Source organism: Crocodylus siamensis, chromosome 5 (assembly GCF_052110815.1).
Source record: "Crocodylus siamensis isolate JL-2025a chromosome 5, ASM5211081v1, whole genome shotgun sequence".
NCBI lineage: Eukaryota > Metazoa > Chordata > Crocodylia > Crocodylidae > Crocodylus > Crocodylus siamensis.
The window spans coordinates 194,385,001-194,529,179 of record NC_143399.1 but is presented as its reverse complement, the minus strand read 5'-3'; the positions used below and the strand labels follow the sequence as shown (position 1 = coordinate 194,529,179).

Sequence of the window (144,179 nt, the reverse complement as noted above, 5' to 3'; positions counted from 1 at the left end):
CAGCTGGACTGGTGCTGGGCTGCCCTCATTCCCTTCCTTATGGCTGGCTGTGGCCCTTTCTGGAAGCTGAATCAGGACCATTGGCTGGATCTGGCTCGTAGATGAACCAGGCACCAGCCATCTGGCCTGCCGAGCGAAAAGGCTGAGCACCACTGCATTAAGCAATGGAAATAAGGGTTTGGCTGAGAAGCAAGAAGCAGCAACCCAAACATGGGACCTGAACAGCTGTAATTTTTTAGCAAAATTAACTTTTTGACCAATGTTGCTGATGAGAAATGCTCCATGTTAAGTGGGCTTGGTTTAGGAAAATGGGTTTCATTCAGTGTAACTGACTGATTTCCTGAGCTGCCAGCATCCATTACAAGTGAAGATTTGTATGAGTCCCAGTTACCTGAGAACCACTGAAGTTTACATGGTTATTTCTGTTGGAACTGATGAGATGTTGATCAGTGAATACGTGTTAACATATCAACCCCTTAGCCAAGGTTTCTCCAGTAAGTGATACTGGAGTTAGATGTTGTATTTTTCCACTGAGAATCAAAGTAATACTAGCAATAATCACAGTGAACTGGTCAAATTATGAGAGGATCTGAATGTCTTGTTGGAGTCAGTGAGTGAAACGCTGAAGTTTTGAATCACTTTTTATTATGTGCATACTCTCAAGTACATTTAAACTTAAGACTGAAATCAAATCTTCTTATGGATTTTCCTGTGGGAAGATGTGCTGGAGGAGAAAACTGCTTCTATCGTGGGAATTTCTAGTTAAGGCCTGACCTCACACAGAAGATTTTGGCCCAAGCCCCCCAACCCTAATCTCCACTGAGGACTTGGGTTTCCACATGGAAGCTCTATGCACCATTTTGCTCCATCTGGCAAAACTGAAGCCATTTTTCAAGGGCTTTGCCAAAGGCTGGAGGTCTTTGGTGTACCTTCTTTTGAAAGGGTCTGCTGTGCAACACAGAGCCATAGAAAGGTTACTACTAGGGCTGTGCAAAGCTTCAGGTGTGGCTTTGATTTGGAGAAGATTTGGCCCAATTCAGTGGACAAATATCTGAATCTGAATTGAATCAGGGACCAGTTAAAAGGTCTGAATTGATCTGAAGTTCTCCAAATTGATTTGGAAAAGATCTGGAGAACTTAGATGATTCGGACAGTCCCTGTCCACTGCAGCAGGGAGCTGGAGCTGGACTCGGAGTTGATAAATGGGGCCAGGGAAGGGGGGGCTGGAGGAGGGGGCCATGAGGGGATGCCTGCCAGCCCCCCCCCATGGCTGCCCCACTTGGCCCCAGCTTTTGGTCCTTTAAAAAAAAGCCCCCACTCACCAGGTGCTGCTTGGGGGAGAGGGGGGGAGGGGGGGAGAGGGAGGGATCCCTGCTGCCCCCACTGCCCACACCAAAAATTGTTTGCTGTATGTTTTAATGAATCAAGCTGTCATAGCCAGTATCAGATTAAGACTTTAGCTTTATTGGAGAAAAAAAATGTTCATTGTGATCCTTAAAAGGTAAGTTATGCAAGAGTATGATCAATTTATTTGAATCAATAAAAGAGTATAATCAATTTATTTGACTTCCCAAAGATTTAGTTAAATCTTATGTGATCTCCTTCCAGGGGGACTCTTACATATTGTTTTACTTTACAGTCATGTATTTTTCACCCTCTTGTATAATGCTCTCGTATTGACTTCACTGGAGTTGTTTCACTTTAGTATAGATTTGGCACATTGTTTTATCCTTTGTGTAACCACTGAAGAGCTGAATCTCAATAGTCCACATTGTTTCTTTAACAAAAGCAGGGCACTCATATTCAGAACTTACCTTAGCACATTATTTTCAAAACAATTAAAGTATATGCAAGGCCACATGCGTTCTGTGGCAAAATGGGCCTTCATTCATCAGCATATCCCTGGTGAATATTTTACAATAATCTGAGATAAACTAAAAATAGAGGTATTTAAGAGATTAAATCTGCAACCAAATATTATAATCAATAGCCTGTGTTTTAATATTTACTCCCATTTAGTTTATGCTGCTTGCAATTTGTTCATTATCTGTAAACGTTTGTCTTGGTGATGCAGCAATATACTGCAGATGTTGGTAAGGGAAGAATAAGGATGAACAGAGCAATTCAGACTTCCCTTAGAGTTATTGTTTGGGCCACTTACAGATTCAAAAAGACAACACTGTTTTTCAAGGTTTTCTTACACTTGCTTTCAAGGCTTTCTTCAGAAATAATAATAAAAACACCCTTTTCGAAAAGATTAAATTCCAAAGCATCCTTCTGCTGTAGTTTAATTTTTTGGCAAAATCATAAACTGCATTGGGCATTGAGCTGGGTTCACGAAACTGCTTGCTCCATTTTTTTATTTCTGTACAGTAGTAATATTCGATGCATTCGGAAGTCATATTATATAGCTGTTAAAATGTTTCTGTGACCCACTGGTGCCCAGCTAAGAAATGGAAAGGAAATAGGAGGGATATTCATAGCTCTCCACTGGGCTGGCCAAGGTTACCTGAGAAAACTGCCTCTGTGTGATCATGAATGTCTGTGACAGCTATCTTCAGCCTGATCAATGGTGCTGTCAATCACAAATGTGAAACTCATGAGCACAGGTGTCAGAGCTTCCTCAGCAGATGGTTTTTAACTATGGAACTGACTCCTGGATCATATTAGATTGACTTCAGGTCCTCTGGTGTTCAAGGCAAAATGCAAATAAGCAGATCTATGTTTTGTGTAAGCGAAGGAAGTGTGTCTACAACCACTGACACTTGCCAGGATTTGCCCCAAAATGTATTTGACTTTTTCAAATCAAAAAAGAAACAGCCACTGTCTGTTTATGAATAGGGAATGAGAGCAACTTAAGATACAAAATGCTTATAAATCACGCTCCCCCCCATTTTTTTAAATTGTAAAGCATTCAGCTGCCATGGTGATGAGTAAGGTATAAATAGAAAATAGATTAATTCAAACTTCTCAAACACATTGCTGGAGTCTAAATTAACAGTATCCACTCAGGGAAAAGAAGCAGGGAGTCATTGTGGACAACTTAAGGAAAACTTCTGCTAAATGTACAGAGGCAGTCAAAAAAGGAAACAAAATGTAGAATGTATCAAAATGGGATGCAGAATGGGCATCGGAAATTAGTAGACGCATGGAAAGACTGCCATATAAAGAGAATCTAAAGTTCTTTCCAGTAAGAACTGCCTTGCAAATAAGGGGTTATCTGTGCCTAACACCATAGAGACTCAAACTCCTGAAGCATAAAAAGGGACATGATAATGGCATGTAAAATAATAAGAGGATACGATAGAACAAGGTGGGTCCTCCTTTTCACCATATCTCATGACATGAGGCTATGCAGTGTAATCAGAAAGCAACACACTTAAAATTGATAAAGGGTAGTACTTGTTATAGAGTTACACGCTGTAGAGAAGTCCTGCCTTGCTTGCCCATCAGTGGGAGATCTGTTGTGAAGCTTTTATCTGACTGCTAAACTCAGTACAAGTGGTGGAACACCAAAGCAGATGAACAGCGTGCTGATATGCATGATATGGCAGGTCTATATGGGGCTTAAGTCTGTGTGCATGGCCCTGCTTGTGATATATTCATGCCAGTGAAGGGCAGTGATGGTTGGGTGCTAATTACTAGCTCTGAGTTCAATTGTAATGGCAGCAGCAATTCTGAGAAATTGTCAGATATTTTTCAGTCTAGTATTGCTGATGTCCACAAACCTATTTGGGGATGCATGGCAGCTGGGGAAAAATAGCAAATTTCTAGGCCCTGATGATATTCCAGGAAAAGTCTGTATAAGATAGGGTCAACAGCCTTGAGTGAGGGTCTGCATAAGCTCTTTTGCTGAATTTGGGAAGAGGGAGCTGTCCTACAAGAATTCAAAGATGTGACCATAATGAGGATCTACAAGAGATTGAACATAGTGCAGTAACCAGAGGGAGGGGGTCTCCTTGTTAGCAACTGCCAATAAAGTATTTGCTTAGGTACTCCTTTATGTACTACTTTTGCACAATTTAGGAGGCAAATTCCTGGAGTCTCAGTTTGGCTTAAGAGAAATTGGGGGATGGAGATCATAATTTTTGTTGTGTAATCTAAGAGAAATACCATGAACAAAGTTGTGATTTATGTGACTTCCACTGACAGCTAAAAAACCTTTGTTATAGTCAGTTAATCTGTCCTCTGTAGCTGGCCGGACAGTATTTCATGACCTGGAAAGTTATTTTTTTATCCTGTACCAGCTCCAGGAAGGAATGTGTGGCTGGGTAAGGATTGCCATCCACCAATTCACCAATTGCCATTCACTTCTTCCTTTCTTTAATGGAATGAAATAAAGGTGTGTTCTTGGACTGGTTTTGTTCACTCTGTGCTATGGAGCACTTGTGGAGCAGGCAGTTGGCACAGGAGACTGGTAGGGTGGGGAGACTGGCCCCCAACTTGGCACCACTCAGGATGGTGCAGTTTTTTGTCATGCAGACCGGCAGCATGTTGTGGGGGAGGGGGGGCACCAAGCCGCAGCACAGAAGTACAGGAGTGGATATGGAGCTTTTGGCCTGACCCTGGGCGTGCCCACAAATTGTGCCTTCCCAGACTCAGGCGGCACCAGTCACCCCGGTAGTTGGCATCATTCTAGTTGGTAGGATGTTAAGAATCTGCACCTCTGGCCACCTCTGGGACACCGTTCAATCATGTGAAGTTGTGAGGAAGATCAAACATCACCACTCAACTGCTCTACAAGTTGCTCTGCAGGATGACCATGCATTAGGGGCACGTTCCAAAAAGGACAGGTTTGGTGACTGTTTTGCAGTACTTGTAAACAGTTTTAGGATCACAACTAGTGTAGCAAAGACTGGGAACCTGTATTAACTGGCATCTCATGAGAACAGTGTTCTGCCTATACTGTACCTTGGTAGAGAGCAACGTCTTGCGATTTATGTGTTTGCTACTGTGGCAGCATGCTAACAGGTCAAGTTAGTATTTATTAGGAGTTTGTTTTCTGCATCTTGAACACAAACATAGCCTTTGGCAAACTGACTAAACAAGTCTGAAGGCAGTGAGTAATCAACAAACAGATCTTACGATGACAGGCTGAGAGCCATGGGACTCTTTAGCCTGGAAAAGCGCAGGCTCAGGGGTGATCTGATGGCCACCTATAAGTTTATCAGGGGTGACCACCAGGATCTGGGGGAACGTTTGTTCACCAGAGCGCCCCAAGGGATGACGAGGTCGAACGGTCACAAACTCCTGCAAGACCGTTTCAGGCTGGACATAAGGAAGAATTTCTTTACTGTCCGAGCCCCCAAGGTCTGGAGCAGTCTGCCAGCGGAGGTGGTTCAAGCGCCTACATTGAACACCTTCAAGAGTAAATTGGATGCTTATCTTGCTGGGATCCTATGACCCCAGCTGACTTCCTGCCCTTTGGGCAGGGGGCTGGACTCGATGATCTCCCGAGGTCCCTTCTAGTCCTGATGTCTATGAAATCTATGACATCTATGAAATGCTGAAGGGCTGCAGTGAGCTGATAGTTGTAGGACTGAAGCCCTTTATGGGCATATTTGTGATATATCCACGCCAATGGCTGGGTCCTGGTTTCTAACTCTTGGTGCTCTGTTGGGCTGGCCACATCATAGACATGGGTAATGAGGACATGCTCAAGCAGCCACTGAATGGCGAAATGAAAAGCAGTCAGTGAAAGTGAGGCCAAGTGAAAAAGCATTTTGTAGAGTTACTGAAGCTGCAGCTCATTCAGAGCAGGAGCCTAACTGTTGGGAAATACCGGCTGCAGATGGGAAGTGATAGTGTGTGAAGATCAAAGGAGACTGTTGACCTCTTTGAGTGGAGATGCAGTGCTGGTTTAGAGGAAAAGCCCGCGAGGCTTAAGAAGCAACAGCAACAGAAGTCCCAGACCATGTGTCTGTCACAGCTTTTTGTCACAAATTGGCCTAGTAATCTGTGTGCACACTCAAGGCATCACTAGGAATCTGATTAATATTTCCTCAGGCTGATATGGCTAAATTGATTGGTTTTGAATGCCTTGGTTGTGTCAGATGTACTTAACTTGTAGAATTCACTGTCATGAGATACGGAATCCAAGTACTCAGTAACACTGACAACAGAATCAGGCCTTAGTTCAACAATGTCTTCAAACAAATGTATGACTTCAAGCATATTGGGAGATCGACTATATTCAGTGGGATCCTTTCTGTGGCACATTTTTTAAGTAAGGCCACAATGTTATGGATAATGAGAACAATGATGGATGTGTATACAAAGCATTGGGAATGCCCCGAGATCGGCCGTATACCCCCTGGAAGTGCCAACCATGAAACGGGAAGTGCCGGTAGACCCCCCCAACCCCAGTCAGCGATCTGCTGCTGAGGGATCCCCCCACCCCTGTCAGTGATTTGGTGCCCCGTCAGACTAGGGAGGCACCAGTTGCCCATGATATAAAGGATGCAGTCCTTCTTGTACAAACCACAAACTTGTATGGGATTTGGGGAAAATCTACCTTATTGACAGAGGATTTCACAATTGCTTATTGTGGAGAACTAGGATTTTGAAAAAAGGGGTGCAAATGCTGTTGTGCATCATCACATATAACACAACTCATTTCTCTCCAGTTAAAAATACATTAGATGCTTTACTAATATGCTAGAGGTCTAAAGCTATATTATTCAAGCAAAAACAAATATAACCTTTTTTGAAATCACATAAAGCTAGGGCTGGAAGGAACCTCAGTAGGTCATCTAGTCCAACCCTCTGCTCAAAGCAGGACCATCCCCAACTAGATCATTAAAGCCATTTGTTGCCAGGACCCCTCGACACGCGAGTGTCAGGGAACAGGGCCCCAAGCTCACGGTGATCAGGGTGGCAATTGGATACGAACAGGTGGGATTACTGGCGTGGAGTTCAGAGAAAGGGACACGTAGCGGATAACAACAAGGTAGGTTTATTTGAACTTACACTTTGATGGAGCGTAGGTATGATATTCTTCAGTTACAGTATGAAACAAACAACAATAAATGACAGAGGGGTCTGTTGGCCCATGAGGTTCATAACGAGCCCTCGCTTTCTACCACCGGAGCCAGTCCGGTGATAGGTGCGGCTGCCCGTCACTCGTCCCAGGGCTGGTCAACAGCTCATAAAGGGAAATATACAAATGAGAAGACAACAAAACTGTAACTCAAACAACACGTGACACCAGTCCTCTGATGATGGACACGAAGAATGGTGGCGGTCAAGCCGAGATACAATATGCCAGTTCAGTGGTGCCGAGTTGAGCCGAGGTCGATGGGAGGTCCGAGGTCAGTCCAGATAAACTTAGTCCAAAAGTAAGACCAGTAACCGGAGTCGAAGACAGTGCTGAGTAATCGGTAACCCAGATATCAATTACAAATAATAAATGAGTGGATCGCAGCGTAAGATAGACAGGGGGAGCTGGGCCGTGAACCCTGCTTTTCTTCCCTAAGCCGTCCCTGCTAATGCAGCTTCTGCATTAGGAGCAAGCGGCTCTCTCTCTCTCTCTCTCTCCGTCTGTGACACACCAGAATCAGCGAACGTACTGACGAAGATTCACGACCTATACGCAACTCCTCACAAACCCACAGACACACACCAACCCACACCAGGTGGGGGTCAGGACCCTTTTTAAAGACACCCCTTGGCCAATCAGGGTGCTTGACTAGTGGAATCTTCTAGTAAAGTTACATCATAGGATTTCAACTGGGCATGTGTAATTCTTGCCTCTCTGTAACAACTGAACATGCGCAGGGCTTGAAACTAGGTCATGCCTGATTGACATGCCTGGAGGTCACCCAGGGGGCACGTACTGGGCTTGCTGTGGAATTTTCCATGATTATCAACTGCGCTTGTCAGGGGATTCAACTCCGGTGTTGCCAGCACCATTCAAGATTTTACTAGGACATGCCCCCTTGCTGGAACACAGGAGTTTAGTCCCTATTTACATCCCGGTTTCATGTTGTGCTTCATCAGAATTTTCGTAGGAGGGTAACTTCATGTATAGCATTACCGATAAATTCAACACGTGTTTACTAATACATTTGAACACACAACAGATTAACGAAATCACTACCGATAAAACGAGTACAAACGAAATTGCAGTAGTCAATAGATTAATTAACCAGGACGAAGTATCCCAACCAAGGCCCCTGAATAACCTGTATAACCATCCCTGCCCCACACCCGAAATTGCATTTACATTCTCAGCTATTTTCTTGATTTTCGCGATTTGGTCATGTAGGGGGATGGATACGTTTGGGATGGACACGCAGCACATCTCTCTAGAAAGAATTAGATATTGACAAAGTCCTCCCTGTTGCATTAATAAAGCATCTAGGGCTAATCTATTCTGTACAGACATTCTTGAAGTTGCCTGGAGTTGTTTATCGATCAGTTTGAATCCTGTAGTGGTATGATTCATGAGAAGTTCAACTTGCTCCGAGAGTTGAGCAAGAGCAATACGTGCCTTTGCTATACCATAACCCCACAAGAAAAATCCCTCGGCAGCCCAGGCAAGTCCCTGCGCGGTCCTTTCCCCGTGGGTAAGTGAGCTCCAGACCGGGGTGGTAGCTCGAACGGCTCGATGAATGATGTCTGGGCTCGATGGGTGAGCAGTTTTTGCTAATAATGGGGGACAAAATAAAACTAAACTTAAAAAACACTGAACCTCAGAAAGGGTAGCCGGTAATTTAGTCCATAACCTGCCATCGTTGCAAGCCCATATGAGACCTCTCGGGGCAGGTGTATTCAGGCTCGAGCAGCTGCCTCCGAATTGAAAAAGAAAATTGGGATGGTGGTGATCCGAGTCATCCACCGGGCTACTGATTCCATGGCATGCTGCACTTAGGACTTTCGCTCTCAGGATAGGATAATAATACTGGAGGTACAGGCTACATTCTGAGGAGGTCCACCGAATTTGGGGTATTGGGGTCATAAGAGGTGTACGAATAACAGATGCTATATATCCTGGACCCGGGTTCGGTGGAAACAGGACCACCCATGGAGGTATTACTGACTTCGGGTCCCAGGTTAGGGAGTCATCCGGAATAGACTCACTACTTCGTTCCGGATGTATTCCCCAGGGGATTTTTTTACATGGTATCGCTGTAGTTAAGGGCTTATGTGGCGGCTCCCCTATTAGTGTTTGGCTACACCCCTTTTCTGTTATCCCAGCAAGGTCACTCAAGGTAAAGTTTTCCCTCCACGCATATTGCATGACGTCGATACTTCCATCATCCATTGGGCCTAAAGTAATATTTATATGGTGGATCGGGCTTTTTGCGACTTTTCAAAACCATTCCGTGATATTGTGGGGTATGAGATAGGGTTCAAGAACTGGGTCTTCCACAGGTAATGGCATTCGCATACAAGCCATCAACCCTTTTCCTGTCCCCCCATCTCCCGTAGCATTAGCCCATAGTGACAGTAGTTGTAACACTGAATTTGACTTTAAGTCGAACTGAGTTGCATCTTCACTATATACACCATATATATATAGCATCAATGTCCGCATAATGTTGCCGAGTTTCATTTCCCGATGCGTTGACGATCTCGTGTTTAGGGCTGGTTTTTTCAGCTCTCCTCAGAAAGTGTCGGGCGAAGGCTGAAACATAAAATAAAACGGGACAGAACCGGTTTCGATAATAGCAACTATTTACATATTACTTTCAGGCCTAAGTTTTTCACGCCCTTTCTTCCTCTTCCTCAAATTTTATATGGAGACGAGGAGGCAGTTTTATGTACACATATGCAGATAGGGCATTTACACGTCGTGATAAGGATTCATACGTAATCCATAGACAGACTACGTTAGTTAAAAATAACACTATCATTAGTCCAAATATGGTAATTCGGGCCTGCTTTGCGGCCCCTGCGAATTCCCGCGGCTCTTCAGTGTTATCTGGCTTCGTTGTCAAAATTTGAAACTGGATTCCGTTCGATGAACTTGGTAACGTTGCTTTAGTAACTCATTGGTCGTAGTCCATCATTGGTAATTGAGTTTTAGCCACTTGCGGGTATGTGGTAAGAATTGGGACACAGTCATATGGCAATGTCCATGAAGACGCTTCCAATATTCTTATCATGTCAACGAAACAGGCGAAATACCGTTCAGGACTAAGCTTATACTCCTGATAAGGGTAAGTATCATGTACAGTTATTTTGAAGCAATTTATAAGATCGTGGATTATTCTGTTTAAACTATTGAAGATAGTATAATGATGAGATGTTAGAGGGAAGCTAAAAAGCAGGTGTCCTAAACTTGTTGCGAAATGAGGCATCATTAGCCGGGACCAGCATCAGTCATTCGAGACTTCTGTTCAATTGCTGTATCGTAGAATTATTATGTAATCCTTTGGTAGTTCTTTAATCAATGTTGGAATGCCTTCCAGGTCATCGGTTAAGGAGTTCTCACACTGTCGTGAATCAGTGAAGATTGAATGAAACGAGATCAGCGTCATTATCTCAACGAACCACATGATCATCACGTTGAGTAGTGAAACTGGAAAACACAACAAAAAGATCAAATTTTTAGTCGGTATCATTAGTAGTAGCTCTCCGCGCTAGCCAATTATGATGAGCTAGTACTTTTTGTCCACTGCTTTCTAATTCTATCAAGTAAGTATGACTGGATATTCTTGGATATTCTTCAGCTTCTCGTACTATTCCTCTTAAGACTTTGGGGTGCTTATTTTTGGGGTCGGGAAGTGTGACCCATACGAGTTCACTTTCCTTAAATTTCTTCTCCCAAGGTTCTACGGGAGCTGGTTTTCTGTTCGTCCATAATTCCTTCCCTTCATTTAGATTTACTAGCACTTCGTCGCAGATCCGCATCCATCCTTTGTAGAATCCATTTCCCTTCAGCCGAAGTGCTTCTTTAAATAGGCCTACTGCTCTCTCGACTACCCCGTTTGATTGGGGGTGGTAAGGGATGTGACGATGCCATCTAATGTTGTTGTGGGCACTGGGGTGCGCCTCCCGGTTGCGGGTCACCCCAAAAGCCCCGACTGGCCCCTGTAGAGTAGAAGTACGCGCCGGGCCGCTGGCGCCCCGTTAATCTCGCCTGCCACGTCTTGATGAAAAGAAAGGGGTTCTCCCAAAACGGGGCGCTGGCGGTCCACCGCAAGGGGCTTCCTTAGCTCCACAGTCCGGGGACCTGAGGGCTCCTCACTCCCCTACACCCTCACCCGAGCCTCCAGTAAGGCCTCTGTCCAGCCCTCAACGGCCGGTGTCCCTAGACCCGGGGGGAGGGTTACCAAGTCCGCCTCCCTGTCCGCGGGTCTTCCTTCGTGGCCAGCCAGCCACCAGTCTTCGGAGGAAGTCTCCTCCGCTTGAGGCTCCCTGCCTGGGCTCGCCCGGAGGGACTACCTCTAATCCCTTTGGTACCTGGGCTGTCACGGGGGTCTGCGCTGCTCCTGGTACCGCCGCAGTCCCCTCCGCTATCGCCGGTTTCTCCCGCGCTGCTCCCTGCTCGCCCGCTTCCGGCTCGGCTGCCGCCGGTCCCGCTGCCGCCGTTACCGGTGTCGTCCCTGCCGGAGATGCTGCCGCCGGTTTCTCCCGCGCTGCTCCCGGCTCGTCCGCTTCCGGCTCGGCCGCCGCCGGTCCCGCTGCCGCCGTTACCGGTGTCGTCCCTGCCGGAGATCCTGCCGCCGGTTTCTCCCGCGCTGCTCCCGGCTCGCCCGCTTCCGGCTCGGCTGCCGCCGGTCCCGCTGCCGCAGGCGCCCGCCGCGTCTCATCCGGCTCCTCTCCTCCCCGGTTCACCGCCGACCGGAGCTTCCCTCCTCCCCTAACCAGGGCAGGAGTGCTGTTTTTATCGTCCCGGGCCGGTCTCGCTCCGGCCCGGCTTATGTTCCGGAAAACTTTAAAGCCCCGGCCGGACTTCCGGGTCTGATCCCGGAAGTCGGACGCCCCTCCGGGCTTTCTCCCTCGGGCCGGGTCCCGCGGGGCCTTAGCCCCCTCACAGTTGTTTAGGGCCACGAACGTTTCGATTGCTGTGGAAGCAAATGGGGGTCCTCTGTCTGACTGAATGGTTCATGGCGTCTGCCACATAGCAAATATTCCAGTTAGTGCTGTTATTACTGCAGTGGCATGGGTCTTTCTTAATGGCACCACTGCAACTTGTCGAGTACCCAAGTCTACAACAATTAAGCCTGTATTTGGAATGGCTGCTCCTGGTAGCAGGCCCAAAAAATCTATCTGCCACGTTTTTCCTGGCTCAAATTTCTCTTTGTCAAACACTCCTTTGGTGTTCTTCGTTTGATTACACTTCTCTTTCACACAGGCCTCGCACGCCTGAACTATTTTCTTCCACTCTCGATGTTTTCCGGCCCTTTTGCTTCCATAGTTCCATCTCTGATAGCATTTCTTGGAACTTGGGTGGCCCCAATTCTCATGCAACCACATGAGATAGGGATTGATTTGTACTTCATTTTTTGCATCTTGAGCTGTACGTACACGCCCTATGCCGCATGATTCGTGTAGTAATCGATCGATGTATTCGTGCACCGGATCAGTGTCCGTACAATGAGACCTGGTGTGTTTTATCAGCGGTAGAGTTGTGAACTCAGAAAACAGATGGTAAATTTTGTCCCATATTTCTGTATGTTCATTGGGAGACGCGGTACCTGTGATAGTTTTATATATGTACATAGAATCCACAGCTATTACGGGAATTGGTAGAGTCCCATTATGGCTAGCTAAACAATGCTTAACGACTTTTTAAAATTCCAATAGTTCATTCTTTTGTGCTGAAACATCTCCAGCGCAAATAACAGCCTCACTGCACGGTTCGCAATAGAACCCATATCTGCCTTTGCCTCGGGTGGTTCCATCGGAGGCCATCCATGCAGGTTCAGTGGTTCCGTAGAGGATGATTCTGGAGCTTCTCTCACTAGCTGGAATAGGTGGCAGATCTTCATGGCTCCAGTCATGCCAATGGTAAACGTGGTTTAGCACCATCGAGCTCCAGGTTGATGGCTCTCCCTGAAATGTTGGATCTGGTCGGTCATGCATCAACTTAAGTAGCAAGGTAGCTCCTGTTGCTCTTAATTTTCCTTTTCCAGTGGATAGGAATTCGACTAGTTGAGCTGCTAATAAGGTTTTTGCTATCGTACCATACTGGTGTTGGTTCGTTTTTATAGTTCGGTGAATTAAGTACACTAATTCTCCCTTTTCATCCTTTACCGTTGCAAAAAGATGTTCTTCTGTAAACCCTACCATGGTTATTAGAACAGATGTTACATCAATAGCACTCAGTGAGGTGTTTTTCACTGCACCCAGGAGCTCTTTCATAGTTTTCGCATCCTTTTCGGTCCACAGGGTTTTCTTTCGGGTTTTTTCACGTATCTGACGTTGAAGCTGAGCTAACATAGATAGGTGTTCTGGTCCAATGTAATTTCAGAACCAGTTCAACCATACCAGTAGCGACTGGAAATCGGCTCTTGTCACGGGAACTTTGTTTTCCCAGATAATTACCTTGATATCATTATGAGTCACCCCATGTCGCCTGGTTTTACAAAATACGGTTCCCAAAAAGGAAATTTCTTTGGATGGCTCTAGGCGTGATTTTTTTCTATTTATTTTCCAGCCGTCTTTGGATAGGTGTTCTATTAGGTCCTCGGTAATTTTCTTGACTACTGTTTCTCCTCTACCCATCACCGCTATATCATCGATATAACTCCAAATCTGAACAGCGCGGCTTTCGAGATTGGACTTTTTGAATTGCTCTAGGCTATTATTCATCGTGCCTGTTGCCAATGCCGGAGCACTGCAATACCCTTGCGGGCATACATTCCACCGAAAGATTATTCCTTTTACGCACATATTTAATATTCCGTCCTCATCATATATCGGGATAGAGAAAAACATATCCTTCAAGTCAATCGTAGTGCCTTTCCAAGTTTCAGACTGGTATTCTGCCATCTCTTGTATCATCTGTACTAAGGTGCACGGTGTCGCTTGAGCTAAAGTTTGGCACCTCCTGTTCACTTCTCTATAATCGACTACTAATCTTACTTCGTTGGGTCATCCTGGCTTCGGAATACCCCATCCTGGCGATAGCCGAGTACTCGCTTGAATAGACTTTATTGACCCGTCCTTCTCTAATTCCTTTAGTAAGTTATTAAGCGGATCCTGCAAATGCTGTTTTGTCGATATTGGGGTGTATCTCCAAGTAGAATTATTCTTCAACATCGGTCGATGTCGCTCTTCTCTAGGAATTGTTGATATCGGGAGTGCTTCGAAGATCTTCTGTTTTAGATTCAAAACTCGAATTCCTGGTACTCCTAGAATATTTACATTCCCAAGGACTGCATCAAGGCGTTTCTCGCAGCCTTTTACCAAGAATTTTACTCTGCATGTCGCCATCGCAGCATTTAGTCCCTGTACCATCATTATCTTATTTGTTTTTACATGGGGTATGGATGACTTTATTACGTTTATTTAGGCTCCCGTGTCTAGGAGGAACTTTAAGTACGTTATATCCGTTTGGTCATCGGGATTCTGAATCTCGATCCGAGCATATGGTCTTTGATCTTCACCAAGAACCTTTAGATTGTTTGTGGCTACGGTAGCTTCCGCATTCTCATGATTCGTTTTCCTCCCTCCAGTCTCCTCCTGCTCTCTTTTGATCGACTCAATTTCAATTACATAAAGTTTCATTGCTGAGTTAGCCAGATTTGCTTGAGTTCGTCGCATTTCGCTTTTCTTCGTATTTCGTTTGTTTATGGTTTCTTCAAGTGCTGAGCCTCCGCTCGGTCTCAGGTCGTCTTGATATATTTGGTTCTCTTTGCTTCGCTTGGGGATACATCTAGGTTCAGTTTCTTCCATTGATTCTTGGTCTCGTAGTATTTCACTTTTTAGGGTTACTTTAGTCCTTGATTCCCGTTTTTTTGTCGTTTTCTCATTTTGCTCGCTTGGCTTTGGTTCGTTTTGTGTTACTTCGATCTTGGAGTCCGTTGGTTGTCGTCTTGGGTCGGTCGAGCCATCGATCGCCGGACCTCCTTTGATGGCAATTACTCGTTTTTTGGCTTTGATCTCTCAACAAATCCCAAGGTTTTGGCTAAGGCTCGCTGTCCCTCGTCCTTCAAGGCTCTCAGTTGCTCCTTGTTCAATCCAGTTTTCTCCATCAGAAACCCGAACATCGCTCTTTCTACAGAAGTTCTCTGTGGTGGGGAATAATCTGCTGTAGTGGCGGTGAAAATCGAGTTGAATACCTCCTCATTCTTTGAAAGGACATTCTAGATGGTTTCTGTTGGTTCTTGTCGATGCTTTTTGAGTTGTTTTCAACTATGTACACATGCCTCGATTCTTGTTCCTCATCCTTGATAAAGCTTACAGTTTTTTGAGGTCGTTGCTTTTCCATGGCTCCTCTCAACTGGTCGAGCTGTCCCAGAGTGTGTATCACCAGTCCATTTACTGATGTACTTAGTAACAGCCTCGCCATTATACTCTGGTTTTCTCCATATATTTCGGTAGCTGCGTCCACTGCTTCCTGGAGACAGGGCACATCTCCAGATGATAGAACATACCTATGAGGCCATGCCCCCTGCACCTGAGCGGGTGTCAGGTTTAAGGCTTGATGGGTTGGATTCCACATGGGGTATGATGCTCCAATCACCGTATACATCAATGAAGTAGCACTCGCGCGACCTGCATGTCTCTCGTGCCAAGTATGGATTTTTCTCTGCAGTGCCTCGGTAACTAAGGCTGGTATTGGTATCGGCCAAAAGTAGTTTGCTAGCACTGGCACCGGGTCCACTACCTTTGTTCGACTCCAAGCCGAATTTTGCACAAGCTGCAGAGCTTCATCCTGGTTGATGGTCTCGGTCCCTGCCTCTGCCACTAGACGCCCCAACCAGGCGATTGGCATTTCATCGCTCCTTATACCGGTTTCCTTCCTCCGTTCATTCATCTCTGAGCATGTTCTAGGTTGCGTCGTTATTGTTTGTCTCGTTTGACCCTGAGGATCCGTTACCCACTTTTGGACTGCAATAGGAAAAGCAGTTGTCAACTCTTCGGTATAATCGTTGTCATGTTGAATTACTTTATTTCATGCTATTCTTATGATTTCGCTCTCATTGTCGTCACCATTTATGGTTTCGTTTGTATAATTCTTCTTAGTTACCGGTTTACTCGTCTCTATTGATTCAGCACTCGTGTTTGTTCCGACTGTTTTCGTTGTTGATTTTCTTGCTTCGTTTGTTTCAGTTCTAGTAGCTTTGTCCTGTGGCTTTCCCATGGTTATGTTGTCGGTTATATTTACATTCGTTGCTTCAGTTGTTTCTGTTCCCACGCTCTTGCTTGTTACTTTGTTACTGTTATTGTAATTCGTTTGGTTGCAATTCTCTCTTATGTCCTCCTGGTGGCGTTGACTGACGTACGGGGGTGGTGACTTGTGTACAGCGGGTGGCGCTGTTGTGGAAGGCTGGTTCTTGGTGGGCGGAACCATGGGCGGCGATTTTCTGGAAGGTGGGCTAGGGATGGGTGGAGCTAGTCGCCTTGACATCAGCATGGTTTTCGGCGCCCTGACAGTTTGGTCGGTGCCATCTTGCAATGGCCGCTCAGCCAATTTTTCTGTCACAGCTCTGGTTGCTGCCATGAGCTGGGCCCTCGTATCGGTCAGCTCCCTTAATAAAACAATGTACTCCCGGAAAAGCACATTTATTATACGGCCTTTCCTCCATCGGGGGCCGGATCACTTGATCTTCTTGCCGTCCTTTTCTAAGCGCTCTCGCAGATGGACCAGGAGCTCATGCCCCCTAGACCTGATGGTGAGGGTCAGACAATTGAACTCGTCAGGAGGGATATCCTCACCGCCTTCCTTTACATACTTTACACACCGGGCGAATTCTCGGTCCGGCCCTGAGGTCGCCGTGCCCGATGATTTTTTACGGGCCAGGGTTATGGTCCCGGTCTCCCCCCTTGGGCGGTAAATGGCCCGAGGATCCTGGACAATGCAACCCAGCGCGCTTGGGGTGACCTGAATGGCCCATTCTTCCCCACTTTCTCCCCGGAGGCACAGGTATCTGCTCACAGTTCCTTCAGCTGGTGCGGCCTGATGGAAAGCTATATGGTCCCACAAGTCCTCGGCACCGATGGTCTGCCGGACTCGGCTGCTCCATGGGCAGCTCCTTATAATCTCTGACTCCAATATGCCTCCCATGGATCCTGTTCGTGACGCCATGTTGGGGAACAGGGCCCCAAGGTCACGGTGATTGGGGTGGCAATTGGATACTGTGAACGAGTCCGATTATGGCACTTTCTTTTCTCGTTGAGTCATCCACCCGGCTGGAAGTGTGCCGTTCCCGGAGCAATGTACCCCAGAACCACCTGCCACGACTTGGATGGTTACTATGTTCAGTGAATTCTTTCTCGTGTGCGCCGGGCCAGAAATGAGACTTTCCTGTCACCTCAGAGGAGTGGTCCTTGAGGGCTCCTTCCTCCCCTACACCCTCGCCTGGGCCTTCGTGCCAGTTCGCAATCAGTCTCTCAAACCTCCCCACCTTCCCTTAGGGTGGGAGTGCAGGCCAACGCCTGAAATACGCGAGTCCCAACAATCACCCTTCCAGGGTTACACTCAGTTCACTCGCAGGCACCAAATCCCGGCTTCCTATGGTCCACCGGCCCACGTAGAATTCCTCAAAGTCTGTATCCCAGGAACTCCTTTCGTTCCCCTGAGAGTCCTCCCCTCTCTGGAGAAACTCTTCCCTTGCACGGCTATGCTGGGGTGCTACTAGCCGCCCTGAAGGTTAAGCTGCCTGCCGTGACAAACCTGCCGTGGTCGGGCGCTCCCGATCACCACAGCCTTCACCACCACCTTCAGCGTCTACAGCCCTTGTCGTCTCGCCCCTCCCAGGGCCTTACCCTTGCCCCAGAATGTACGGGACGGCCATGTGTCGGAGCGTCTTCCCCGCGCTGAGCTTCTGCCGGCGGTCTGCTCCTGCACCGGCACTTCCAGTCCGCCGCTCCTTGGTCCCGGGCTCGCCTTTAAGCCCGCCGGCTTCTCTTCACACCTGTAACTGGTGAGTAAGTGCCCTGCCTCCCGGGGCTGCTGGTAGGCAGTGACCGCGGCGCCTTCCACCCCATGGGTCTCGGAGTTCGTCCGCCTCGCCTCCCAGCATCGTGGGCAGACGGTAGCTGCGGAGCCTTCCACCCCGCGGGTCTCGGGGCTTGACTGCCCCGCCGCACTCACACAGATACGAACAGGTGGAATTACTGGCGTGGAGTTCAAAGAAAGGGACACATAGCGGATAACAACAAGGTAGGTTTATTTGAACTTACACTTTGATGGAGCGTAGGTATGATATTCTTCAGTTACAGTATGAAACAAACAACAATAAACGACAGAGGGGTCTGTTGGTCCATGAGGTTCGTAACGAGCCCTCGCTTTCTACCACCGGAGCCAGTCCGGTGATAGGTGCGGCTGCCCGTCACTAGTCCCAGGGCTGGTCAACAGCTCATAAAGGGAAATATACAAACGAGAAGACAACAAAACTGTAACTCAAACAACGCGTGACACCAGTCCTCTGATGATGGACACGAAGAATGGTGGCGGTCAAGCCGAGATACGATATGCCAGTTCAGTGGTGCCGAGTTGAGCCGAGGTCGATGGGAGGTCCGAGGTCAGTCCAGATAAACTTAGTCCAAAAGTAAGACCAGTAACCGGAGTCGAAGACAGTGCTGAGTAATCGGTAACCCAGATATCAATTACAAATAATAAACGAGTGGATCTCAGCGTAAGATAGACAGGGGGAGCTGAGCCGTGAACCCTGCTTTTCTTCCCTAAGCCGTCCCTGCTAATGCAGCTTCTGCATTAGGAGCAAGCGGCTCTTTCTCTCTCTCTCTCTACGTCTGCGACACACCAGAATCAGCGAATGTACTGACGAAGATTCACGACCTATACGCAACTCCTCACAAACCCACAGACACACACCAACCCACACCAGGTGGGGGTCAGGACCCTTTTTAAAGACACCCCTTGGCCAATCAGGGTGCTTGACTAGTGGAATCTTCTAGTAAAGTTACATCATAGGATTTCAACTGGGCATGTGTAATTCTTGCCTCTCTGTAACAACTGAACATGCGCAGGGCTTGAAACTAGGTCATGCCTGATTGACATGCCTGGAGGTCACCCAGGGGGCACATACTGGGCTTGCTGTGGAATTTTCCATGATTATCAACTGCGCTTGTCAGGGGATTCAACTCTGGTGTTGCCAGCACCATTCAAGATTTTACTAGGACAGTGAGGTCTACTGCCTACCCAGAGCAAAGATTCAGGACATGAAGGGGATGATCCAGGCCGTGATCCAGCCCACCGATTACTACCCCATGGTCCTAATCCATGTGGGTACTAATGATGCGGCCAGGAGATGCCCTGATCACCTGATGGTGGACTACCATGCTCTGGGGGGGCCTGCTGAAGGAGATAGGCACACAAGTAGTTTTCTCTTCTGTCCTACCACTGAGTGGACGTGGAAGACGGCATGCGACGTGCAGCTCAGAGACCAACTGGCGGCTTCGGGAATGGTGTCTCAAGGCAGGCTTTGGTTTCCTCGACAACGACCCACACATCACGACAAGAGACATGCTCGGATGGGACGGGCTCCACCTTTCCCCTAAAGGTAAGCGTGTGTTTTGTTCTAGGTTGGAGGATCTCCTCCAGTGGGCTTTAAACTAGGCTCGTTGTGGAAGGGGAAGACAAGGACGGAGGAAGACTTGGACTGCCAAACAAGCAACACCCACAAGTACAGCCCAGCCTAGACCGATGAGCAGAACATATACACAGGTAAGCAACAGGGGCCAGGGTAATGCTGAAAGTAGGGGACCAGTGCACACATCCTCAGGAGGCCTCAAATGCCTCTACACAAATGCTCGTAGTATGGGAACAAGCAAGAGGAATTTACCCTCCTGCTAGCCGACACCAGTCCAGACATAGTGGGGCTCACTGAAATGTGGTGGGACCCAACGCATGACTGGGCGGTTAATATCAAGGGCTATAGGCTGTACAGGAAGGACAGGACAGGGAGGAAAGGTGGGGGCGTGGTGCTCTACATTTCCCTCAACTGCCTTGTATTGTAACCCAGAGCACTTCAGATTGCCCCTCCTCTGGTTCTTTGCTAATTGACGAGGAATACACATCCTTGTCAATTAGCAAAGAATCAGAGGAAGGGCAATCTGAAGTGCTCTGGGTTAGAATACAAGGCAGTTGAGGGGAAAGAGATTTAACGGTGGGGGTCTACTACAGACCACACAACCAAGGGGAAGAGCTAGACCAGGAATTTTTAAGTCAGCTCACAGAGGTAATTAGGTCAAAGGACGTGGTCATCATGGGTGACCTGAACTTTCCAGACATCTGCTGGGAAGAGCAGCCAGCCAGGTCTGACCACTCACGTAGGTTCCTAGACCGAATGCAGGACCTCCATGAAACCCAGGAGGTGCACAGCCTCACTAGGGGAGATACCTTATTGGACCTGGTGCTGGCCACTGGCGACGACCTGGTGATGGGGCTGCGGGTGCTCGACCACCTGGGTGACAGCGATCATCACCTGCTGGAATTCACCATCCAGCGCGAGGTGGCAAAGGCCTGCAGCAAGGCAGCAGCCCTAGATTTCAGGAGGGCGGACTTCAATGAGCTAAGGAGAATAGTTGGGGAAGCACTGAGGTCCTGGAGGGGAGGGGAGCCAGGTGTCCAAGAAGAGTGGTCGCTCTTTAAGGAGACGATCCTCCAAACCCAAAGGGAGGTAATCCCAACATGGATCAAAGGGAGCAGGAAGGCACAAAAGTCCCCATGGCTCACCAAAAGCATCCGGGAATGTCTTCTAGCTAAAAGGGAGGCATACACCCAATGGAAGGGAGGGGCCATCACCAGGGAGGACTATACTGTGGTTGGTCGGGGATGCAGGGGGGTGGTCAGGAAGGCCAAGGCGGAGATGGAACTGGGACTAGCTTCCTGGATCAAGGACAATAAGAAGTCCTTTTTTAAATACATAGGGGCAAAAAGAAGGTTCTGGGTAATGTGGGGCCCCTGCAGGACATGCTAGGAAATTTGGTCATCACACCAGACGACAAAGCTAACCTATTTAACGACTTCTTTGCCTCCATTTTCCTGAGCATGGAACGGAACATCCACCACCCACACACCCCTTAGTCCCCAGGGGAGGCGCACCTAGGCCAAGGATTAGTGAGGAACTAGTCAGGGAACTTCTGGAGGGACTGGATGTATTCAAATCAGCTGGTCCAGATGTTCTCCACCCCCGAGTGCTGAGGGAATTGGCTGAGGTCATTGCGGGACCCCTGGTGCGGCTGTACGGGACCCCTGGTGCGGTTGTACGAGCACTTGTGGTGCTCTGGTGTGGTGCCAGAGGACTGGAAGAGGGCCATTGTGGTTCCCATCTTCAAAAAGAGGAGGAAGGAGGAACCGGGAAACTATAGGCCAGTTAGTCTTACCTCAATCCTGGGCAAGCTTTTTGAGAGAATTATTCTGGCACATGTCCACGAGGGACCAGCAGGGGAGATTATGCTTAGGGGCAACCAACAGGGGTTCATTATAGGCAGGTTCTGTCAGACTAACCTCGTGGCCTTTTATGACCAGGTCACCAAATCCTTAGATGCAGGGGTAGCAGTGGACATAGTCTTCGTGGACTTTCGGAAGGCCTTAGACACTGTCTCTCACCCCATTCTCATTAAGTCCCTCATTAATCATTGAGGGACTGTGGTGTCGACATCCACACAGTCAAATGGGTCGCCAACTGGCTGAAGGGTCGCACCCAGAAAGTGGTGATGCACGGATCTTAATCGATCTGGAGGGATGTGGGCACTGGGGTCCCCTAGGGCTTGGTCCTGGGGCCCGCACTGTTCAATATCTTTATCAGTGACTTGGATGAGGGGGTAAAAAGCACCCTGTTCAAATTTGCTGATGACACTAAGATGTGGGGGGATGTGGATACAATAGAAGGGAGGAATAGGCTGCAATCAGACCTAGACAGGTGTGAGGGAGAAGAGGAGCCAACGAGCCCCGAGGCTCCCCGCCTGGGCACAACCGTGCACATCCCTCCCGCGCAGGCCCAGAACGTGGGGCGAGAAATCACCTCTTCCAGGTGTGTGGAGGAGGGAGGAGCCAGAACGGCCGGGCCTGGCATAAAAGCGCCGCTGGCGCCGGACACAGCGGTGGCGGGACCGGAAGAAGGCAGCAGAGGCGTTGACCCTGGCGGGAGCACACTCATGCGGATGTGCTCCATCCTGAGACTCAGCCAGACCTTCTGGGGCAAGGGTAAGCCCCAGTGGGGTTTGTGAGCCCGGGCCGCCGGCTCTGCGAGGCTGCGGACTGTTGGTGCTGCCGGGAGCGGCTGAAACCCGGCGGGATCAGATACCGTAAAGACCTAATAGAGGAGCAATCACTGAGAGTTGGGGAAGGGGTTTCTAACCCCACTGCACGCTGGGAAGAGAGAAGGGCTCCTGCTGAGGATTGAAGCAGTTCTACGCTCTGGGGAATCCCTGGCCATACCCTTTTTGTGTTAACCTTTGCATTTTCTTCTCCTAACAACTTGAGAGATATCCTGACATGTGACCAACATAGATAGGCAGTCACGACCTGGTGGCACGGGCGAGGGTGTAGGGGTGGCGGAGCCCTCATCAACATGGGACCCACGGGAACTTGAGGAGTCTCACTTTTGGACTGACATGCGCTGGACCATCTGAACTGAACAGGATTACTATCGAAGTTGTGGCAGGTGAGGTGAGTGCATGCAAACTACAGGTGAGATACTCCTTGACAGCCGGTAAGTGGCCCCGACGCGGGGAGGCGGTGGTGACCTCGAACATATCACATCACCCCCCCCAACTCTGGTGCATTGGCCGGGAAATCGGCAGCGGCCTCTCAGGCCATACTAAAAGGTCCAGATGGAGCACCAGCCTGGACTAATGGGGACAGAATCATTGCAACAAGCAATGAACCTGATGGCCCAAGTGCTGCAGCAACAACAGCAGCAGGCCATGAGACAAACAAGCCTACAGGAGCATTTGCTCCAGCATCAGGTGTGGGCCCAGAGTGGTCTGTGGGATTTCCGGATGCCTAAAATGTCCAAGGAAGATGACCCGGAGGCCTTTCTGGAAACATTTGAGAGGGTGGCCCTAGCAGCAGGAGTAGAGAGAGCAAAATGGGCGGGCCATCTAGGAGTCCTGTTAATTGGGCAGGCGCAAGCGGCATACAGGGCTATGACCCTGGTGGACGCTCAGGACTATGACAAGGTTAAGGCCGAAATATTGAGAAGGCTGGACATTACGCCAGAGAGGTACTACCAGGCCTTCCGAAAGGAGAAATCGAGTGAGGTGAAGGCCCCTCGCATATTATGGCAGAACCTTGCTGACCTAATGAACAAGTGGCTCAGACCAGAGGCTGTCTCGAAGGAGGAAATCTGTGATCAGATCCTCTTAGAACAGTTTATAACCGACCTTGATGAGGACACACAGAAGTGGGTGAGGTGCCACTACCCCTCATCTTCTTGAGAGGCCCTGCAGCTGGCAGAGCAGTTTGACCTAGCCCAAGGAGATCGCCGCTGAGCCAGAGGTATGAAGGGGCAAGCCACAACTGCGAAGCAAGACAAAGAGCAAGGGAAGGAGAAAGGGAAGTCCTCCCAGTCTAACATGCTTCTTATGTGGGCGAACAGGACATATCACCAGGAACTGCCCTCAGGGTTTTCGACCAAGGTCCTCTAAGGACCTAGAGTCCCCCAACAGGCGGACAGGGTCGGGGGAAACCCCAGAAGTGGAGTCGATGGGCTGCGGGGTGGGAAGTCACGGAGCCGATAAGATTCAACCCTTACCTGAAGTGCAGGTGTGGGTCGAAGGCTGTCCCGTCCAGGCGGTCATGGACACAGGGTGTGCACAGTCACTAGTGCGTCCCTCTCTGGTCGAGTGGAAGCAAGCGCAACCATGCACCGGAGTACACATGATATGTCTTCACAAACAAAGGTCCTATGTGGAAAGACAGCTGTTAGAGCTTCAGGTGATGGGGATTCGGCGATGGATACCGGTGGGGCTCAGTGAAGGGATCCTGTACGCTATGATTTTAGGCCGAGATTGGCCCAAAATATTTGAAGTAATAGCCTCACTTCAAGGGTACGAGGATCCGAAAGAGGGACTCGTTGGAACCGAGGCCGACACACCAGACGACATGGAGATGGAGGCCTTGGCCAACACCAGTCGATTCCGGGAGGCTCAAGAGGGTGACGAGGAGCTGCTACCATTTCGGGAAGCTGAATAAGCAAGACCCGCCACACAGGTAATGTTCCCCAAACGAGAGAAACTGGTTCCCCGGGTGGAAATTAGGAATGGGTTACTGTACAGGATCAAACGGGGCAGGGCCGAGGGAGAGGAAATTGCCCAACTGGTTATACCCTGACCCTATAGAGAGCCCCTCTTGCACCTAGCCCATAGGAATCCCCTCGGGGGACATCTGGGGAAACACAAAACGGAGGCTCGTTTAGCTCGGTGGTGCTTCTGGCCCCATATGTATGTGGACATTGAAGGGTATTGTAAGACTTGTGAGGCAAGCCAGAAAGTGAGCACCCACAAGCACCCTAAGGTGCCCTTACAGCCGATGCCGGTGGTGCGAGAACCTTTTGCCAGGGTGGCCTTAGACGTGGTCGGCCCCCTGCCTCAGAGTGTGGTGGGACACCAGTTTGTGCTGGTGCTGATAGACTACATGACCCGTTTCCCGGAGGCTATCCCATTGAGAGCTGTCACAGGGCCTAAGGTGGCTGAAGAGCTGATGAAGTGGGTAGCCAAGTTTGGAATCCCTAGAGAGATTATTACAGATCAGGGGTCCAATTTTATGTCAGCAGTGTTGGGGGGCTTGTCCAGGGTGCTGCAGATTCTCCACCTAAAGACAGCTGTGTATCATCCCCAGACCAACGGTCTGGTAGAGCGTTTTAATGGGACGTTAAAGGGGATGCTGCGCCAGTGCGCCCAAATCGAGCCTAAGAAATAGAACCTGATGGTCCCACCTCTACTGTTTGCCATCAGGGATGCCCCACAGGCATCATTGGGCTGTTTGCCCTTTGAATTAACATTTGGGCATAGACCTCGCAGCCTGTCAGACATCGTGAGGGAAGGGTGGGAGGCAGACCCGAATCCAGGCAGGGGAGCCTCCGAGTATGTCTGAGATCTACGGGAGCGTCTACAGGTAGTGAGGGGAATGGCTCAGGACAATTTGGGACGAGCCCAAGATAGACAGAAGGAGAGGTATGATGCCTAGGCGAAGGAGCGAGAATTAGAAGTGGGACAAAAAGTGCTCGTGCTGCTACCCAGCTTGACCAGCAAGTTTTTAACGTGCTGGCAGGGACCGTTTACAGTCACGAGGAGAGTAAGTCCCGTTGATTATGAAGTGTCACGTCTGGGGGCTAAAAAAGAGCAACAGATATATCACCTTAACCTCCTTAAGGAGTGGCATGAGCCTGAGGGCCTATTAATTTCTCCCGACCCCAAGGCAGATGAATTTGGGGCACAGATCAGGGGTAGCCCGGAAAGCTCCAGGGACAGAGATCAAATCCCAGTGGGGGGACAGTTGCAGACTAAACAACTACAACAACTGTGAAAATTAGTGGGAGAATTCAAGGACGCCTTCACGGAACAGCCAGGAAAAGCAGCCGGAGCAGAGCACAAAATTATCACCAAGGAGGGACAGATAGCGCGGGAAAAATGGCGCAGGATCCCTTATCATAGGTACCAGCCTATAAAAAGGGAACTAGAGAAAATGCTGGAGCAAGGGATTATTACAGCACCCCATAGCCCATGGCGCAATCCCTTAGTAGCCATGAAAAACCAGATGGGAGCTTGAGGCTGTGCGTGGATTTTCGGAAATTAAACGCCCTGTCACAGTTTGACGCGTTTCCTATGCCCCAGGTCAGCGAACTGGTAGAACGCATAGGTCAGGCGAAGTTCATTTCTTCCCTTGATTTATCAAAGGGCTACTGGCAGATCCCATTAAGGAGGGAGGACCAACCAAAAACAGCATTTGGTACCCCATGGGGTCTGTTTGAGTTCAAAAGAATGCCCTTCGGGCTTAATGGGGCGGCAGCCACCTTTCAAAGGCTGATCAACTGGGTCCTTGCGCCCCATCAAAGCTACGTGGCAGCCTACATAGACGATATCGTCATATATACGGAGACGTGGGAACAACATCTGAAAGCCTTAAGGGCCATCTTGCTCGAATTAAGGCAAGTGGGGCTGACAGCTAACCCCAAGAAATGTGCCCTGGGAAAAAGGGAACATTTTCCCAAGTATCTCGGGTTCGTCGTCGGGCAAGGTCGCGTAAGACCCCTCACAGATAAAGTAAAAGCCATTAGGGACTACGCAGCTCCAACAACCAAGAAGCAAATGCAGGCCTTTCTGGGGCTGGCGAGCTATTATAGGAGATTCATTCCCAAGTTCGCTGAAATAGCTAACCCTCTGGTCGGGACAACGAAAGGCTGAAAAACCAGTAACATCGAGTGGAACGAGGAACGACGAAAGGCGTTTGAAGACCTCAAAAGGGCTTTGTGTCAGGAGGTAATCCTCCATACTCCCAATTTTTCCCTTCCTTTCATGTTACAGACAGACGCCTCGGCCTACGCGCTGGGAGCGGTACTGTCCCCGGAGGTGGATGGAGTGGAGCGGCCGATAGCGTACGCCAGCCGAAAACTCAACAACCATGAAAAAAGGTACTCCACTATAGAGAGGGAATGTTTGGCTATTCGATGGGGGGTGGACTACTTCAGATACTACCTCTTAGGGCGTGAGTTTAAGCTAGTCACTGATCATGCCCCTTTGAAATGGCTGAATACAGCCAAGACGGATAACACCCGCATCATGCGGTGGGCCCTGGCTCTCCAACCCTTTCGATTTTGGGTGGCATACAGACCAGGGAAAGCGAACACTGTGGCCGATTTTTTATCAAGGTGTGAGGAGGAAAACCTCAGAAACAAGTCGGACAAAGGGATGGGACAGAGACAAGCAAGAGGAACGCCTGGCAGCGTCTTGAGGGGCGGGATATGTGAGGGAGAAGAGGAGCCGACGAGCCCCGAGGCTCCCCACCTGGGCGCAACTGTGCACATCCCTCCCACGCAGGCCCAGAACGCGGGGCGAGAAATCACCTCTTCCAGGTGCGCGGAGGAGGGAGGAGCCGGAACGGCTGGGCCTGGCATAAAAGCGCCGCTGGTGTCAGACAGAGCGGTGGCGGGACCGGAAGAAGGCAGCAGAGGCGCTGACCCCGGTGGGAACACACTCGTGCGGATGTGCGCTGTCCTGAGACGCGGCCGGACCTTCTGGGGTAAGGGTAAGCCCCAGCTGGGTTTGTGAGCCTGGGCTGCCAGCTCTGCGAGGCCACGGACTGTTGGTGCTGCTGGGAGCGGCCGAAACCCGGCGGGATCAGATACCATAAAGACCTAATAGAGGAGCAATCACTGACTGTGAAATTGCCGCTCCCTGTGGGAGGGACCCTAAGGAAGGCCGAAAAACTCCTTGAGAGTTGGGGAAGGGGTCTCTAACCCCACGGCACGCAGGGAAGAGAGAAGGGCGCCTGCTGAGGATTGAAGCAGTTCTACACTCTGGGGAATCCCTGGCCGTACCCTTTTTGTGTTAACCTTTGCATTTTCTTTTACTAACAACTTGAGAGCTATCCTGACACGTGACTGACACAGATAGGCGGTCACGACCCGGTGGCACAGGTGAGGGTGTAGGGGTGGCGGAGCCCTCATCAATGTGGGACCCACGGGAACTTAAGGAGTCTCACTTTTGGACTGACATGCGCCGGACCATCTGAACTGAACAGGATTACCATCGAAGTCACGGCAGGCGAGGCGAGCACGCGCAAACTACAGATGAGATACTCCTTGACAGCCGGTAAGCGGCCCCAATGTGGGGAGGTGGTGGTGACCTCGAACACATCACATTGCCCCCCCGACAACAGGTTACAAGGATAGGAGGATGAGAACAGGGTGGGATTCAACACTGACAAGTGCAAGGTGATGCACCTGGGGAGGAACAACCAGCACCATACCTACAGGCTGGGGAACTCCCTTCTCGTCAGGGCAGAGGCAGAAAAGGATCTTGGAGTCATCATTGATTTAGGCTAGATATCAGGAGGCGCTACTTCACTGTCAGGGCGGCTAGGATCTGGAACCAACTCCCAAGAGAAGTGGTGCTGGCTCCTACCCTGGGGGTCTTTAAGAGGAGGCTATATGAACACCTTGCTGGGATCATTTGACCCAGTACTCTTTCCTGCCATGGCAGGAGGTTGGATTCAATGATCTGCTCAGGTCCCTTCTGACCCTACAAACTATGAAACTAAGCCAAAGCTTTGTCTAGCCGGGTCTTGAAAACCTCTAAGGATGGAGAGTCCACCATCTCTCTGGGTAACCTACAACTGCTTTACTACCCTCCTAGTAAAAAAATTCTTCCTAATATCTAAACTAAACTTCTCTTGCTGCAACTTGAGCCCATTGCTCCTTGTTCTGTCATCTGCCACCACTGAGAACAGTCCAGCTCCTTCGTCTTTGGAACCCCCTGCAGGTATTTGAAGGCTTTTGTTAAATCCCCTTTCAGTCTGCTCATCTCTAGACTAAATAACCCCAGTTCCCTCAGTCTTTCCTCAGAAGTCATGCCCCCAGTCCACAAACCATTTTTGTTTCCCTCCACTGGACCCTCTCTATTTTGTCGACATCCTTTCTGTAGCAGAGTGCCCAAAACTGAACATGGGTCTCCGGATCTGATGTCACAGTGCTGAATAGAGAAAATAATCACTTCCCTTGACCTGCTGGCAACACTTCTACCTATGCAGCCCAATATGCCATCAGCCTTCTTGGCAACAAGGGCAAAGTGCTGGCTCATATTCAGCTTATTGTACATTGTAACCCCCAGGTCCTTTTCTGCAGAGCTGCTGCCCAGCCAGTCAGCCCCCAGCCTGTACTTGTGCATGGGATTGTTCTGTCCTAAGTGCAAGACTTTGCACTTCTCCTTGTTGAACCTCATGAGATTCCTTTTGGCCCAAACCTCTAATTTGTCTAGGTCAGTCTGAATCCTAGCCCTACCCTTCAGTGCTGAGGGTGCACTCTATAACATCTTCTAGGTTGTTGATGAAGACCTTGAACAAAACCAGCCCCAGGACTGACCCCTGGGGCACTCCACTTGATACTGGCTTCCAACTAGACATTGAGCCATTGATTATTACTCACTGAGCCGGATGCCCCCACCAGTTTTCTATCCACCTTACAGTCCATTCATTTAGTCTATAACTTCCTTAGCTTGCCTGGGAGAATGTTGTGGGAGACTGTATGAAAAACCTTGCTAAAATCAAAGTATATCACATCCACTGGTCTCCCCACAACCACAGAGCAGGTCATCTCATCACAGAAGGCAATCAGGTTGGTCAGGCATGACTTGAAGCCGATTGTTCCTAATCACCTTCTTCTCTTCCAAGTGCTTGGAAATAGATTCCTTGAGGATCTGCTCCACGATTTTTCCAGAGACTGAGGTGAGGCTGACTGGTCTGTAGTTCTCAGGGTCCTCCTTTTTTCCCTTTTTTAAATATGGGCACTATGTTTGCCCTTTTCCAATCATCCGGGACCTTTCCTGATCGCCATGTGTTTTCAAAGATAATGGCCAGTGGGTCTGCAATCACATCAGCCAGCTCCCTCAGCACCCTCGGTGCATCCCATCTGGCCCCATGGACTTGTACACTTCTAGCTTTTCTAAGTAGTCCCTAACCTGTTCTTTTACCACTTGAGGGCTCCTCCCCTCCTCCCTAAGCTGTGCTGCCCGGTGTTCAGGAGCTGACCTTGCCTGTGATGACTGAGGCAAAAAAGGCATTGAGCACTTCAGCCTCTTCTGCATCCTTTGTCATAAGGTTGCCTCCTCCATTCAGTAAGGGACCCACACTTTTCCTGATCCCCCTCTTGCTAGTGACATACTTGTACAAACCCTTTTTGTTACTCTTCACATTCCTTGCTAACTGCAGCTCCAATTGCACTCATCCCTACATGCTCGAGCACTACTTTTCCCTAGCTATTTGTCCAAGTTTCCACTTCTTATAAGCTTTCTTTTTGTGAATTAGGTTACTGAAGAATTCCCTGCTAAGCCAAGTTGGCTTTCTGCCATACTTGCTAGTCTTCCTGTACATTGGGATGGTTTGTTCCTGCACTTCCAGTAAGGCTTCTTTAAAGTACAGCCTGAACTCCTCTCCCCCTCTCCTGGACTCCTCTCCCCGTCAGTCTGGCTTCCCAGGGGATCCAGCCCATGAGTTCCCTGAGTGAGTTGAAGTCTGCTTTTCTGAAGTCTGGGGTCCTTCCTCTGCTGTTCTCTATCCTTCCTTTCCTCAGGATCCTGAACTCAATCATCTTGTGATCACTGCTGCCATAGTTGCCATCTACTATACTCTCGTACTACACTACTAAATGTGTATTAATGTTCTATATCTTATATTTTGTATAAAAACATAACAAACTAGGGAAAAATAATCAAAAGGTGTTGTTTTGTTAGTCCTGTAGTCATTAGAATTAAATATACATCTCTCTTTCAGATTCATAACACAAAGTCTATCTTTCTGGAGCATCTTGACTGTGCATCCAGAGCATCACAGAAAGCTATTCCCCCTCCCCATGTGAATACTTTTTGCTAGAGTTAAAAAACAGTCTGCAGACCTGTGAAATATGAGTTCCATTACCAGGAGCAGCTACCAGATGGCAGAGTTGCAGCAGAAAAGATAGCTTGACTAGTGGAACATCTAGACTTAAAAAGGAGAGGGGGTGGTCAGTAGTGGAATGAAGACTTTAGGAGGAGTTGGGTAGGTTATAATAAGCCATGCAATTGATTGACTCCCTCAGTGGGACCTGAATAGAAATGTTGCTGCCACTTCCAGGGAGGTGGTTTTAAACTTTGGTTGGAGCAGGAATTGAAGGGGGGTGCAACTGCACCACTGCATCCACCTGGATCTGCCCTGGTGGAGATTTTTCTTCTTCCTCTGTACATCGGAGTCCTGGCCACTGTCTGAGAGAGGATACCAGACTACGATGATATTGATATAGGCTCAGTTTCCCCAGTAATTGACCTTTCACTGATTGGACAGTATTCTGCTCCATGAGTGCAAGAGTGTTTACACTGTGTCCTTGCTAGCCTTTCCGAAGAATTTTATCATGGAAGCTGTCTAATAGTTGTAATTATATGCCCAAATGGGCAAATAGTTCTATCTTCATGAACTTTTGTCTACTTTCTCTATTTTTTCCTACTAAGAAAACATGCGCATACCAACTTAAACTGCAACTGAATACTTGCAGCAAGCAAAAGAATATTGCTTTAGCTGGTCAGATCAATGACACTGGAGGATGTGGTTTCTCTGACTCAAATATAATTCCCCAAACATAGGTCTCCTAACTTGTCTACCAGAATTGAACCGTTACCTAGTAGCTGCTAGAACCATGTCAATGAGTATTCTTTTTGGGAGTGTAGACTTTTAAATGGTCTGTTTGATCCCCAGTTTTTCATAGCACTCTGCTTGAATTATTTTGCATGAAGAGTAGCAGCCAGTCAACCTATAGCATTAGGGGATAGGTGGTAATGCTCTTACAAGATATTGCTTTCAACTGAGGAGGACCTTGAATCCTTCCTGACTGGATGTAGCAAGAGATTAGAGACGGAAAACTTGTACCTCTGTCTCTAGACTTCTTACTTGTTAAGTCCCACCAGGACCCTTTCTCTTTCTTGTCCTTTTCAGCTTCTGCACACAGTCACAAGATGAACTGGTATGATAAGAGCTCTACCTATCCTGCATCATGTATGATCACACCACTGCCATCAAGACAGCAGATTGCTTTGATGAAGAATACACAGTTGAAACTGAACTTGAGTAAGGCCAAGGTTATACTGGTGTGCAAAAAACCTGACACTGGAGTCTTCAGTCACTCTGGAGTCTCCAGTCACTCTGGAGTCTCCTTTGTTTAAAGAGACACACCAGAAGTGATTGATTGTTCCTTAATTTAGTAGTGCTCCTAGATTCTCAGCTGCAATTAAGCCCTTTTATAGCACTATCTATGAATAAGCCACCTCCAGCTAGCTAAGGGAGTTCATAGTATCTGCCTGGAGGATGACCTGCCCTTGGTTATATATACCTTTGTCATCTCTTCTTTGGGTTGCAGGAATGCAGTATACCTGGGCATGAAGCTGTTAGTTTTTACGAGCCTCCACCTAATAATACAAAACGCTGCAGTGCAACTCTTCAACACTACAGGTTATCACTTGCATATAAGACCTGTCTTATATTCCCTTTGTTAGCTTTTCATAATAAAGCATAGAGTCTTGGTCCTTACTTTAAATAGTTATCTTGAGCTTTCTCAGGAGTTTTCTTGGAGGCTGTGGATCAAACTGTCACAGAAACTAAGGACCAACATGAATCTCACTACCTTCCTGTAGTGTTAGGTGTAATTCTTTAAGTCACTTCCTATAAAATAGGCACATAGCACCATTTCATTTAGAGAAATCTCTAAAACTAAAACTCTATCAAAACAAAACACTACAATGCAAACACATTTTTCCGATTTAGAAGAGAATAAAAGAAAAATAAATGATGTAGTCCATTTAGGCCATTTCGTTTAATTCACTTCTCAAAGGAAGTCAGATATTATGGTGAAGAGGTTTGTAGATGAAAGCTATCTAGAATAGAATAGCTCCACCCATGCGACTTGGCATCATGAAATGCCACTTAAAACAGATTGCGCAAATAGTCAGATATGATCATCTGTGCTTCTTGGCATCTTTTTTTCTGAACTGTTGTGGTTCGAATACGGGATAAAATGTTATAGAAGAGGTTAGACTAGATGACAATGATGATCCTTTCTGGCCTCAAAAGTTGTGAAATGATGAAAAACATTCTCATGGGCTCCACAAGATTGGTTCATATGTGGTTGGATAAAAATAGTAAGCAAGGGTTTCTCCTAAATACTTGTAACACCACAAGGTGAAGTCACCAATGGCAAATTGTGCAGATCTAGGGCACCCTCTTTCCTCCCTTACTTCAGGAAATAGTTAACAACATTGCAATTTAAACTGTTGACATTGACCATCTGAGGAAATCCATCACTGGATAACTGTGGCTGTTCACACCTCTCACTGTGTAGGAGGCAGACTTTTGTTTGGCATCAATTAGCTGGGCTCTGACACAATTGTTCCACAATTGTTCTCTAAGTAACTTATAACCAGTTCACAACAGTTTGAGATTTTCTCCACAGTTAAACAGATCACCATTTTTTCAAGAAAATAAATAATTAATAAAGAAGCTGTGATTCTGGAGAGAAAAAATGTATGTACTGAGTGTCCATATGGCATAGAGGTACATACTGACTGTTCCTGAGACCTGTGCAGGATATTGTACAGCAGCATGGGAGAAAGGGGATTTTGGCCCAGGAAGTCAGGACAAATCCGTACTCATAAAAAAAATCACTTCAGCCAATACTTCTCATGCATTAAGTCAGTTTAACTGGATTTAATGTCCCGGACCTAAAGCTGAACTGTGTTCTCTACAAGGCATTGTATCTGTAATATGTAAGTTCAGATATTTTAATGTGGATGCGAATGCTGCTAAGACAGCCCTTCCAACAAGCTAAATTGGGCTGGCTTCCATGATGCCATGATGCTTTGCATATTTTCCAACATTTGCAAGAGGAATGGCATGAACAAGCATACTAAGTGAAGACACACTGTCTGCAGTAAATGGGTCATGTGCACAGAGTATTTTTAGTTATCGGCCTAGACACATGGAATTCTTACAAACGAGGGAACACATTTTAATTATTTTTTATTCAAACTCCAACTCTCTTTATGTTTGATCTTCCGCACACTGGGTTAGAGGTGGGATAGAGGGTGTTAGGAAACCACACCCTTCATAGGAAGGAAGACTGGTCTTGCGGTTAAAACTTGGGGCTAGATATTAGGAGAATGTGGGTCCTATTTTCAGTTTACCATGCACATGCAGTGTGACTGTGACCAAGTCACATGTAGAAGCCATTTTGCAGTAGTGGGTACCAATAATCTCCTAATTTACAGGACTGTTGAAGTTTAATTCATTATTAAATCTGTTGAATTCTTCGCATGGAAGATGACAGATGTGGAAGGCAGTATACTAATAACTAGCATGTCCTCTACTAACCCTGACAATGATACTATGGGGACAACTGGGGTGGTGGTATGTATTCACACCTTGGGGCAGATCCAGGAGTGTGAAATAGTGCAGTTGCACCTCCCTTGATTCCTGTTGCATTCAAACTTTAAAAACAACTGCCTGGGAAGGGCAGCAGCATTTCTATTCAGGCAGCAGTGAGGGAGTCACTTAATTTCATGGCTCATTATAATCTATCAGATTCCCTCTAAACTCACAGGTGTTCACAACCCTCTCTCCACTAATCAAACTACCCAGTCTTCTGCAGTTCTGCTGCCTCTCAGCTGCTCCTGGTAACGTGACTCCTATTTCACAGCCCTGCAGACTGCTTTTAACTTTAGCTAAAACCGTTAACTCAGGTGTAGAAATAACTTTCAGTGAAACATTGGATGCTCTGTTAAGATTTTCAAGATTAGCTTTTATTAATCTGAAAGAAATGCCCATTTAATTCTAATGACTGCTGGACTACAGAAACAACAGCTTCTGATTATTTTTTGGCTCGTTTATGGTGTTCTATAAATCATATATGATGTAGCAAAGTAATGCACATTCCATGAAAGTCATATTTGTTTTTGCTTTTATCTTAAATTAAATAATACAGCCCTGGGCCCCAAGAGTATTAGTAAACAAGAAAAATCTGTGTTTTGATGTGATGATGCACCTCACTATCTGCACCCCCCCTTTTCAAACTCCTAGATCCACCCATGCTCACACCTCTCGAGAAAGCCACACGCACTCAAGGAAATACAGCACGGTAACCTGTTTTATGACCCAAATGACAGTCTCATGATCAGAAAAGGATCATGAAACCTCACATTGGCGGAAAGAAAGGTGGACTACGAGGCAGAGCTCATTCTGACAGCCTTTCTGCTTACTTTGCCAGGCACCACTGCCGCTGGACTGAGCCATGGTGGGGTGAGAGGCTGTCCCCAGAGCTTGGTCTGCACCACGCGCGCCCAGCGGGCAGCAGCTTCACACCCCCAGTGTGGGTCTGCAGGCAGGGGTGGCTGCAGCTGCAGCTTCTGCCCCAGGCCTGGGGGGCAGCGTGTCCCACTCTGGCCGCTGCTTCCACTGGGGACAGACCCCACAGCTGCCAGGCAGGGCGTGGGTTGGGCCCCAGGCCCAAATTAATCTTAATCCACCGTGTGTGTGTGTGTGTGTGTGTCAAAGGGTGCACGTGTGTGTGTGTGCATGTGTGTCAGGTGACACGTGCCACAGTGTGTGTCTGTGTGTCAGAGGGTGACGTGTGTGTGTGTGTGCCTGTGTGTTTGTCAGAGGATGACATGCCGGGGCCCGGTCACAGTTTGTGTGTGCGCGCGCGAGAGGGTGACATGTATGTATGTGTCAGAGAATCACATATGCCAGTGTCAGGCCAAGGTGTGTGTGTGTCAGAAGGTTACACGTGTGTGTGCATGTAAGAGGATGATGTGCCAGGGCCAGGCCAAGGTTGTGTGTGTGTGTGTGTGTGTGTGTGTGTGTGTGTGTGTGTGTGTGTGTGTGTGGATGACATGTGCCAGGGCTGGGCCAAGGTTGTGTGTGATGTGTGTGTATACTTGTTTGTCAGAGGATGACATGCTAGAGCCAGGCCAAAGTTCTGTATGTGTATCGGAGGCTGACACGTGTGTGGGTGTGTGTCAGAAGACGACACATGGCAGGTCCAGGGTGCGTGTGCGCAAGCGTGCCAGGCCCGCCCCGCCCCGCTGCCATGGAGACGAGGCGTGAGCGAGGCGAAGAAGGGAAAGGGCCGCTCCGCCCTCTTCCAAGATGGCCGCCGAGGGGGCCCGGAGCCGCGCTGCGCATGCGCCCCACCACCCGAGCTGTCAGCCGGTTGCACGGGCCGGGGGCGCCGCCGCAGTGAGGCGCGGCCGGGGGAGCTGCAGTATGGCCCGCGTGCTGCCCGCGTGTGTGGTGGACGGAGGTACCGGGTAAGACCCCGCACGGAGCTGGGGGCGCCTCGGGGCCGGGCCGGGGCGCGCGGTTGCCGGAGCCGGGCTGGGCGGGAGGCAGGAGGAGCCCGGCCCAGAGGCGCTCTATGTCCAGCCGCCTCCTTGGCGGTTCAGGCGGAGCAATGGGCTCAAGACAGCAGGTGTTCTAGGCTCAATGTTTGCAAAGTTTCTGCCACAAGCAGAAAGGCGAAGAAATGGTTAACGAGGGGGCGCCCCCCTGGGATCCTCTTTTTTTTTTTTTTTTAACCCTTCATTGCCCTGCTTTCTCTCCTCCAGGAGGATGTGCTGCATCTCTGTGTGTATTAAATGAGCCCAGACCTCTTGAACATAAATCCCCCCTGAACATAACACTGAACATAAATCCCCCCTGCATGCATTCCCCAAATGTCCCTAAGGTGTCAACAGGAGGTTGTGCCTCTCTGGGCAGTTCAGGTCTTATCCCAGGTTTTCAGCGGAGTAGGGACAATTTGGCCTCCTTTTTTTCCTTTTAAATCTGACTCTGCTCTAGGTGCTGGTAGACAGTTTGCAGGGCTCACTCCTGCCCACTAGGAATGACTGTCGTGTATGTGTAGGCTGACCCTACGGACATCCGGGACACTGCGCCCCACTTTCACAAGTTGGGGAGCTAGTGCTCTGCACTGATTCGACTCCCATCCAGGCTGCGCCCCTGCTTTTTTGGGGTGCCCATTATCATTCTCAACAGTTCCTGAGATCTGGGAATGTCTCAACTAAACCAGCACATAGCCAGGACTGTCCTGGCTAAACCAGCACAGCACCCTATGTGTGTGCCTGTGTACTAGAGAGGAGTTAGTGTTAGGGTGTTTCCTGTCTGGATGCCTAGGGAGTGCTATCCCTTGCATGGAGGTATTGTAGGGGTGGATCCATCAGAAAAGCAGCAGTAGCACCATTCAGTGCAGAAAAATATAAAATGATGATATATGACAGGACACAAAGTTGGCTTTCAGTTTGAGGTCGTATCTTACCATTTTGGACTTTGCTGTGAATTTGCTATTGTAAAAAAACCCAAAAACACAAAACAACAAATGAAATAGGAGGCAAAGGTTTGGTCATTCCTAGCAAAGTGAGCAAATATAGGCTTTAAGAGGAATTGCCATGGTCTCTTTTTTTCTGTGCAGGAGTTAAGCTGTTGAGGGTTCTTCTGCAAGTCTTTAAATAGACAACATTCAGGGAAAACAGAGCTTGTTTTCTCCTTACCTTTATCTTATCCTCGTTCAAATAAGCAGAGCAAGGTCCCAAACTTCCCAATACTTGCTGAGGTAGCAGTCAATTTTCTGATGAAGACTGCAGTAAAGTGATTTGTAATCAAAGATGAGGACATTTTTAGTCAGGCAAGAAATAGAAGAACATCTTGAATTAAAACTTGTGGGGGCTAAGTGTACAGCCTTATTTTGGGGAATAAATCCAGGAGATTTTAGACAAATAATAGAGCTGATTATAAAGGGCTAAGATATTTAACTTTATCCTTTTCCCATACAAGCTGAGTTCGTCGTAACTCCCAGAGTCTGACTGTGCACAATGGAAAGCAGAAATTAAAATCCTGACTAGATTTCAGTATTTTGATATCTTTGTTTGAAATCAAAATTCAGAATGTAGGTTAAGGAGTGGGTTAGAATTAAGGTTGAAGAAATCCAACCATACAGAAGTACAGATATTTAGAATTACATTTCTAAACTACCTTATGTTCCTACATAGACACTTGTCTTTTCTTTTTTTTGGGTGGGGGGAAGGTATTCAAAATGCTGAGCACAGAACACTCATTTTATATGTTTTCTACTCTGTATATCTGACAGTAAATGTGGTACTTTGTTCATGTGTTAACTTTCTGCTTTTTATGTAGGTGGGCTGTGGTTGTTTGTAAATAGATTAGTCTCCCACCGTACCTAATCAGATTTGATTAATTTGTGGGTACAGTTATCAGGGCTGGTCCTGCCAGGAACTGGACTCTCTGAATAAATGAGCAACTTGGAGTTTCAGGAAGGGGGTTTTAGTGATCCAACAAGGGACTAGCCAGAATGGCAGAAGAGGGACTCATTCCCCTTCCCCTGCTGGATAAATGGCACAAGCAGTTTTAATTGCTGCTTCTTCATTAGTAAAGGAATATCTTCCTGGAAGTAATAGAAATGTAACTGCTGTGATTGATATTTTCTAAAAAGTCTCTGTTTGGAAACAGCTTGTCTACTTTACTTCAGTTTTCAGGAATAAATATTTTTTATCTTTGGATAGGCTTCCCTAGTGGTCAAGTTTCATGTTGCCATCAATCGCTGTGTAGAAAAGGGCAATTTATTTTAAGACTGGATGATGCTGACAAGCCCTTCTGATGTTGACCATAATTTAAATAGCAACATTTAAAACCAGGGTTTTATTATGTAACCTTTAGTCATAACTAGGGATCTTGGTTTTCTCTGTTTTAAAAAAAGCAAATTCTCTGATTAAAAAAAAAAAAAGTTGCGTATTCTCCTATTAAAACCCCCACAATTCACATTTTCCCATGGTCAAAATGAAACACTATATACATAGGAATTGAACACAATATGCTGTTGATATATATACAATTTTAAATCAGTTTGGAAGCCCACCAGTGCCTCAATCACTACAATAAAATAAATTCTAAATACCTAGAAACTTTGGCATTTGATTTGGGTTTTTTATCATAGAAAATCTGAGTTCCCCCTGCCCCTTTCACCCACCAGGACATGCAGGTCCAGCTGTGGCTGCCTCCCCACACTGCTTTGGGTGCTGAGCAGCCCTGATATGCTGGCGCCCTGCCCACACCACTGCTCCTCAGTCCCCACCCACAGCCCCCCTACCTCTGTTAGTGCCCCTCACTCCCCTCCCATAGCCCACCCCTGCTGGTGTCCCTTCCCACCCACAGCCCTGCTGGACGGGGGGCCCCCAGCTGCCAGGGCTACAGGGCCAGGGACCTGGGTCTGCAGCGCCTGAGCCCTAGCTGTTGCCTGTGGAAGGTGGTGACTGCTGCTGCGGTGGAGCGGAGCACGGAGTCAGCTCCCGCTCCCCCTTGGGTGACATGAGCGCCCCTTGCCATGGCAGCAAGGAGCTCCCAGCGGTGGCAACGAGCTTCCCTGCCTGGTCTTGCTCTGCCCTGCCATGCTGGGTCCCACACACTGGACTCTGAGGGCTCCAGGAGGAGGGCAGCAGGACGGTGAGCCCAAGCCCACAGTGTGCAGTCTGCTCCCTCCCCATGCACAAATCTGGGGGGCATGTGCCATTCATGTACCCCTGTGAGTGTGTGCAGTAGTGGGCAGCTAGCCCCCCTGGCCTGCTCCCAGCCTGGGCCCTGCAGCCTCGCACACCACCCCAGCTGGGCAGGAGCTCCCTCCCTCTCTATGGGAGCCTCAATATCCCCCCTCTCCCCTCCTGCCAGACTTGCCTGCGGGGAGCTGCTCTCCAGGTTGCCTGGCAGCTATATTCATGTGTATGTGTGCACATGCACATGGCACCTCCTGCCTGATTGCCCTCCTCCCACTCCCTGCAGCCCGTTCAGGCTGGAGCTCTGCAAGTCTGCAAGGGGAAATCCATTGTTTCCCACGTTTTTCTCCTGGGTTTTTCTCCTCAGAATGAGAAAATCCGGGTTTTACTGTGTTTTTCCATGGCGAATTGAAAACCCAGCTCCCTGGTCATAACTAGGGTTCTATGAAGTGGTCCCATTAAACAAAGGGTTTTTTTCAAATTTTTTTTTAATTTTCTTCTGTGTGTGTTTAGGCACTGGGGAGCACTTTAGGATGTGAGAATTCAGGAATTCTCTTTACTTTTGATAAAGATCTACTTTTGCTTGACTTCACTGATCAGTTTTGAAGCACCTATCCCACTGCCTGTGCATAGTTGTAAACAGCAGAGTGATAAAAATGTACTTAAAATGGAAAATCAGACGCACCTTTTAGTCTTGGAGTAGCAGCTGCCACTCTAAGATAAACTGTGAACACCCATAACACTTCAACGTTGTTATTCTTCTTTAAAATTTATGTACATATATTTGAACTACTCTTTTTTCAGGTTCTCCTGAAGTGGAGATATAGAGTTGATCTTTTCTCAATGTCCATGGAAATTTCATACTCCTGTTAATTTAATTTTGTGCGGCAAGGGATATTTTAATTTCCATAGTTTTCACAAGTGCCTTCCTACTTTGCACATCATCATGGAGCTGTCTCATTACAGGTTTCTCAGCCATACTTAAAAACAATGCGGTGCTCTTCTATTTATGGCATGCTGTCACCATTGGTGCTCTAATGGTAACACTAGTCATCTAGTTGGTGTTTTAGCTGTCAATTTTTTTTTCTTCCTGGAGAAGTTTTTCTAAACAGGTTATTTACATGGCTTTTGGCATTAAGTAACACTTCATATCTGTTATACACTCTAGAATTTGTTTAAAACTGTAAAAACTTTTAGAGTCACAAAGATTTGAACCAAGGAGGAGTCAGAACTAGGAGATTCTGCACCTTGCACAGTGCAAACACGGAGAGCTGTGTTTGGGGGTTACTAGAGCCCCCATCAGGGTTTGTGCCCTTGTGCTTCTAGGTTACATAGCTACAGGTATGCTCCAACCAGCCAATTTCTAGTGTCAAATTTGAATATTCAACGTATGAAATCAACTAGAATTATAGTCTGTTTAAAAAATCAGTTTGATATATCAGTTTGCTATATCTTTCTTCTTTTTTTGTGACTCTAAAGTCACAGAAATTGAAAAGAATTCATGTTTTCCTATTCCTACATTTTTTCTCTTTTCTTATACAGGAGATGAATTGATTAACTCTATGTCAGAAGTAGTAAAATTGATTTACATATGCACCTATGCACACCGCTACATGCAACATAGAGAATTTTTTTGTCCCCTCGTTTGTTTGTAACCTTAGAAAAGTGAGGCTGGCCAGGACATCTGAAGGTCATCTAGTCCAAGTGCCTGTTCAATGTGGGACTGTTCTGTTCAAGTGTTTGTCTAACCTGTTCTTAGAAATTTCCAAGGTTGGAGATTTATATAACCTCTCTAGGTAATCTGTTCCAATGCTTAATAACCCGTTTGAACGTGTTGGTTCTTTTTTTTTATACTAATCTTTAATGCTTTCTTGGGTTTATCATTTGTATAGTTTCCAGTAGGGTCCCATCTCAGACAGATAAGGCTGGAATTTGAGGTCTAGTCCAACCTCGTCCAAGATCATCTCTATCTAAACCATGCCAGGTTTATTTAGCCTGTACTGTACCACATGTAATGATGGAGATCCCATACTCTCACTAGGAACTAGCCTCATAGTTAGAAAGTTATTTTTATAGCTAACTTTAACCTCCCTTGTCACAATTTAAGTTTATTATTGCCTGTCCTGTCTCTTTGGACACTCAGTCTAGCCGTTTACCTCTTCTCTCTCTAACAACCTTTTTTTGTTTGTTTGTTTGACTGAGGACTGTTATCAAGTCTTCCCTTTTGCCTCTCCCCTGGAAGAAATCATCCTAACTTTTCCAGTTCTTCATATATGAGACTTTTTAAACCTCTATTTTTTGCTCTCCTCCTCCATGTTCACACTTTTCTTGACGTGCAATATCTAAAACTGGACCCAATGCTCTAAGTGAGCCCTTGCCTTTTCTGAATAGAGTGGAAGTATCAATCCCTATGGCCTACATATGGCCCTTTTGTTAATATATCCCAGTATGTGGTTAGTGGTTCTTGCTTGTTTTTTATTTATTTTCAGTATTACCTGGTTGACTCATACGTGGCTTCCTGTCCTTTTCTGCAGGACTGAAGGGTAGCTAGTTTCCATTTTTTGTATTTGTGCATTTCTCCTTCCTAACTGCAATACTTTGTACTTGTCGCCATTGCATTTTACTCCATTTTATTTCAGACCATCTTTACAATTTGTTAGGGTCATTTTGCATTCTAATCCTATTCTCTAAAGTGTTTGCTACCCTATCCAATTTGGTGTCATCTACAAATTTCTTAAATGCACACTCAGTTCTTCCCTCCAAATTATTAATGAAGGTATTGAACAGAGATAATAGCCAATAGCTCAGCAATTATTTAAGCCAATTATTTGGGTACTCTACAACGAATTTCATTAGGACCCGCTCATTTGAAAACATCTATTTGATTTTAGTAAACCTTACCTTATTCTTTCCCTGCTCACAACTGTGTGCCTTCTCCCTGTTCATACTTCTAACTGCGCTTATTAGCTGATAGTTGACCTTTTTGTGAGGACTAAAGTAAAAAAGTCTTTAGAGACCCCTTATTGTTCATTATTAGCTTCCCTTCCTTGTTCAATGAGGACCTTAGCTTTTTGTGTTTTCCTATTACTTCTAAAGGGTTAATTGCATAGTTTTCTGTTATCCTTTGTTTCTTGCTAGTTGTATCTTAGTTTGTGCCTTGGATTTCCTGATTTTTGTCTTTCTGTGCTTGAATTAAATTCTTAAACTCATCCTTAGTGATGTGGCCAGGTTTCTATTTTTTGTAAGATTCCTTTTAAAGTTGCAAGGCACTGAAGAGCTTACAGTTTAGCCGAGCAGGTCACTTGCTGTGTTTCCTATCTTTCCTCCTCAATAGGATAGGATGCTTTTATTCCCTTAATACTGCCTCTTAGAGAAACAACAAACTCCCAGGTAGCAGGACTTCTTTTTTTTGCCAGAGACAATTTTCTGAATTTAGAGCTGCTTTTCTGAGGTTCAGGATTTCTGTTCTGCTGTTTTCCTTTCTATCCCTCCTTAGGATTATGAATTCTTATTTTAAGAGTTATTTTAAGATTCTTAACCTATTCTTCCCTATTTGTAAGAAACAAACTAAAAAATGTTTCTCTGCTATGTTTTCTCTGCCTACTGTACCAAGGAGTTATCCCCAGCACAGTTCAGGAACTTGTAACAGCAGTGCAGGCAGTCCAACATTTCAAGAATCTATCATGGTAGTGAAGACTTCCATTAAGCAGCAGGTCCTCTAATTTGGATGTTAAATTGCATTTATAAAGCCTCTTCCATTTCCTCTTTATGGTTTGGTGCTCTGTAGTAGCCACTAACTGTAACACTGTCCTTGCTGTTTTCCCTTACCCTAGAAACTTTTAATAGGTTTGTTTTGATTCTCAGAACAAGTATATTTGTCTTTAAAGCAACACCTCTTCCGTATCTTCTCTGTCCTTCCTGAATAAACTGTAGCTATCCACATCAGTCTTCCACTTCCATGAACTGTGCCACCAAGTTTTGCTTATCTGAATTTGATCATAATTTTGTGTGTGCTAGGACTTGGTTATCCCTGATTACTCTTCATGTTTCTTGCATTTCATAGACTAATACCCTCCAGCATGTCTGCTATTTTCCCCAGCTTGGTGTCACCCTCATGCTTGCTTATGATGCACTCCATTCCGTCTTCCAGATTGTTGATGAAGATATTAAACAAAACTGGTCCCAGGACCAACCTCTGGGGCACTCCACTTGATACCGGCTGCCAACTAGACCTCAAGCCATTTATTACTACCCATTATGCCTGATGATCCAGCCAGCTTTCTATCCACCTTACAGTCCATTTATTCAACCTGTACGTCTTTAGCTTGCTTGCAAGAATGTGGTGGGTGACTGTATCAAAAGTCTTGCTAAAGTCAACGTATATGACATCCACTGTTTTCCCTGCACCCCTGGAGCCAGTTGTCTCATCATAGAAGGCAGTCAAGTTGGTCAGACATGACTTGCCCTTGGTGAATCCATGCTGACTGCTCCTGATCACTTTGTTCTCCTCCAAGCACTTAGGAATGGATTCCTAGAGGACCTGCTTCATGAGTTTTCTGGGGACCAAGGTGAGGCTGACTGGCCTACTTGTAAGGATCCTTTTTGTGTCTAAGCTCACCAAAGAGTTCTCTGCTAAGCCAAGCTGGTCATATGCTGTATTTGCTATTCTTTCTGCACATTGGGATGGATTGTTCCTGCACCCTCATCAATAAGGTTTCTTTTAGAATACAACCAGCTCTCCTGGACTTTTCCCCCTCAGACTGGCCTCCCAGGAGATCCTGTGCATCGGTTCCCTGAGGGAGTCACCATCTACTTTTTTGAAGTCCAGGGTCCACCTTACAGATCATTCATCCAGGGTCCATAGTCTGCGGCTCTACTTTCCTCATTTTGTCAGCATCCTGAACCCAGTCATCTCGTGGTCACTGCTGCCCAACTTGCCAGACTCTTCTACATCCCCCATTAATTCTTCCCTATTTGTGAACAGCAGGTCAAGAAGAGCGTGACCCCTAGGGTCTCTTGTATACATGATGGTGGGACCATGTACATGTGACAAAAAGTGATGACAAATCATCATTTGTCTAACATAATGGTGTCACTGTGTACATGTGCATGATTTTTTCGTGTAAGAATTAATATGAGTGTGGCAACTTAGACCATCTCCGATGTATTTTAGAAATTGTCCATGTGTACATCATATCTGGCTCCCAGAGAAATCATGCGTGTGTACATCATATCTGGCTCCCAGAGAAGGCAGTGGGGACAGTGCATGGGGAGCTGGAAGCCCAGATGGGCTCATGGAAACTCGGGCTCGGCAGGTTTCCAGTGTCCCGTGTACTGTCCCCGCTGCCTCCTTTGGCCACTGGCACACGCAGCTGCCCTTGTGCTGCCTTCCCATACTGCCCCAGGGGCAAGCCAGCTCATTCCCCAGTGATCCCAGGCAAGTGGAGAAGGCAGCGGGGCTGGTACACAGGGCCCTGGAAGCCTGCCAAGCTCAAGCTTCCCCAGCCATGTCAGGGCTTCGCGCCCCATTCACTGTTGGATTGGGCTGGGTGCTGCCTGCCTGTGAGCTGGGGCAGCACCCACCCAGGTAGCACCTTGCCTGGGCACCCCTGCGGGGCACTGCTGCCCCCCAGCAGCTCAGGGGCTGTGCAACCAGGTGGCAGCTTGTGCAGGCTGGCTTCACTAAGAATAGTCCACCTCCATCCTCTTTTGAACCCCACTTCAGGTAGTTGAATACTGCTATTATATCACCATGTCTTCACTTCTCTAGACTAAATAAGCCCAGTTCCCTCAGTCTTTCCCCATAAGTTATGTGCCCCAGCCCCTAACCATTTTTGTTGCCCTCTGCTGGACTCTCTCCAAATTGTACACAACCTTTTATAGTTGGGGGACCCAACACTGGACACAGTACTCCAGATGTTGCCTCACCAGTGCAGAATAGAGGGAATAATTACTTCCTTGATCTGCTGGCAACACTCCTACTAATGGAGCTAAGCATGGTGTTTGCCTTTTAGGGCAACAAGGACACACTGTTGACTCATACCCAATTTATTGGCCACTGTAACCCCCAGGACCTTTTCTGCAGAGCTGCTGATTAGCCAGTTGGTCCCAAGCCTGTACTGGTGCGTGGGATTGCAGGACTTTGCACTTGTGCTTGCTGAACTTCATGAGATTTCTTCTGGTCCAATCCTCCAATTTGTCACTGAATCTTAACCCTACCCTCCAGCATATCTACTACTCTCCCCAGTTTGGTATCATCAGCAAACTTGCTATAGGTGTGCTCTGTCCCATCTTCCAGATTGTTGATGAAGATGTTGAACAAAACTGGCCCCCGGACCAGTTTTCTTTGGTTTGGTCTCTTCTTTTCCTACTTGTGAGTATTCTGGTCTAGCTGACTAGAAAATCTTGTACTTTTAATAAATTAAGGAAGAATTTTGTATTTCTGCATGATAGCTCCATAACTTGCAATCACAATATTTCATTATTAACCAATAGATTGCAATCCAGGATGAAGATAAAATGGCTTAAATATGTATCTGTTCATTGGCCAGTGAGTGCCCTAATCAAAGTTTGCTGGAACTACTAAAAAGGATTCCAGTCATGACTGGAGTTCAATTAAAGTAGTTGCCTGTCCACTAAGAATTAGAAAAATTTGTCATAGTCTTGGATCTGATTTATTTCTGAGCTAGACTGCAACCACTGACCAACCACTGCAGAAGATGCAAATTATTTTTGGTGTTATCTTTCATCCTGAACCACCCATTCCATTTCTCTTGAAGCTACATATGTGGAATTGTTTGATTTGCAGTATTTGTCAGTTGGTTTTTAAGCCTTCCTCAGGGCCATTGGGTGTTGACTGTAGCCAAGGCTGGGGATTTTGATTGGGGTGTGCAAATGCTCCTACGGGGATCAAAGCCAAAGGTCAGACCGATTGCCAAATTTGGGGTTAGGAAGGAATTTTTCCCCTGTAGTCAGATTGGTGTGGACTATGGGGCTTTTTTGCCTTTCTCTGTCACTGGGGTATGGCCCTTTACATGGGATTTCTTGAGCCATATATTAATAACCTTTTACAGAACCAGGACATTGGCTGTTACAGTTCCCCTGCTTTACCTGTGGCAGGTTAGGGTGTTCTGTTGTGTGTTAAGGCAGATGGTAGTTTTACAAGGAGTTTAGATGATGGGTTTGTATGGGATTGTTTGGAGAGGGATGATCCTGCCTCAGGTAGGGTGTTGGACTAGATGATCTGTGGAGGTTCCTTTCAGCCCCACTTCTCTGATTCTGTGATTTTATAATTTCCACGGGCAATCGTCATTACAATTTATTAGCAAGCATTCACTCATGAGAGAAGTGAATATCACTATTTTATAGATGCAGTAAATTCAGGTAAAGTGACTTGTGCAAGGCCACAGAGGAGATCTGTGCTGCCACCAGGGTTAGAACAGTAAATACTTCCTCGCTGTGCTCTCTTGTGCTCCTGTTAGACAATATAAACTTCCCCTCAGATGACGTTTCTGTGTAGGTATGCCAGCCCACTCAAAAATAATAGGATTGAGCAGATATTACTGAGGACAAAATAATTTGTGTGTTGAATTTGCAGGGTTGGAAGGAAAAAAACTACTTGTAAACAGAGATGCTTGGTACACAAGTCGTTGAGATGTCAATATGGAACCGGACTACATCTCTCTTCAGAACAGAACTGCACTTAAAATGTAGCTCAAAATTTAGTTGTTTCATATACTAGTTTGGCCTTTGTGCTGACAGAAGTGTGATTACTGTTGCTATACTTTATGTTGCCAACTTTGTGAATAAAGCAGTTTTTTTTTTCTTGATGCATCTAAAGACCTACTGATAACTTTCTTTTTAGGTATACAAAACTTGGCTATGCAGGAAATACAGAACCACAGTTCATTATTCCATCATGTAAGTAATTTTTGCCCCAGGTTCTCATGAATAGTATTATTCACAAAGTGTTGAGTAGTAAGTAATTTGCTTTCCAGCTCCTGAAGGGACACAGTTATCAGAGCAGTTAAGGAATGAGTTTGAGTCCCCCACTCCAATATGTACCGGGCTTCTCCCAGTTGACCTGCATATATATGTATAAATGGTATATTTGCACCTTAAGACTAACTGAATCACAGCTGTTTAGCATAAAATTTTGTGAGAACAAGCTCACTTCATCAGACGCTGTGAAAAAGCATCTGATGAAGTGAGCTTGGGCTAACAAAAGCTCCTGCTGTAGAGCTCTGACTTAGATTTACACTTTGCAGATCAGCTACCCTGCTTTCTGCTTGACTTCAGCCTAACATGGCTAACTACCTCTCTCTGTTAATGGTAAATGATCATGAGGGCTGAGGAACCAAATTCGCTGGATGTGATGTAAGCTATCTCATTCCCTTGTGTGCTGCTGTCTGCAGAAACAGGCCTACCTTAACCATGACTAACCAGGCTCAGGATGAACTTTGTGTTTCTTCCAGCTTCTAACTCAGCCTTCCCAATTATCTTTGTGTATTTGACAAGTAATATTCACTATCTTAGTATCCTTGGCTACAGTATAAATGAAGGGACCTCCTTGTCTCCAGTTTTCCAGGACCGTTGCTCATTAAATCAGCTTCTGGTTTCTGTGATAAAGACATACAGAGTAAGCTCAATTTTCTTTCCATCTCAACTGTTTTTTTCTGCTGGGACTCTGGCTTATGGAATACAAGCTACTTTCCTCTCAACCTAACACCCTTGTTGAAACTTGGGGAATTTGTGGAAGGCCTTTTATGTAAGTCCTAAATCAGCAGTACCACCTCGTTGTAGTATGTATCCACCTCTGAGGGAGACTCCAGAAAGAACAAAATAAATGTTAAAAAAAATTGTTCATCATTGAAAGTAGTATTTTTACTTTTTTAAATGTGTGTTTCCTTAGTTTGTTAAAAACAGCATGTTGTCTGGATCTGTTAACCATTTTGAACATCCCATATTAACATTTGAAATGTTTTTAAATCTTAAATTTTATACAGTGTAATTTACAGTGGACTACATGCTACTTTAAATTTTGAGATACTAAGTACTAATATCTGTCTCTAATTGTTGTAATACTGTATTTGAAAAGGTTTATGGAATTTTATCTGTTAATCTGGAACTTAATTTTCTAACATCTAGGGGTTTACCAACAGAGATTTCTTGAGCCGATATCAATAGCTGATGTGTAAGGAGGCATATTGGCTGATACTGATCTGATTTCCGATACGCAGCCTGGTGGCTTGAAGAGCAGTGTCCAGCTGGTAAGTCTGTTGTGGAGGAAGAGAAAGGGTTTGGGGGGTGCAGTTTGAGGCCCCTGCAATGAGGGAGGGAGCGTGGCAGGGGCCGGGGCAGGCGTTGCCCAGCTAGGGCTGGATGGGGTGTAGAACAAAGCTGCAGCTCGTCTGGGGGGTGCGGGAAGGGGTGGGGCAGCTCCCATTACTGGGCATACCCCAGGAGGGCATGGGGGGATTGCATGCTTCTCAGATATGTCCAGGGTGAGATGGCTGCCACTGCAGGCTGGGGCCAGCACCAACCTCTTCCCGGTTGGGGATGGGCCGCGCTGTGCTCAGGGTGGGCAGCAGTGGTGCTGGGAGCAGGGCTACAGGGGTATGGGGGCAGGAACCACACCAAAATTCACCGTAGCCCTCCCAACCCCCTTCTCAGCACCATCACTGCCCGCCCCTAGTGCAGCCTGGCCCAGCCCCTGGTGCTGGCCTCAGCCCACTGCAGCAGCCACCCCGCCCCACACAGATCTGGGGGGCATGTGCCCCCCCCATGCCGTCCCGGAGTGTGTGCAGTGGCAGGAGCTGCCCCCTCCTACCACCGTCCGTCCGACTCCATCCCGTGCCATGCCCCAGCTGGGCAGTGCCTGCTCCAGCCCCAGCCCCACCCCCACTCCCTCCCTCACCACAGGGGCCTTGATCTGTTGTCCCCCCCGTGCCTCACGCCTCTTCTCTTCCCCCTGCCTTTCCACAACAACAGACTTAACAGCTGGATGCAGCTCTCCAAGCTGCCGGGCTGTGCACATACACAGGGCATTTCTTGGCCACATTACTGGCCACATCAGGCAAAAAAAGCCGATTTCTGATATAGTCAATTTTTTTGTAAAGTGGTACTGATCCGATATTGAACCGTTGCATTGGTACACCTAACATCTACAGTTTTGGGGGTTTTTTTTCTACCTGTCTTGAAAATAGACTTTTTTAGACAAATACTACAAAGGTAAGGAAATACTAGATATGCCCAGAGGTTCAAAGAAGTAATTGAAGAAATGGTTTCTACCTCAATCATAGTGTATTATATAGTGCTATGTAGCTGCCTTGAACTTAAAACTTAAGTTTTAAGACAAACTTAAACACTGATTTGTAAAGCTAAGCATATGCATTGTACAGAGTAAATAAGATTTTGCATATGATTTCATAGATTTCATAGACATTAGGTCTGGAAGGGACCTTGGAAGATCATTGAGTCCAGCCCCCCACCCAAAGGGCAGGAAGTCAGGTGGGGTCATAGGATCCCAGCAAAATAAGCATCCAGTTTGCTCTTGAAGGTGTTCAGTGCAGGTGCTTGAACCACCTCCAATGGCAGGCTGTTCCAGACCTTGGGGGCTCGGACAGTAAAGAAATTCTTCTTTATGTCTGGCCTGAAACAGTTTTGTAGTAGTATATGACCGTTCGACCTCGTCATCCCTTGGGGCGCTCTGGTGAACAAATGTTCCCCCAGAAACTGGTGGTCACCCCTGATAAACTTATAGGTGGCCATCAGATCACCCCGAGCCTGCGCTTTTCCAGGCTAAAGAGCCCCAATGGCTTTCACCCTGTCATTGTAAGGTCTGTTTTCCTGACCTCTGATCATGCGCGTGGCTCTTCTCTGGACTCTCTCAAGCTTCTCCACATCCTTTTTGAAATGTGGAGCCCAAAACTGGACGCAATACTCCAGCTGTGGCCTCACCAGGGCTGAGTACAAGGGGAGAAGGACATCCTGGGATTTGCTTGAGAAGCATCTATGGATGCAAGCCAGCGTTTTGGTCGCTTTACTAGCCACAGCATCACATTGCAGGCTCATGTTCATCTTGTGGTCAATGATGACCCCCAAGTCTCTTTCTTCCGTAGTGCTAGCCAGCGTAGCACTGCTGAAGCTATAAGGATGCTGCAGGTTTCTGTTCCCAAGGTGGAGAACCTTGCATTTTTCAGTGTTAAACACCATCAGGTTCTCATCCGCCCATTTGCTGAGCTCGTCCAGGTCAGCCTGGATCATCTGCCTGTCTTCTGGTATGGATGCTTTGCCCCAAAGTTCAGTGTCATTGGCAAACTTGGCCAGTCCGCTCCTGACTCCAATATCCACATCATTAATGAAGATGTTGAACAATATGGGTCCAAAGACAGAGTCTTGGGGGGACCCCACTGGTCACAGGACACCATGATGAATGACTGCCACCAATTACTACCCTCTGGGTCAGATAACAGAGCCAATTTCCCAGCCAGTGGATCATGTTGGACCCAAGATCACAATTGGCCAGTTTCGCCAAGAGGTGATCATGGGATACCAGATCGAAGGCTTTTTTGAAGTCAAGATATATGACATCTCTTTTCCCTTGTCTAGGTGCTAGGTCACCTGGTCGTAGGAGGAAATGAGATTGGTCAAGCAAGACCTACCCGCAACAAACCCATGCTGGCTATCCCTTAGGTTGTGGGCCTTGGCCAGTCCATTAAGGATTTCATAGATTTCATAGACATTAGGGCTGGAAGGGACCTTGGGAGATCATGGAGTCCAGCCCCCTGCCCAAAGGGCAGGAAGTCAGCTGGGGTCATAGGATCCCAGCAAGACAAGCATCCAATTTACTCTTGAAGGTGTTCAATGTAGGTGCTTGAACCACCTCCGCTGGCAGACTGTTCCAGACCTTGGGGGCTCGGACAGTAAAGAAATTCTTCCTTATGTCCAGCCTGAAAAGGTCTTGCAGGAGTTTGTGACCGTTCGACCTTGTCATCTCCTGGGGCGCTCTGGTGAACAGATGTTCCCCCAGATCCTGGTGGTCACCCCTGATAAACTTATAGGTGGCCATCAGATCCCTCCTGAGCCTATGCTTTTTCAGGCTAAAGAGTCCCATGGCTCTCAGCCTGTCATCATAAGATCTGTTTTCCTGACCTCTGATCATGCGCGTGGCTCTCCTCTGGACTCTCTCAAGCTTCTCCACATCCTTTTTGAATTGTGGAGCCCAAAACTGGACGCAGTACTCCAGCTGCGGCCTCACCAAGGCCGAGTACAAGGGGAGAATGACATCCCGGGATTTGCTCGAGAAGCGTCTATGGATGCAAGCCAGCATTTTGGTCGCTTTACTAGCCGCAGCATTGCGTTGGAGGCTCATGTTCATCTTGTGGTCAATGATGACCCCCAAGTCTCTTTCTTCTGTAGTGCTATCCAACGTAGCACTGCCGAGCCTATAAGGATGCTGCAGCTTTGCCCCACAGTTTGGTGTCATCGGCGAACTTGGCCAGTCCGCTCCTGACTCCAGTGTCCACATCATTAATGAAGATGTTGAACAGGATGGGTCCCAGGACAGAGCCTTGAGGGACCCCACTGGTCACAGGGCACCACGATGAGTGACTGCCATCGATTACAACCCTCTGGGTCCAACCACGGAGCCAGTTTCCCAGCCAGTGGATTGTGGTGGAGCCAAGGCCACAAGCGGCCAGTTTGGCCAAGAGGTGATCGTGGGATACCAGATCAAAGGCTTTTTTGAAGTCAAGATATATGACATCAACCTCTTCTCCCTCGTCCAGGTGATAGGTCACCTGGTCATAGAAGGAAATGAGATTGGTCAAACAAGACCTACCCGCAACAAACCCGTGCTGGCTGACCCTTAGAATGTTAGCCTGGGCCAGTCCCTCAAGGATGGCCTCCTTAATAAACTTTTCTAAGATCTTCCCCAGGATAGAAGTCAGGTTAATGGGCCTGTAGTTAGCTGGATCCACTCTCCTTCCTTTCTTGAAGATCAGCATCACATTGGCCTTTTTCCAGTCTTCAGGCACTACACCAGAGCGCCAGGCGTTTTCAAAGATCTGTGCCAGGGGCTGGGCTATGACGCTCGCCAGCTCCTTGAGTACCCTGGGGTGCAGATTGTCAGGGCCGGCTGACTTGAAGGTATCCAGCTTCTCAAGGTGTTCCTTCACGAGGTCAGCATTTATGGAGGGTAGGGGATCCCCCCACCCAGATTTCCCTGTCCCAAAGCAGGCATGGGCATCCCATGGGACTGATGAAAGACTGACGCAAAGTACCTATTTAATAGGTTGGCTTTTTCCTGGGCGTCAGTTGTCAGTTGCGCCATCTGGTTTAGCAGGGGTCCAACGTTGCCCTTGCTTTTCCTCCGGCTCCCCACATATCTGAAAAAGGACTTTTTGTTGTCCTTGATGCCTGAAGCTAGTTGGAGTTCAGTTGCAGCCTTGGCTTTCCTGGTTTGCTCCGTGCAGGACCGGACCAGCGCGGAGTAATCCTCCTTGGAGGTGAATCCCGTCCTCCATCCTTTGTAGGCTTTCCTTTTAGCCACAGGAGGTCCGCTAGGTCCCTGGAGAGCCAGGGAGGCTGCTGTCTTTCCTCCGTGTTGGGATAGATTTAGCTTGTGCACTGAGGATCGCTTCCTTGAGAAGCAACCACTCTTCTTGAACTCCCATCTCCCTGGGGTCACGGTCCCTGAGGGCCTGACTGACTAGCCTCTTGAGCTTGTCAAAGTCGGCTTTTCTGAAGTCAAGGACTTCTGTGTTGCTGACTGACTTGCCAGCTTTACGGCGGATGGTGAAGGTGATCAGCTCGTGGTCGCTGTCACCCAGCTTCCCATAGATCACTAGGTCACCAATTAGGTCGTCCCCCGTAGCCAGTACCAGGTCGAGCAGCGCTTTGCCTCTCGTTGGCCCATAGACTTCTTGAGTCAGGTAGAGGTCATCCATGCACGAGAGAAAGTTTTGCGACCGCTCGGATTTTGCTGAGTGATCTTCCCAGGAGATGTCCAGGTAATTGAAGTCACCCATGACAACCAAGGTCCTGGAGCAAGCGGCCTCAGTCAGTTCCCGGGCGAACTCCTGGTCAAGCTCAGGACTTTGAGTGGGAGGTCTGTAGTAGACTCCCACCGTTGTGTCCCCTGTGCCGAATTCCCCACGAATTTTTACCCAGAGGGTCTCTAGCTGTCCATGCCGGTCGCCAACATCAGCTTGCAGGGACATCTAGCTTTCCTTCACATAGAGAGCTACACCCCCGCCCCTTTTGTCAACCCGATCCCTCCTGTACAGGGTATAGCCCTCTATACCCGTGGTCCAGTCATGGGTGGAGTCCCACCAGGTCTCCGTTATCCCAATGACATCATATTTCTTGGCACTGAGCAGGAGGACGAGCTCGTCCTGCTTGTTGCCCAGGCTCCTGGCATTAGGATGATCTCTTTAATAAACTTTTCTAAGATCTTCCCTGGGATAGAAGTTAGGCTGATGGGCCTATAGTTAGCCAGATCCACTTTCCTCCTTTTCTCGAAGGTAGGCACCACATTGGCCTTCTATTAAATATGCAGCGAGGTAAGAAATATTTGCTTTAAACATTATATTAGCCAGCAGTTCATGAAAGTAGGCTGTTCATGAAGTTTTTGATTGGGTTTTGGAAACGTGTTCAGGCTCTGTAGTAGTCTTTAGTTCGATTATTCTATACCCTGTGCGTTCCCTACAGGCGGTTGTGCGTGCATCTGGCTGACTGGAACAAGACTGTACACAGCTTGCTTCTTACAGTAGTTTGTTCCATTTTTATTTAGAGTTTGCCCCATATGTTTTTTTTTTTTTGCCCACATCAGCCTTCAGTTAGTGATCTTAGGGATAGTTTCTTTTGGCTAATGGCAAGCCTTCCATAGGCTTCTCTGTTGGGCTTCAAATTGACTTCTTTCCTACCAACCAGCATAATACCTCAGTAACTTAACATTTCAGTGTATTCTTTCTTCTTTTCTTTTCCTTTCTCTTAATTCTCAATCTTGCCGCTTCCTGGCTTCAAGAGTGTTTACTGGATTAGACCTTCAGAAGTATATTGTTTTATTGATGGCTCTAGTGTATAACAGAACACTGTTTGTTTTTTTTTGAAGTGATGTATGGTCACAAAATTCTGTCAGTGTTAATCAAAGATGAACAGTCACATCCCTGTGTATGGTATTGGAAATACACCCTAACAGGCTAGTTATATTGACATATTTAAACTAGCAGAGGAAGAAGCTTTAGTTTCTTGCATAGTAGTTCTCTGTTAAAGCATTTCACTTCTTATCTTTAATAGATTTTTATTTATTTAGGTATTGCAATCAGAGAGTCAGCCAAAGTAGGTGACCAAGCCCAGAGGAGAGTAATGAAGGGAGTTGATGATCTAGACTTTTTTATAGGAGATGAAGCCATAGATAAACCTACCTATGCCACAAAGGTAAGAATACAGAAGGAAATGTCATCATCTTTCAGGAATCTCTTCATTATTGCTGGTTATTTCAGATGGGACCAAGAGCCATTTAATCACCATTTTCTGAAGTTTGCTATCACTAAGCCCAGTTTGTGAAACATCAAGACATGTCCCCTGATTCCTTTGCACAGGCTCATTTCCTCAAGTGTGTCAGGTTTTTCTTTAAATGGTTCTTTAAAGTTTTGTGGTGCATTAATATTCAGTGGATGCTGAACGTTTATAAGAAAAACTAGCCAATTGCCCTCAAGAATGATGGGGGTGGGATGGAGTGCCACCACCTAACGCCCCATGCTGCCGCTGTTCTGCCTCTTGCAGGGAGTGGGTCAGGGAGCCGAGGCCAGCACTGCTGGCCTCAGCTCCCCCACCCCCTGTCCGGTCCCAACTCCTGATCTGAAGTCCAGTGTGCTGTCTATGGTCAGAATCACACTGGGAGATCTGGGAGCAGGAGATGGCTTAAAATGTTGGCTTTAGTTTAAAATTAGAATGGTAACAACATAAAGTTCCTTGCTTGCACATTCTATGCTAGGATTTTGCTTCTCAGGCTGATTTCTATTGTTGCCTACTGGGTCACATGTTGAGCTTACTTAAGATGTTGACATACCTCTATTGTTTTGCCTCAGTGGCCTATACGACATGGTATTGTTGAAGATTGGGACCTCATGGAAAGATTCATGGAGCAAGTAATTTTTAAATATCTTCGAGCTGAACCTGAGGATCACTACTTTTTAATGGTGAGTAATGGGGCTGCATAAGAAAATATTTCCACAAATGAAAGACTGGATAATATTCCAAACACAAGTAGACTTTGTTATAACACATAAAGCCTAGAAGCCTTTTTTTCCTCTCCAGCTTTTTTCATTTCTTTTTATTGTGGTTGAAACAATACATAAAATTTCATTAAAGGGAAGTTCCAATAAATTTCTGAAGCAGGCTTCTTGGCTTCTGACTTTATTTTTTAAAAGCTTAGGCATCTTGATTGAATTACAGATGCTGCTTAAAATAATCGACTGATTTTACTCAAACAAAATAAAATGTTCAGTAAAATAAGGGGAAATGTCACTTAGCAATGTGCTGTATGTTAGCAAGTGCACAGTTATGTGAACAGCTTTTATTGAAGATGATTTCAGTTACCTAATGCAAAATGTTTGTTTTTAAGCAGTAGTTTTTCATAAGGGTAGATGCATATATAATTGATTTAATAAGGGAGCACTATTAAGTAGTTAAGGTCTCAAATTGGATTTACCTTGAAACATGCCAACACTGAACTTTAAGTTATTCAAATGGTTTGGCTGGAAGAGTGGTTGTAAAATTTGTGATGCTCATGTAGTTTATTATAGTATATAATTATGTAATCAGATACATGGACTTCTGCAAAATAATTTGATTATAGTTTACTTTAAAGGAACCCTGTAATACTTTTGGTACTATTTTTGTTGCCAGTCCATCCATTTCCAGGTAGGAACAGATGGGACATGAAGAATTCTTAGAGGCTAAGTTTATTTCCTGAATATCATGTAGACTATGATTTAGACTGTTAGACCTTGGTTCTGCAAATGCATACATTGTGCTTAACTTTATTCGTCTGAGTGGTTTGGTTGAAATTAATAAGGAACTCCACAAGTATATTCAAGTTTACTCTCAACAAGTTACTTCGTCCTGGTATCCCTAGGAATCTAAACTATGCCATGATCTAAAGTGCATAACTTAAATTGATTCTGCCTCAGGCATTTTTGAATGTCTGTACTTAGCCTGTAGGTCAGTCATGCTGTCCATTATGGGCACAACATGATAACATTACTCATATGTATAAAACCAAGCTTTTCCAGCTAATCAGTAATTTTTAATAATTAAATTTAAAGACATTTTACCATGTTGTGGGTGGTCAGGGTTGTCTGCCATAGATTATACAGCTCTTGTCTATGTACCTGAGACTCCTTTGGGGTGTTTTGAGTGAACTGACAAACTGAAAAGTTCATTTACTGTTGTATTGAGCCAAGTTTGATAAAAGCACATACTGTGATAGGTGGTTAATAAAGTGGCTTTTCTTTACAGACAGAACCTCCATTGAACACTCCAGAAAACAGAGAGTATCTTGCAGAAATCATGTTTGAATCTTTTAATGTACCAGGACTTTACATTGCTGTTCAGGTGAACAAAGTGAATCTATCCTTCTAAAGTACAGTATAGCTGCAGTATGTAAGCACATGCCTAAAATGTTTGAAGCAGTATTTTTTAAAGATTAAAGTTTAGTTTGTCTTACCCATACCTAAATATTAACTGTTTCTTATATAGGCGGTATTGGCCTTAGCTGCGTCTTGGACGTCACGGCAGGTTGGAGAACGTACGTTAACAGGAACTGTCATTGACAGTGGCGATGGAGTAACCCATGTAATTCCTGTGGTATGTAGTAGAACTGTTTGCACAAGTGTGAGAATTTCTTCAGGCTTGAATTCAAAGATGAGTTTTTTTGGGTTTTTTTTTCTGGACTGAGTGCCTCTTAACTGTCACCAAGGGAAGGAGTCATGGAAAAGGAAAATTAAGTATGTTAAAGTGACACTGTCAGCCTAATTTAGGACCAAAATTTAGCTAATGCCAATAAAAATTTCTGCAGCGATGAGACTATAAATACAAAAAATATTTAAAGAATTTTGAACTTTTATAGTGGTGAGTGTATACAGAAAAAGGGAGCTTTTCTAATGAGTCTAGACAAGGTGTTAATTATATCATGGAAAAAAAAGTTGCAGTTGAATTAAATAAACATGATTATAACTCCTCTTTTCCCTGAGATCAATGTTTTCTATTCCGCTCTAATGTTTCCAGTATAATTTTTGTGACCTGTATACAGTTATATATTTTTTGGAAAATAAAGTGGATTTTTTTTCTATTTTGCAAAATAAGGTGTAAGTTCAGTACCTCTTGAATAGATTTTTTTTTTTTTAGGGGAGTCCATATTATTGAAGGCCCTGAAAAAGGAGCCCCTATATTTTATACGAGATTCATATGTTTGTATAAGTCCTGATCATACATCTTGGCACATCACAATTTTTTTCTCTGTTTAAATGGCTGAATATTCGTTACTGGTGCCCAAAAATTGGAGGCTAGGCAGTACTTTTAGATTTTCCTTCATGCACGAGAAGCAACTCCATATTTGCCATCATGTCTATCATGATTTTGTATATTTTAAGATCCATTTACAAATTGTGTTTTTGGTTGTTTATTTGCTTTATAAGTATAGAGTTGTTACTTTCCATTGCAGTTTGGAGTATTTTATATATGGGTGATAAATCTGCCGTTGTATGTAAATAAATAATCATTTAAATAGTCTGTTTGAAATGGACTTAAGCCTCTTGGGATATGAAAATGTAATAGTTATTTTATTCCCTCTAACTTCTGTTCAAATTATGGCATCCCATATATTTGCATAGCACATAATGCCCCAGTGGGCTCCTTTAAAATATATCACAATCTGGTAATTACATGTTTGTTTCAATTGGCAAAAACTGGAAGGAGTGAAGAAAGTTTTGCATGTAGAGTAATAAATATGTAACTGTAGTAGTCATTGTTGCATTTAACATAACTGTCCATGGTGTCTCCTTCATTCTTTTCTCCAGTTTTCCTCTGGTCTTTAAATTAATTCTGAAAAAGGAGGGAGTGAAAAGGAAAGACATTGCTTTTTTATACTGTGTTTAATGTCCAATTTCACTTCCCTTTTTTAATATTGTATTTTGTTTTTTTGTCAACTTTTTCTTTCCATTTTTCAGCCTCTCATAGGACTAATGCTTGTCCTCTTCCTGAGTATATTTTACCATTGCCGACCATTTCTGATAAAACCTCTTCACTGAGGGCCTCCTTTGACTTTAACATGCACCTTCACCTAAGATCATCCTTTTATTTATCATGTAGTGTATTAGATAAGAAGTGTCACATTTGCAAATTGTTATCCGTCTGATAAACACAAGTAGCATCTAGCATATAACGGCTTTACAAATTTGTACTGTGGATTTGAAGGGGATCACTTGAAGGAGTCAGCATCTAAGATTCTTTTTTTTTGTTAATTAAAATTTTAAATTAAGAAGCTAAAACTAAAAACTAAAGTTTTGACTCCACTGATAACTATCAATACTTCATACACCATTTTTTTCCCTAAGTATCTTTTTTTCCATAGGCAGAAGGTTATGTAATTGGAAGTTGCATCAAACATATCCCTATTGCAGGTAGAGATATTACATATTTCATTCAGCAGCTCCTAAGGGAGAGGGAGGTGGGAATTCCTCCTGAACAATCTCTGGAGACAGCAAAAGCCATAAAGGTAAAATCTGTTTAAAAATTTGTTTTATAAAGAGAATGATTTTTTGCTTTAAAAAGTTGCCAGTGACCACTTAAAAATGCAGACTTAAGAATTGTCTAGTAACTTTGTTTTCTGTTCATTTATTGATTTTTTTTGTTTGTTTGTTTTTTTTGTGTGTTTTTTTTTTGTTTTTTTTGGACAATGTGAGGGGGAAGGGAAGAAATAAGAATAATTGGCAATCAAGTCTTATTCTGTAGAATATATTTCAAAGGAAAGTTAACATTTGATTAGGCTTTGAACTTGGTTCAGATTTCAGTTATTTTATTAAAAAAATTTATAAACATTTGAACTTTTAAATTGTGATTATTATGCATAACATCAGTACAGTCACCCAGTTCTGATCCTGCTGTGAGAGGCATGCAGGTGTGCACACATTTGTCCTTAGAAACCAGTGATTATACTTGGATTTCCATCTAGAGCCCCATTTGAAATCATTTGTGGGATTTGGGTCTTAAATAATAAACTGGGGGAGCGTTTCCTGACCAGCCTGTTTTCTAAGAAGGATTGAATGTAGGAGCAATATTTACCAAATTGGAATGCCTGATTAATAGACTTAGACCTTGTCACATTCAGTCCCCCAAGTATATTGTTTTCAGTTTGCCTGAAATATTCTTTACTGTACTGAATAATGGGGGGAATTGTTTGGCAATTTTTAATTCATTATATTTCTTTACAGGAAAAATACTGTTATATTTGTCCTGACATAGTAAAGGAATTTGCTAAGTATGATTTGGATCCACGAAAATGGATCAAACAGTATACTGGCATCAATGCAATCAATAGAAAAAAATTTATTATAGATGTTGGTTATGAAAGGTTTCTTGGACCTGAAATTTTCTTTCATCCTGAGGTAAGAATATTGTTGCCTAATATTGCTTTATATTAAGTGTGAATGGAGGGGAAAATACAATATTCTTGGTGCCAGAGCACCACCTTGTGGAAATACGATAGCGATAAGTCTGGAAGAGCTGGATGACTTTATATTTATAGAGATATAGTACTGCTGTATGTGGAAGTTGGTAAAAATCTCTTGGTTTTTTCAGGATCTATAATCTTTTAATTTGTCAAATGCACATTAAAACAGGAAAACAGCTACCTGAAAACTCACATGACTGGGATAAACAGACTTTTCTATTTTTCTGCTTTTAAATATCCATTTGCTGTTTTAACTCAAAATGTACAATATAATCAGTAACGTAGTCAGTTCCTTGGATATCACTCTCATTTTATAGCAACATGCTTGCCCTGTCTCAAGTCTTGGACACTTAAGCATGTATTGCCTTTTAGATGATTAACAGGGCCAGTGACTCAAGTTTTAATGCCAAAATCATGCCTGATGCAGGCTCACTGAAATCAGTTACTTTTAACATACTTGGACCTGTTTAATGTAACCACAGATTTTTTTTTTCAAAGCCCAAGTAATAAGCAGTGTTTCTTTCAAAGTTACATTTTAAATGTTTCAACATTCAACAATTTTTCTCTGGTTGTGTCTCATACTTCATGTAGATCAGAACGGGCCAAACTTCCCTCCTAACCACAAATAAAAAATTAACTTTGGCTGAAACTTCAGGAAATACAACTTCTGAAATGCACTTCCCCCATAGCCCTGTGCACACCTATGCACAGTGTGTCAGCTTAGCTAGCAGGGACAGAGTGTTGTTGTAGCCATGATCATGCAGGAAATACTTACAAAAAAATCCCTGCCATCCCAAATAGTGATTTATCATTAAATGACTCCTTGGAATAAACTGTAATCAAGAAATGAAGACAAAAGAAAAAGGAAAATAATACATGGAGAGAGGAAGAAAAGAATGTGTTTTTATGTCATTACTACTTTCTTCTGAAGCTACAACCATTGACGCCTGAAACTCTGGATTCGGTCTGGCCTTTGGACTCTGTCTCAGTTGTCTAAAGGGGAGATGGTAGGTCTTGGGCAGCCTCCATACTGTTGCTAAGGCATATGCATATGCGTCAAAGGTATACGATGGCCACAGGACTCCTTACAAACAGAGTTATCAGGCACCTGACTAGACCTCTTACGCATACACCATAGAATAATAGAAAATTAGGTTTAGAAGGGACCTTAGGAGGTCACATCTAGTCCAACTCCCTGCTCAAAGCAGGACCGTCCCCAGCTAGTTCATCCCAGCCAAAGCTTTATCTATCCAGGTCTTAACCTCCAAGGATGGAGATTCCACCACCTCTGGGTAAACTGTTCCAGTGTTTTACTGCTCTCCTAGTGAGAGAATTTTTTCTAACATCTAACCTAAACTTCCTTTGCTGCAACTTGAGCCCATTGCTCCTTGTTCTGTCATTTGTCACCACTGAGAAGAGTCCAGCTCTATCCTCTTTGGATCTGCCCTTCAGGTAGTTGAAGGCTGCCATTAACCTTCCCCTCCCCGTCTTTTCTTCTCTAGACTGAAAAAGCCCAGTTCCCTCAGCCTCTCCCCAGAAGTCATGTGCTCCAGCCCCCTAACCATTTTTGTTACCCTCTGCTGGACTCTCTCCAATTTGTATACATCCTTTCTGAAGTGGGGACATAGTACTCCAAATGTGGCCTCACTAGTGCTGCATATAGGGGAAGAATCACTTTCCTTGATCTGTTGGCAACAGCCCTACCAATGCAGCCCAGTATGCCATTAGCTGTCTTGGCAACAAGGGCACATGGTTGGCTCATATTCAGCTTACTGTCCCCTGTGACCCCCAGGTCCTTTTCTGCAGAGCTGCTGCCCAGCCAGTCGGTCTCCAGCCTAAAGCGATACACGGGATTGTTCTGTCCTAAGTGTAGGACTTTGCGCTTGTCTTTATTGAACCTCATGAGATGTCTTCGGTCCATGTAGCGGAGCACTAGGGTGCGCGCTACTAAGAAGGGCTGCTGCCAATCAGCTGGGCAGCCCCAGGTGCCGGTTGCCGTAACAACTAAGCAGGTCATGTGGCCAGAAGGGGGCCGGGCCGGGCCTTTGTAAACAGCTCAGGCCGGAGCCTGGCTAGCAGTTCCCCTCTGGCAGCTGCAGGAGCAGGAGCTCTGCGGGAGAGCTGAGCAGCAGAGTCAATGGTGGCGGTCTGACCGGCTGCAATGATGCGAGGGGAGAGAGAGAACCCGGACAGAGGTATGAGAGAGAGCCCGCATTGAGCGGAGCTGGGTTTATAAGCTCGGGGTTATGATTGTGTTGTAAGCCGGTAGGCTTCTGGTGTTTGAGTTATAGCCGTTTGGCTCCCGATTCAGTTTTTGTTAAACCGGAGGACCGGGTGAGGCTGTAGGGGTGTGAGGAGGCCTCACGGGAGCTCCCCAATAACCTGAGGGTCCCGGGTGCCCAGTAGTGGCACAACGAGTGGTGCCAGTGGGGCACAGCTGTTGGCGCCGGAGAGGCGCGGGGTTTCAGACCCCAGCCCATGAGGGCGGTATTTTGCCCGGTGGGGCAAGCGACCCAGGAAAGGGTCAAGGGGCCAGGCACGGCTGCGGCCACCTGAGCCCCAAGCGCGGGAAACGTGTGAGCGAGACCCCTGAGTGGGCAACGAGCGCGAGAGGCGCGAGAAGCACAGCAGAGACCCCAAGAGGGGCTAGAGGCGCGGCAGAGACCCCGAGAGGGACGGGAAAGCCCAGAGGTGGGCGAGAGGCCCCCTGAGGGAACGAGGTGTGTAGAAAGAGTAAGACAGGCTCCAGTGGGGCGTAGCCTGGGCGAGACAAACCCAGAGGCGCAAGAGAAGGGGGCGCTGGTTGTGAGGCTAACCCAGAGGCGCCAGGCAGGGCGCAGGGAGACAGAAGGACCAGCTATCGTCCACGAAGAACTGCGAGGCTTGGGGCATGCTAAAGGGGAGGTTGGAGGCATGCGTCACCCATAAGGCAGGGGTGCACTGGGGCACCCCAATCGGAACGGGGCATAGTGCGGAGTAGGGTCCAAGGCAAGACAAGGCAGCCTCCCTTAGTGAACTTAGAACATCAAAGACATGGCGGGCGAGTTGAGGGTGCTGAATCACCTAACTGGACACGGCAGGGGGTGCTAGTGGGATCACGGCCGCCCCTGCACCCACTCCGTGACGGTCCAATCCTACAATTTGTCTAGGTCTCTCTGAATCCTAACCCTAGGATTGGTAGCTTGGTGTCATCTGCAGACTTGCCGAGGGGGCAGTCTGTGCCATCTTCCAGGTCATTGATAAAGCTATTGAACAAAACTGGCTCCAGGATTGGGTGCCAACTAGACCTTGAGCCAGTGATCACCACTTGTTGAGCCTGATGATCCAGCCAGCTTTCTGTTCACCTTACAGTCATCTAATCTCTACTTCTTCAGCTTGCTTGCAAGAATGTGGTGGGAGATCCAAGTAAAAGCCTTGCTAAAAATCGAGCCTTGCTAAAACCACATCCGCTGGTCTCTCTTCATTCACAGAGCCAGTCATCTCATCATAGAAGGAATCAAGTTGGTCAGGCATGACTTGTCCTTGGATGAATCCATGCTGATTGTTTCTAATCATTTTCTCTTCCAAGGGCATAGAAATGGATTTCTTGAGGATCTGCTCCATGATTTTTCCAGGGACTGAGGTGAGGCTGACTGGTTGGTAGTTCCCTGGATCTTCCTTTTTCCCTTTCTTAAATGTGGGCACTATATTTGCCCTTTTTCAACCATCTGGGACCCCTCTCAGTCGTTATGAGTTTTCAGAGATGCTGGCCAGTGGCTCTGCAGTCATATCGGCCAACTCCCTCTGTACCTTTGGGTGCATTCAGTCTGGCCCCATGGACTTGTATATGTTCAGCTTTTCTAAACAGTACCTAACTTGCTCTTCTATCACTGAAGGCTGCTCACCTCCTCCCCAAACTGGGAGCTGACCTTGCTTGTGACGAATGAGCTGAAAAAGGCTTTGAATACTTCAGTCTTTTCTGCATCCTCTGCCACTAAAGATCCATCCTCTGTCACTAATGAACCATGATCTGTAGGATCGACAGTTGCCTACTGCTTTCTTCTGGAAACACATTCAAAATGCTTGGGAGCCACATGCAGCTTTCAAGTCATCATTTGGCCATTCCCATTACAGATGAATATCACTGTGATAGGGTAGCTGTCACTTTTTAGGGCAGTTGAATCCAGCCCCAGCTGTAACTAATCTAGCAGCTTCCTGATGATGCCTTGAAGTTAGAAATTGGGTGATACCTTGGAGATCACTTTTATCATTATGAAAACCAGCAAGTGGTTCAGTTGAGAGAGTTGCACCTATATGTGGGAACGTGGTACTGGAAAGGGCTTCCTGCGTCACTGAGTCCCTTGCTGTCACAAGTGACCACATATATAATCTTCCTAAATTTTTATCAAGGCCCACCGTAGAAAAAGGCTGTGTTTCTTGCCATCTTTGTTCTGTTACTGTTTTAGAACCTTGCTGACTTGCACCTTCTCATTTTGTTGTCTAAATTTTATCATGTCTGCTTTAAATGTATATCCTATTTATTCTTGTGCCAGCCTTAACCTTTAGTTTAAATAGCTCTCTCCCCTCCTTCTGCCTCTCCTTGGTATTTACTTCTCAGTCTGCTTACAGAAAGCTGTCGCATTCTACCTTGGCCAATATTGTGCTAGACCAGTGGCTTTCAACTTTTTTTGATTTGTAGACCCCTGAAAATGTCAAATGGAGGTGCAGAACCTCTTTGGAAATTTTGAATGGCGGTGCAGACCCCTTTGAATTGTTAAGTGTGGGTAGTCACATACTTTTGATTGATCATAGTCATTTTTCATGGACTCCTTAGACAGTCTGTGGACCCCCGAAGGGTTCATGGACCACAGGTTGAAAACCACTGTGCTAGACCAAGCAATCCAAGCTCTCTTAGTCTCCTCATGTCAAATTGGCTCTCTATTCTCCTGATCATGCTACTAGCCCTGTTCCAGTTTCAAAGGTATTTTTTAGAAGGTGTGTGACGAGAATTATACACAGTACTCCAGAGTAGCTCTTACCAGTGTTGTGTTTAATCATTTTAATATTTTCCTATCTCTAATGGAAATACCTCAGCTGATGAGTTCTAGTATTGCATTGCCTTTTTAATGACCATGTTACATTTATAGCTTATAGTTTGTCACAGGATGATTAATACACCAAGGTCTTTCTCCTTTAATGTCCTTTTCAGCTGTTGAGCCACCATTTTATACCAGAAACTCTTATTAAATGTGTGACCTCACACTTCGTACAGTCAAATTTCAGCTCTAGCTCAGGCGTCGAGATTATAGCATTCTTTTTTATTCTGTGATCCTCTTCCATATTGACAGTGGATTCCAACTTCAGGCTACTATTTTTGCCAAGTTTCTAAATGAAAATAAATTTAGTTCCAAAACCAGTCCTTAAGGAACTCCAGTAGTAACTGCCCTCTAATCTAATTTCCCTTTCAGCACAATCCATTGTAATCTCCCTTCCTTACCCACCTCATGGTTTTGAACTAATTCCTATCTTCTCCAGATTAATAACTTTCCCCAAAGCACCATATCAAATGCTTTATTGAAGTCCTGGTAGGTTTGATATATGGTAGTCCTCTTGTCTAGAATATCAGTTATCAGCTGCTGCTTTGGTACAATCTACCCTTTGTAAGCCCATCTTGCATTTAATTTATTTTTTCTCACTTGCCTCAATGCAGTAATGACAAGAGAAAATATTATTTGGAGGGCCTGGGGGTGCAGTGCAGGGTGGTGTGGGGCCTCCTGTCCCTCCCACAGGGCTGTTGCAGGGCCAGTGAGCAACAGGGACACTGGGTGCGGTGACACAGCGGTGGGCGTGGTGGTGGGACTGGAGCAGTAGAGCAGCGCTTGGTGGGGGCTAAGCCTCGTTAGCCCCGACCTTCTGCCTGTGTCTCCACATTAAAGTTCTTTTCTTCAAATATATTCTAAAGCCTTGCATACCATTTAGGTCCAGATTTAACAGGCCTGTGATTTTTCCAGGTCACTTTTTCTTTTCCTTTATTAAACATGAGTACTACATTTTTTTTTTCTGTTCACTCACCTGGTACCATCCTACCATCCTTGACGTTACAGATTTATTAAAATATCCTTCTTACTAGGCTTTCAAATCCATATGCTAGTTATGTAGGTATTCTGGGGAGGAGATTTGTCTGATTTCCCCTTGCTGCAGTATGTTTAAAATACGAATTTTGCTTCAACCTTGGATGCGGTAACTTCATTTCCTTGCATTCCCATTCACTGTTCTGCTTAAACTTTGACAATTTTTTTACAGTACTTCCTAAAATATATATAAAGTGTACATGCTTGAGAACATTGTATATATGCACAACTACCAAATATACAACCTTTAGTACATCAGTTTCTGACAGTGAAATGAATGATTTGGAGTTACAACAGGCAAATAGGAATTTATGGAGGGATGTGGAAAGTGCTGTGAAACTTGTGTTTCAGTACATCAGGAGAATGTTTTGTAGCACAAAAGTAATGTTATTTTTCTTCCTGAAAGGAATGTTATTTTGGTCACTACATAACGTGTTCCGTAAGCAGAAGTACCTGCAGTCCCAATTAATTTTTTTCTTAGCGTAGAAATGCTGGTGCAACCAGGGATGTAAATATACTTTAAATATTTACTCATTTAAACTCCTCTAATTACCAATTCATCTTTTAACTGATAACAGTAGCACCCATGTGTCCCTTCCTCCCCTTCTTCCCCTTCTTCTCCCTCCTAAGTCAGCAGTTCACAGCAGGGAGAGGGCAGCAGAGCCGCATGTTGCAACTTGGTGCTTTCCTGGGGCACTGTGCCACTTCCCTTCCCTGCCAGACTGCATCTGGCACTAAACGTTAACTAGTGCATTAACAGTATAAGTCTGTTTACCGTTTAATCTTTCACATCCCTAGGTGCAACATATTCATGCAAATAAACTCTTTAGGGTCCTGTCAGCTGCATTGTCTCTTCTCTTCTTTGCCCTGCCCTGCCAATAGGTAATCTGAGTGTCTGTTTTCTACTTTGATTTAGTTCGCTAATCCAGATTTTATGGAATCCATTTCGGATGTAGTTGATGAAGTTATACAGAACTGTCCCATTGATGTTCGTCGTCCATTATATAAGGTATGGTCCTTTTAGGTGAAGACTTAAGTAACTTTGCCTGAAAATTAAAAGTCCAGGGTCACCTCATGAACTAGTTAAATATGCAGATATCATTGCTCTCTGGCATGAGATGTGTAAGCTCTGTATCAAAGTGTGACTACAAATAAACTCCTTGTGGAAGTCAAATAAGTCATATTTCACAGTGAAATGCAGCTTATTACCTACTGCTTTGATTTTTAAAGCAGCTGAATCTGCCCAACAGTCATATGAATTAAGTAAGCGTTGTCTCTTAGGAACTAACGGAGTGAGGTTAAGTAACTTGCCCAAGCAACCAGTGGAATCTGTATCAGAGCTGGGATTATAATTTAAATTCTTATTTTGTTTTCGTCCAGGCTTCCAGACTGTTCCCATATCTGAGGGTACTCCTATAGTAACTTCCACTAGTAACTTCCCCTCGTACTTTGGTTTTAAGGTCTGTATTGCGTTGTAATCTTGCCTCTTGTTACTCCCTGCCCCCTCTTCCCCTTGCTCTCACTCTTAAAGCCCCCACAGCTACATCCTGGAACAGGGGTTAAAATACATAAATAATAAAAAATATTGATCTGACTAGCATTTAATATTTCATGTTATTCTTCCATTATGGCTTTTAATGTACGAACAAAAAGATTTCTAAGCTAGCTAAGAATAGCTTCTGAGCTGAATAACCCTGTGCATGTAGATCAGGCCTCAGCCAAAGAAGTCACATCAGTCACCAATTTACTAGTATATGAAAGTGGAGGTGTGGGTCAGCACACCTGTAGCTACAGTACTGTGGATACTTTTTCTGGATTTAAGGTGTGTGCTTGCCGTGAACTTTTTCTTAAGATTGGAAGGGCACCTTTTACTGTTCTGTTTTATGCCTCTTCAGTAGTGTAAATAATGATAAAAGGCTACATTACTGGTTTGTTTTACTCATGTAAAAGATGATGAGTTTTCTTTTGTGAGTTTTGTAAAAAGGAGGTTTGACTTTTTCATTGTTGATCTTGAATGTATTTTTTGTAGGTGCCAAATGAGATGGTGGTATTCAGGGTTTCAGTTGCACTGCAATATTGAATTTTTCAATGGTTGTATGTGTGACATGGTGCTAGAGACAGTTGGTAGAGTAGAGTTGGTACTTAGCAGACCTTTGAACTCAATTGGATCTTAAGCTGCTGATGGCTTTGATTGTTGTACAAATGTTAAATGCAGTAGTTCAGATTCACATAGGATGTCCCCTATGGACTCTGTGTGCAGTTCCTTATATTTGTTGTTTCTCTTTGCTCTTATTCACCATTAGACATAAGTGTTTCCATTTTGGTTGAGATGATTTGGACCTGCTGTTCTGCTCTTTGAATCCCTTTCAAAAGGCAGTAGTCTTAGGGATGATTGATTAAAAAGATGCTTCTTCCACATTGGTCTTGAGGCACAATGCGTGCATACATTGTGCCTCCAGACCAATGTGGAAGAAGCACCTTTTTATCAGCACCATGTGGAGGGTACTGTCACCAGTGCTTGTGAAGAGACGCTTGGATTCTCTGCCAGGAAACATCAAGACTGGTTTGATGAGAACAACCAGGAGATCCAAGGCAAGCAGAAGGCCTTTTGTGTTTGGCAAAATGACACCAACTACAAGCAAAAGAAATTGAATCTCCAGCAAACCAAGGCAGAGGTCCAAAGGAGGACTTGCGATATGAAGAACAAATGGTGGGAAGATAAGGCGAAGGAGACTCAAGATCTTGCTGACATCCATGATGTATGCAGTTTCTTCAGTGCCACCAAAGCTGTCTACATTCTGAGCACTTAAGGACTAACCCTCTTGAGACATAAGGGAGGAGGAGACCTGATCATGGCAAGGGGAGCTATCAATGCCTGTTGGAAGGAGCATTTTGAAGACCTCAGAAGATATTTTGCTGTTGACAAGAGTGTTCTCAACTCCATCCTGCAACATGCAGTCAGAGATGATATTGGAATCCCTCCAACCCTTGTTGAGATGAGGTAAGCCATTAAGCAGATGAAGAACAAGACATCTGGAGCTGATGGAATCCCTGTTGAAATCCTCAAACGGGTAGGAGAGGAGCTCACATCACAGCTCCATGCCCTCTTCTTAAGGATCTGTAATGATGTGGAAATCCCAGATGACCTCAGGGATGCTATGATTGTGACAGTCTTCAAGAAAAGAGACAAGTCTGGCTGTGGAAACTGCAGAGGAATCACCTGGTTGGCCACCCCAGAAAAGATAATTGCGAGAACCCTCTTCCACCATCTCCTTCCACTTGCTGAAGAGCTCCTCCCAGAATCTCAGTTTGGGTTTAGGGCATAAAGAGGCACAAATGACATGATCATCAGAGCTTGCCAGCTGCAGGAAGAATGCTAGGAACCATATAAGCCTCTCTACATGGCCTTCTTTGACCTCACAAAAGCTTTTGACTCTGTCAGCCAAGAAGCTTGCGGAGGATCTGAAGTATGGCGGCCTGCTGGAATTTGTCACCATTCTCTGCCTGCTCCATGATGGTATGTGAGCGGTGGTTCTCAGTAATGGATCTATCACAGATCTCTTTGAGGTTAAAATGGGAGTTATGCAAGGCTGCATCATTGCTTCAGCACTCTTCTCAATATTTTTTACCATGATGCTACATCTGACCACTAACAAGCTTCTAAAGCGAAGCTAAACTACCGAATGGATGGTAAGCTGTTTAACCTCAGGCAACTCTGAGTCAAAACCAAGAACACTCAGACCTCAATCACTGAGCTCCAATATGCTGATGATGTTGTAGTGTGTTCTCACTCAGAAGCAGACCTTCAACCACCCATTGACGTTTTTACTCAGGCATACAAGAGAACGGGACTGGCGCTTAACATTCAGAAGATGAAGTTCCTCCATCAACAAGCTCCTAATGAACAGTTCTCAGTTCCAGTAATTCATATCCACAGTGAAATGAAAAAGTTGAGTAATCCCTGTACCTTGGAAGCCATCTTTCACAGAAAGTTGATATGGATGAAGAAATCCAACTTCGCCTCATGTCCAAGTGTAGCCTTTGGACACCTGAAGAAGTGGTGCTTGAAAATCATGACATTAGATCTGAAACCAAGCTGGTTTATCAAGCAGTTGTGATCCCCACATTGCTGTATGGAGCCAAGACATGGAGAGTATATAGGAGAAATCTAAAGTTGTTCAAGAAGTACCATCAACACTGTCTGCAGAAGATTCTCTGAAATCAGTGGGAAGACAGGTGCATCACCATTAGCATCCTACTGTAAGCAAACACCATGCATATTGAGACGATGATCATCCAACATGTTGGACTGGCCATGTCATCTGGATGTCTGATTTCAGACTCCCGAAGCAAGTTTTATATTCTTCTAGCTCAGCCAATGCATGCAATCAAGAGGAGGGCAGAGAAGGCATTTCAGGGGTATCCTCAAGACCAACTTAAGAAAATGCACATCAATGTCCACTTATAGAAGACTATTGCCCAGGACTGCCCCAAATGGAGGAAGAGTCTGTTGCCGGGATCTCTGTACTTTGAAACCTCATGACAACAACAGGAGATGGAAAAGTGGGAGAAGCAGAAACAATGTGTTGCGGACAAAATCAAGAATCCAGTGCCACCCACCCTACATGGAAATGCACCTCCATGCTGCAGTAGTTTGTTGATCCCAGATAGGCCTCATCAGCCATCTTCAAACATACAGATAAGACAATCGTGGCAGACAATCATCCTCGACAGTGAGGGATTGCCGAAGAAGGGCACAATGGGACAGCTCGCCCAGGGATGGAAGCCTGAGAGTAAAACTTGAGTTTGGATGGTCTGTCTTCCCAGGTTTACTTAAGGAGGGGTTCAAGATTGTTCCTGCCTTGCAACTGTTCTATAATTGATAATCAAGCTGACTTTCACTGTTTTTCCCACCCCCCATGTTTTTCCTGCTGTTTCCTTTATCTGTTTCTTAGCAATATTGACTTCAAAATCATAATAGCTTCTATTAAGGAGGTTAGCCAGGGGGAAACAAGTGAAGTAGGGAAGAACTTGACTTAGGTTCTGCAGAGAAAATTCTTTCCCTGAGTTGCTGAGTTATTAAATCCTCTTACTTCCCTTAGTTTTATAAGACCTAATGGACATTCTGGCTACATCAGAGTTGAAAACCATCTCCACTTTTACAGGCTGACTTGTCTCTTGTGATCTTTGTTGGTAATAATGTGGCCACTACAGAGATTAGTGCTAGACGACTGTTAGTCTCAGATGTTTCCAGAGATTACCTTTATTTAGCTGAAAATGCTTTATGAGGACTTAAAATTGGAGCTTACCTTATTTATTGCACACCAAGACTTTCTTAATATGCTGAGTGTTGTTAAGAGAGCAAAGTTCATACATCCCAGGCAGGTGGTGCAATTATGGATAGAGTTATAGTAATTGCACAGATGGGCACCAGGGTCTTGTTTCATTCTTTTAGAACTTCTTTGCTTTAAATAATATTTCAGTTTATGTTGGCTGCAGAAATTCACTGTGCCATCATTCCGACTTGATTATTTGATCCCTTTCATCTTTTGTTCTGTTTTTTTAAATCTATTCTTCAGTCCTCCCCCAGTTTTCTTGATTGCCATAGTTTAATTTGAAGCAGTATAAGATGACCAAGGTTTTATTACCAACTCCGATATCTGCCCATCTTGGCCAATAGGAAGGGTTGCAAATATAGTGTGGTTGCTATCCTTATCATTTACTACTTTTATCAGGCTCTCTTCATTCAGCTAGTAATAGCAAGTGTGAGGAAGGAGGGGTTTGAAGAAAAATGCTCATGATGCCCGAGGGGATTAATATTGCCAGCAATGACTTGAAGACTTTTTGAAAAAAGTGTTTAAATGTAAAGGTGTACCGATTATATATTGGTGCCATATCGGATTGGCACCGATAAAAGGAAAATTAACATTATTGGCTATCAGCCTTTTTTGGCTGGTATGGCCAATAATGTTACTGATAAACATAATATACCTTTTGGCTGAGGGCCCCTGGACACCACATGGCATATGCACATCTGCACGTGGCCAGGAATACAGCCAGGCATTGTGGAGAGCAAGTCCCTGCAGTAAGTTTGTGGAGGAGAAGGGGCACAGGGACTCCAGTTGAGGTGCCCACAGTGAGGGAGGGAGTGGGGCTAGGACTCTGCCCAGCCAGGGCAATATATGGGACGTGGGGCCAGGGTGGAGAGCAGAACAGAGCCACGGGCAGCTCATCTGGGGAAGGTGGCTCTCTACCACTGTGTGTGTCACTAGGGGAGGCCTGGGCAGCATGTGGCCCACCAGATGGGTGCACGGGGTAAGGGTGGATGCAGGCTGCCTGCTGCGGGCTCAGGGATGTCCACCCTGCTGCCTTTGCCCTGGAAGCTGCATGCTGGCTGCAAGTCCCCTGCCTTCCTGGTAGGAGTAGCAGCGATGAGTTGTCTCCCACTGCTGGGCAGCAGGGGACATGGTATGGTCAGTATGGGGCTCCGGGAGCAAAGGCAGCAGGGCAGAGAACCCCAAGCTTGTAGCAAGCAGCTTGCATCTGCCCTCATCCTACTTAACTCTGCTCCTAAAGCATCCCTACGCTTAAAAAGGGTGACAGCTCATTTGACAAGCTTTAATTCAAGTGCCCCTGCTGCCATTTTTAAGGGCTGAGACACTGATCTCCTGGACGAGCCACCTGCGGTTCCATCCCACTCCCTGCCCTGGTCCCAGGGCCCCATTCACTGCCCTGGCTGTGCAGCGCCCTTAGTCCCTGCCTCTGCCCCATTCCCTCCCTCACCGTGAGGACCTTTATTTGTACCCCGCACCCTTTTTTCTCCTCAGCCTTACCTGCAGGGAACTGCTCTCCATGCTGCTTGGCTACATTCTTGTAAATCAGATCAGTATCAGCTGATATGCCTGGTGAATAATCAGGTATCGGTATCGGCCAAGAAAATCTTTATTCGTGCACCTCTATTTAGATGTAGTGAATTAAATCTAGTTTTAAATAGTTTTAATAGTGGAAGTATCAAACCTTAAATAACTCATAAAAAATTGTCTGGACAGTGGCCAATATTTGTGAGTCCACCTGTAGCCATGGATGTTATCACAGGCCTTGTTGTGGGAGGAATAGCACAAATTCAGCCAGGATTCTGAGGTTACCAGCCATCTCCTTTAAAAAAATATTTTGTCTTGAATTTCTACTTGGGCCAGCAAATGAGATGGCAACAGTGAATGTCTTAGTTTAAATTGAAAAATGAAGTTTCAGGATACAACTTTTCCGTGTTGCTGCTTTAGAGGATTTGGAGTATATGCGAGTCCAAGTTCTGTCGTCAGATTTCAGCTGTAGACCTCCCACTTCCTAAATTAATTATTATTCTAATACTTAACTGTGTGTCTAATAAAATATTTGCATCTGAATGTGAGTCATGTTCTCCTAAACTGTAGATACCTTGTCTATGTCTATAGTACATTCCAAAGGATAGTTTTGCTTAAATAAAGACTTTGGGTGGTGATTAATTTTTTTTTCCCAGCAGTTTTATAAAATTTCAAGCTATTTTCAAACACTTTATGAATGTGGCTTAAAAATGCACTGAATGAAAGGTAGGTGGCACTGTCTGACTATCATACCGTGGAAGTCTGGAATGTCCAGTAACAAATATGAAAATCTGTGAGTTACAAACAAAGAGAATGTGTATCGCGGTGGTTCCCAGTTTAATTGTTAGATTTGAAGTTATTTTCAATTTGCAGTTGTAACTGTTTGCAGTATTAATACTATTAATAATCATTAATGTTGCTTTTTTTTATTTTAATTTTTTTTATAGTAAATATAGAGCTGGTGTCAGGCGGGGAGCTGGGGCTGTGCCAGGGCTCTGCTATTCAGGCCACAGTCGGGTGCCCACTAGCACCAGAGGTGGGGCCTAGCCAACCTGAGCAGCTCCGTGGGACGGGGCGCAGCCACCCTGCCCACAAAGGGATGCTGCCTGGTTGGGGCAGGACACCAGGCTCAGGGGTCTCCTGCTTGGTCTCTGTGTGTGCTGGGTGGAGTGGGAGTGGGAGTGGGAGTGGGAGTGGGAGTGGGAGTGGGAGTGGGAGTGGGAGTGGGAGTGGGAGTGGGAGTGGGAGTGGGAGTGGGAGTGGGAGTGGGAGTGGGAGTGGGAGCCACAGGCTGTTTCCCAGGCTTTGGGAACAGCTGCTGCAGCTGGTGCTCAGGGCCGAGCCAGCCGGGAGGGAGCCTGCAGCACAGCAGCTCTGTGCAGTGCCTGTCCCAGCCCTGGCACCTTGAGGGGAGCTGCGGGCAGGCAAGGCCAGGACCCAGGTGGGCTGAGGCAGCCACAGTGGCTGTTCCTAGGCTCCAGGGGGCTTCTGTGGCCAGGCCCCTGCACCGGGGATGGCTCTGTCCTGCCTGCAGTGTGCCCAGTGTGCAGGGAGGCCGATCCCGGAGAGGGAAGCCTCTCGAGCCTGGCGTCCTGCCCCAGCCAGGCAGCATCCCCACATGTGCAGGGTGGCTGTGGCCCATCCCTAAAGAGTTCTGCGGGCCAGGCCAGGCCTCACCACGGGTGCTGCTGGGCACCCCTGCCTGCCTGCCTACCACATCTTGAGCCTGCAGAGCCCCGGAGCCACCCCCACTTCCTGCGCAGCCCCACCCCCCTTCCTAAGGACCCAACTGCCCGCAGTGCCTCCCCCCACGCTGCCCAGACCCTGTCCGGCCACCCGGCTCCTGCACTCGGCTCCTCAGTACTGCCCCAAGAGGGACGGCATCTGCCTGCCTGGGCAGCTCCCTCCAGGGGCCAGCCGGGCTGGAGGGTGCAGCCAGGGAGCACGGGGCAGGGGCAGTAGAGCACAGACAGCCTCCCTGCCTGCATTCTTCTGGCTCCGCCCTGGTGCCTGCCGCGGTGCTGGGACTTGTGGCTGCACAGGAGAGCCCGGAGCAGCAACTTAAAAAAAACAAACAATTTCTTTGCTTGCCTCCCCGTGTTCCAGGAAAATGTCTCCATGTGCCACTAATGGCACGTGTGCCAGGTGTTGCTGACCCCTGGTTTAGACAAAGAGGCTGGGAATAAGATGGAATAAGTGACCTCTTGAGGCACCTTTCAGCCCTATTTTTCAAGGATTCTGACACAAACTTCCATATTGGTGTGTGAAGTATGTGCCTACAACCGAACTATATCTGCTTTTGACTGCTGAAGTTAATGATGATGGAGACCTGTTCCAGGCCAAATGTATGTAAAGTCTCTGTGGGCACATCTACATTTGCTATTAGCATGCAGCAATAAACTTCGGCACATATTGCACCAGAGTTTCTTGCTCCTGGGTGCTACGTTTACATGTGCACCCAGGACCAAAGCATGTTGAGCCAGGTTGGAGCAGCCCTGGCTGGCAGGGGGCTAGGAGTTCAGCCTGCCAGCTTAGAGATGCTCCAGCTTGGCTCAGCATGCTGCAGAGGGGCTGGCTGGGGCACAAGGGTACTTCAGTGTGGGGCTAGCCAGCAAGCGACTCCCACACTGAAGTACCCTTGTACCCCAGTCAGCTGCATCAGTGTCTACACGTGTGGTGTTGCAGAGTAAAAAAACTCCACATCAGGGTAGTACTTGTGAATACAATACAATCCTTAGTTTCCTATGGTCTAATAGGGTTGCACGTGTAGGCATGAGATGTTTTTCTGAGGAGCTAATTGGTCTGCTCCTCACTGTCTTACATAGATATGTCGTGTCTTGACTTCCCCATGCTTTCTTGGACTTTTGAAAGATTCTTTGTCAGGCAAAGGGGTGATAGGATTAAGCAATACCCATTTTAGTTCATGATCCAGCTAGCATTTGACCACAGCTTTTATTTTAATGAAAAAAAACCCCATCATCCTACTGCATTGTTTACACCCTTTCTATTAAAAATATGTGAATGAATTGTATTGGGAGGCTATACCCCAAAACCCACAGATGTTAACTGGTATGGGATGTAATGTAAAATTCAGGCAATTCCATAGTGTGAACAATGTAACCTATCAGTTAGACCTGAGCTAAATTGATATTGTATCATCTCAGAAGTTGCTGACACCTTAAATTGACTTTTTGATAATACCTTGAATGATCCTACCTGTTGATTAGAGTCTTTAATCAAACTTTACTATTAGTGATGACCAGGGGTCTTGGTTTTCTCTATTTAAATATTGCACATTTTCTGATAAAAATTGCAGTTTCTGTTATTTAAGACCCCCAAAATCCATCTCTTTCTGCAGTTAAAATGAAATGCCTCTCTCTCTCTCTAAAATCAGCTGAACACATTTTATTGCTATATTTACAATTTTAAAACTGTTTGGAAGCCTACCAGTGTCTCAATCACTCTAAGTTCAAAATACCTATAAATATTGGAATTTGATTTTGGATTTTTATCATGGAAAATCTGAGCTTCCCCTACCCCTTTCACTCACCCCACTTCTTTGTGCCTCTGAGCAGCCCTTATATGCTGGTACCTTGCTCCTGTCCATGCGATTGCCCTTCACTCCAGACCCACAGCCCCATGGCTCTGCCGGTGCCCTTCACTCCAGACCCACAGCCCCCCAGCCCTGCTGGTGCCCCTCACTCCTGACGCACAGTTCTTCCAGCTGTGCCAGTGCCCCTCACTCCTGACCTACTGCCCCCTGCCCCCAGCCCCTCTGTGTATGAGGTAGGGAGTGGATGTGTAGGGAAGGCGTGGGGGATAGGCCATGCGGTAGTGGGGAATGTGACCTCTGAGATTTCTGCACCTGCAGCAAGGTGTAGGGTCGCATTCAGACTGGATCAGCTCCAGGCAAGAGCTGCTTCCACAGCCCAGAGGGTAGGACTTGGTGCTGGAGGTGAGGTGCGTAAGTGGCAGCAATGGTTGTGCGAAATTGCCCCTCACTGCTGCCAAGCGGGCAAGCGGAGCCTTTCTTTGGCAGCCGTGGCTGTGGAGGCAGCTCCTGTCTAGAGCTGGTCCAGCCCGGCTGCAGCCCCACACCCCACTGTGGGTGCAGAAATCTTGTGGGGAGCGGGTGCCAGTGCCTATGCCCTTTCCTTTCCTCTCCTTGTGTGGCCTGTGCCCCTTGCCCCCTCCCCACCCCCCCATAGACTGCCACGTGGATGTGCACATGGTGTCCCCCTGCCTCTGATCACCCTCCTTGCACTCCTTGCAGCCCCTTGCAGGCTAGAACTTGGCCAGCCTGCAAAGGGAAACCTGTGGTTTCCTGCGTTTTTCTCCTTTAAGGGAGAAATTCACAATTTTCTCCTTTAAAAGAGAAAATTCTTATTTTTTCTCTGTTGAAGGAGAAAATTTGTGTCTTTCCATAGTGAACTAAAAATCTGGATCCCAGCTGATGACATGCTGTGGTTACATGCTGTGATGTATTGTGCCTCTCTTTATTATTATGAAGAGCAGGTGAGATGGTGCTTGGGTTTTGTCTACTTTATTGCTGGTGTGGTGGCTGTAGAAACTAGTTTTAAATGAACTGGCTTAGTTCTTGGTAGCAGGCTAATGATGGCAGCACAAAGCTCAGTGTGGGCTGCAAAAGATGTTTTAGGAGTCTGGTAAATACTTGATCCACTAGCTTTGTCTGAACTCTGTGCTGCTACTGGTAGACTGCTACCGGTACCTCAGCTAGCAAGCTGAAATTACCTTGGATGTATAAGGCATAACCTGTAAAAAATAAATAAATAAATAAAAAAGTCTGGAGTAATAAAAAATCATAGAGAAGTCTACTTTGCCCTGCCTTAAGCATTAATTATGCAGTGGTTCAAGGACACAAAGTTAAGCTCCATTTGGTTAAATGTTCCAAACACTTTTTTCTGTTTGTATTTTTTTGTTTTGTTTTTATTTTTTTCTAAACAGCTGACATTCATTGCTTTTGGGATGAAAATGAATATAGGGGCATGTAAAAAGAAAAAAAAAACATGGTGCATTAAGAACGCTTTTGATTGTTGGTTTCTTTGAAGAAACTCGTATCTACTGGGTTTGCACAATTGGTTCCAAACGAGATGTGAACATACAGACATGTCTTTGGGCAAGGACTGTTTCAAGTTTGGCCCAGCCCTGATAATAGCCTGTGAGATTTACTGATTATATACAAGCAGGTGTGAACTAATGATAACTGCAATATATAGTGTAGAGCAAATTTTAAACATACCTTGGGTACAGCAGGAAATCTTGATTTGGCTCCGTATATACTTTGACATGATCTTATCTCCCCAGCAGCATATCAGTGGTCAGTCAATGAGAAGTATTTCTGAGATTTGTTAAACTATATCCAAGTTGGATGTATTTAAATTTAATGGTAACAGTAGGAAGATATTTAACTTTACATTTGCACATTTTCACTTTCATTCTTGGAAAAGTCTACATGAGACTTGGACATTTTTTAAGTGGTAGAAATATAACTTTAAATTGAATCCCATATACCTAAAGTTTAAGTTCATGAAGACTGGAATAGAATTAACGTTATCCCTCTCTATGCTGTGTTCATTATCTCCAGATGGTACATTTTGATGACGTATTCTTAATTGCTTTTTCTTGTGGCTTGTGGATTTTTTTTTTTTAATACACTTAGCAATTTTTATTTACATATTGAGCATGCAGCATGTTCAAGCCATCTGAGGCACTGATTGACGAGTCTGGAAAGAGAGTACTTACTTTATTTATCCACATCTCAGCTTGGTGCCTCTAGATGTTTTTGTTTTAATTGCAGATCAAGTTCTTTTCCCACCTATTTGGGAATTGCTTTATTTCTGCATTTTTGGGTTTTTTTTGCAACTACCTTTTTGCTGTATTAGCGTGTTCTTAGCTACTTCATTTAAGATGAATATGAATGAACTCCAAGACATTCCTCTTTTTGTCATTACAGGGTTTTGTGAGAAATACACAGATGAACATAAATGGAGAAGCAAACTATTCTTGTTTCATTTAACAAGTCAAATCACAATTTTTCTTGCTATTGATTATTCAACAGTCAAGCAGTTCAACACTTTGCAAGTGTGAATACTTGTTACAGATGTCATGGAGTTCATTGCTTTATAAAAAATTGTCTATGTGATGAGTAGATTACTCAAAGATTGGTATAGACCCAAGGGACATGCCACTTCTAGACTGGAACTGAAGTAGTAAGCTAGGTCTCTGATGTCAGAAAGCTGTTACTATCTGACTGTACTTTGATCACTGTGACCAGTGAGCTGCTGATCTTCGTTAAAGTTCATGTGGGCATGCATCCACAGCACAAAAACTTTTGCAGTTAGCACTAATTGGCATCTTGGTTTGCAATTGCAGCAGTCTGGACATGGAGACTGACTTCATTTCTGTTCTTTTTCAGCCTAGTGGTTACACAGGTTGTTAGGTACTTGCTCTGCCATTCTTCAGTGCTGCATTAGATTTGAAATGTTTTAAATTTTCAGCATTTTGGGCATCTATACACGTGCTCCGGGGTTGAGAGGGGGTGCTTTAATTAGAGTGGCTCTCAGAGCAGCTCGAATTATAGTGCCCTCAGTGTCACGTGTATTCAGCATCCCACCATTTTGAAATGCAGGGATGCTGAATACATGTGACGTGAAGGCTGCTGGAGGGGCTAATTAGCACACTCCAGCAGACTTGCAGCAGACTGTATTAATTGAGTCTCCTCTGAAGCATGTTAATTAAAACATGTCAGAGCAGAGTTCTGTCATGTGTATAGGTGCCCTTTATTTGGCACCTATACACCTACATTCTCACGTACTGAAACCATGTAGTTAGTTTTGATGGTGCAGGATGGTAGGTGAAAATGCATGCAAAATTAAAATTAAGAATTTAGAATTATTTGGAATTTTCTCAGTTGAGTTAAACCAGTGGGATTTTAGTAGGGTTCTGAATAGCCAGAACAGTATAATACAACCAGGTAGTGGTTTAGGCATCCTTCAAATTTGAAAACTTTTAAGAAAACAAGAGCTTGGTATGTTGTAACATTTCCCCTCTCTTATCTTATATATTGTCTGTCCTCTCTTTGGCCTGAGTGTCTTGAGACACAAAACTAACCAGTATCTGTATTTGGGGGTTTAGGTCCAAAATGTTGGTTGGTTAGTTAACTATGTAACTCGTTATCCTGACTCCTCAAAGCAGTCTTATTTGATGCCAAGAATAAATTTTCTTATGCTGTACCTCCTCTAGTAATTTTTGATGTAGAATTTCCTCTCCTTTGAGCGTGTCTACACATCACCATGTTTTAGTACTTCCTCTTGGAAGTACTAAAACATGGTGCAGTATGGACAGTTACTGTGCCATGTGGGCAGTGCACACTTAGATTTCCCCACTACGTTGCTGTAGCTGGTGATCATGTGTAGACCCATGTGATCGCTATGTTGCCATAGCATGCCATACAGTGACATAGCACATTGCTTGGGAAGAAAAACCAGCAGCATCCCTATAGGCTTGGCAGTGCTATGCTGGCTAGCACTACAGATGAAAGGGACTTGGGGGTCATCATTGACCACAAGATGAACGCGAGCCTTCAATGTGATGCTGCAGCTAGTAAAGCGAGCAAAACGCTGGCTTGCATCCATAGATGCTTCTCAGGCAAATCCTGGGACGTCATTCTCCCCTTGTACTCGGCCTTGGTGAGGCTGCAGCTGGAGTACTGCATCCAGTTTTGGGCTCCACAATTCAAAAAGGATGCGGAGAAGCTTGAGAGAGTCCAGAGAAGAGCCATGTGCATGATTAAAGGTCAGGAAAACAGACTTTACGATGACAGGCTGAGAGCTATGGGACTCTTCAGCCTGGAAGAGCGCAGGCTCAGGGGCGATGTGATGACTACCTATAAGTTTATAAAAGGTGTCCACCAGAATCTGGGGGAACGATTGTTTACCAGAGTGCCCCATGAGATGACAAGGTCAAATGGTTATAAGCTACTGCAAGACCATTTCAAGCTGGACATGAGAGAGAATTTCTTTACTATCCGAGGCTCCAATGTCTGGAATAGCCTGCCATTGGAGGTGGTTCAAGCACCTACTTTGAATGCCTTCAAGATAAATTTGGATGTTTATCTTGCTGGGATCCCTGCTGACTTCCTGCCCTTTGGGCAGGGGCCTGGACTCGGTGATCTTCTGAGGTCCCTTCCAGACCTAATGTCTATGAAATCTATGCTACATCTCTGCAGGGCAATGTGTAGACGTGCCCTTTGCACAGCTATTTCTGCCTTGTGTTAATAACCCTTTAAAAATGTGTTAAGTAGAAACAGCTTTGCATGTAGGTAGAGTACCAACCTGCCATTTAATGGCTATTTTTCTCTTTGAATGCATATTCTGCATAAACCCCTGAAAACGTAGATGAAAGTCGGCACTTTTAACGTGTTTGACAATCAGAAGTCCGTTCAATAAAGTAACTTTTCTACAAGAAAGCTCTAGTTGATGCTCTGTTATGTAAATGAAGTAATACTTAAGGGGTCTGGTATATTTTGAGAGCTTCAGAACAATTTTTGCTTCTTGGCAATTGACTTTAAACTCTTCTTTTAGATTCATGTTTCTTTCGTCTTTTTGTAGAATGTGGTTCTTTCAGGAGGATCCACAATGTTCAGGGACTTTGGACGTCGACTACAGAGGGACTTGAAAAGAGTAGTGGATGCGAGATTGAGACTTAGTGAAGAACTCAGTGGTGGTCGGATAAAGGTAGGCAAGAATCTGAAATGCTATCAGTTATGTAAACAACTGAAGTGAGTGCAAATACCCAAAAGCAACTACCAGACAAATTGGTGGGAGACTTAATTTCTGCATAACACTGGACACGTAAGAGTAAGAAGTAGAGTTTAACATCTGCAGTAATGAAGGATGAGAGAAAGGTAGGTAGCCTTGTTAGTCTGAGGTCAGGCAGAAGGCAAGTGTAGAGATGCACCTTACGGAGTAAAGAATTAGTGAATTATGTTCCTGTTTATACCAGTGGTACCAAACTTTGGATCCTGTGGGCCAGATGAGTGGGTCTGTGGGTCTGATCTGGCATGTGCAGGGCTGGGGCCTGATCTGGTGTGCGCTGGATTGGTTCCTGACCCTGCGTATGCTGGATTGGGTCTGCTGCCCCAGTCCTGCACACGCCAGTCAGTTCCCTGCATGGGGCCATTTCATTTGGCTTGTGGAGCTTGGAAATTTGGGTAGCAGAGGCAGTGTTAACTACCACCACTTCTCTGCTGCCAAATTTCCAGACTGCTGGGGAGCCCCTGTGGGCTGGGTCACTTGGCTCCACAGGCCAGATATGGCCCAAGGACTGGGGTTTGAGCGCTCAGTATGGGGGTAGCCTTATACTTCATTTTACAGCCCCAAAAGATCATATTGCATTATATGAGACCTGTGTTTGAAATGGAATCAAGGGCACTTTTCTCTTTGAAATGGAAGTTCGATACAGAGTGATGGTAAAGCTGCATTTACCGGTGGACAGAGATGCATCATCAGCTTTCCTGCAGATGTTTAGTATATGGCATAATTGCCACATGTCAGGGGTTTTTTCCCCACCTCCTGCAGAACCACTGGGTTTTGGCTGGGATGTGCCAGTGCTCTACTTGGGACTAAAACCCAAAGGTTCCTAGCTAGAGGGTCTAAGCCGTCTGCACAGAGTAAGACCAATTTCTATATTTGGAGTCAGGAAGGTTATTTTATCTCATGGTTAGATTGGTACGGACTGTTGAGGGTTTTGCCTCCTGTAGAGAGAGGGCATGGCCGCCTTTCTTGGATCTTGAGCATATTTTAATGCTCACAGGAACAGGACACTAGTTGCTATTGTCCCCATGCTTTACCTGTGGCATGTGTATGGTGTTATACCTTGTGGTCATGTGTCGAGGTTGGCTGTAATTTTACCAAAAGGCTAGACACTAGATTTGTTTATGATAGTTTGAATGGAGATGATCCTGCCTCAGGCAAGGGTTTATAGCTGATCTCCATAACTATACTAGCAGGAGTTCTGTTGGATTGACAAGCCCTTAGTGTAGGCAGAGGAATGCACAGGAGCATCCCCCGTTCTGGCTAAAAATGTGTGTGCTGCTGATCCTGGGTAGCCAAGTAATTAAAAATCATATGACTGACTGACTAAACTTGTTCTGTCTTTACTTTCTAGCCCAAACCAGTTGAAGTTCAAGTGATAACACACCATATGCAGCGTTATGCAGTTTGGTTTGGAGGTTCCATGCTTGCTTCAACAGTATGTCTTTATCAGCTTCTTTCTGAATTTCCTTCGCTATGTATTTTCTAGTGCTGGTCATCTTTGATCAGTGTTATTAGGTTTAAAATGCTTTTCACTGTAACATCCAAAATGATGTGTGTTGTACTAGAACATTATCAATTTAGCCAAATCCTGGATACTTTTTTCAGTTTTTATTTGGGCAAAACTTCTATTGAATTTATGGGAGCTCTGCTTGAGTAAGGACTATAAGGCTTGATCTATTTGCATGTGGTTGTATAGTTGACAACTTAAATATAGGATCTTCCACATTACTAAGGTCAGTGCTCTAAGAATAGTAAAGACTCTATGAACACAAAGCCTCATTCTTAGTTTCTTAATCCTGAGAGAGAAAATACAAGAAAATTAGACATTTTTCATTGCTCCAAACTGGGCTTTTTTACTGCAGTGCCTGCAGATCAATTATTCGGAGAAGACTGCCATCCATTAACTCTTATTTTATGCTTTTAAAGGCATAAGTGCATATAGTAACACTGTACTCCAGGAGAACAGTTTCACAGATGATTTCATTGGTTTATGTATGGTTTTTTGGGTATGTTTTTATGCACTTGTATATTCTTGTTTTATTTTTATTTGTTCTTAGCCAGAGTTTTTTCAAGTATGTCACACCAAGAAAGACTATGAAGAATATGGCCCTAGTATTTGTCGTCATAATCCTGTTTTTGGAGTCATGTCATAATGCTTGTCTAATGGAAGTAGCGATTCATATATCTTGCTGGTGGAGAAACTTCTGAAATGGAAGAAGACGACAGTTATTGTAAATACTGAAGCAAGATGTGGATGTTCATCTCCTGGGAACATTTGGGTCACCATAGTGCACTACAACACTGCATACAGCCCAGATTCATTTCATTAAAAGCCATTTCTGTGCTGACTACTTTAAAGCCTATTCCTCTTTCTTCCTAAATGTGAGCTTCTAGGTAGTAGGCCAGTCTCTGTTTAGGAGACTGTGCAAACACTACTGAGGTCAAGTCTAGAAGATTATGGTTTTTACTGCCTTGGGAAAAGTAAAAAAGTGTTTAAGCCTTTTCCACCTGGCCTTTGTTCTTGCAATTGAATCTTTATGGCCAGATCTTTGTGCCTGTGTGGAGCCCCATTGATTTTGGTGGGACTCGGAATGGATTTAAGTGTCTGCTCACAGTTCACATTGCAGGATCAGAGCCTTACTTTATAAATGGATGGTTTTTAATATTATTTTATATTTTATGATATTGGTAGGTTTGACTGGTTCTAAGCATGAACAGCTATCAGTATCATGGAGTGATGTGACAAGTTTCCAGGTGTGAGGCATATATTGAAGTTGTACAGGTGTGTCTTGCTGACCAAAAAAAAAAGCCATGTGTACTAGAAAATGGTTTGTTTTTGTTTGAGTGACATGAACTTTAAGCAACTTACAGTGTTGTGTGAGGTTTATACAGCCTATTTTACTTTTTGTTATGTTTGAATTTTTTTGACGGTGTTTTATAGAAGATGACATTTTGTTTTGGTGTTGGTGAGTGGTGGATGAAACACTGCCTTGCACCAGTGAAATAAACTGTTGACATCTTTACAAATGTTGTAGTCTTGGTTTATAAATTCCTTTCTCCATATTTTGTTTGCCAAGAAAATGCATGTATTTACATACATGATGAGTACAGAGTAAGCTTTAGATTCAGTGGTGTAATTTTAAATCACTTCCACTTTAAATGCATCTAGAAGGATGACGTTACCAATTTATGGTCTCAAGAATTTAGCAAAGAATCCCACTCCAGTCAATTGAGGTCACCTCTCTATCAAGTAAATGGATCATCTTGGGAATAATACTCGAACAACAATGTCAACAACTCTGAACTCTCAAAAAAAAAAATTGGAAGAAATAAAGGTTGGAGGTAAAAACCTTCTACTAAGGCAGCCTTACTTCCTTCTAGCTCCCACATGTGAGATGGAGAGCTTTTAGCAAAAGCTCTTCAACTGGACTCTTCTGTAATAGACTGTGAAGATGGAGGTGGATGCTTTGACCCAGATGCACAGGGCCACTGTGCTTAGCATTGCAATACTTATTTTTTTTGAAGCTGAATCTAGAACTCTGCATTTCAGATCTTGGTTTCCCATACAATACATGAAGAGAATTAGGCACTTCACAATGGGATGCACAGCGCTCAGCCTGCTGTGTTGAGTCATCCACAACTAGCCAATGAAGAAATGCTGAGGAGAGGGGGGTGTCTTCTCTGAGGTGACCTAAACAGCACTAGTGAGAGGATGCCGCTTCCTCCTTCAGATTTACAACCTCCAGTTCTCTCCTAAATGCACATAGGTCCTTTCTTTCAAAGATAGGGTTGGGGTCCTCCTTTCTTCTTAAACCAGAGAAACAGATAGTTTTGGAGCTGATCCCATACCACTGAGCTTTTTTGTATAGAGTATTCACTTCTCATATGGGAGGTGTAGGGTCAGTGCCCTCTTTAACAAGAAAGGGGTTCAGGCTATCTCCTAAGACAGTGCCTTTACCATCAGGCTATTATTGGCTGGGCTGGGTTGTTGTGAGCACTCTCTGTCCCTTCTCTTGAAGCTGGGCTGCTACGCAGAATTAAAATGAAGGTTCACTGAGGTATAGAGGAAGGTGTTGCAGGAGTGAGCATGACAATAACCTATTGTCATGCTTAGTGCAGTCACCTGAGAATGGACAGTCCTGTATTTGAATCCCTCAGGCAGAGGAGGCATTTGAACACAGTGCTCCAGTTGGCCAGATTGGTGATCCTGAACATAGGAAGCATATAGAACTTTATGGAGTAGAGTTAGTGTTGGCAATTACTTAAAGTAGCTAGACCATTTAATTAACAGTAGGCATTGGATTTGTTATTTTACAATAAGCCTGCATGCCAGGTAGCTCAGCCCTCTTGGGCAAGCCCAGAAATGGAAGTTTAAGTGCCTCAAACTGAGGTGCCTGTGGAGTTGAGTAGCTTCAGTGGCAGCTGAGCAGGGATGTTGTACATTACAGTTTGGGTTTAGGAGCATAAATTCCACTTAAGTCCCTCTTTTGGATTGGGCCCTTAATCTTAGTTAAGTGCTCCAGTTGGCCAGATTGGTGATCCTGAACATAGGAAGCATATAGAACTTTATGGAGTAGAGTCAGTGTTGGCAATTACTTAAAGCAGCTAGACCATTTAATTAACAGTAGGCATTGGATTTGTTATTTTACAAGTCACTTGATTCTTTTTAATTAACATGCAGCTGCATCTGCAAGAGTTCAGCCTGCGTATTTTTGCTGTTCAGCAGGATGGAAAATTCCTTAAGGTACCAGTTATTTTGGAGCCTTGTAGTCAAGGTAATGACAATTTCTAGCTGCTATTGAGACAAAGTTACATGGTATTGAATGAAAGGGGGAAAATAATTAGGAAAGGGTATCTGGCCAGTTGAGCAAGTTGTACGTGTCTGTGTGAGAAAACTCGTAGTAAAAGGGGGGAAAATAGGTCATCAGTCCAGAGACTGAAGTTCCTTTACCACAGAAAGAAGATGAAAAATAACCACTTTGCAAACACTGCCCCTGTCACGTCTCAGCTCTGAACTAGAGAGGAATCTCCTTAATAAATCATACCTGTTCCTTGCCTCACTTGCTGTATCAAAAATGAAAACTAATACTGGTCTATTCAGAAGTTGCCATGTGGTCGAGCGTGCAGAGAACTAGGACTTCGGAGACCTGGGTTCTATTTTTGCCTTTGCCACTGGCCCAGCGGGTGATTGAAGGTAAGTCGCTTCACCTTTCTGTGCCTCAGTTTCCTCCCTCTAATATGGAGAAAACAATGCTTGTGTTTTATACAGTACTTTGAGGTCTATTAATGAAAAAGTGCTATGTTAAGATAGAGGTGGTATTTAAACCAGTGCAGCTTTGTATAGAGACACCACTTGTTCTCGCCAAGCTCCTATAAGAAATTTGTTTTGATCTAGTGAAGGTGCAAATTTGGGTTTGTCATCTAGTCACATGGCTGTCATCTAGAAACGGCCAGTCCATTTCGTGTTGGCCACCAAAGAATTCTGTTGTATCCCAACTATGCAGTTGGCCCAATAAAAAGTATTACTCATGAAAATTGTTGCCTCTTGGATATTTCCTGAACCAGGATTTTTAGAAGAGCACTTCAGCATTACCAAAATATGGTATATCTTTTAGTCTTTAGCTCGAAATGCATTCAAGCCAATGCTGTAAAGGTTAAAGACTACATCCTGAATTGCCAATATCCTGAGCCCTTCTCCCTTTTCAACAGTAAGTGTTTAATAGCACTCAGTTTTTTATAAACATAAAGAATTGTGTGCATATGTTGTATGTGCAGCTTTCAGTTAAATGCAATTAGTGAGAACTTGACATGACCTAAAGTACTGATCTCTTTGTAAATAATTCATTCATTATGATTGCAGTCTTCTCTCACATCGGGGAAAAAATATGCGTTTGACAAACAAGTGTCTGAGATGGGTCGAGAGAGATGCTCATTTAAAACCACCAGAGATTTCTGATAGGAATACAAAACCTCCTGCTTAACTGAAGAGCATTATGTAATGAAAGAAAAAAATGGACAGGGATAGTCATAGTTATTGTAAATTAAGGCTCTGAGATAGAATGATGTAATTGGCTGTGGTTGAATTTTGATAATGGCATTTTTAAAAGGGAGGGGGAGAACTGCAACTTGAAGTATTTGCATATTTTAAAAAGGTTTTATGTTTCCTGTCCCTTTCTAATGGCAGACTGAAAGCTTATGACATTTGGTTGAGACTTACTTTAGAAGTAACAACTGCTGTCCTTTTGAAACTGCTCCAAATGTATGCATGAGATCTAAACCTAACGTTTCAGACGTAGCAACGTCCTTCCACAATGGCTTCAGAGAGCGTAAAAATTCCTCGTTGGCTTCAGGGGCCTTTCAGTTGGGCTCATAACATCCTTGATTGTTTCCCAGTTGTCATTTTTGTATACTCAGCACTGACATCCTGCGTGATCCTGGTGAAGACGCTTCACCTTTGATGCTTGTTTCCTTGTCTCATTTCTGTTTACCTTGTGAGCTCTGTGGGTGGAAGGATTGTCTCTTGCCTCTGAGTGTTCGCACAATGCATAGCATTACTGGCCTCTGTTCTTGTCTGTGAGCTACAATAGTACATTTAACTATAATGTGATAGGTCAGAGAGCTGGCTGTAGCTGTAGCAGGGTTTCATAGTTTCTAGGGTCGGAAGGGACCTGAGTAGATCATCTAGTCCGACTCCCTGCCATGGCAGGAAACAATACTGGGGTCAAATGACCCCAGCAAGATGTTCATCTAACCTCCTCTTAAAAACCCCCAGGGTAGGAGCCAGCACCACTTCTCTTGGAAGTTGGTTCCAGACCCTAGCCGCCCTGACCGTGAAGTAGCGCCTCCTGATATCTAACCTAAACCTACCCTCTGCCAGCTTGTGACCGTTATTCCTGGCCACTCCTGGCAGTGCTCAGGGGAACAGGGCCCCAATGCCTGCTGGTCCCCCCTGACTAGTTTGTAACAGGCCACTAGATCCCTCCTCAGCCTTCTCTTTTGGAGGCTGAACAGGTTCAGGTGCCCTGCTGCCCTCTGATCATGCGAGTGGCCTCCTCTGGACCCTCTCCATCTTGTCCACGTCCCTCCTGAAGTGTGGCACCCAGAACTGGACGCAGTACTCCAGCTGCAGCCTGACCAGTGTCGCATAGAGGGGGAGGATCATCTCCTTGGACCTGCTCGAGATGCATCTGTGGATGCATGACAAGGTACGGTTGGCCTTCCTGACTGCATCCCCACAGCTGGCCCATGTTCATTTTGGAGTCAATTATGACTCCAAGGTCCTTTTCTGCCTCCGTGCTGACAAGAGGGGAGTTCCCTAACCTGTAGGTATGGTGCCGGTTTTTCCTCCCCAGGTGCATCACCTTGCAGTTGTCTGTGTTGAATCCCATCCTATTCATATCCGCCCACCCTTGTAGCCTGTCTAGGTCTGATTGTAGCCTGATGCTTCCTTCTAGTGTACCAACATCCCCGCACATCTTAGTGTCATCAGCAAATTTGAGCAGGGTGCTTTTTACCCCCTCGTCAAATCGCTGATGAAGATGTTGAACAGTGCGGGCCCGAGGACCGAGCCCTGGGGGACCCCACTGCCCACGTCCTCCCAGGTTGAGAAGGACCCATCCACTACCACCCTCTGGGTGCGGCCCTCCAGCCAGTTGGCGACCCAATTGACTGTGTGGGCGTCGACACCACAGTCCCCCAATTTCTTAATGAGAACAGTGTCAAAAGCCTTCCGGAAGTCCAGGAAGACTATGTCCACTGCTATCCCTGCATCTAATGATCTGGTAATCTGATCATAGAAGGCCACCAGGTTGGTCTGACAGGACCTGCCACTGATGAACCCGTGTTGGTTGCCCCTAAGCATGCAGTCCCCTGCTGGCCCTTCATGGATGTGTGCAAGCATAATTTTCTGAAACAGCTTGCCTAGGATCGAGGTAAGACTAACTGGCCTATAGTTTCCTGGGTCCTCCTTCCTCCCCTTTTTGAGGATGGGAACCACGTTGGCCCTCTTCCAGTCCTCTGGGACCACACCATGGAAGAAAGAATGATAATAAATGCATTTAAATTGCTGCATTTCATCTGTGACTTTTCAAGGACAAGTATATTATATTGCTTTCCTTCAACAAGGAGTAAAGATGTGCAATCTTCATAACTCATATTTTGTATTGTAGCTCTCTTGAGTTCAGTAGTTTTTGGTCATTACTACTATTTTTGTTAAGCATTTCAAATTGAGTCCTCTAAGAGGTAGTTGATCCACACACAAATTAAATGTGTTGGTATAGTCAATGTGGCATACTGCAAGAAATGCCAGATGCCCAGCCACAGACCATAATGTATTATTTCACACTTAGAAAATAGGTAATGCTGTTGGTGAGTTTTGGGGTTTTTTCCCTTTCTGGTGGACGTTGACTTTCACCAGAAGGAAAATTCACCCCCCTGCCACCAGTGTTGTAGCATGAGCATGGTTTTCAAAGAACAATTGTGTGTGACAACATTCTCCATCCAATCAGAAGAAAGCCTTCAAATTTGAGTCTAGGAACCCGAATATGCTACCTTCAGTTATTATAGTAATAAAAGCCAAGATGAATCAAAAGGTATGTGCTCTCCTACAAATAAAACTTGGCAGAATTAAGGTGTGGGTTATGGTTCTTGCAGTATTCAAATGATACTGCAACCTTTTACCACTGCAGTGCACATCATGATAACAGCTGGATGTAACAGGGGACCAAGAGGTACCTGCTACTTTTAAGGGAAAAACAGCAGCAGAGGGTTCCCCAGGTGGAGGGAATCTGCCCTTGATGAGCTGGCTGCAGGGGAGTAGGCAGCCAGGGGCCAGAGGCTATTGCAGGGCTAGCTGCTCTGCAATAGGACAGTAGGGCAGAGCCCTGCTTGGGCTACAACAGCTAGCTCAGCAGGGGTGAGCGGTCTTGGAGACCAGTCATCAAGCCTAATTGGAAATTCCTGCAAGTGACTAGGAAGCCACCTGGCCAGAAGAGTCAGGCATTAACAGGCATATAAGCCCAGGGCCTGAGCAGAGGGGCAGGCTAGCTATGCTAGTGATGGGGTGAAAAGCTCCTGGGAGGGCAGGGAGCTACCTGGGGGACCCTAAACCAGTGTGGGACAGAGAATGGTGAGAGCCCAGGGGTGAGGGCTGGGTTGGTGTTTGTTTGTCTACTACTTCCGGGGGAGGGAGGGAAGCCTTCTTTTTACAGTATATGTGTGCCTTTTTCCTTTATGATGTTTGTTTGCCCAGAAGACTTATGTTAAGCAGTTGTTTGCAACTTGCATTAAAGTTAAACTGGTGGTCTGAGTTGGGCCTATGGGGGTAGAGGAGAGTCCTAGTGGTGTCCGAGTGCTGTATGACTGCTTTGAGCCCTGCCAGAGGCTAGGCTAAAGGTGCGGCTAGGTGGCATCTGAGGAAGGTTGAAGCCTAAGCTGGCTAAGGTCATTGCTTGAGAGGGTGAGAACCATGGCTAGGGACCTGAAGCCCAAGACGGGTGAAACCTTTTCCTGGGAAGGGTGAGAACAAGGGTCCAAAGCCCAAGAGGGTGAATCAAAACTCAAGAAGGCAAGATGTAAGGTGGAACCCAGAAACCGGGTCTGTGGCAGTGGACCTAGGCTAAGGGAGAAGTCTGAAGCCCCAACAAGGGAATAGAGGCCTGAAGTGGCATTGATTTGGGGCAAAGTGCCCCACTTTGGGCTCAGGGAATAGTCTATCTCACGAAACAGTTCACTGGATATTTTTAGACGGACATGGGAATTACTTTTTAATAGAAATCACCTAATCCTAATTCCCATGTGGGTTTTAGTTTTGTGTAGGTCATCAACACTTCACCTTTGCTAGCTTTTGATTTGCCCCAGTGCAGTGACAAGCATAAAGCTTATGCAGCTTTTGTAGGGATTCCTAAGAACTGAAGTGGTGCATCATAGACCCTGATGTTGTTCCCCTGTATAGGAATGAAATTCACTGTACAGTTAGCTTGTTGTAAACCTGCATGAAAGGTTCCTGTGGAGGGTACTGGACTCCTGTAAACTACTGTAAGCTGTTCTTTAAACACCTTGCAATAAGCTTTATCTCAACTTTCTTTACCAAGCTGAAAGTGAAATGTCGACAGTGTTCTCATGGAGAATATAAATAACAAACTTAGCTGGACTCCAATCCAGTGACCTCAGAATAAATGCTCAATTGCAGTTTTATTCTGCTTTGGACTGGGTCAGCATATATTGCATTCAAGTTCACATAATTTCTCTTCAAAGACATTCTGGTCCCAAGAAATCTTTTTACTTGATGCGATTGACATAGGTAGCTGTTTATGACGCATTTCATTTGGCAATTTTATTCTGTACATCGAGAGATGTTGCCTAAACCCCCAAATCTTGGTGCAAAAAAAAAAAAAAGGAGTTTGATACCATGGATTTGTATTTCTCCTTTCTTATTGATCATGCGTTTCAACAGCTTGCATCACTGGCAGTGCTATTTCTTTCGTTACAGCTGAGTTGGGGAATGCTTTAGTACACTTGTTCATTAATCGTACGGTGTGTCTAGAATACATCAAATGTTATCGACAATTAAAGGCTTATGCCCAGGATACAGTTATGGCCCCATGGAATAAAGTTTTCAAATTATTTTGGTGCCATCTATAATTATACTTCATGTGTCCTCATGCCAAGGATTAATGTGGGGATTACAAGCTGTTTCCTTGTAACATGCGGTTTACAATTCAATGGCTTTTAAGAATTTAGTGACCCCTCGTGGGAAACGTTATTAAAGGATGGTCTCCCATATCGTATTTAGTTTGTCTCCATTTATGTTGAGTTTCTCACCTTGTATATGGTTTTAGGAACTGAGCTCTGTTGAGACTTTTTGAATTAACAATCCCCATTTAAATATCTGAGAGCTAAAAGAGTAGGCTCAGTGGACGGCTGTTGACTCAGACTTGGTCTGCTTTGGTATGTAAAGGGGCCCCATTTTTCCCTATTAGAAAGGAGGAAGAGAAAAGAAAGAGGGACAACTTGGTGTGGGAGGCTCTGCCCTGGCAAGGATCTAAGGGAAAGAAGGGCTCCAGCGGTGAAGGGCAGAAGATCTCTGGAAGTGCAAGGAAGAGAAGATCTTGTTGGAGGAAGCTGGTCCCAGCACATGGAGGCCTGGGGAAGAGCCAGAGCTAGGACAAAGCAGGCCTGAAGTTTAGCCTAGCCCGAAGGGGTAATAAGCAGAGGCTCTGAGCCTGAGGAAAGGCCTGTGCTAGGGGAGCCCAGCAGAGGTGGAAGGGAAAGGCCAGGTCCCAAGAGGCCTGAGGGTAGACTGATGATGTAAGGAGTCATGTGGCTGCAAGGGGAGGCAGGAGGCTGCACTGTGAAGAGCACCCTGTGGAGCATCAGCTGTAAGATGCATGTTGCCCCTGGGGTCGCTGGGATGAGGCCATGCCCCCAAACTGGGATGAAGTTGAGAAAGAGGCTTGAACTGACAGACTGCACCTCCAAGTAAGGGGTTAGGGTGCTTGCTCCTGGAGCAGGATATAGTGTTTACTCAGGCTGTGATGGACAGGCTGTCTGAAGGGATCCAATCAGTAAGGGGGCAGATGCTCCTTCCCAAGGCCGCTCTTCAAAATGCAGAAAGCCTTTCAGAAACGATCCTGAACAAAAGAGGAACATCTTTGAAGCACTTCAGTTTGAAGTGCATCCTGAATATATCCGCACCTTCCAGTAAAGAGCAAGAGGGGGTTTCTCAGTCCTCCAGCATCCCACTGTGCTTTGCTCCCCACCATAGGGAAGTGGGGTGAACAGCCATTAAGCACTATTCTGCGTACTTGCTTGTCTTCTGGCACCTCCAGAGGCTGGGAGACATGCAGGGATTTCTGGAGAGCACTGCTGCTGCAAGCTTTCACAGCCATTTCAAAGTACTCCCAGGTGATGGGCATGGCACGTTTGCACAGCACTGAAGTGCTCCAAACCCCACTCCAAATGTCTGTCCGTCTGTCTGTGCCCTGACCCTTCACCTAGAGTGGGCCAGGGATAGAGCTGTTGGGGCTGAGTGAATTGCCAAATCCTGCACAAACACTGGGGTTGAACACTCGATTTGTAAATCATAGCATTGGTTTACTGTGAGCATTGGTTTACTGGCTTTCGTTGTAGATTCTTAAGGGAGAACTGCAGTGATTTAGTTTTATACTGTAGATAAACAACTACTAATACCAGTTAAGATGGCTGGGAATGCTGTAGTCTGAGCATCATCATTGGACTAACTAGTTTTTGTTGAGCCTCATGGGCAAATCCCACTACGATTGATTTATCCGCTGTTATTCCAAATTACTGTAGATGAGTGCCAGGCAGCTTTCTGTGTTTGTCTTTTGGATGACTCTTGTAAGGGTAGAAGCACACTTTAAACAACTCCAAAATGACGGCTTCTTACTCTATGTATCTGTTCCCTGTGTATTCACTGCCAGTGAATGCCAACTCTTATGAGTCCCTAGATATGCCGTGTTTTTGTTTTTTTCTTAAAGCTCCAGCTGTTGGAGTCACGTTAGCCAATATGAGATTTATCAGTTTTTCAAAGAAAAGGAAGCCTCTAGCTGCCATTAGTGCAGAAGAATTGTGTAGCTGGAGGGCTTGGACACTGGCAGCAAGTAAAACTGAGGATTTTTCAATCTCTCAGGGCCTGGTGCCTGACTTGCAGGACTGAAATGTATAAAGCTGCCCCCATGCTGACTTCAGGGATGCTACCTTTTACTCCTATTAGTCTTGCAGAGCTTGCAGTAGTCGTGTAAGGAGCTTATCGAGTGCTCAGGGCGGAGGGGAAGGGGGTGTGCCAACAACTGGAGACCAGAGGTGAGTGCGAGGAACTTCCCAGGCTAGTGCTGCTGCTGGGATGGAGCAGTTTACAAACTTTATACCAATAACACTGCTGTAACCTCACTGAAGGTGGCAAGCTTTCACAGGTAGAAGCGAAGGTCTAATTTGGCTTGCAGAATCTTTTACTTCGGATAGTAATTGTTAAGATGAAAAGAGAATTGAGTTTCAGATGACAGGGAAAATTTGCAGGGCTCACACATAGAGGAAACATCTCTTTATTTGTAAACTGAGCATATCTGATCTGGGATTTTGGCACGTGCAGAACCTGGAACTTTTTGGTGCTCTGTCTGCTGCCCTTTATCTGCTTTGTATGGACAGAAAAGATCCCATGCTATCGTTTCCTCTCAAGCTGGTTTTGTCCCTGAGCTGCTGCCAACATTTCCTTCTCCCCACTGACTTGAGTAGTGTGCTTTCACTCCTCTGTTTCATCAGCCTCAAAATGGAGGCTGGCTGGAATGAAGGGGGAACATTTGAATGAGTTTTAGGTTTTTTTTTCTGGGTGAGAGCCAGGAAATGGCAGACAGACGGTCCATCCAGAATAAGCAGTAATCATGGCATGCGGGTGAGCCAGTTCAAGTCCCTACTTCATTTAATTTGAGCAGGAACTTTAATTTGGGTCTCTCATGTCCTGAGCCACTGCTCTAATCTCTGGATTATGGCCAATTTCTCATCTTGCACTCCTACTTTGTATAAATCTGGTTTCTGCACTAGCATGGTCCGGATTCAGGCCACTTGACCGTGAACCTGTTTGAAAATGGTTGGTCTGTATTGCCAAGTAATTTGCTATTTTGTGTCAGCAGATGGGTATTCTTTTATATTCTTTCCCCTCTAGAGGCTTAACAATGCAGCCGAGTGCCCAGGGCAGCAGCACAGGGGGGTAGTGTTGACAAAAATGGCATTCCGCCAAAGGGAGAAAAGTTGCCCATTTGTTTGAGCAGCTCTGCTACCAATGCTCGACTTGCAGTCTGCGATCAGAACAGAAAATACAATTGCAATCATTGAACAGGTCATGATTTTTCTAACCTGTGCAATCCTAAATGAGATGGAAAGCTAATGGTTTTGTAAAGCTGAGTTCAGTAGTTTTCTGGAAGCCCTGGCTGTTTGTAGCAACAGCATAACAATGAAAAGATGTATTATTAATACAAGTGCAAGATGAGTGCAGCAACATGCACTGGTTTTTTTGTTTTTGTTTTCGTTTTTTTTTTTCAGATCATTTTCATCAAATGCTGTGTTGGGATTGGATAATGCTATGAGACTTTGTTCACAAAGCAACACTCAAGTTAGAAAGCCCCTTGAAGAGTAAGAATTTAAATCTTGCACTGTTCAAATTGGAGACCTAGTTGTGGACAGTCCTCAGTTTTATATTTGTCTACCTGGTAATTTCTCCTGTATTCTGTCTTTGCTTACATATGGAGTTTTACACAAGCTTTTGTTCCATTGGCTACTTAACTCTGCTGTGTCTGCTGCTTTCCCAGAGACCTGAGGTAGGGCATCGTGATACCAAAGTTTGTCTTTGTCTATCCCAGCCATGTAGTTGGTCCAATAAGTGATATCACTCATAAGAATTTTGCCCCTCACTTGGTTCCAGGACCATTATTGTAACAACATCACTTAACAGTGTTATAACTAAGTGCTACTACTAAAACCTCCAACTTGCCCCTTTTCCATCTTTGGGTCTAAAAGTAATTCAAGAATGCAGCTGCATTATCATTAGGTACTGTATTATATGCAAGTAAATAACCAAAAGATTACACCAAATGAATTGTAAGAAAGCCAAACTAACTATGCCCCAAGGGAAAAATCTGCTTGTTCTTATCATTATTGGTACCACAGGCTTTTATAGCAGGAATGCAAGAACCTTATAAAAATTGTATTAAAGTGGAATCAACCAGCCTTAAACATATTAGGTTTCCAACCGTGAGCAAATATATCCCAGAGGTCCGATAACTTTTGTGTGATGTTCCTAATTTTCTTAAAATTCTCTTTTAATGATGTCTGTTGTTAAAGCTATTTCTTCCTTTTGGGTGTATGCAGATGCACAGTCTGTGAATAAAGACACTTTGGGGTGCAGACTCCAGTATTTATCGATTCATGGGCCACTGTCCCCACATGAGGAAAGAAAAAGCAACTGCATGAAATTCTAGAAAACACATTTTAATTTGTGAAATGGGCACATTAAGTTTTTACACTGCATAATATCTTTTGGGGAAATAGGCATAGATCTGTACTTCAGATCTACTCTGTTTCAGCCATCAGCCGGAAACTATGGGCCATATTTAAATTCTCTAAAGTAAAATGGGGTCTTGTTATTTCAATACGCTTTGAAGGGGTCCCAAGTAGTAGTCAGAACTAATTTGTAGGCAGCTCTTGCACAAAACTCCCATGAGGGAGAAAGGAAGCTCTCCCATCATCAAGTGGAGTCCTTCCAAGAATCAGTCTGACCACTCTTTGCTCCTCTTCTGGGCTGGGCTTTAATTATGGACAGTAATGAAAGGAAGTCAGAAATGTAGCTAGCCAGTACTGTGGCCTAGGCAGGAGTAGAGGCTGGAGACTTGCTGTTCTGGGGTGGGGGCATGTTATCTCCTTTTTTGCCACTGATGTTTGAGCTGCCAAAATGCAATGATTCTTGGCAGCAAGAAAAGGAGGGCATATCCCTTCTACACTGTGCACCACTGCTGTTGGAACTGGTGCTAGAGCCACTGCAAGGAAGGTGTAGGCAAGGGATGGAGAGAGGGGAGGATGAGGTGACTCCCATTACTTACCTTGGGTAGTGCTTGGGGCCTGTGTGCCTGACTCGCCCACCCATTGTTATACTGCTACAGAGAGCTGAGATCTAGGTTTGCAACCTGTAGTGCCTGGGTGACCACTAAATCTACTGTGGAGGTGGCGGACTAGGAAGAGAATCAACCAGTCAGAAGAACTTCTGAGAGCAGGTTGGTCTGCCAACAGAAAGGGAAGAGTTTTAGTGTCAGTAGCTGAGGATTTGGCCAAGTGGTCCTGAGTATGGAATTAGTCGGCACATTGGAGCAGACTCAATCGAGTCGTCTGGAGTGTGGCAATTATCACGCTCCAGCAGCTTCCTGCATCACGTGTATCAGTATCCCCATGCTTCGAAGTGGTGGTGGGGGCCCTTGATGTAAAGCTCATTTGATGAGTCACTCTAATTAAAGTGCTTCCCCTAACTCCTGGAGTATATATACATATAACTGCCCACTATTTTGGATTTCAGGGGAAAATGTTTCATAGAGTGTAAGGCCAGAAGGGACCTCGGAAGATCATTGGGTCCAGCCCCCTGCACCAAGCAGGAAAGACAACTGGGGCTCAGGTGACCTTGGCGAGGGGACTGTCTAGTCTCCTCCTGAAGATTTCCAAGGTAGGTGACTGCACCACCTCTGGAGGGAGCTTATTCCACAGTCTAGACACCCTGACTGTGAAGAAGTTTTTTCCCTAATGTTGAGCCTGAATTAGTCTTCCAGGAGTTTGTGGCCATTACTCCTGGTTTTCCTCCTCAGTGAGCATCTTTTCACCAAGTCACCTGAGCCCTTGATGTACTCCCCTAGTGTAACGGTAAGCTGCAGCCAGGTCCCCTCTCAACCTTTTTTCCTCAGGCTGAAGAGCCCCAGATACCTCAGCCTTTCCTCATATGGCTTGCCATGCAAGACTCTGATCATACGGGTGGCTCTTTGGACTCTTGTCAAGCTTGTCCACATCCTTGTTAAAGTGTGGTACCCAGAACTGGATGCAGTACTCCAGCTGTGGTCTCACCAGTGCTGAGTAGAGAATTACCTCTCTGGCTTTACTGGAGATGCATTGATTGATGCATGCCAGAATATTATTTGCCCTACTGGCTACAGCATCACACTGTGGGCTCATGTTCATACTGTGGTCTATTATTACCCCAGGTCCCTTTCATTTGTGGTACTAATCAGTTTGGTGCTGCCAAGCCTGTAAGTGTGTTTGGGGGTTGCTCATCCCAAGGTGGAACATGACATTTCTCAACACTGAACATCATCTGGTTCTAGTCTGCCTGCACCTGTAGCCAATCTTCAAACATGACCACACTTCCCCATAACTTGGTGTCATCTGTGAACTTGGCTAGTGAGCTCTTCACCCCCACATCCAAATTGTTAATAAAGATGTTGAAAAATACTGGACCAAGCACCACCCCCTGCAGGACACTGCTGCCCACTTCTCACCAGGATGGCGGATCCATTTGCTATGGCTCCGTGGGTCCTGCAGCCAGGTTCTCATCCACCTGACTGTCTTGGAGTTAAGCCCACAATTCTCCAGTTCTCTCCCAAGGACATCATGGGATACTAGGTCAAAGGCCTTTTGGAAATCTAGGTATACAATGTCAACCTGCTCTCTCGTGTCCAGGTGGTGAGCTACCTGGTCATAGAAAGAGATGAGGTTGGTAATGCAAGACCTGCCTGGAAGAAGCTGTGCTGGCTATCATTCAGCATCTTACCTTCTACAGGCAGATAGACTCTTTGATGAGCTTTTCTAGGATTTTCCCCAGGATGGACGTTAGCCTGATCAGCCTATAGTTATCCAGGTCCTCCCTCCTGCCCCACTTGTGGATAGCCACAACATTGGCTCTTTTCTAATCCTCAGGGACTTCTTCTGATGCCACAAGTTGTGGAAGAGTTCTGCCAGGGTCTCCACAAAGTCTTCATCTGAGAGAGCTGAAGTCAATCTGGTCCTGCTGACTTGTACGACCAATTAATAAAATTAGACATATACACCAGTTCTACAGCAATAGTAGGAAGGTGATTATTCCTACCATGATCATCCTCTGCTCTACCTGGTGTAGTTTTCCTCTTGGTCCGGTGAGAGATGAGGCACAGTAGTCATTCAGGAGTTGAGCTTTCTCCTGGGTGCCAATAACCAGCTTCCCTGAGTTTGAGCAAAATGGCCCCAGACTCCCTTTTGTTTTCCTCCTGTTCCCCCATGTATCTAAAGAAGGACTTTTTGTTGTCCTTGATTCCCATTGATAGTCTAGTTTTGGTTGCCACTTTAGCCTCGTTTATAAGCCTCTTTCTTCTTTAAGAGGACTGCGATTTCCCTGTTTAGCCAAGAGGGCTTCCCAGCCTTTCTGTTACCTTTTCTCTGCATAGGAATGGACTTCCTTTGTGCTTCAAGGATCATGTCCTTAAGGAACAACCACCTTGTGAACACTTTTTGCCTCCACTCCCTGGTCCTGCAGTACTTGCCCTACTAGTGACCCAAACTTGTTGAAATTTGCATTTTTGAAGTCCAAGGCTTCAGTCCTGCTATCAGATTTGTCTGCCCTATGTTGGCTAGTGAACGTGATGGTTTCATGGTCACTGTTGCCCAGACTTCCCTCTATAATTAAGTTGATCACAGGTCATCTTTGAATCCTTCACTAAAAAGCTATTTCTTAGAAACATTTCCTCCAATGAGTAGATGCAGTGTTGGCTCAACAACTGGAGAGTCAAATAATCTATTTTGGGAACAGGTACAACAGGGGCATTAGTAGTGCAAATTTCCTTAAACCTTGCCTTCCCTTGAGGAAGTCTCCCCTTAGTTAAGAAGGTAGCCCAGTTGGCTGAGACTGCCAACCAGGTTATAAAACAACAATATCCGTTTGCAGTGTGGTAGTGATTGGCTGGGACCTGATATTGATACCTTTGAATCAGTTCATTCCACAGAATGCACCTCCCATGTGTAGTTCCCTCTTCCTGCTTCGGAGGAGACGTTACTCCAGCTGGGGCCTTCAAGGTCCAGATGAGTTGCTGTCAGAGGCTCTTTATTTGGTCTCCACCTCTGGATCCAAAGTGTAGGCTTTTAAGCCTTTGACCTATGCCCCCTTCTTCCCTCCCCATTCCCCTTCTCAAGTGTCATAGATTTCATAGACATCAGGGCTGGAAGGGACCTCGGGAGATCATCAAGTCCAGCCCCCTGCCCAAAGGGCAGGAAGTCAGCTGGGGTCATAGGATCCCAGCAAGATAAGCATCCAATTTACTCTTGAAGGTGTTCAATGTAGGTGCTTGAACCACCTCTGCTGGCAGACTGTTCCAGACCTTGGGGGCTTGGACAGTAAAGAAATTCTTCCTTATGTCCAGCCTGAAATGGTCTTGCAGGAGTTTGTGACCGTTCGACCTGTCAGTTGTAGCCCTGCACCTGTGCCCCTCCTTTAATATCAGGCTGGGGGTGGGGTGCAGCACAGGGTAAGGGATAGCTTTGGCAGGGGCCCTAAACACCCCATCCCTCTCATCCCAGGGCTATAGACACTATAGCTTACATCTGCAGTGCTCCCCATTCCTGATACAGGGTTGACCTTTAGCCACTGGTGGACTCAAAAAGATAGCCTGTCTGCCTAAATCTAGGTTTAGGTGCTCTGGTTAAGGGCGAGTCGAGTCATTCCTATGGTTAGCTGCTATGCTGGCAGGAAGCCAAATCTACCCTCATAATTTTAAGGCTGCTTGGGGCAGATGGCAGTAGCTAGTCTAGACATTTGGTTAGATGGTAGACTGCACTGATCCCAGACTATTGCCTCGCTCTTGACTATGAATCTCTACTTGCGACCCTTGGATCATTCTTGATGTTTATGCATGCACCTTGACTTGCTTCCTGATTTCTGGCTCTGCGATTTGAGGTTACTCTTGATCAGCTTCCCCATCTGAGCTGTTCCTTCAGAAGTCAGACTGGCCCTTTCCTGACGCCTTGCTCTGGACTCAGGTCCAGCATCATAGAATCCAGCTCCTAGGCATGACTGCCTATGACCCAAAATGTCTGCTCCCCAATACTTGCCACAAGTTATATAACTAACACCTGGATCTAGGCACACTGCTGAGCTCACCTGGAACCAGATTTTCAGATTGGATGGGCTATAGAAGAAACCCTTCCCCATCTTAGATATGCTGTTCTCTGGGATGAAGTTGCAGCCTTCTGGTCTCCTTTACATGCTTGCTTTGTGCATGCAATATTCCTGGCATCTCATGGACCCGGTCCAATTTCAAAGCTTCTTTGCAGGTAACTCTCACCCACCAAAGAGCCCTGGATTACAAGGTCTAATCAAATAGTATGTTTTTGTTGATTAGAACCACTGGGTGCTGGCATCGCTAGAACTGAAAACTTCCTTCCCATCAACTTCCAGATGTTTTTTTTTTCCCCTCCAGGCCAGTAATGGGGGAAGCAGGAAGGAAGGTAAGTGAATGGAGAAAAAGTTATGGATAGAACTAAAATGTTCCAGCACAAGGATTTTTTGCCAGCTTTTGCCCTGGTTATGGAGGAAGCAACCTTCTCCTCATCAACTCTCCTCTATCATAGCACCTGCTATTTCACATGCCACTGAGCTATTGTCTAGCATAATTCATCTTGCCAAGCAAGAACATCTCCACTCACCTCTAGAACCCCACATCTGTGGCAGGGACAATCAGGTTTATACAAGATAGCCTTTGAAACAAAGAACCCCAGAACTCCCCCCCACCCCCAACCAAACAAACCCCACACCTCTCCACCAAAAACACAAAAAAACCCTGCCCTGGGTCCTTCTGAGTGCTGTGCAGTTACTACCAGCAAGGTAAAAACTACTTAAACAACCAATGTGGGACTTGCAGAACCCTGGGTCTGTTCCTGTCTGGCAATATCCTTTTGGAGATGGCAGCACTAGCTCTGCACATGCTATTCTGGATGAGGCAGAGCCACTGATTTATATAAAAGTGTTATATTATTTGGTATCCCTTCCTTATATCCAAACCCTTTCCTTTCTGACTGCAGTTGCAGGTTGAAAAGTGGTCCTCATTGGGTTGCCTGCAATAGTACCCAGGTCGTGAACTGAAACAATGAATTTAGGATCCTATAAAAGTGTAATAACTCATGGTAAGAATGAAGTCTACCATTTGTATGGATAACTTAAAAGTAGTAGTGTGGCTATTAAAAAAAAAAAAAAAGTGTAGCTCAGAAGCTGAAATATATGGCTGCAGCCCAGTAGCTAAATTCTTAATGATTCATTTGGGACACTTGCCAAGGGTTTCACCTTACTCCCATGCCTTGAAATCAAGCTTCAGGCCAGAGATTGCACTGCTAATGATGATTGGATGGCTCTTTTTAGCCCTTTATGCATGGATTTATATTTCTGGACAAATCTGCAATGTTTGCTATAGTCTGCCATGCAATGTAGCTGTCCCTTAGTGAGACAGCAGGGCTGTTTCCCAAACTGCAGCCAGAAAACTAGGGTGGAAATCTCTTCCAGAATAGCTGTGTGTTCTCTCATTCCCCAATCCTGGTACACAGCAAACTAAAGGACCAGCAGTATATTATATTAATGGTACTTAGTAGTGCAAAGCAGCTAGCATTCACTTTGGATTTGGATTTGGGGGACAGCAATTTGATTTGAATCACTGTCCTGAATCAGTTTGGCGATTCTGCTACTGCAGAAAAGTCAGCCAACTCGAGTCTCACAGGCCCCATTCCTTGCCTGCTCTCAATGGCTGCCTGGCCTACCCCAGCTCCCGGCTCTTTAGGAAAAAAGAGCTTGTACTCACCAGCTTCTGCCTGGTGGGGGGCAATCCCTGCTGCCCCCCCAGTGCCCTACTCCATGTGGGGGATGGGCCCCTGCCCACTCTCCCAGCCCCCACCATGGCTCAGCCCCCGTCCCATCCACCTCAGCTCCTGGCCATTTAAAGAAAAACAAACAAAAAACCCTGAACTCACCAGCTCCCAGTACCCACTGCCCTGTGCTGCATGGGGGGCTCTTCCTTGAGCCCCCAAAAGCCTCAAGGCTGTTCCAGCAACCGTTAAGTTAAAAAAAAGTCCAGGAGCTGGGGCAAGCAGGAGCCTGGGGGCTCGTGGCAGAGCTCCCCCATGCAGTGGGGGCCAGCAGGGATCACCCTTTCACCTGGCAGCACCCCGTAATTAGGGGCCTTTTTTTAAGAAAGAGAGAGCTGGGCTGGGTGGGGGTCAGGGGTGCAGGCAGGGTCTCCCCCCCCCCTTTGGTCCCCTCCCTCCTCCAGCTTCCCCTGCCTTCTTACCAGCATGGAACCTGGGTCCAGTTCCCTGCTGCAGCCAGCACAGGCTGCCTGAAGAAAAAAAAAAAAAAGCGCCAAAGCTCTCCGAATTGATTTGGACCTTAATTCGGGCCCACCCAGGGGGGCCCATGGTGGGAGGGGGTTAACCCCTAGAGAGTGGGAGGAGGCAGCTGAGTGGGAGCCAGGCCGGGTCTCGCCCCACCCAGGCCCCTACTTGACCAGTCCCCCAGGGAGAGAGAGAGGTAGGGGGAGGGTACTTACCCGTCCCTCTTCAGTGGGGCAGGGTCCCCTAAATCCCGAGCAGGGATTTTCCTGTTATCCAACTTACATTTCCTCCACTGCAGCTTGAAGTCATTGGTTCTGACTCTTAGAGAGAGAAGAAGACTACCTCAAGCCTTTCTATAGTTGTCCTTCAGGTATTTGAAAACTCTTGCCAATTCCCTTCCCTGTAGCAGGACTGGGCAGCTGTGATGCCCCCTGGTGGCCTTGCAGTTCCTGCACTGCTCTGGCTTTCTGGGTGCCCTCTCTCTTCTGACTTCTTGAACGCCATGCCTTTCTGTTATTAATTTGTTGCATCAGGAAAATAGGTAGGATGCCCAGGGCAAGTCCTAATCTATTAGTCTCTTCTGGGCTCTTCCAAAACCCCACCATTAGTCTCCGTCCTGCCCTCTAGCACATGGTGGGCCCCTTCTAGACCATCAATGCCCCTTCAGAAGAAATTGCCTTAAAAGGTTAGGTTTGTGGCCTCTGACCGCCCCCGCCCCATCCATGCCAAGGTCACACAGGTGTTATTGCTCCATCGCTTTCCTTTGTTTGGCCCTGGCCCTCTCAACCTCCACTCCTCTGCTTAGGCACTGGCCCTTAACTTATGGGGTTGCATCCCTTGCCTTATCCCTCTTGATTTTGGGCCCCAGCCCTAGTCTTACCCCTCGAGGGCTCTGGTTACACCCCTGGCTCTGGTTCTCACCCCTTGGGCTATGATTCTGCCCCTCTTAGGTTTCAGGTTCCTGGCCCTGTCTCCACCCTTCTTGGGCACTGGGCTTCCTGACCCTGACTCTGCCCTATTCTGGGCACTGGGCCTTCTAGTCTATCTCCCTCCTGTTCTGGGCACTGGGCTCCCTGGCTCTGGTTCTTGCCTTCTTGAGCTATGGCCTTAGCCAATTTACACTTCAACCCTTACCAGCCACTGGCTGCTAGTGCTTCAAGCCCAGGCTCTGGCTGAGCTCAAAACAGTCATATGCCCATCAAGTATCACTGGGATCTCCATACCACCCCTAGTAGTCCCTACCCAAACCACTGGTATATGCTATAATTAATTAAAAGGTGAAACCTTCCCCACGCCAAGCTATAACAGAAACCATAAGCACTCTGGTTGCATAACAAAGCTGAACTCTTTACAAGCTTGTAGTTCCTTACTTGCAGTCCTCATGTTGGGCAGATCCCAATCAGTCACTCAGTCTCCTTCCTTCCAGCACAGAGTTCCTCTCCTGGCAGCCTGTAGTCTGTGTAGCAATGGGATTTCAGTCTGTCACACAGCCAATGCAGTGCAGAGCTCCTTCCCTGGCAGCCTGCATGACCAGACTGTCTCCCTTGCTCCATCCCTTGGCTTATATGCTGCCTAAACCCTGGCTCTTCTGGTCAGGTGGTTTGCTAGCCCTAGCACAGCTGCCTTTTTTTCTTTCTAAATGGACTGCTGATCTAGCTGCTGTAGTAATGCCCCTGTAGCTCAAGCAGCACTCTGTCATATTATACTATTGCAGAGCAGCTAGCTCTGCAATAGGCAATACTAGTCTCTGACCCCGGGCTGCCTATACTTCTGTAGCCAGCTTATCAAGGAAGTGCTTCCCTTTGCCTGTGAACTCTGTTGCTTCTTTCTCCTTAAAGTAATGGGAAGCTTCATGTTACACCACCTCAGTCATCTCTTCCCCAGACTAAATGACTGCAGTTCTTTCAGCCTTTCTTTATAAGTCATGCTTCTCAGGCCTCTATAATTTTTGTTGCACTGCTGGACTCTCCATTCTGTCCACATCCTTTTTGAAATATGGGGCCTAAAATTGGACACACTACTCCAGATGAGGTCTCACCAGGGAAGAATGAAGTGGAAGAATCACTTCCCTTGATTTGCAAAAGATACTCCTGCTATTACAATGCAGTATGCTCTTGGCCTTTCTGCAACAAGAGCACGCTGTTGGCTCATATTCAGCTAATGGAGTACTGTAACCCTCAGGTCTTTCTCTGCAGTACTGCAACCTAGCCTGTCATTTGCCAGTCGGTATTTGTGCATGTGGTTATTCCATCCCAAGTGCAGGATTTTGTATTTGTCCTTGTTGAATTTCATCCAGTTGCTTTCAGACCATTTCTCCAATCTACCCAGGTCATTCTAGATTTTAGCCCTATCCTCCAGAATTTCTATAAGTTCACCCAACTTGGAGTCATCTGCAAATTTGCTAAGCATGCACTCGGTCCCGTCATCCAGATCATTAATGTTTAACAATACCAGACCTAGGACAGACCCCTGGGGAATTCCACTTTGTATCTCCTCCATACTGGATGTTGAGCCATTGGTGACTACTTGTTGAGCATGATGATCCAACCAGTTATGTATCCGCCTTACAGTACTTTCATCTACTCTTTATTTCCTTAGTTTGTTAATGAGAATTTTGTGGGAGACACTGTCAAAAACCTTGCTAATGTGTAAGTATGTCTCAAATGACTTGTAGAAACTTGAAATCCCAGTTTATATTGCAAAAAGCCTTCTGTTGATATTTGGAAAGCTCTTGGCAGGCCCCTTCGGTGATTCGAATCACCGTCCTGAATTCATTCAGCAGAATCTGATTCAAAGATTCAGCTACAGCTGAATCTCTGAATTGGCCCCATCCCCCTCCCACTCTCCCAGACCCGTCAATGGCTGCCCCACCTAGGCCCAGCTCCTGGCTCTTTGGAATAAAATGTCAGGCACTTAGTGGCTACTGCCAGGTGGGGGGGGGGAGGGGTGATCCCTGCTGCTTCCCACTACCCTACACTGCATGGGGATGCCTGTCACGAGCTCCCAGAAACCCTGTGCTGGACTGGGTAGGGAAGTTATGGGGTGGGGGAGAGCAGGCAGGGTCAGGGGCTCATGGAAGAGCCCTCCACACAGCACTGGGCAGTGGGAGGCAGCAGGGATTGCCCCCCTCGCCTCCCCGGCAGCAGCTGGTGAGTGGCAGGCTTTTCTTTTTTTTTTTAAGAGCTGGGAGCTGGGGCTGGGCAGGGCAGCCATGGGGCGGGGGGTGTATGTGGAAGAATGGGCAGGGATTGGCAGTGCTCAGAGGGCCTGGGGGAGCAGGCAGGGCATGAGGCCTGGCAGGGGTCCTCCCATGGTCCCCTTCCCCAGCTCCCCCTCTCCTGCCCCCTACTTACTGGCACAGAGTCCAGGTCCAGTTCCCTGCAGTGGTGAGTGTAGACTGCCCGAATCTCCAAAGCTCTCTGAATCTTTTCTGAATCTCTTTGGACCTTGTAATTGGTCTCCTGATTCAATTTGGATTCAGCCACTGAATCAGGCCAAATCTCCGAACTGAAACAGCACCTAAAGCTTCACACAACCCTAATGGCTAGTGTCTCAAAGAGCTCAGAGTCTTGTCAATAGCCTGGATGGAAAACCCAAAGGAAAACCACTCCCTGTAGTGATCTGGACACTTTACCATAGTGTTATGGCCATCGTGTTATGTAAGGTGGCGTCTGGTGGAGAAGAACCTGTGTCTGAACTGGAGCTGGCTGAAATGTAGTTTCCAATTTTTGAGAAATCTTAGTTTTTAGAAAAAAGTTACTTTGGTCAGAATCAGAAAAAACCCACATTAAATTTTTCTTTTCATGAACCAAAAATTCTGGAAAAACACCAAACGGTGTTCCCTAAAATGAAACATACTCCCTAGGCGTGGCTGCTATTGTATGAAACGGATTATCCTGTTTGTTTAAATTTGTTTTCTGTTTGTTTCACTGTTGCTAATTCTAACTAGTAAAAGAATAGCAATTTCACTCAGCAACTTTGGGCCTCTTTGGCTCCTGGTCCTGTCTGTTTTATAGAGCTCAGGATCAGGAACCCTCAAACTTTCAGATCCCTGGCCTGGCTGAGGCTCTCTGAAGGTCAAACTCTGCCACATGCATAAGCCCTGGGGACCTCTCCTGGACTCCTAGGTTCTGAGCTGTAACTCTGTGGTGGGGAACATACAAGCTCATAGAGCTGTAGTTGAAGTTAGGACTCCTAGGACTTTTGGGCTAGGTAAAGACATTCAAAAAGTCCAATGCAGAATCAATCTAAGTTATGTGGTTTTTCTGTAAACAGTGTAGTTTAGATAAGTAGCTAGGGTTTTGGCAGTGAGCTGGTAGCTGTGCGTGGCTGGCTGGCTTAGCATTGCAAACTCCTGAAGCATTGGTGTCCCTGTGCTTCTGATTTGCTGAAAGTTCACTGAATCTGAAATATTTTGGGTAAAACATGCCAGGTGCAATGAACCAGCATTTTTTGTTTATCTGAAAAAATTTCCAACCAGCTTTAATTCCAACTATTTCATGTTAAAGTGTTGCCTTCCCCCTCACATTTTTGCAACTAGGATTTGAGAACAAATTCCAAGTACTAGTTTTTTTTACATTTTTGATATGTGGATTGAAACTGAGTATGGGACATTCACTTCCTTTTCAAAAATACTGTATAGTGTTGCTTTTATACAGTTGCCATTTCATTTCAACAGCAGCTGTTCCTCAGTAGTGGCTGAAATCTGTGCCCTGTTGAATACAAAAAGCAAGATTTCCCAGCACAGTTTTGTAGTGTGCTTTGTGATTCTTCAGGTGTAATGTTCTTCAGCAGCAAGAGGTATTAAATAAAGGAAGTAGCAGACCTACATGCATGCAAACAGGTATACACACATTAAATAAGGGGTATACAACTTTCCAGGAAGGAAGGTGATCTACAAACTACTTTTTGGAACCTGTCTTATGCATGGATTTATTTTTTCTTTTCAGTTGGAGCTCAGGAACCAAAGAGAGAATGTCTGATAACAGCACAGATAGAGAAGATCCAAAAGTATTAGATAATTGCAAGATCATTGTTATCTTGATCACACATTGTTCATTCTCCCATTAATGTTAATGGAAGTTACTGAGACTTCAAAGCCATTACTGCGCTAGTGTGAGAGGTTTCATTGCTCTGTCCAGGTTATTCAAGTACCAATACTCTTCTTTTGGTGCTTCATAATTAACTGTGTTATGGATGATACATGCTTTATGACAGGCAGCTCTGCCCCTTGAATGTCAATACCCAACTTAAGATTTTCTTCCGTTTCTATAAAATTGTAATTCAAGGTTATGCAGCACATAATAGAAAAATGTTGCATTCTTGTCCTTATGTGATTGTTCCCAATGCCATCCTTTAGCTTGTGTCTGTGAAGCATGAGTAGAAATACATAGCTGGATTTGTGATCACCTAATTTATTTCTGGGGTTGGAGTGATGTATTTCACTCACTTATTGTAAAGGAATATAGTACTCAATGCAAGGTTCACTGCCTGATACTTTAAAAATCAAATGTGGTCAGTCTGAAGAATAGCCATGGTTCAGATTTGTGCTCATCAATCAAAAATCTGGTGGTTGCATCCTGTTACTCTTGTTGCCTATTCTTTATACAGTAAATTACTGTGAAGCTTCTCTGACATCACTCACGTTCATTTCTTGCAAGGTCATTATTTGTTTTGTCTGCTTATGTTCAAATGGAATGTCTACACGTCCATTTTACTGTGCAGTAATTTACCATGCAGTAAGAGGCTTTTAGATCAGTGTCTACACGTGAAGGCATTACTGTGCAGTAACACTGGCGCTCCAACTTGGGACTAAAGTTACTCCCAAGTCAGAGTACACACACAGTGTTATTGTGCAGTAAAGTGTCGACACATACCTTACTGCACAGTAACTAAATAGATATAAATTTGCTACCTGCATCACACTGATATCAAATGTACATTCAACTTCGTGTTAGTTGCCATAGTTACAGTGCAGTATAGGCACCCATGTGTAGACGTGCACCCATACTGCACAGTAAGCTGAGTTACTGCACAGTAACTGTGCATGTGTAGATGTGCCCACAGTGAACCATAACAGTGCTGATAGACATAGTTCTCCTTTCAGCTAGTGGTATAAGTCATCTTAAGAATTTCTATAGGTGACTTTTGAGGCTCTTCACAACTGTCCACATTTACATTCAGATAATGGCTCGTGGGAAATCTACTTTAATTTTTGAAATTTTTTGTTTAACTTTGCATCTTGTTGTATGGGTGTGAATCTTGGATGACATACTGGAAACATCCAAAAGCCTTCAAACATTACCATTGCTGATGTCTTTGAAAAATCCTCCATGTCAATTGGAAGGACAGAAAAATGAATTCCAGTAGTCTGGCTGAAACAAACTGCACCAGCATTGAAGCCATGTTTATATATCTCTGTTTAGAACCAGCTCTGTTGGATGTTAGATGGGGTAGGTCATAAGGATGCCTGACAACCAGTTTCCAAAACAGGTCCTATACTCCCAACTTACCAGTGGTTACTACTCTAGAGGTGTGCAAAAGAAGAGATTCAAGGACACCTTAAAGGCCAGTCTGAAGTAATGTGATATTAACATCAACACGTGAGGAACTTGAGCACGGAGTTGTCTCCAGTGGTAATGTATGACAAGGCATTGATCATTATAAGCAAAGTTGCCTCACTATGGAAGCAGATAGATTAGAGAGACAGAGGGAAAGAGCTGTGACCCATCATTACAAGGTCTACTCCTTCCCTTTGGCCATGTCCGCAATGGAACATGTAGATCTTGGATCAACCTCCTTAGTCATCTATGGACTCACTGATTACTTCCCTATTTACTGGATTACAGTCATCTTTGTATCAAGGGACTGCTGCTGCTAATTTTAATTGTTAATTTGGTGGACACAAATAAGCAAGAAAATGCGGCTTTAAGGACACTGACAGACATGCAGCTTCCTGCTGTAACTCATGGTGTTTCATAGGAAGTGCCATGAGTTACAGCAATCTCGCAACTCAACAGACATTCTCTGTTTGTTCGGAAGGAAGGCGGGGAGGATTGAGTTCCACTTTGGAGCCAGCTGTGTATGCAGCCTTTGTCTTCTAGCACCCCTCCTCCCAGCTCCATGCTGTCTTCAGCATGGGGGGGGTGGTGGTGGAAGGGAGGGGAAGGAGCTCAGTCAGGTTTAGCCAGCCTGTTCTGGAAGTGGCAGGGGAAGGGTGGGGTTGCATGGATTGGAGCCCCCCCCCTTGGGGTACCCTTCTAAGAATTAATTTTGTAGTGTGTAACTTTGAATTTATCACTTTAAAAATCCAAACACCTTAAAAACTGTGATTTGCCTTAGAATCATAGAAAATTAGGACTAAAAGGGACCTTGGGAGGTCATCCAGTCCAGCCCCTTAAGTTTGATCATCCTTGTCTAAAACATTTTAGACAAGTGTTTAATCTAAGCTCTTCTTTTCCAAGAATGGAGATTGCAAAATGTCTCTATGCAGTCTGTTCCAGTGCTTAACCATCCTCATTATGAGAATATTTTTCCTAATCTCTAACCTAAAGAAGGTTCTCATGCTTAGCTTGAATAAAAAATTTAATTGGTTGAAAATATTTGACTTTCTAATTATTTTGACAAAATGAACCAAAATTTCTGTGAAATGTTTACATAATTTCCCCCTAGTTAAGCTGCTTTAATACATAATCCTGTATTGTGTGTATGTGATTAGTTTCAGTTTAATTTCTAGTTAATCTTGATTAATTTTAATTCAATTTCTAGTCAGTTTTCTGTTGTAACTGGCAACCAAACAAGTCCTTATTTCTTGCTAAAACATTTCAGTTTAATGTGCACCCTTTTATTGATAGATACTATTGCATTTGTCTTTGCAAAACTGCATGTTATGTGAACAAGCACAATTAGCCTACAAGGTGCAGATTCCAGTAGGCTGATGGCACCTATTTCTTTTCTCTAGTGTCAGTATTATTTAAATGCCTTTTGTATAATGCCTGCTAATTTTGAAGCTTGTGTCTGTTTAATACATGCTTCATTGCTTTTAGCTCTTAGTGATCAGTATTAAAGTTTCTTGGGTGCTTTAACAGTCTTTTGAAAGCATATCTTAAAGTCCCTATAGAGCATGGAAATAGTCATGTAGGTCTTTTCCCAAAGATTTCAGAAGATGAAAAAAGCTCATTACTGACTACAGGATTTTTTCCCGCCCTGAAATACAAAGGAAGCACAGGATGAAAGCATTTATGGAAACATTGCAACTTAATAACAGCTTCATTAGGTGATTTGCTACATATACAGTCCAAGTAGTCTAACAGAGAATGGAAAGTCGGGGACACCCTGTACTAATATAGAGTTTCTTAATCAAGAACTAGACCTGGTTCTATAGAGATAGTGTAGTGCTTTTGCTACTGTGTGTTAGTTCAAAACTTTTTTCCACCTTAGAAAAGCTATAGAGTGGCACTGTTAAAGACAATTATTGCTTCTTTTGTTATTCTATAACATTTCCAAAGTGGAGGAAGCCTGGAAAAATTACAAGGGAGAAAAAGAGGGGGAAAAAAACCCAGCAAGCAAATCCAAAATATTGCACATTCTTTTGCAGCCTGTAGTGAAAAGGAAGAAAAAGAGAAAATGAACAACAACAAAATCATCTTTTCAAAAGTAGAAATGTTTTGGCTTTTTTTGCAAAAATAATCCTGCAAACATGGATAACTTAAGGGGGAAAAATGTTAAATTCTCTGTGCAGTTTTATTTTATTAAGGTCATTTTCATAAAAAACCCCACAAACATTCACAGCAAATATTCCAAACAGTTCTATTGAGTTTGTTTCAATAGTAAACTTACATCAGGACCAACACTCCAATGTTATGCTGGGTTCCCAGACCAATTTCTTTCATAGTGTCTAGCACCAGATGAGTTCTGGAGTACATAGCATTTTTTATATGGATTCAAGTGAATTAGATGATCCTGAGATAGTCAGACTGGTGAATCTGAGGAGCGAAGCCAACATTTATTGCTTTATATTTATGTTTCAGTAGCATCTGAAGACCTCAATCATGGAGGAGGACTCCATTTGTGAAGTCCTCTATCTCTTGAAACATTTTGAGAGTAGCATGTCCTTTGTCTCAGGTGAACAAATTAGGTATTCTTCATTCTTTTACCAGTATGGCACCATTGAGGTCAGTGGAGCACTGCAATTTTCCCATTAGGAACCAGAATTATGTCTTCTATAGGCTTCCTTGACATATCTGCTGGATTGGGAATATGGCTGCCGATTCTGATTGTCATTAGGTTTTTAGGAGTATTGGTGTGTAAGAAAGAGGTTGACACTCTCAGCTCTTTTGCTTAGGTCACTGAACATGTTTTGCAGTTTGTTTTATAGTTGCTGTATAGTTAAAGTTGAGAATCAGCATGTTTATTTGGATTGGCTTGAAATTTGATGGGTTGCATGGGGCTACAGTGTAGGGTTCTTGTTTCAAATTTGGGTATATGCAAGACTCACGTTCTTGAGATACAGCCTCGCTAACCTCTCCCACAACTGTTCATAAAGATGACAAATTCTTACAACTTTTTGGCATGCGTCTGGGGTTAAAGCTGTACTTCTCATTTTGCACAAAATGGCTTCAAACACTCAAATATTTAGAACAATTTGTGCATGGTGTATTAGAGCAAAATTGAAGCCAGTATTCAGGAAAGGGTTCAGCCCTCAGTATGGGCATGAGCCAAGCTGACTCCACTGCACATTCACACACTGAGTATTCAGCAGGCTTTGGGCATTTATAGACATACTCCAGGTGGTGCCGGGGCACAGCTCTGAGAGTCATGCTAATGAAAAGTACCCAGAGTGTCATGTGTATCAGTGTCCCTGTGCTGAAAAATAGTAACGGGGAGCTTTGAGCTAAAGCTGGTTGAACGAGTTTTAATTTAAAGCACCCTGCCACCATTTTTCAGTGCAAGGATGCTGATACATGTGTAGCTGGAGTCTGCTGGAGTGCAGTAATTTCTATGCTTATGATTAATCAAGTCTGCTCCAATGCGCTGCAATTCCAGCACATTGGAGCAGCCTCCCTGCATATGTGTAAGTGCCCTTTGTGGCCTCCCACTTTTTATACAATCTGAGTGGCTGAAAGGCTGTGCAATAGCCTTTGAACCTGGTTTAGGCCCAGTCAGGTTCTGTTTGAATCCAAGTGTCAGTGGAAATCTGGGAAAAAAGGTCTTGCTACAGTCTGCCCTTGTCAAAATTGTCTGTGTCGTTTTTAATTATTTCTGTGGGAATGTAGTCTGAGTCCAACAGACAGTTTCAAAGACTTTAGAACTATTTTTAAGGAGAAAATAAATTGCATGTGCTTGCTAGGAGAGGAGATTAAGAGACTGAGGATCTGGGGGAGAAATCAGGGGAGTCTTAGGGAATGGGGCAAGGGTAGTCGGGGAAGGTCACTTGATGAATTGGGCAAAGTCTAGAAATGGCTTCAGCTCCCACAAGATGCTGCGAGCTGAAGCCAGAATCAGAACAAAGTCAAGGAACAACGGAGTATCAGGAGCAAGCACTTGAGTCTTTGTCCAGACATCTTACTGCTGTCTGGAGCTTTCTTTTTCTTTTATAGGCTGGAGTGGGAGGGGACCATTTTCTGCAGCTTCCGGGGACTGATTGCCCTGATGGTTTGATTGTGAACAGCTGGGTCTAGGGCCATGATCTGAAGTCATTGCAGAAAGTCTGAGGGCAGTGTCAAAGGGTTATTTGATTTCTGAACACCAGAAAGCAAAACCCTAAGTTCCTCACTCACAAACCCTACTCCTGCCCTTTCAGGTCTTCTCATCTGGCTATCGCAGCCCTGCTGAGTGGCTCCAGCTAATTTGCCTGGCCACCTGTTTATTGGTAGATGTGCTTTAACATCCTCCATCTGCATGAACTAAAATAAAGTAACAAACCAGTACAAACAAACGCCTCTGTTAGTTATGGAAAAGCAATTAAGGTACTAATTGGAAAGGAGGTGCATAAATTTGACTGGCGTGACTGGGAAATGCTGGAGGAAAGCAACAATCTATTTCCACAATAGTGTTTTTCAGAAATTCTAATTAGAGATAACAATTGGGTTCTTCTAATTTTTTTTTGCGTGAGCTTGAAACAACAGGAAACTAATTAACTTTCTTATTGCATTTATAAGTTAGTTTGTGTACAGAGTACACTGATAGAAGACACTTCTTTTTGAACTCTGCCTTTTGACTTTCAACAGAAAATCAGTTAGCTGTAGTTTATTAAACGATTAAAGAGTGTAAAAGAAAACAAACTTTTATGCTTCTTTAGAGCAAGGCAATCCCAAGCCTCTAGAGTGTTAGAAACATTTTGTACAGTGCATATAATTCCTCAGCAATTTTATAAACCCTGATAAGAATGCATATTAATTAAAGTTCAGATGAAGGAAATGTATCTAAAGTCCAACTGCAGTTTTAGCCATAAAGCTTTCTTTGGATAGGAATGGGTGTATGACCAGGATTTGGAGATCAGGGGGCACATAAACTTAAGCCTGAGCCCTATATATGGATATATGGGGAATAAGTCTGAACTAAAAATAAGTGTTTTGATACAACTCTGTATGAATAATAGATTTTATTTTTCCCATTTGTGCTTTGTTCTCTCCAGATAGGATTTATTTCTTGTACACAAATTTGCTGGGATGATGCAACCGGCTTGACAAAGAGTAGCATTGTGCTAGATCAGACAAGTGGAAGGAGGATAGGGAAGAAACCAGGCCCCAGGTACTGACAGTTTTAGCTCCATTTAATTTCTTTATCAATTCCCAGTTTGTGGTGCACACCTTATGAACAGTAAATTCTGTTTTCCCTTGTGTTTGCAGTATGGGTGTGTGTGTGTGTGTGTGTGTGTGTGCGCGCGGGGTAGTAGTTCTGTTTTAATGGTAAAGATGAGCTGGCAGTGTCCAGTCCAGGGGTGGGCAAAATACAGCCTGTGGGCTGGATCCAGTCCATAAAAAGACTTTGGCCTATAGCAGATCCCTTGGTCCTGCCTGGCCCAGAAACCATCCAGCCCATGGTATGACCCGCCGCCCCTGAGTGCACAGTGGGGCTGGGACAGCTCCATGGCTAGACTGTGTTTCTAGGCAGCCCAAGTGGCAGCAGCTTTTGGCTGCTGCTACTACTGGCCCCAGCCCTGAACCCATGGAGACTGGCAGAGACCTGCATGCACAGCCCCAGCTGACCTCATGCCCGCTCTGGACACGCCGTAACTGGAGTGGATCATCTGGGATCCACATGTACAGCCCTTAGCTTGGCCTGTCCTGCCCAAGGCCTGCTCTGGACTGGCAAAGCCACAATGAGTGTCTGCAGCAGTGACCAGAAAGAATCTGTTGCTGGGTGCAAGAGAATAGTGGCCACTTCTCCTTTGCTACTGCTGGGCCCGTCTTGCTACAGCCTCCCAGAGCCCATGCCACTGCTGCCCCACTAGGTACTCCTGAGGTGGCACTGTTGGCGGTGGTGACAGCAATGGAGAGGAGCCTCACAGGGCAGCCCAGGTGTGGGCTCCCAGCGGCCACAGCAAGAAGGCCTGGCAGTGGCGAGTGGGAAAGCCTGCTTTTCCCCTGCGCCCAACAGCAGCTTCTGGCACTGCTGTCACCACTGCTCATTGTGGGTGGGTGGCCCTAAGCAGGCTGGGGTCAGGGCTGCAAGCATAGGTCCTGGCCAGTCCAGAGCTGGTCTGCTCTGGCTAGGGTAAGTCCAGTGTGGGGTAGGCCAAGGCCAAGGCCAAGACTGAGTCTGTGCACTCAGCTGCTGCTGGACACTGGTGGTGGGGAGGAGCTGCAGGGTATGTGGGCTCCAGGCTGTTGCAGTGGGGGTGGGGAGTGCTGACTGGCCTATGACAGTTCCCCAGAACTGCCCATGTGGCCTGTGGACCCAAATAGTTGTCCATTCCTGATCTAGTCCCTTTATCAACCAGGCTGTTGTAACAGAGAAACAGCCTAGAGAGGAAGCACTGAATGCCTTACAGGGTGCAGCAGTTGCAGGTCACTGTGGCAGCTGGGCAGTGAGATAAATTACCAGGCACCTGCAGGTAGCCCAGGGTAGTCTGCTGACCAGAAGGGGGCAGAGCCCAGGGAAAATATAAGCCTGTGGGGTGTGGTGTAGGGGAGGAACAGAGCCACGCAATTAGCACTTGAGGCTTTAGCTGCTCTGCAGCGGCATGGTCATAGAGAGGCCCAGCAAAGGGCCTGGGGCTGAGGGGGCCAACTGAGCTTGAGGGCATAGCAGAGACCACTAGGGTGCCAGGGAACCCCAGTTGGGTTCAGCTGGACTGGGACCTATGCAAAGGCCTGTGGGCAGCCTTCCTTTTAATCTTAATATTATTACATCAAGGTATGGCAGGCAGGACAGAAGGGCTGGCACCCTAGGGGCCAAGTGGGGCACAGTTGGAGACAGAGTGGGCCCTTCACTGGTGTTGGCAGAACTGAGCCAGGGACTTTCCTGGGGACTGACAAAAGACTCAGGGCTGCAAGGCTGGAGGCAGCAGCACTGTGATACCAGGAGAGGGAACTCGTGCAGGAGGGAGGATGAAGACTGCACTGCAGTGCTGAGGGAGTAGCATGAAGCCAGCAGCAACTTCTAGACGTCTGGGGAGGGACTGTGAGTTGCCCTGTATGGGCTGCAAGGCTAGAGGCAGCAGCACTGTGATACCAGGAGAGGGAACTCGTGCAGGAGGGAGGATGAAGACTGCACTGCAGTGCTGAGGGAGTAGCATGAAGCCAGCAGCAACTTCTAGACGTCTGGGGAGGGACTGTGAGTTGCCCTGTATGGACTGTGTTTATGGGTGTGTTTTGAGGACTGGTTACATTGATCCCTGTGTGGCAAGGGTGTCTGGGAATAAATGTACAGTATGAGAGACATAAATTGACTGGTTGAGCTAAGCAAATCCCCTGAATCTGCTACACTGCCATAGAAAAAGTCCTGCCTTAAGCGCTCTGCTCACTTTTGAGTTTTTTATAATTGTTCTGTGTAGAGGACTGGTCTGTGGACATGCTGACATCTGATACGCACAATCACTTTCTATTAAAATTTTTTGAAGTTACAATGTTAAGGGATGGAAGCCAAAAGATTTATTCTGTTAACCTAGGAGATGCTCCAAAGCTGGCTCTTGTAATCATTTTATATATTGACTGTATGTATGATTTAACAAACTTTTAGGGGGACCTTAAAGAAGACATTATACAAATATGCTATTCTGCAAGGGATATATAATGGGAGAATTGATGCCTTTAATGAGAGTGATTGTTTCCATTTAATCTCATGATCTAAAAGCATGTAAGAATTATTTAATCGTCAGAACACCCTGGTGAAAGCGGGAAGAGATGTATGATATACACAATGGTTGAAAACACAAATGAATAAGAGTGCAGAAAGCATGCACACTAATATTTGTTGTGCTTTCGTAGGTGGGATGTAGTAACTCATGTTGGGACAGAGAGCAAATGCTAGACCTGGCATTCTGGCTGTTATGTAAAGTGACACAGAATATTAATATTAATGGGCAGGACCTCTGCTTTTTACATCATCCCAAACAGTAGAACCTCCCATAGGACACTGAGGTAAATGGAGACATTAGTGCAGTACTAATTCCAAGAAATCAAAGGTAGGTAATGCAATGAGTTATCAACTGAATCTCCTCCATCCAGCACCACTCCTTGCAACACTTATTTGAATAAGTTTCCTTGATAGGTGAGTGTGAGAATAACAGCAAAAGCGTGCTTGCTTTTCTGCAGCCATACACACCACACTTGGCGCTCAAAGGGTTTAAACTAATTTTAACCCCAAATGTAGATTATCTTTAAAGAACTCTTTCTATAAGTGTTTTGTGCATATTTCTGGTGGCACTGCTCCTGGTAAAGGACCTGGAAAATGCGAATCACAGTATTCTCCAATATTGGCTTTTGTAGAAAAAAGACTCCTGTCCAAAACTAGGTGATGCTGGTAGCTATCCATCTAAATATCCACCTTGGCATGCCCCGCCTTAATGCTCAGGATTTGCAAAGTTCACACAAAGTGTTGGAACACGTCATTTTCCTGGCAAAAAAAGAAGAAAGAAAACTTCAAAAGCATTTTGACAGAGAGTCATTTAAGACATGAACTGCTGAAACAGCATGTTTGGTTAGGGCTATCTACTGTAGCTATTATAAATATCAAGCAATATATTGCTGTGGCTGTGGTATCTCTCACAAGATTAAGTGCATGCCTGTCATACAAAATTTTTCAATAAAGATTTCATTGTTTGTTCCCCATGTACGCAGTGATGAGTGACCCTGATATTTCTCTGCTCCATTTTATCAATAAAAATTGTGCTGGTTGGATTATTCTTGTTTGCTTCTTAATGAAGTGGCATTTTATGAGGTGTCATTCAGTCCAGAAACTGAAAAAGGACTGTGAAATTTGAAGTATGTGCTAAGGAGAGTAGGTACATATCAAATACTGAAATACAATGTTTTGGAGATTTAATCCATTTTACCCACAAACAGATAAATCATCCATTAAAATAATTACTGAGGAAAGAAAATAAATTTCACGATGAACTAGATTCATCACCTTGAATCACATTATTCCTTGCTGAAATAGATATTGCCTATTGAATTGGACAGATCGCTTCTTCATGCATAGGTATCACAACTGATTTAGGTACGGACACTAAAAAAATACTAAATCAAAGTTACCACCTATGGATGGGAATATATATCCTGTTGGAAGAACATCAGTAGGATTTGTATGTCTCCATAAATATTAAATATTCTGTGCAATGTGTGAAATGTGCATCAGCAAGTCCTCTCCGATTTGCACACAAAACCTGCACTGATGGTGCCAAGCTGATGCATCCAGTAAGTGAAGTGTTCACATTTATTAATCACGTGTGCTGTTTCCACTTCCTGAGAGACAAAGGCCAGTGATGGTATTCAGTAATTTAGTGCTGTTGTGAGCTTGGTAGTGCACATGTGAAGAAAGGTGAGTCTTTGTCTAAAGGGGGATGTGAAGCACACAACAGGATTGCCATTTTATGGTGCCTAGGTGGCTTGCTGAGCATGTGTGAGCTGAGGGCATGCTGCTTAAGGGAAGGTTTGTGGCAGTGGCCACAGAACTGGGAACTGGAGTGTGATTGCTGGAGAAAGGCTTTGGCAGCAGAAGTGCAAGTGGAGCCTGGGCCTAGTGCTGAAGTGAGTCAATTGGACTGAGGTTTTAGTAAGGTCCCACCAGTGGTATCCATAGACTCATAGATGGTAAGGCCAAAAGGGACCTCGGACGATCACTGGGTCCTGCCCCCTGCACCAAGTAGGAAAGATAACTGGGGTCATGTGACCTCAGCAAGGTGACCGTCCAGTCTCCTCTTGAAGATTTCCAGTGATGATTGCAGTGGAATTATATTTGGAGCAGGCAAAGTAATGAGTAGGGACTTAGTTATGGGCTTGGGTGTAGGAGTTTCTCAGAGATTCTGGTAAGTTGTGTCTGGCATAGAATATGGAACGTGCTATACAAACCGAGTTTGGCGGTGGTAGCAGGCATGGAGTGCTGAGCAATGCCACCAAGAGTCAGAAGGAAGGAACAGCAAGCTATGGTAGAGGATCCTTGAGTATTGAGGAAGGGTATGACTCAATAATATGATTCCCCACTCCAAGCTGAGAACTAGAGGAAGAGCTTAGGGGTTGGTGGTGTTGGCAGATCAAAGTCATAAGCACAGAGACGTAGCAAATGCATATGGGCTTGTATTGGGTATTGCAACTGGTGCTAAAGGACCTGCAGCTGAGTCTGCTGACAGTGCAGCTGGTTTCAGAGGTGGCACAGTTTTCAAGGCCCATTATGATGCCAAGTGTGTTAAATTTATGATGCACTGTGTTTGTTTTAATGTGCAGTGTCGGCACCTCACCAGCAACATATATTTCAATCCTTAATGTATTCATCTCATTGTGGTATAATACTACCGCGTATTTACTCGCAATCTCTCAGAATGGAGAATTGAACAGGATCTCTTGGCATTTCACTAATTAAATAGAGTGTGTGTTTTGCTGGCAGTGTTGTGAACATTAACTTCAGAAAGCATTTTCATTTATCATTGTCTTATTCCTTGCCATTATGATTACTGCGGTTATATATGTAATAAGATTTTACAGCAAGTTAGACTCTATGTCAGAAATTCTGCCTGAAGCAATCTGCTATACTAGATGTAAGTGTAATGGGATTCATAATGTGCACTCACACTGTCCCTTCATCAGCATTTCCTCCCTTCTCTTGACTGAGCATTTTATTTGTTTTGTGTCTCGGTCCTGTTTGGGCTACAGCTGCAGTCTTCTTTCACTTCATGCTTTAAAACTGAATATAAAACATTTACTCTGCTCAGGACGTTGAAGGGTGAACTTTGTGAAAGTGTGCAAATGATGTAATGATGAAAGGAAGTCAATGGGACTTCCTTTCTTAAGCCACTTTGCCTTTTAAAAACTTCTGCTCTGCACATTTTGAGTACAAATGCACGGCTTTGATGCCGGGGGAGCTTTCACTCCTGAAGCATGCTTCGGTCATTCACTGATTTGTGTGGTGCAGCAGCTTAAGATCTTATGTCTGCATTGGGGTTGGCACTGATGTAACAACATGGTGGTAGTTACATCAGTGAACGTTTTTGCCGCAGTTTTTACTGCAGACAAGGCTGGGCTGCCACATTTAAATGTGGAAGAGGTAAAGGAGTGGGTTGGGACCTAAGTAAATACAGCTCCAGGCGGGTTCTAAAAGAGTCTGGTGAGAAATATCATCTTCAACACTGTGTTTATTGGATGAATGCTCCGTTTTGTGCTAGATGGAAAGGTGCTGAAGGAAGAGCTAGCGTTTTAAGGACCCAGACAGTCAAAGTCTTGTGCACCTGAGTTCTTCTACAAAAATATGGAGACATACAAAAAACTAGAGCTCTCGGTTCCAAAGTGATACCTTTTATTAGACCAACTGGGAAATCACAAGAAAATTCTCCTTTTCTGCAAGCTTTCAGGATCAAAGTCCCTTCGTCAGGCTCTGGCAAAAAGTATAGATGGTACACAGTAGGAAAAAGTCCCCATAAGTAGGAGATAAACTTCATTTTTGCAGAGAGGGAGCTGAAGATGGAAGGCTGTCCCTCTGCGTCCATGAGAGTGTCTTTGTCTTTGTGAGCTGTGCTGAGTAGCTCTTTGATGTGTAGATCACGTAGAATAACTTCCCCGGAGGTATCAGATGGCAGGCGGGGAGTTAAAAAATCTTTCTTGTTGTTTTGCAATGAAGTTTAAAATCCAAGGTTGGCTAAAATTCGGCATCTTCCATGTTTCAGGACTGTATTTGGTAGCCATGTTGGTCTGAGACAAGAAGACGTGCAACAAACTAGAACTCTTGTTCCACAATTATACCTTTTATTAGACCAACTGGGAAATTGTAAGAAAATTGTCCTTTTCTGCAAGCTTTTGGGAAAATCTTCTATTTTCTACCCAAAAAAAAAAAAATTCTACAAAAATATGGAGGCATTCAGCTAAGAGTACTGAGCGGATACCAGCTTGGGAAATAATCACCCAAGGGTTTTGGGTGCCCACATATTTGAAAATGAGGCCTTATATTTATGTCTCTAAATTTGGCTTTTAGAAGCTTATATTAGACATGCCATTTTTTTTAACACATTGTAATTCATGTGGAAAAGTTACCTTTTAGAAATGAATGAATAACATTCATGAAGTTTATCCTGGCCAACTAAAAATAATATTTTAGCAAATCTACTGAATCTAAATGTTCATAATTTGTATGGAATTATTAACACAAACTGACCTCAGAATCATGTAGGTCAGATCTGTGACTGGAAGAAAAACTGTCTAGAGTGACACACACAACAAGACTAACAACACATAATGGAGAAGCTTGTGTCTGACTCTTCACACTCTCATATTGTACATAAGTACCTAAGAGAGAAATAGGATGAGGTGAGAGAGAGAAAAGTTGGGCAACGCCCCAAAATCTGAATCCAGTTTTGGGATACTTGGATCTGGGGCTTTGGCTTGGCTCATTAGTATAAGGACCATGTACAAAATCCAGCAAAGATGCATGATCCAGAGTGTTGGTTCAGGCCCATGTCTCCAGGAGACTCAAAAACATGTCTTTGTCTCTACTTGAACAGCCTCGGTCTATTCTTCGTAGCTATCCCTTACTTCCAACTCGTTTCTCTTGCATTGAAAATTAGATTGCAGTCAGAAGACTCTCGTAGGACTCTTTTACCTATGATGTGTGGCCAGTCTGTTTCTGTATGTTTTCTGCATTTGTAATTTTCCCCTTTCATGTTACAATGCATCTCCCAAGTTTCTGCTGGGTAGGCCAATTTAGTTTTTGAATTGATATTACCATGAAGGGCCAAACTCCACTAATATCATTAGCAGGGGATTTGCCTGTTAGGGAATTTCAGTAAACTCATTTTTTAGCACTTAGATGCTTTTTGTGGGTAATACATTCCTGAAAAACACCATGTAAGTTGAAACCCTGTAACTCGAGGCATTAAGTCAATGGAATACAGGGAGATTGGGACCTGGGACCAAGATTTGATAACATTTTTTCATAATAAAAGGATATTTAAACAGAAAATAATGGAATTAATGGCCTTATTAAAACCATTGCTCCCAGCTACATGCTCTTACAGAGACAAAGCTTTAGCCCTAATTGCTGCGCCGTCAACAGCTGCTCCTTTTGTATTGGTCATTTCATTGATCCAAAGATTTAGAAGTTTCTCAACCTTATCTAAGTGAGGAATTCTAGTCAATGACACTCTCGAACTTACAGGGGTTGTTGTTTTTACAGTCTCTAATTTTTTGCTCACTTTTTTTAATGGTACACATAGTCATTTCACTTAAATTGTATTGGCGAGCAATCAACGCAGCACTATTGCCTTCTCTTAATTTATTAAGGATTTCAATTTTGTGGGCCAGGGTGATAGACTTGCGTGCTCTTTTGGGCACAACATCAAAAGCTTTCTTTGATGCCATTTTCACAAATATTCAGGGGTTAACATAACCAAAAATGATGGACAATCTGGGAGGAGACAACAAGTGATGCTAACGCTATGTAAGCAGACTCCAAACTAAGAACTGCTCTACCGCAAATGGTGTAAATGTGAAGTAGGGTATCATGTACATTGAAACATGTTCACGTTATATAAAGCATGTATACATGAATCAGTGTAACTCGGAACCTTGTAACTGGGGGTCCAACTACTGTAATAAGAGATGAGTTCAGCTTGCATGCATTTGAAGGGCTTTATCATGGTCTAGGAGAAAGCATCCCAGAAATTGGGAGGTTCACTGAAAATAGCTGGGACATGTATTGTGTGTCTGTAAAGGTACTGAGCATAGTCCAGGCACCATCCTAAGTGATATTCCTTCCTTTTCCTCTCTGCACAGCAGGTATCTACAGGGCAGGTTCTACCAGATGGGATGCAGAGGTTGTCTGAAAGCATGCGTGTCAATGGCCATGCCAGGCATTTGCACAGTAATGGGAGACCTGGAATGGGGACAAAACTGTGCAATGACAATGACCACATTTTGGCATTACCAAGATTCTTGATGACCATTGTCAGCTGCAGATTTCAACCATGACATTGGTCACTGAAACCTTAGGAGCATGCTGCATTGGGATGACATTCAGGAACTGGTTAGAAAACTGTCTGCTCTCAATGAGGGAGAGGTCCCCATCTGTCTGGCAGTGCTTCTGCTCTGATCTGGCATTGCTGTAGTAGTCCGAGCATGTGAATCACACCTCTTCCATGGACTTGCTCATTCCTTCCCTCTTTCCTTTTCTAGACCATGTCTTTTTGCTACCTACCACATACTTTCACAGTTTCATGGTTGGTAGGGTCAGGAGGGACCTGAGCAGATCATTAAGTCCAACCCCCTGCCCTGGGCAGGAAAGAGTACTGGGGTAAAACGACCCTGGCAAGGTGTACATCTAACCTCCTTTTAAAGAGTCCCATGGTAGGAGCGAGCACCACTTCACTTGGAAGTTGGTTCCAGATCCTAGCCACCCTGACCGTGAAGTAGCGCCTCCTGATGTCTAGTCTCAACCTACTCTCTGAACCTACTCTCTACTTATGGCCATTATTCCTTGTTACTCCCAGTAGTGCTCGAGGGAACAGGGACTCCCCCATTGCCTGCTGGTCTCCATTAGCCAGTTTATAGATGGCCACCAGATCCCCTCTTAGCCTTCTCCTGTGGAGGCTGAACAGGTTCAGGTCCCATAGCTTCTCCTCGTAGGGCCTGCCCTGCTGCCCCCTGATCATGCGAGTGGCCTCCTCTGGACCCTCTCCATGCTGTCCACATCCCCCTTGAAGTGTGGCACCCAGAACTGGACGCAGTACTGCAGCTGTGGCCTGACCAGTGTTGCATAGAGGGGGAGGATCACCTCCTTGGACCTGCTCGAGATGCATCTATGGATGCATGACAAGGTGCGGTTGGCCTTCCTGACCGTGTCCCCACACTGCCGGCCCGTGTTCATCTTGGAGTCTATAATGACTCCAAGATCCTTTTCTGCCTCTGTACACACCTGGTGTGTAACAGCTGTGCATGCTGCATCCCTTATTGAAAAGAGCACAAACAAGCAATGTGTGTGCTTCGTAGACATGGTGTTGAAGAGAGTCATACTTTGCAATTGTGTCCCTATCTAAACAGTGAGGAATGGTCAGCTCCCTCTAATTTCATTCTGTCCTCTTGTTTTCCCTCTGTGATTTTGACCTGTGTGGAATTGCTTTTTGAGTAGGCATGTGTTCTGGTGATTCTTTAAGCAATCTGATTTTTGAGCCTTTTCTACATTTGTTAAACTATTCTTTTTTTTTCAATGCAGAGACTTGCACTGCTAAGGTAGATTTTCTGCAATTAATTCCTTCTCCAGCAAAATCAGATTAGTCAAATCATATGGCTAATAAAATTGATAAAGAACCCATGAAAGCCCAATGACACACCATCTGGCATGCCCAAGATGGACGACACGGGAAATAAGCCACTGCTCAAATCTTAACCTTTCTTATTGCATTAGAAACTCATTAACACTTCATAACGACCTAACATTTCATTCTAACCAGCCAGAATAATGTCAAAGAATCACATTGTATATCTTTTGTATCTTTCTATCTAGATGCATACAGTAGAGGCATCAAAATAAGCTATTAGATAAAACATTTGTTCTAGCCTTCACTAGCACTGGAGCAGCAGTAACCTAAGTGCAAAGCTTCTTGCAGTTAAACACAAAGCACTTGAAAAACTCCATGAACAGAGCAGGAGGGTGGGATTTTTCAAAAGCACGCAAAAAAATTAGGAGCACAAGACCCACTGAAGCCAATGGCACTTGACCTCTTAAATGTATGAGTTCCAGTAATTTAAGTCAATTACATCATTATGCAAATCCAGTAGAAATCTCCAAGAAGAAAATTATTAATGAAAATTAAGTCTGAGGAGCAAATTTGACTCTGGTGCACTTCTGATAAGGTCAGTGAAATTACATTTGCTTGGCTCAGGCCTGAATTTGCCTTTAAAATGTAAAGTAGAGATTTTAAAAGCCACCTTTTGAGATTTGAGTTCATGTTGCTATCTATAGCACAAACAAATCCCATCTGTAACATGCTTATAAGATTCATTCATCAATGAATATTCTTTATGAATTTTTGTATAAAACTTGTCTGTGATAGATGCCTGAAAATTATATGCTAGAACAGAAAATATTGATGGGCCTATCACTACCATGGTATCACAGGAGCACTACAATTATATGACATGTTTAAAAAAACAGGTTGCTAAAGGAACCTCAGTTATTCCTAATCCCAGGATTGACCTTTCTTGTGGTGTATAATATCAACATGTCATCCACCTGCTGATGTACTGTGCATAGCTCATAATCCAAGTGACAGGTTTGGGCCATCTGTGATGGTAACTCCTAATCAGAATGCCACTGTTCTGTTGATATGTTAGTGCAATGAGATGCTTGGCAGGATCACACATCTGGTGAATGCACGGGGATGAAACATTTTTCTCCCCCCCATTGTTTAAAATGTAAATGTTTTTGTATTAATGTTCACAACCTGGTAGAGTTTGCTAAGGAGCTAGATGATGTTAGCTTGAAAACTCCCTGTGGGTCAGTCATCTCTGTTCCAGTAATGATGATCTTGTCTATATAAGGCTCAATCTTGCAAGGTGAGAATTGCTGCAAGAGAATAGCTTGCATAACATGACAAAGACATGTGCCAGTGATGATATGTAGAGGTAAAAGGGCTCAGTGGGCCTTGTTTTTGAAGGTATTTAGGCAGTGCAGCCTAGAGCCTGACTTACATTCTGCTTTGTCCCCAAACCCCACTTTGGCCACCTGATGCAATCAGATAGATTAATTATCTAGAGAGAACAGATTACCTAGAGACGTCCTGGAACCTCTCTGGTTGTTTGTTTAACCTGCTTTTAAATACTTCATTTTTCTGAAATGGTTTTGATCTGGACAACCCTGCTTGTTCAGGGCTTGGTCTATATAGGCTCCTGGGGTCCCTTCCTGCTCCCTTTTTCTATGCTTCTACTCCAAAATTGAAAGGAAAGGTAATATATAAGATAGGAGGCATAATTCTTCATTGCTTTGTTTCTGTATTTCCTTGTGTATGTTGAGCTGCAGTCAGCCAAAATTCTCCACTTACACCAAAATTGTTTCTCTGAATGGAGTATATTAGTGAATCTGGCCCAGTTTACAATGGGGCACAACTCTGCTCTCTGTAATTTTATTGACACTTTCTCTCCACTTACATACATTAGTCTTGGTCCTGCATTTCACATAATTAACCCTTTGTTTATTGTCTTGTAGACAATTTTGGATCCATGTGACATAGCCAGAATGATTCTTCCCTGCTCCCCTCCCAATGAGATATGTGATACCGTATTGAATATCAATTGCTGGCACTTCAGGTGGTTTTGTAGAATATAACTCTCATCATACCAACATGATGGAGGAGGTGTTCACCTACATAAAAGGAGATGTATATGTGTTCATATACACGTAAAGGAGATGTATATGTCTTCCAAGGTGCAGTATGAAGTAGGAGATAGGCCTGTTGAAAGCCTCTGGGTAAAGGTCAGAGGGAAGAGCAGCAGGGGGATGTCATGGTGGACATCTGCTTTATGGCCACCAAATCAGGTGGAAGAGGTAGATGAGGCCTTCTTTAAACAACTCATGGAAGCTTCCAAATTACAGGATCTGGTTGGGGGGGCTGGGCTTTAATTATCAGGACATCTGCTGGGAGGGAAATGCAACAATGCACAAGCAGTCCAGCACACGTGTGTCATAGATTTCATAGACATTAGGGCTGGAAGGGACCTCGGGAGATCATCGAGTCCAGCCCCCTGCCCAAAGGGCAGGAAGTCAGCTGGGGTCATAGGATCCCAGCAAGATAAGCATCCAATTTACTCTTGAAGGTGTTCAATGTAGGCGCTTGAACCACCTCCGCTGGCAGACTGTTCCAGACCTTGGGGGCTCGGACAGTAAAGAAATTCTTCCTTATGTCCAGCCTGAAACGGTCTTGCACGAGTTTGTGACTGTTCGACCTTGTCATCCCATGGGGCGCTCTGGTGAACAGATGTTCCCCCAGATCCTGGTGGTCACCCCTGATAAACTTGTAGGTGGCCATCAGATCACCCCTGAGCCTGCGCTTTTCCAGGCTAAAGCGTCCCATGGCTCTCAGCCTGTCATCGTAAGATCTGTTTTCCTGACCTCTGATCATGCGCGTGGCTCTCCTCTGGACTCTCTCAAGCTTCTCCACATCCTTTTTGAATTGTGGAGCCCAAAACTGGACGCAGTACTCCAGCTGCGGCCTCACCAAGGCCGAGTACAAGGGGAGAATGACGGCCTGGGATTTGCTCGAGAAGCATCTATGGATGCACGCCAGGATTTTGGTCGCTTTACTAGCTGCAGCATCGCATTGGAGGCTCATGTTCATCTTGTGGTCAATGATGACCCCCAAGTCTTTTTCTTCTGTAGTGCTAACCAACGTAGCACTGCCGAGCCTATAAGGGTGCTGCAGGTTTTTCCTCCCGAGGTGGAGAACCTGGCATTTTTCAGTGTTAAACACCATGAGGTTCTCATCTGCCCATTTGCTGAGCTTGTGCAGGTCAGCCTGGATCACCCGCCTATCTTCTGGCGTGGATGCTTTGCCCCAAAGTTTGGTGTCATCGGCGAACTTGGCCAGTCCACTCCTGACTCCAATGTCCACATCATTAATGTCAGGGATAGCGTTTTGATACAGATGGTAATTTATCTAAAAGGAGGCAAAGGGATGACTTAATCACAGACTCTACAGCAGGAGTGTCAAACATACAGTTCATGGGCCGAATTCAACAGGCCTACCTTCCACTTCATACTTGACCGGGACTGGTCCTGTGGTCAGAGCCTTCCCCTGCACCCATTCCAGCTGCTTCTGTCATGGAGCCACATGTGAAGCCTACTGCAGCCAATCCAGAACCAGTGCTGTACACGGTGCCCACAGGCACCATGCATGGCAAGGCCCCTGGGCTGGTTGGAGCAGGTGCTGCATGTGGTGCAATGTTGCACCATCTGCCGAGGGCATTGTGTGCAGTGCATAGAAGGGGGAAGAAGGGCAGGATCTGCTGGCCATCCTGCTCATGGGATGGCCCCAGGTCACTCATTTGGGCCATGGGGCCAGATGAGTTTGACATCCCTGCTCCAAAGGCTAAGTCCTATTTCACTTTCACAGTCCTAAGTAGCACTTACGCACACTTTGGGTTTTATTTCTACTTGTGGTGGAATAGGATCATCCACGTGCACATGCTAGAAGGACAGAGGAGGACCACCTTTTAGTCCAGTAGTCATTGGCTAGGACACTTGTCTCTCCTGCTCCCTGTGCAGGTTCTTAGCACGCTTCTCACCCAGGGAAACTTTGGGCCTGCATCTCTTGCTTCCTAGCAAAGTGTTTCAATCACCAGACCTTAGCTAGGCTTTAGCCAGACCATTCTCCAGCCTTCATTTTGAAGCTGGCCCACTTGGCAGTTGGGAGAGGAAGGTATGTGGGGCCAGAAGGTGGCAAGCAAGCCGGAAGGAGCATGGCTTAATGAAATGGCTGTAGGTCTGGAGGATAGGAGGTTCTGGGTTTTGGCCCTTGCTTCAGGTGGGGCTGAAACTATTCCGCTGCTCTATTCCAATTAATATTAGTGATAGCGGGGAATGCTTTATGTGGCAGATAAAAACATGCTGGGATCATGTTCAAGCTGGACAAATTCAGGCTAGGAATACAAAGGACATGTTGACAGTGAGGATGGTAGCCACTGGAAGTTTGTATCTAAAAATGGGGGGGTGTGGGGTGGTGAATTTTCCATTATTTCATAACTTTGTTGGGACTGGATTGCTTTCTGAAATCTATGCGTTGGCTCAAATTATAGTTATGGGCTCAGTGCTGGAACTGGCAGGTGAAAAGCCCTGTGTTATGTGTAGGCTGTCACACTAAATGATCATAATGTTCCCTTCTGGCCTTAAAATCTATCAGCCTGTGAAACGTTTGTCTAAAGGGCAGATATGCTGTAGCCTTTGTATTTCTAACTGGAGAGAATATGTTGGTCATTTCTTGGAGAGAGAGATGACAAGAGAGAGACTGCTGGGATACGTTGGAGAAAGGAAAGTTTCCTGGAAGGAGTATGGAGTAAAGATGGAGCCATTTTTAGTAAATGTGATGCAAGGAATTACAGGAAATCTCCTTGTGCTAGCAAATCAACCCTTGGGAGTGTCTGTGTCTATGAGCAGTCTTTGTGAGAATGGTTGCCTTGGGTTTTCTGCATCTGTGGCGGGAAAGGACAGTTTTATCACTTTTCTGCAGGGCTCTATTTGAACTACGCCTGGGGAAGATTGTCAGGATGGCTAAGTCTCTAGCCATACTGGCCTTAAGATGGTTTAGAGTTGGCTTTATGGATCTATGCTAGCCCTTTACATTTACCCAGCGTAGCCTTCTTTGTGTCACAGGAACCCGGTTGCTCTGAACGATGCTCTGCTATTGGTGATGCCTATCAGGATTGTCATGGATACAAGTGGGACTTAAATCCTTTCCCAGGCACACAATTACCTATTGATTTCACTTGGAATTATGTGTACTCAGCACCTCTGAAAATCATGTCTTGAGGGGCCTTGGTTTGTTACCGTTTTAGATCATCTACTAGACAAGTATTTTTACAAAGGAATTATACTGGATCAAGTGGAAAGATTGAAACTTGTAACAAATAAAGAGAACAAACCAACAATGACAGGAAAATGGTTGTAGTGCAGATTAATTGGTTAAGTGCAAAGCAGAGCTGTAAAACATAAGTCAAGCCAGGTAGATAAAAATAGCTTGATAGACAAGGAATAAAATGTAAAATACAGGAACAAATGCAATTTCAACGGAAACAGGAAGTTTTATGGGGACATATTGCCCTGAGTTAAAGAATCTGAGGCTGTAAGAAACAGCCAATAAAGCAGAAAGATAAGAGTTTATTATTTTAAGAGGTTAAGGTTTAGAAGCAAGATCTGTGACATTTCTTCCAGCATCAGGAGAGATCCAAGCACCAGTATTGTGCGGAGTACCTTTGAAAGCCATCCCTGGAGTTTCTTCAGACTAATAGATGAGAACAGCTGTTTTTAGACCTGTTCATGCAACAATTTTTTGTCCTTCCTCATAGTACAAGAACATTGAACAACCGTGTCAAAGGGAACATGTTTGAACCTGATGCAAGAGAGCAATTTTAACATGATAGATACTTATCTTGTGAGTTCTGTTGCCTTCAGATGTCATTGAACCTAGGATGTTAATAGGAGTCAAAGAAGGATTAGGTAGTCATATATACAATGAGAACATCTACAGGCAAATTAAATAGAGTACCAAATATCTTATAGGCAAGGTGGGTAACATTGCCTGTTAAAGCTGCCTGACACTTCCCATGGTAAGACTGTGATTTCTAAGCCTTCCCAAACTTTAACTGGACCACAGCTTTCCATGTGGGGTTTCCGCCTTATGTTGAATGCCTCTGGAAACCAATGTTTCTCCAGAAACAGAACCCTTCTAGATAAAAGATGCCACCTATGCGGTACATGCGCCAGTCTGGAACTAGCAGTACTTTTCCTGTGTTGGGGACTCCAGGTTATCATGGGCTGGGCCAGGCCCTGAGAATAAAAGCTGGTCTCTCCTGTGCTGTGCTGACCTTTCCTTATCGATCCCAGGGAGGACAGAGAAGGAGAATGACTTGGGAGAAGGAACTGCATGAAGGAGCCTGAAGGGAAACATAGGCTGAGATCTGGAGTGTGGGGAAAGTTGTAAACTAGCTAGACAAGGAGTCAGGGGCTAGAAGCCAGGAAAAGAAGTGGTAGTTTGAGGTGAGATCAGATCAGGAGGCAGGAGGAGACTTGAAATTGGTAAATGGGAATCCATAGGGAAAAGGGAAATAAGTTGTGAGGAGTAGGGGACAGATATGATAAGGAGCCTGGGTACCAGGGGAGAATTGGGAATGACTAGGAAAGAAACCAGAGTTGGGAGAGGTCACTGAGAATGGGTGAGTCCAGGGACTGGAACTGGGAGCTGTTGGGAATAGGATATATGGGTAGAGAAGATGTGGGAAAGGGCCCAGGCAAGTGTAGGCTAAAGGTGGGAAGAAAGACAGATCTAATGAGGAGCAGGAAGAAGTGAACTTGTTATACAGCCAGTAATAATTTTGGCAATTTTTAATTTCGAGAACTTAGTTTTGCAATCTTGATCATATTCTTTTAACTTAATGTTTTGTGTGTGATACAGGATATAAAGCTTTTATGCAAGAATCAACCCCTGAGTGGGGCTTTTAAAAATCTCCACCCCCCCCAACACATTATTTCATAATTATCTGCTGTGAGGTTTCCTACACTTGCTATAGCACTTACTGCTGCCAGAAACATGCTCCAAAACTGGGTGGATTCTGGGTCCAATCTGGTGGGGCAATTCTCATCTTCCTATTGGTTGCACACATTTCCAAGATCCCTGCCACTGTAGTATCTGGATACTGGTGATGCAATTTAATTGAGATCTGCTAAATAAGGCAATAAATGTTTCCTCCCACCTTGTTTCAGCCAGTATAACTTTCTTAAAGGAAAGCATGTCAGGGTCTATTCCATCAGTTGCCTGGGGTGGCTCGGGAGTGGTGAAAGGGGTAGGAACCAATGACAATAGTTAAGAGAATACAATGCATCTTGCACTGAGCCCTTAATATAGCAAGATGGATTATCAACAGAATAGCTTCATGGTTGTTAGATGCTGGAAGGGACCTTACAGATCATTGGGTCCAGTCCCCTGCACTTGGGCAGGAAAGACTGCTGGGATTAGATGACCCCAGCAAGATGGGCATCAAGATGCTTTTTGAAGATTGCCTGGGGAGGTGACTCTACCACCTCTGGGGGGAGCCTGTTCCAAACATTTGGCACTCGACTTGTAGAGAAGTTTTTTCCTTATGTCTGGTCTGAAGCAATTGTCAATCAGCTTGTGTCCATTATTTCTTGCCCTCCCCTGGGGGGGTCTTGGTGAATATATGCTTCCCCAGGCCCTGATGTACGCCCCTGATATACTTATAGGCTCAAGAGGACCTGAAGCCTTCCAAAATCTTCATGGGAGTTTCGTCCAGTGTTTATGATGCTCAGTAGGGTTGTGTGAACTTGGGTCTGCAAACTTCCCTGCTGTCTGAGACTAGACTGTAACCAAGTTGTGAATGGAAGCACTTGCCCACGTCCCATGTGGGGAAGGGAAGGCCCAGATAGAATCATGGAGGGATCGGGCTGGAAGGGACCTCAGGCGGACATCTACTCTCACCCTCTACTCTGAGGTTTTTGTTTCCTTGGATTGCCCTTAATTCATTCTTAGCTTGGTCCATGGTGTTTAACTAGTTTGTTTCAAGTGTTTCTCCCCAGTATTATTCATGCCACCTGACTATAATAGTTGGCATTTTACTACTGGTACATCTGCCTGTGGTGCTTGGTGGCTATACACACACAGACAGAAAAACCCTTGGTCTGTGGATCTTCCATGAAGTAGCAAAAAACTTCTATTCCCTTTCTGTGGGTTCCAGTTTGCACCCCTAGAGTGGCACATAGAGGACTTGCTTTTTCAGGGTTGTGCATCTGGCACCTTCCCCTCATGGTGGTGCCATGCATATTAATTTGTCTTCTAATTTATGCTGACATCTTTCAAAAGACGTAGTTCCTGATCTGAAGCCCCTTGAGTTGATGGAATTCTTCCCACTGATTTCAATGGACTTTGGGAGAGATGCACATTGTAAAAAAGCAAGTTACAAGTTGCTTTTTAGATTCCAGTCTTCAGAGACTGGGTGAAAGCTTTGGAGAGCTCACTCGCAACAGCTGCCTAATTGCACATGGAAATAGCCCCATTGCAACTTTGGACTGGTTGCCTTGTGTATAGGAAAGATGCCTGGGAAAGAACAACTGACTTCCTTTCTACACCTCTCCTGGTGGCCTGTTCCCATACTCTGGGGAAAAACTTGCAGTGCTTGTACCCCTTTGAATAGCTGCAGTCACTACCATGTGCAATATCTAGTCTCTGCGGGTTGCATTTTTATGTTTAGATTGGCATAAATGACCTCACTGGAGTCTGTAGAATTGCTCTGCATTTACACTGATGGGAGAGAGATGAGTCTCCTTCATGGACTCCCTGAGTGCCGGGGGGTAGGAGATGCCAGTCCTGCAAAGGCATAACATAATTATTTGCCAAATACCCTTTCTGTCTACTGGTTTGGGGTCCCAGGAGCATAAAATTAAAGAGATGCATGCAATTAAGCAATAAATTGGAATGACTTGCTCACTGAGAGTAGCGAGATATTGATTTGAGATTCTACAAGAAGAAACTGTAGTCCTGCTTGATTTGCCAGGGATTATATTTCACTACTAATTAAAGTTCAACAGTGTAGCATTCCCTCAAAGAGTTGTCAAAGATTCCTTCTGGGGTGTTTCCGTAAACAGGCAGAAACTTTTATGATATAAAAAAGCTGATATATTCAATAGACTGAAATTTTGGCAAGAGAGCTTGAGGTTTATTTAATCATTGATTTAAAGCCAAAAGCATGTTTTTCTTTTCATTGCTGACCTTGGTTGTATTAAAACTGTAAATACAATAAAGCTGGCTATAAATTATGCTGGTCATATATGGTCACATTATTTGTGGGATGGATTGCTACACTGACTGGAATTACATTACCTTAGGTTATTGGATTACATATCATGGCATCATGAATTTTAATATTATTTTGTTTAAATGCAAATGCTAAAATAAATAATTGTTTTGCCTGCGGTGGTGGATTAGTTATTCAAGATGATCTTACTGCATAGTGAAGATAAATGTGTTAAAGGAAAAACTTGACATCTTATCAATTATTTCCATATAGAAGTCTTAGCAGAAAAAAATGCTTGTCACAGCAGTTTCCTTTTTAGTTCCTTAATCATGTGTTAAGTAAGTCTGTGGGATAAGTTTAAAGCACACTTTCAATCTGTTTAGAGTTAATGAATGTTGAGAAACCATTATACGTTGGACTGCACCTTTTCGGTCCATCTTGAGGAAGAAGCTGGCCCAGGACCAGACTAAGGAACAAATTAGAATTGTAACAATTTCTCTCCTGCTCCCTGTAGGGAATAGGCAATAGAGCTGTGCTAAATTTTGGCAGCTGTTTCATTTCAGGGGTGTTTCAGCCCTTTTTGGTGCCTGAAACACCGAATTTGAAAGAAAATGGAAGGCTCCAAAATGTCTCCAAAATGAAATGAAACTGTCCAAAACATTTTGGGAGTTTGGGATGTTTTGGAGGTGCCCCCTGGGAATAGTCTGGCACAGTCCCACAGCCCTCCTTTTAAAGTGCCAGAAGACTGGGGCTGGGCGGGGAATGGGGATGAGCAGGGCAGCCATGGGAGCTTCTCCCATGGCTCCCCCCCCCCTCAGGGAGAGGCAGGCACAGCTGGAAGAGCCACAAGAGAAGCCCCTATGGTTGCCTTGCCCAGCCCCAACCTCCCAGCACTTAAAAAAAGCCCCATACTCACCAGCTGCAGCAGTGGGGATCAGGGCCTCTGAGGGCTTGTGGCAGAGCCCCCCCCGTGCAGCACGGGGCAGTAGGGGGCAGCAGGCATTGCCCCCCTGCTTGGCACCTGTGCGGCAGCTGTTGCATCACATGGGTGCAGCTTGGCTCGGCAAGACACTGCATGCTGAATGGAAGCTGGGGTGGCTCTACCTGTCAGCTGAAGCCCAGCACTGCTCAGTCCCAGCAGCCCCAGCTCCCAGCAAATGTGCAGCACCCTGCTGACCTGCACTGCACCCACATGATGCGACAGTTGCTGCAGCTGGTGATTGCAGGGCTTTAAAAAAGTGAAAAAGCCCCACACTCACAAGCTGCAGCAGTGGTGACTGGGGCCTCTGGACACTTGTGGCAGAGTGCCCCCCAGGCAGTGTGGGGAAGTGGGGGCAGTGGTGATCACCGCCCCCCCCGCCTGGCATCCGCATGGCAGCTGTCTCATGGCATAGGTGCAGTATGGCTTGGCAGGTTGCTGTACGCTGTCTGGGAGCTGGGGCCACTGTAGCCGAGTGGTGCCAGCTTCCAGCTGACACATGGAGCCACTCCAACTCCCAGACAGTAGCTTGGTGCCCTGCCAAGCTGTCATGATGCAAAAGCTGTTGTGTGGGTACCAGGCAGAGGGTGGGGGGATGATCCCCACTGCCATGTGCTGCAAGTGGGGGCTCTGTTACAAGTGCCCAGAGGCCCCAATTGGTGCTGCTGCAGTCGGTGAATGCAGGACTTTTAAAAATTTTTTATTTGAAGTGCTGGGAGGCTGGGCCAGGCAGGGCAGTCATGGGGGCTTCTCCTGTGGCTCCCCTCGCCCGGGCAGAGGCAGGCACAGCCGGAGGAGCCACAGGAGAATCTTCAGCTGCCTGGCTGTGCCTGCTTCTCCCTGGCTGATCCAAATCTCCAAAATAGTGTTGAAACTCCAAAACAGAGTGGCTGAATCAAAATGCAATGTTGATCCAGAACACCGAAACAAATCACTGTCCTCTAGAACTGCTGAATCCAAAACCAAAATGAAACATAGCCTTTTTGCACAATCCTAATAGACAGATAGGTCCCAAGTGGGATCTATCCAGTGCCTAGTAGTATAAGTGCCTTATTGTCATTGAGCAGCATTGGGAGTTTTTGGTTCTTTTAGGCACTTTGGGTAAATTCCACTCAGGGTCTATCTCCATCTTTAGGCACTTTGATAAATCTAACCCTGGGTTACTTCATTCCTTTTCTCTACACCATTTATTTTTTCCCTCATATTACATATGACCTGTTATTCTGCCTGGTGAATAGGGAGGGAGAAATCAGGGCTCTCCCCACTGCCCATTTCTTCTGCTCACTTCATGCCCATGTCCTCTGGGGGCAGCAGTGGATGAATATTTCTTCTCCTGCAGCTGGTGTCACAATCTGAACCAGGGGTCCTTATTCCTCTTGGCCTGTTGATTAAGGTCGGTGACTATCTAGCCCTTGGAGAGAATGGAATAGGACAAACACCAGAATGTAGTACTGTACCCCTGTGGATTAGTAAGGAACAATTCTTTCCAAATCAAGCAGATTGCTGCCGTAAGATTGTAACGTTAGCTGAGGAAGCCATTGTTTTTTGTGCAGTGCCGGAACGCATAGTGCATTGAACTACATTGAAATTGTAATTTCAACATATAATACAAATTGGTTTGTGTGTTGCAAATGTTCTCACATGGACTGCAAATCTGGGAGGAGACTATATGCTAAGGGTCTTGACAAATAATAGCAAAGTATGCAGTGCAGTGGAGGAGCTTACCAGGGCCCTGGAAAACTGTCATGACCAACTTTGCCTCAGTGACAGGCGCAGACTCTTGCCCAGATAAACTGTGATATTCAAGTGATGTGAAAAGTCCAGGCTGGTGGGATAATGCAAAGATGATCTAGAGCAGCGGTTCTCAAACTTTTTTCTTCGTGGACCATTTGAACATTGCTGAGGGTCTTATCGGACCACTTAATAAACTTTTTCTTGGCTCTACAAATCAAAGCCCACAACTCAGATTTTAATATCAGTAGTCTTACCTTACGAGTACAGGTATTCTCGATTGTTCCACAGCCTTTCTGCGAACAACCTGAGTGGAGCTCGTGGACCACTGGTGGTCCGCGGACCACAGTTTGTAACCCTCTGACTAGAGCCAGGGTTCTCAACCTTTTCCTGCCTGAGGACCAAAGTGGCTCCTTCCCATGCCGGACTGGGTGGGCAGACCCCTTGAGCCCTGCTGGCAGCCCCCCGGGGGGCCATGGTTCCCCAGTTGAGAACTGCTGATCTAGACCGATTAAAAGACGGGTGGAAGAATGAGGTCATTACTGTGGAGAAATGCACATTGCTGGTTTTGTTAGTGAAAGAGATGAGTAGTAAACTAATGAAAAACCCAGAGGCAGTGGAAAGGAGAAGTGGAAAGATTACTGCTGATGGGTTTAGAGAGGATAACATAGACGCAATGAGCTAGAAGCAGGCCGTTTAATAAAGCTTGTGCTACTTGGGTCAGGAAACACACTGGTGTCATGTCATAGGGTGAAATGCCAATAACCTCTTTTTTCTGTAGCATTAGTGTGCTGAAGGCTTTGTGGTCTGTGCTGGACACCTCGTAACCAGTGAGATATTGATAAACTGGCTGGAGTTCAGAGCCCGGCCCAGAAAATAATAATGGCCTGGAGGGAATGATTTACGAGGCAAAGTTAAGAGCCAAATGTGTATAGTTTGTCTCTATGACAGTCTGATAATACAACAGTGTAAATACCAGGAAGGAAGAGGCATTATTTAACATAATAAAAGGAGGCTCTGAGCAGTGGCTTTTCCCAATCGGCTCCGCAGACAAGTCTAGGCAAATTCATCCCCTTATTGGGGTTTAGCTTTATGAAGAGCGAGATAAATAAGCTCAGCCCATGACTAATCTTGGAGCTTCACCATCCTGCCATAAGGTAGGCTGCCTCCTTCACAGAAAGCTCCATCTGCTTCCTTTGTCACCTGAGTGAGTCTGCTAAGCCCCCTTAACCCTCTTTAGGAGCAATCAAAATCTGTGGTTACTGCATGTTGCGCAGCTTTGCAATCTGCAGAGGTTAGGCATCCCAGTTTTTTTTGCTCCAGCTGCCACAGCACAAGCTGTGGAGCTCCCTCTGGAGATCCCAGTGCCCCCATGTTAAGGGATAGGCCAAGGATACAGAATAAGGCCAGCTCTGCCGGACAACCTGGTCTGCCCAGACAACCTCTGCCTGTCTAATCTAGTAGCGTAATGACAAGTGGGGTGGGTCTGATCCATAGGCTCTTAACATCAGGAGTTATCCCACTGGCAGCCAGAAGACATCTACTGCTTATAGACACCTCTGAAGGTAAAGCCAGGTAAAACTCACAGCACTACCTCCCACATGCTAGTGCTGGTTTTAACACAAACCTGTATCTCGTCACCAGTAAGAAGTATTTATCGACGGCATGCTGCAGTATCACCTCTCTCAAAACTGGGCAGCAGGAACACTTTGAGTAAATCTCACTCCCCTATTGTTTTCTTACATCACAATTTACTTTCCTGCTGATTCGTTCCATGCTGAAGTGTCCTCGTGCCCTAGCCAGCCTCTCTGCAGCACACTGATCCTGACTGGAGCAGCCCCGGGCTGGCAGGCTGACCCTCCGGGTGCTCTGCTAGCCCGGACTGCTCTGATCCAGCTCAGTGTGCTGCGCTCTGGGCGTGTGTGTAAACAGCATGCCTGGGAGCAAGAAACTGCAGAGCAATAAGCTCCTCAGTTTATTGCTGCTCACTAATGGCTCATGTAGCTGTGCCCCCAGACTCGAAACCTTGTCCTTTTCTAGCTTCTTCCTTTTTCTCCCTAGGACTTGGTCCATACAATCCATCCCATACACGATCCATTACCCCCACCTCTGCCTTCTAAAGGAGCATGCCAATACATTAATTATCTGGCCTATTTTCCCCACAGCATGACAGGCTTAGTCCTGGGTTACCAGCTCCCATCTGCACTTGTCCTCCTATAGCCCTTTCCATCAGTGTGTCCACTCTGTGCAACACAGCCCATCTGTTTACCAGTTATACCTATCTTCTCCCAACATCCTACCCCAATTCATTAAATCCAATCATAACCTTCCTTCCCCCCATTCTAGGAGCTTTCTTCCCCATTGGTGCTCAGCAGCTGCCAGCTGGGCTCTGGCTGATCCTCTTCAGAATCAGCCCTGTACTCTTGGCTGCGTTTCTAGCAGGGAGACGCTACTGTTGCTGTCAACACTGGCTTATCTGCCCAGGGCTCTGCCCATATATCTGGTTCAGCCTTCATTTCCTGCCACTGAGTATCCAAAATCAATGGTACAGGTGGTAGAAAGTGACCGTAGCCTTGTCAGTCACCTCCATAAGTGACAGTAAATGCAATAAGTGCATGGGGCTCTTTCCTTGCTGTATCGGCAAAAGACTTGTCGATGCAATGTTTCAGTCTCAAGGAGCAGATGAAATATTGATAAGTGAGTTTTGTTTCACTGTTTTTTGCAGTTGCACCATCAGTGGCAATGAACTGCTGTAAACTCATTAGCGTGAAGTCAACCAGCATCTGGCAATATGAACATTTAATGCAACTGGGTACTCAGTGAGACTTAATGCTGCCTAGACTGCATACCCCTGCAGGTGAGTGAAGGCCATCAGCAGCCCCCATTATGCCTTAGCAAGGCTACTTCTAGGCTCTTATCCCATGTGGTAGCAATAGAGGATTGAGGCTCCTAAGTTGCTATTTCCCTTCCTGTATGGAGCAGGAACTCTTTGTCTAGAAAGGTGTTAGGGGAATTCAAAATGTTGCCTTTCACATGACTATGCAGGGCTCTGAAGGATGACCAGAGCATCCAGCCCCCAGTGGCAGATAGGTGCAGCCTTTGCTTTGTGTCATTAGGTTGATGCAAAGCCATAGCAAAAAGCATTTATGTATTTCATAGATTTCATAGACATTAGGGGCTGTTAGGGACCTCATGAGATCATCGAGTCCAGCCCCCCTGCCCGAGGTAGAAAGTCTGTAGGCAGGGCCATCCCTGCGGGGGGGTAGGGGAGAATCGGGGCAGCCACCCCGGACCCTGTGCTTTGGGGCGCCCTGTGGAGCTGGGTGGAGTGGCTGCAGTGACTCCATGCTGCCGCCAATGGCTTTGGATCCAGCCACTCACCCCACTCTTTCCCTGCTGCTGATGGTGGCGGCAGCTGCTTCTGGTCCAGAGTGTGTGGGATCAGGGATGGGGTGGGGCCCCCCATGGGCTGATTTGCCCTGGGTCCCACACCCTGCTCAGGTCGGTTCTTGTCTGCAGGGATTGAATGATCTCAGCAAGATAAACACCCAAATGCCTTTTGAATGAGTCCAGAGTAGGTGCTTGCACCACCTCTGGAGGGGAGTCTGTTCCAGACCTTAGACACTTGGACTGTAAAGAAGTTTTTTCTTGTATCAAGTCTGAATTGGCCTTCTAGAAGTTTGAGGCCGTTAGACCTAGTTATTCTTTGGGATACAAAGAGATTTAATACAAGGCATTGGTGATGTGTAGGGGGTGCACGTGCACCCCCTGAGCATGGCGGTGCATCCCTGATGAAAAGGTGCTGCTGACATTGTCGGCGGTGCCTGTGGGCAGTCACCTCTTGCCACCTCCCTGCCCCCTCTTGCCACTGACACCACCGGCGGTGTCTGCGGGTGGTTGTGACCCCTGATCGGTGCTCGCCACCCTGCCTCCTGCTGCCATCAACAACACCGGTGGCATCTGTGGGAGCTCCCCGCTTACCACCGCCATGCTCCCATCATGCTTCCACTGCCTCCAGCACCGCCGTGCCCCCCCAGCCACTGGGGGCATGCATGATTCATGATGCAAGGAGTTCTTATGTTCCTGACTCATGGACAAGTGAGACCTTGGCTCCATTCCTCCTACAGTGCCTTGGCCAGTGCAGAAAAGCTGCATACATAGGGAAGCTGGGGCTGAATTGCAATCAATCACTATTAAGAGCCTACCCTGCTCCTGGGCAGGAAAGCTACAAGCTATCTTCCACCTTGGAAGGATCATAGATTTGCAACACAGCCAAAGAGATTTTAGAAAGATTTCCTTGTAGATGTGACCACATAAAACCCACACAGGTAAGTTGTCACTTAGATGTTCTCCACTTGTACCTTAAGAAAGCAATTAACTATCTAGGGGATCTATTTTTCTTGCTTCACCTTCAGTGAAGAAATGTATGTCTGATAAATTTGTATGATTTAACACGAAGAGATGACTTCAGACCAGACATTTCCCACTGCCATAGAACCATATTTCTTCTAACCCTGAAACCACAGACTTCTTACCAATTTTAAACAGACAAATCTGACTTCTTTTGTGGAAAAAGAGTTAATGTCTTTATGCAGTCCTGTTCTCTGATCTCTCTGTTGAGAGACTGTCCTTCAATTTATTCTTAAATGGATACAGGCAGGGATAGAGACTAAATTTGCCAAATATCTGCATATGAAACTGTGACTTGCACACCAACTGGTGTACGTTAAAGTACAGAATCAAATTCTATTCCCTATTGTTACACAAATTGCCAATTGCTCAAATCACGACCGAGAACTTATGAGGGAGGATAAGGTAATTAGCCGCGTTTATTGATTAAGCGCTTAATACACACACACATACCACATTCATACCCCAATTTCTGTTCTGCACTGGTATACATTACCAGTATTATCAGTACTCAGATCAACTTAGTGGCCAGCCAAGTTGATCATGCATTAGAGCCAGTCCACTTCGTCAGACAAACCAATGTTCCAGGATGACAAGAAGAACAAGACCCAAAACTGATATGTCTCATCCCATCTTTTATACCCTTGTCCATTCACCCAGTCTTCTGGGCTTTTGCTGTGTTATCACTGTGTTCTTTCTTGAAGGTCAATTGCCATTGTTTTCTTGCTGTTCTGAGGTGGATTCATCTTGTTTGGTCTTTTATCTGTCTTCATTCTTCAGCCAGTTGCTAGTTGCTGTTTTCCATTTTCCACAGGCACACACTCACTCATTCTCTCACACATATGAACAGCATACGAAGGTCAAACACTTACGTCAAGCTACAGAGAAATACAAAATGGAGTTTCTTAAGGCAATGCAAAACTCAAGAAAATACAAAAGGTTAAAAGCAATAGGCAAAAAGTCTATGTGTATAACGCTATCCCGTAAGCTACTTTTATTCCTGAGAGGAAATGCAACAAATGGTTGAATAGCTTTGGCCTCTTCTCTGCATAATGTCTCCCCAGCATTATGAGTACTATGATGCATGAGCCCCAATAAATCTTTCCTTAACAGTATCTAAAGTAACATTTTGAAGAGAAGATGATTTTGTCTTGTCAAATGTCTGTGCACTGCACAATGTCCATCTCTATCTCCTGTCAGAACAATGGAAACTGCTTGAGGAAGGTATTGCACCTGATGCCACACAGATTTGTATGAGTGAACAAGTCAAGGAGGTTGCAAGGAGCCCAGCCACCCTGCTGGTGCATTCCTGCAGTGCCATGAACAAAGCACACCCTACCACAAGTGCTGGGACAAGCTAGTATGGTGGCTGCTGCTGCTGTTCCCCCTCCAAAGCAGGCAGAGCAAAGCTGCTCCCTGCCCAGCAACGGACATGCTGTTCAGACCTCATGGGAAGCAAATCTTGCCTGGGAGCAAAGGAAACTCCAATTGTCCTTTGAAGACACAATCTAACAATGAAAAATTGCTACCTAACTTGCATGTGCAGGTTCTTTCAGAACACAAGCAAGTGGAACTCTGTAGCACAAGAGGCTGTAAACTGAGGTCTCCTATGAAGTGGCCCTTACTGTCCTGGGTTTTGAATTAAAATAGGAGTAGCACAGCCATTTACACGTGTACCCTTTCCAAGATCCATTGTTGCACCTTTGCCAGAACATGGCCAGGAAGTGTAAATAGCCTGACAGGACTGACCCTGCAACAACCTTGGGATGACGTTGGATGCTGTGGCAGGGCACTGTTTGTGTCTGCCACTTTAAGGGCCAGTAGAGAGCAGCTGGCAGGCGCCTGATGAGGGCAGCCATTTTAGATTCAGGGCTGTCCATATAAACAGGGCTTTTTGCTGCTGGAAGGCCAGGTAACAACATTGCCTGGCTGCAGGGCTGCTGGTATCATCTGGAGGTAAGGGAGGAGCTGTAGGGGATGGCCAGGAGGCTCCCGGTCCTGGACATGATCTAAAACTGCACCCTGCCAGGAGTGGGTGGCCCAGTGGGGCTCTCAGTGGTGCGGGAGCCTCCAGGAAATGCCAGGCCAGTTACCA

At 45.4% G+C, this 144,179-nt stretch overlaps 1 protein-coding gene across 3 annotated transcripts; it reads left to right on the top strand.

Annotated features, from left to right (window-relative positions):
* Positions 1 to 35,975: 35,975 nt before the first annotated feature.
* Positions 35,976 to 84,937, top strand: ACTR3B (actin related protein 3B). Of its 3 annotated transcripts, XM_090047682.1 has the most exons (13): positions 36,046 to 36,126; positions 47,240 to 47,295; positions 48,523 to 48,644; positions 54,692 to 54,816; positions 55,470 to 55,580; positions 56,902 to 56,997; positions 57,142 to 57,249; positions 59,015 to 59,158; positions 59,874 to 60,047; positions 67,139 to 67,231; positions 81,713 to 81,838; positions 83,271 to 83,354; positions 83,981 to 84,937. In XM_090047682.1, the coding sequence occupies exons 4-13, from the start codon at positions 54,745 to 54,747 to the stop codon at positions 84,125 to 84,127; spliced, it is 1,155 nt and encodes a 384-aa protein (XP_089903808.1). In that variant the 5' UTR covers positions 36,046 to 36,126; positions 47,240 to 47,295; positions 48,523 to 48,644; positions 54,692 to 54,744; the 3' UTR covers positions 84,128 to 84,937. The 3 variants fall into 3 exon arrangements, with proteins under 3 accessions (XP_089903806.1, XP_089903807.1, XP_089903808.1); XM_090047680.1 differs by lacking the exon at positions 48,523 to 48,644 and having other exon boundaries at positions 35,976 to 36,126; XM_090047681.1 differs by lacking the exon at positions 48,523 to 48,644 and having other exon boundaries at positions 35,976 to 36,126; positions 83,977 to 84,937.
* Positions 84,938 to 144,179: the final 59,242 nt, after the last annotated feature.

What these genes read in the sequence shown, in the direction of transcription:
- ACTR3B (XM_090047680.1), top strand. Translation starts at nt 36,083, where the DNA reads ATGGCCCGCGTGCTGCCCGCGTGTGTGGTGGACGGAGGTACCGG. An exon ending in GTGGTGGACGGAGGTACCGG is followed by an intron (nt 36,127 to 47,239) that starts GTAAGACCCCGC and finishes CTTTCTTTTTAG; the next exon opens with GTATACAAAACTTGGCTATG. An exon ending in AGACAGCAAAAGCCATAAAG is followed by an intron (nt 59,159 to 59,873) that starts GTAAAATCTGTT and finishes ATTTCTTTACAG; the next exon opens with GAAAAATACTGTTATATTTG.